This window comes from Xyrauchen texanus, chromosome 42, assembly GCF_025860055.1.
Source record: "Xyrauchen texanus isolate HMW12.3.18 chromosome 42, RBS_HiC_50CHRs, whole genome shotgun sequence".
Taxonomy (NCBI): Eukaryota; Metazoa; Chordata; class Actinopteri; order Cypriniformes; family Catostomidae; genus Xyrauchen; species Xyrauchen texanus.
In genome coordinates this window covers 6,811,453-6,936,637 of record NC_068317.1, presented here as the reverse complement: position 1 = coordinate 6,936,637, position 125,185 = coordinate 6,811,453, and the positions used below count along the sequence as shown (strand labels likewise).

At 40.9% G+C, this 125,185-nt stretch overlaps 3 protein-coding genes across 4 annotated transcripts; 1 reads left to right on the top strand and 2 right to left on the bottom strand.

Moving 5' to 3' along the window:
• Positions 1–4,981: 4,981 nt before the first annotated feature.
• LOC127635268 (procollagen C-endopeptidase enhancer 2-like) lies at positions 4,982–17,633 on the top strand. Its single transcript, XM_052115178.1, has 9 exons — positions 4,982–5,139; positions 5,384–5,492; positions 7,193–7,448; positions 11,194–11,318; positions 13,279–13,415; positions 13,506–13,669; positions 14,053–14,136; positions 16,910–17,077; positions 17,453–17,633. Exons 1-9 carry the CDS (start codon positions 5,060–5,062, stop codon positions 17,581–17,583), a joined length of 1,254 nt encoding a protein of 417 aa, XP_051971138.1. The 5' UTR covers positions 4,982–5,059; the 3' UTR covers positions 17,584–17,633.
• Positions 17,634–22,043: 4,410 nt separating this feature from the next.
• Positions 22,044–64,966, bottom strand: LOC127635260 (short transient receptor potential channel 1-like). Its single transcript, XM_052115170.1, has 13 exons — positions 64,502–64,966; positions 60,052–60,206; positions 59,848–59,949; positions 56,550–56,752; positions 56,163–56,294; positions 44,585–44,780; positions 43,915–44,251; positions 39,987–40,126; positions 39,414–39,560; positions 34,711–34,901; positions 34,229–34,430; positions 33,419–33,613; positions 22,044–22,272 (listed from the first exon to the last, which is right to left on the bottom strand). The coding sequence occupies exons 1-13, from the start codon at positions 64,665–64,667 to the stop codon at positions 22,045–22,047; spliced, it is 2,394 nt and encodes a 797-aa protein (XP_051971130.1). The 5' UTR covers positions 64,668–64,966; the 3' UTR covers position 22,044.
• A 21,334-nt stretch (positions 64,967–86,300) lies between these two features.
• Positions 86,301–107,902, bottom strand: LOC127635265 (NXPE family member 3-like). 2 transcript variants are annotated; one of them, XR_007969455.1, is made up of 10 exons: positions 107,856–107,902; positions 107,445–107,509; positions 99,885–100,265; positions 92,505–92,920; positions 92,342–92,412; positions 92,042–92,245; positions 90,932–91,272; positions 90,038–90,255; positions 87,114–87,204; positions 86,301–86,345 (listed from the first exon to the last, which is right to left on the bottom strand). XR_007969455.1 is itself a non-coding variant. In XM_052115176.1 (8 exons), the coding sequence occupies exons 1-8, from the start codon at positions 107,884–107,886 to the stop codon at positions 90,061–90,063; spliced, it is 1,704 nt and encodes a 567-aa protein (XP_051971136.1). In that variant the 5' UTR covers positions 107,887–107,902; the 3' UTR covers positions 89,858–90,060. The 2 variants fall into 2 exon arrangements, 1 of the variants encoding a protein (XP_051971136.1); XM_052115176.1 differs by lacking the exons at positions 86,301–86,345; positions 87,114–87,204 and having other exon boundaries at positions 89,858–90,255.
• Positions 107,903–125,185: the final 17,283 nt, after the last annotated feature.

Here is a 125,185-nt window from a genome sequence, read left to right as displayed (position 1 = left end):
TGTCCACAGGTAAAGTATTGATTTTGCATTAAATGTAACAGCCATTCATGCTCTAGTGAGATGTGTTAAATAAATGCTTGATGTGTAGTGTAAGTGCTAAGAAACGGTGACAAACTCATTTTAAGACAAATCATGCAAAGAGACGTAACATTACTTCAAAATTAATCAACTCGAAGAGCCTTGGATGGGTGCAGGTTAGAAATATGACTGTTTCATTTCATTCTCATTTGGCTGTGTCTGTTAGTCTTGTTAAATTGCCATTCAGATTTATTCTCATGTTCCAATAGAATGACTGGCCATATGCTAGAATGGCCACCTCAGTGCAGTTTTTAACAAGATCCACTTGTTTCAAATTCAAACATTCTCACAAAAGTAAATTTTGTGAGTGAAAACTGTAGTCTACAAAATCTATTATGTTTCATATCCTTATTTCAGTGACTTAAAAATTACTAACCATGCATAATCTTGATTTTTCTCAAAAATGCAAACATCTCATGTTTGGAGGCTCTTATGTTTCAAGACTTTTGAGAAAGTGATGCAGTGTATTTATTCATTTTCTTAATTATTCATGTTTGACATGATGACTACACTCATGTCAACATGTCACATGTTGTATTGTTATCTCAAAGCAATTTATGGCATTTGCAACCAAGGTAGCCTTTTTTTTAATCAAAAGTAAAAAAAAAAAAAAACTCTCCAAACAAGTGATCTGAGGGTTTTACTGAACCTAAGAACTTCTTACATTTGTAAATGCCATAATAAACCAGGAACATTATTACATAGAATAAGTAACACGTAATAAGATCCAGCACTGTTTCAGTTGTGCGCATGGTAAATGAAGACCCGTCAATCTAAGCGATCAATCCAATCCAAGATGTAAAAAGTGGCCGATTGGTCTTTACACATCATCCCTTCCCACCATACCCACCCACATACCTGAGATCAGAGAAGATCTTAGTATCAGTTTAAGAGGTTAATCAAGTTTGTTGTTAACTATAAATGAACGCATTATCTATTATGTTGTATTTATTTAAATTATTGTTGAACAGGTTAGCTTTTTTAATTAAATATGCTATAAGTTGATAATTGTCATTTTCTTCAATCATCTAATTATTAGAACAACTAAAATATGTTCCTTGTAAGTGTTTGCTTAAGCCAGTAGAAGGCATGGTACAAGTGTATATGTACACATGATCAGGATGGTACCACCTCTGCCACATTTTGAGCCAGGAAAAACCTTGTTTACCTATATTTTAACCATTTAACCTTCATTCCTCAAAACAATGATTGACTGATGAATTTCAAGAGAAAGCTGTTTCTTTTTTTTTTTTTTTGCCATTTTTTAATCTATTATTGACCTTAAGACATGCCAGTCTATTGCATAATGTGGCAACTCAAAAACAAACACAAAGTTAAGCTTCATTTAATGGACCAACAAGCTTTCAACTGTGTTTGATATAATGTAAAGTGATGTTCTAGTACTAAATTAACATGATTACTCAAAGATACGGTGTTGGAAATGGAGTCTGTCTAGATTTGATCAAAAATGACTTTTCAAATAGTGATGGTGCTGTTTTTTACATCAGTAATGTCCTGACTATACTTTGTGATCAGTTGAATGCCACTTTGGTGAATTACAGTACCAATTTCCTTCAAAACAGCTAAATGGATATCCACTTGTTCCTCGATTAACAAATAGATCAGCAAGTCGTATTACTGTGACACAATGCAGCCAGATGAGCTGCATTCATAGACGCATACGTCAAAGATGAATGGTGATTATTGACTGAAAATCAGACACAATCCACCAGAGAGATTTTTAACCTCAACATTTATTCGAATTGTATTAGTGAATGAGGCTGTCTTGCGTTCAGTCCACCGTGTCCATCTCCACTGTTGACAATCGCGACTCGATTGTTTTTCAATTTGAAATGTGCCACAAATTAAGTTTGGGGTCCTGGACGAGCTCACAGATACTGTTACATCATACATCAGTTTCTGTGAGGATATGTGCATCCCTACTAGGACATTTTTGTCATTCAACAATGATAAACCATGGTTAAGTTTGGGACCTGGACGAGCTCACAGATACTGTTACATCATACATCAGTTTCTGTGAGGATATGTGCATCCCTACTAGGACATTTTTGTCATTCAACAATGATAAACCATGGTTCACAGGAAAACTCAGACAGCTTCGTCATGCCAAAGAGGAGGCTTACAGGGGTGGGGATAGAGTCTTGTATAATCAGGCCAGGAACACACTGAATAGGGAAATCAGAGTGGCTAAAAGAAGCTACTCTGAGAAGCTGAAAAACAAGTTTTCAGCTAACGACCCAGCATCACCCAACGACCCAGCTGCTGAAACAGTTCTACTCAGCGGTCATTGAGTCTGTCCTCTGCACTTCAATAACTGTCTGGTTTGGTGCAGCCACGAAATTAGACATCAGAAGACTACAAAGGACAGTTCGGTCTGCTGAGAGGATTATTGGTTGCCCCCTGCCCTCCCTTCAAGAACTATACACTTCCAGAGTGAGGAAAAAGGCTGGTAAAATCACTCTGGACCCCACTCACCCTGCCCACTACCTTTTGAACTGTTGCCTTCTGGCGGGCTTCAGAGCACTGAGCACCAGAACCGTCAGACACAGGAACAGTTTTTTCCCTCAGGCCATCCATCTAATGAACAGTTAAATTACCCCCATTGAGCAATAATTATGTGCAATACACAGTTTAATTTTAATTTAAATTATATTATCCAACTTATCCACTTCTGCCATTACTTACATTGCTCTGTACATAATATACTGTTTTTTGTTCTTTATATACAGATTGTATTAGATTTGCACTACGTGTGTGTATGTGGGTATGTATGAAGGTGAGTTTATGTACGTATATGTATAATTATTTATTTTGTGTTCTTTTTTGTTTTTAATTACCTATGCCTTGCTGCTGTTTTTTTTTGGTATTGTTTGTATTGTTGTTGACTGGAAGCTCCTGTCACCTAGACAAATTCCTTGTATGTGTAAGCATACTTGGCAATAAAGCTGATTCTGATTCTGATTCTGATTCTGATTCTATGACGCAGTGGCTTAGCTAACCTAAAGTCAGAAATAAAATAAATAATTTCAATTGGAAATAAAAGCGTATTTATAATATTTATTATTGCATATATACCAATTTATCATGCAAGAATGGACACTTTCTGTGATAGTCTTGCGCTATTATATTTGTTTTCTCTTAACATACCGTCAAAAATATCAGGCAAAGCGTTGGTCTACTAGATGAAGTAGATCAGATATCCTCTGCTGGCAGAATAAACGCATGATAACTGCACGGACAAACTTACAATCTTTGTCATTGTTTTTAAAACGAAACACAGTTACAGAACATATGGTGTAGATAAAAATGGCTTATTAGGGTATACAAACTTGACCTCCTCCAGCCGAAAATGCCGAATCTTTAAGTGGCATGCATTCAAATCCCACGACGTTTTTGTCATATTGAAAAAGTATCACATTTTAAATCTTTCAATTCCAAGAATTCGTACCTGTGATATTAATTGATATCCACAACAATTATTTATATTCTCAAGCAATAAACATTAACGACTGTGATTGGTTCGTGTTGAAATTGTGCCAAGGCGTCTGTAGGCCTACAACAGTTTACACCTTAATGACAATGAACATCTTACAAGTTATATTTAAAATACACTAGTAAAGAAATATTATGATAATAATTATTTAGATAAATTAATATCTGTTTAATCTGTATGTGATTAATTTTAGAACAGTTTAATTGTCATTCTGCTTAATCTAATTCTACGACTGAACAAGTTAATTAGACAAATAATTTACGAACAGATTATTAATTATATAATTTTACAATCTTAGATAAGGAACTACAATTAAAAAATCTAGTGTTTTGGATTGATGTGTAACTAGAACGTTTGCAAAGACACCCATGATTAATATAAACTATAAATAATACAACAGGAGCTATAAAGCTACAGGCCACGAGATGGCGCTCTCACCATTCATGTTTGTAAGATGCCTGAGCTTTACCTACACTTTTGTGGATTTCTTTTTATATTTGTATGCAAACAATCTTCATATTGTACTCACAATCATCTTAGATTTACATTATGCACCTGATGAGGCAGTTGAGCTGGTGGGTAGTGTAACTTCAGTAATTCTAGGTCAAAAACATGTCTAATAAATATTTCACCCCAAGAAAATGTAAAAATGCAGGAAGTTTTACATGAGGGTTAGGTTTAGGGGTAGGGTTAGGGGATATAATCTATAGTTCATACAGTATAAAAATCATTATGTCTATGGAGAATCCTCATAATGATAGCTGCACTAAAGTGCCCAGCATATATGGGAACTCCTTCAATACTGTTTAAAAAGCATCCCAGTAAGTGACCCTAAACTTTTGGTAGTGTATATGCTGGTGTGTGGTGGGCGTTCTGGCGCACTATGGCTGCCGTCGAATCATCCAGGTGGATGCTGCACACTGGTGGTGGTTGAGGAGATTCCTCCTATACTATGTAAAAGCGCTTTGAGTTCCTAGAAAAGTGCTATATAAATATATAGCATGTGTGTATATATATATATATACACACACACACTCACTGAGCACTTTATTAGGAATACATGTACATCTACTTATTCATGCAATTACCTAATCAATCTATTTAAGCATTTCTATTTCATAAAAAAATTAAATCATCAAATTGAATAGTGTTATGATTAACAAAATACATTATAATGAATGAATTATTAATATTAACTATAATATTTTTAAAATATATACATATACAGTGTATGCAAGATTCACCCTGTTGACTTGGCCTAAATGTATTGCTTGAAAACTCTCTCTCTCTCTCTCTCTCTCTCTCTCTCTCTCTCTCTCTCTCTCCATGTGTTTGATCGAAAGGCAGCTGTCTCGCTGCTCCCTCCTACAGAGCAGAACAAACGGCACATTCATCTAGGACTCCCTCAAGCAACTTCAGCATAGCCGGATTAATGCAGCTGGACGCAGAGTCACACACCGCCTGATAATGTGGAAGATCTGTGGGCTTCTGATCTCCTGGACTCTGCTGCTGCTCACACTGCGTGTCCGAGCACAGTCTCAAAGCAGGTAACTTACTCAAGTCCAACATGTACTGATGCACGCACACTGTATACTCATGTATGATCACACCTGACTCCAACTCAACTGTTACATTCAAATACATTCTGTTAGAACATCGAAAATGTTCTGTTCATTCCAGTGGGAGTTTCTTTTTCCTTTGATATTCATTGTGATGCTCTAGTGTAGTGCATTTATTTCATGACTGAATGATGCATCGATGCAGGTGTTCATTTATCTTTCTCTTTTCTAGACAGATATTCACATGTGGTGGGAATATAACAGGAGAGTCGGGTGTCATCGGTAGTCAGGGTTATCCTGGAGTCTATCCACCCAATACCAAATGTGTGTGGAGAATTACAGTAAGTGGTATTGAACAGGAACTGATGTATTATGTATTCATTTATCAGAATGATGGCTGTCAGTGACATGCACAGTGTCTGAGAACTTATTATAATAGTAGATAAAATGACGCAATGGCAAGTATTCAGAAGAGATTCAGACTGTGTGTGCTTGTGATGTGTGCTTGCTTTGGCTGCCGGCCACATTGCATCCCTTGTGGCAACTCCAGACTCATTCTAGCAATTTATTGCATTGCCATCATTGCATTTAAGAGTCTCAATGGGTGACCTGGGTCTGAATAAGAGGCTTTATATTTTCCACTTTATTTTAGGAAACAGCATCATGCCAGAAACAGCCTGTGTTCAATTAAGTAGAGTAGAAGGGAACTTCCTTTATCCCATGTTACAGCAGTAAACGTATACCTGATTTATATAGCTATCTTACAAACTGTATAATCAGCAGTAAAAGGATGAGAAATATGAATGTCAGAATGTCTAATTATTTGGTATGTTATCCTTTTCATATAATGATAGTTTGTATTTGAGCTGGCATTGACTTCAAAAGTTGTTTGAAGTTGTACTAAACCTTCAGTGGAGGCGACGAAATCTGAGCTCTTGTACAAAGGAGTTAACATTGTCAATGTCACAAATGTGTACAGTAAAATTAGAAGTATTTCCTAAAACATATATAACAACCAGTTTACTGTACAAGTACAAGTATTATCTGGTTACTTATATATATATATTTATATTGTACAGTAAAATATATGTATTGCCTTGTTAAATATAATTTTTCACAGTATATCCACCATTTGTATTTTTTTCTAGAACTTTACATTATTTTTCAAATAATATTTGTAAAAGAAATAGCTAGAAAAACACAGCAATTTCAGTCAAATATATTGAAATGTGATTGGTGTTTAAGTTGTTTGTGTTGTGGGATCCTTTAGTGGAGAGGTGGACGCCATTTACTTTGATTCTGTTTTTCTCTTGGTTATTTATAGAGAGGGAGTTAGGGAAGAGATTTGTGTTTTCTTTTCTTTTCAATAGATAAGTCACTCTCTAATCCCCTTCAGGAAATTGTCTTTTGTTTGTTATTTTGGCCGGTTCCACTCCTGAAGTTTATCTGTTTATCCCACTAAATTCTTTAATAAATGTGTTATATTTTTGCTAAATCACGTGTTGTTGTAATTTATGGTTGATCTGGGACCTGGAGACAAGATCACTCTTGCACTCTCTCCAAAACATTGGTTACCCACCTTCCCATACCTCTAGAGTCTAGACCAAGGGAGTTGGGCTGTAACATGGGTCAGGACCTTTGGGAACACTCCATTATTTGTTTTTCAATGTACAGTAATTCTAACAATAGTTAACTATAAAAATTACATAAAATAAATGTTCCACTGTAATGTAAATAATCAATTTAACCTCTGAAAACACACACACACACACACACACACACACACACACACACACACACACACACACACACACACACACACACACACACACACACATATATATATATATATACACACACACAGTATTTACAATACACTTTTCTGTAAAATTGTATCTGCTGTCTTGTTAAATATTATATAATTTTTCACAGTATATGTTAAGGAACTACCAGTGATGTGCATGTTGGTCTGCCTTATTGTAATCACTGTAGCTGTAATCTCTTGCAACATCATCAATAATATGATATCTGCCTCTTGCAGGTTCCAGAGGGCAAAGTGGTCGTACTCTCATTCCGTTCCCTGGACCTAGAGAGTGACAACTTGTGCAGGTATGATTATGTGGATGTTTACAGTGGTCACGCCAATGGGCAGCGCCTTGGCCGCTTCTGTGGCACGTTCAGACCAGGCGCCCTAGTTTCCACCAGCAATAAGATGCTCATACAGATGGTATCTGATGCCAATACAGCTGGAAGCGGATTCCTGGCTGTGTACTCCGCTGCCAACCCACATGAACGCGGTAAGACAAAACTCCACAAAATAGACCACAAAAATGGCAGCAGTCTTTCTCTGTTAAATGATCAGAAGTTAAGGTGTAGTTCATCAGTATGTCATTATTTTACCGTAAGTACTGAAGCATGATTTTGTGAGACTTTTAATCATGGGTTAAAAGACTATAACCACGGGGCAATGCCTAATTTATGTTATTTAGAATATTGAGTTTATATTGTTTCTAAAAATTAGCTAGATAGCAATATATGTTATTGTTGACAAGTGGTCTCTCCACTAACAGCGGGACGATGTCCCGGTAAATCGTTCATGATCTCGGACCATGGAAAGTTCTTACTTTGGGCCCGGCTTTGTCCATTATGCGTTTTAACGGATTTGAAACTGTGCCCGCTATTTTTTATTTTTTTTCCCGAACCTGTACCATTGTGCAATATATACACAACCTAGCAAGTTGAGTGAAATGGCGCCTTTGACATTGACCCCACCTCAATCCCCAGTTGGCCTTGTTTGGCCTACTAGTAATCGGCGGGCCAGAGGCCATTGGCCGTTAGCCCCAAGAAAGCCCTGAGGAGGCACGATGAAGCCCTGGATGAAACAGTGGGAAAAGAACTGGCCCTGGCACACACCTGTTACCACACATCTCAGTCTAATCCATTAAAACTTCTGTATACCATTTCCTTAAGTCATTAAGCAAGTTTACATGCAAGTTATTACATGCCAATTTCGTGTTGCATGCAATCACATTAACCTACATTCTTACCAGCTCATCGAATGTGCGCACATGTTGAGCGCACGCCTCTTCACAGTTTGGCGTTAAAAGCAGAGAATAACGCAAATATTTCAAATATCATGTAAACACGTATTTCTTGCTTTGTCAGTTTTTTGAAATAGATGATCATAGAGAGTAATCAGTGTGCTGATGTGCATGTAAACAGGCTTATTGTTTTGCAAAGTAGGCAGTAATGGTTTGCATTTTTTGTAACACTCAGTTTTTGGTGTAGTAAATCACCGTTCTCAAAATGTATGTATGCGTTTTGAAACTAAAATGAGTGTGGATGGCACCCAAGTCTGCATCAGTGCAAAATCACCTTTACACAATCTATTACTTGAGAAAAACAAAAGACTCAAAACTCCATGTTCAGATTCCTAATACCATTGTTTTCCTAAGTATTTTCTAAATGCTCCATTTTTGTGGAGGAATGTGAAGTTCTGTTTAGGATGCGAGGTGTAAACATAGCAAAATCAATGCATTTTCAATTGAAAACATATGAGTGTGTACATTACCTCATTTTGCATTAATGCAGCAAGTTGTGACATTGCTTGGCAACTGTAACTCTGCTTAGCATTGGGCTAAAAGGTGAAGTTTCTAATTTCTGCACCACTACCTTCACCAAACGTCTTCCTTTTCTTGGCCAAACAGAGACTCCCACTCCAAACTCATGATTGGTTAAGACAATGTCAGTCTGGTCAGGATGTTCATAAAAACAATATCTGAGCATTGTTTTGATATCCTCACAGACCTGCAGTTTTTACCCTTTTCAGGGAAATCAACCTATAAATATCTAACTTATCATTGTCATGTGTAGTAAGCTGGGATAGGAGAAAGTATTTTAAGTGAAAAAATTTGATTGCTTTCAAAAACACCCTTTGATAACAAGTGATTCATCATCTTGACATGTTTGGGACATGTCCCACTCTGATTTTTGTATTACTTCATGTTTCTCTTGCATGTAAATAACATAAAGCAGGTCTATCCACTGCTAGCTGCGTAAATATAAATACTGCTGTATATCTTCTGGTTTATACATTTTTACTGCTGCATATACTCTCATACCGCCCGTCTTAGGCAGTGGTGGAAATGGCCAAGATTCACTACAGTTGTTGGGACGTAAGGGCATTTTTCTAATATTAAATCTTAGTTTCCTAACAAACGTGGTGCAAAAAAGTGATATGATTACAGACAAATGGTCCATTCACACCAAAAGTGATGCTAATACTTGCCGTTAGCACATTCATGCCTTTACAAAAGGTGGCACAATTTGAACAATACTGATTAATTGTTATTGCCATCTGCATTGCCATTGTACATCTGCTTGAAACATCACACACTGACCTCTTGGCTCAATACAAAGAATAAATATTTCAATGCTGTCTGTTTTTATTGTTGCTGGGAAGTTAGTAGACGATATATTCAAAAATGTTTTTTTTTTCCTCCCCTTTTCTCCCCAATTTGGAATGCCTAATTCCCAATGCACTTTAAGTCCTCGTGGTGGCGTAGTGACTCACCTCAATCCGGGTGGTGGAGGACGAATCTCAGTTGCCTCCGTGTCTGAGACTGTCAATCCATGCATCTTATCACGTGGCTTGTTGAGCGTGTTACTGCGGAGACCTAGCACATGTGGAGGCGTCACGCTATTCTCCGCGGCATCCATGCACAACTCACCATGTGCCCCACCGAGAGCAAGAACCACATTTTAGCGACCACGAAGAGGTTAACCCAACGTGACTCTACCCACCCTAGTAACAGAGCCAATTGGTTGCTTAGGAAGCCTGACTGGACTAACTCAGCACACCCTGGATTTGAACTTGCTACTCCAGGTGTGGTAGTTAGCTACTTGCTGAGCTACCCAGGCCCCCATTTTCTAACATTTGTAATATACATTTACATTTGTAATTTTTTGTTTATTTGCTATTTATTATATGCTAAAACCAGAAGCCCTCACTCGTGACATCATATCCTGGTCCATTGCATTGTCCAAAAAACCTAGTGTGACCGCCCCCCTTAAGTCAGAAATTTACAAAATCTGGTTCAGTCAACTCGCCATGATGAGCAACAACATCAAAAGTCTTCAAAAGTGACAAGCAAAAGAAAAGTGAAACTTTGATCTGATGGTGGTGTGGTGCTATATATAGTTTGACTTTCAATAGGCTGCCTTGCCAAGTTGCTTCGAGGCTTGAGCCCAAATTATTAGAATGTTAAGTTTTGAAATGTCTATTGAATTTTAATGGTTTCATGCTCATGGCACACACTATTTATCCATACAAAAATACATTGTGTTGGACAAAAACCTTGTTTATCCTTATTGCAATTTTTCATGTTCATGTTTTTTGAGGATGAGGGCCATGCATGCGACCTGTCAACATTAGTGTCTGCCTAATTTGGCTAGCCTCTACCATGTGAATTTGCTCTAAAATGCTGTAGAGTTTGATAAAATAACACACAGTGACAAATGGGATGCATTTTCTACTCCCTTTTAGAAATTCCTGCTATTTATTTTGCTATCCTAACTATGAACACTATGCTTACTTGCATTTGAATATTTGCCCACATTATTTTGTCTCCCGCTGTTCGCAACCCTTTTGGGTCACCACACACCAGCTTGTGGGCAACCAGTGTTGCCCATAATAGGCCAAGCGAGAAGTCTAGAAACATGCTCAGAAGGTATCTACAGGGCTTAAGCAGCTCTCAGCATGTGCAGTTGCACAATTAATCTTTCTACACATGGTTTTCTTTTCAAAATTACATTTATAAGGATCATGCTGGGACTAAGAAGTTTGTAAAATCACTCGTAATGACAAGACTATGGAAAGTACACTGTAGAGTCTGCAAATGATGCTGCTGTGCAATTATGCCAAGCATTCCTATTAATTAGGGGTAAATGACCTCACGCTTAATACTCGCTCTATATTTAGTGTTGTTCTGCTGAGTTTAAAGGCAAGATTTCCTAAATTCCTGTCTGATTGAATGTTTACAGGCGATCAGTACTGTGGTGGCAGATTAGTAAAGCCGTCAGGATCCTTTAAGACTCCTAACTGGCCTGAGAAAGACTATCCTGCTGGAGTCACGTGTTCTTGGCATATAGTGGCACCAAAAAACCAGGTGGACTGATTCTCTTATTTGATTTTTATACTTTAAGCTGTTATTGGTGATGTTTGCCAAAGCAAGCACATATTTGGAACACTGTTATGGACATTAATGATACTTCAAATCATGAGGCCGGTTTAGGAGAGGTATTCTATTACCTTTCTAAGTGATCAGACTTAAGATTTTTGCATCCAAACCCCCCAAACACACACACAGAACCTCATTGAAAGAGGGCCGTGAGTCATATCTAGCATAGCAACATACTAACAACCACACAGAACCTTAGAAACCACATCAATGTGCTAACAACCTCTCAGAGCACCTCAGAAACCACCTAGGAACATGCTAGCAACCACCCAGAACACCAGAGCAGTCACTAGCAACGAGCTAAAAAATAATAATCAGAACCACCCCCCACCTCCAAATCCCTTTAACAACCAACCACCTAGAAGAGACCTAAAAACACCCAGAACACTATAGCAACCACCTTAACACTTTAGCAACCAAATAGCAATGTGCTAATAACAAATTAGAACACCTTGGCAACTGCCTAACAACTCGCTAGCCACCACACAGAACACAATAGCAATTAGTAATGCGCTAAAAACCACTGAGAACACCTTAGCAACTGCATGGTTGAACAACGCCCTGGCAACCATCCTGATCACCCTATTACAACCAACCAGCTAGCAAAGCCCCAAAAACATGCAAAGCACATGCTAACAACCACTTGAACACCTTAGCAACCACCTAGCAATGTGCTAACAACCACTCAGAACACTTTAGCAACCACCTAGCAACTAGCTAGCCGCCACCTAGAACCACTCGTGGTGGCGTAGTGACTCGCCTCAATCCGGGTGGCGGAGGACGAATTTCAGTTGCCTCCACGTCTGAGACCGCCAATCCGTGCATCTTATCACGTGGCTTGTTGAGCGTGTTACTGCAGAGACCTAGCACATGTGGAGGCGTCACGCTATTCTCCGCGGCATCCACGCACAACTCCCCATGCGCCCCACCGAGAGCAAGAACCACATTTTAGCGACCACAAGGAAGTTAACCCAACGTCACTATACCCACCCTAGTAACCGAGCCAATTGGTTGCTTAGGAAGCCTGAGACACCACCCAGTACACCTTAGCAACCTACAACGTGCTAACATTCACTCAGAACACCTCAGCAACTGCCTAGCAACATGCTGAAAAACCTCTTAGAACACCTTAGCAACCAACCACCTAGCAACTAAACCATGAAGCAAAGCCCAGACAACACCCAGAACACCATAGCGACTGCCAGAACACCGTAAGCTAATTGCTTAGAAGGCCATATCAACCACCTAACAACATCTAACAACAACTCAGAACACCTTAGTAACCGCCTAGCAACTTGCTAGACACCACCCAGAACAACATATAGCAACCAACCACCTAGAAAAGCCCAAACACCCTGAACACCATAGCAACCGCCTAGCAACATACTAAAAACCACTCTAAGCACCTTAGCAACTCCATTGTTGAGCAACACCCTGGCAACCACCCACAACACCCTGGCATCATGGTTGGAACCCTTACAAAAAAATATAAACTAGTTGCAAACTTGCTGCAGATTTGCAGCTCGTTATTTTCACATGTAAATTAGCTTTTGATTCAACGCAAATGTTTGCCAGAAGTTTGCAGCTCTTCGCCGGCAAACCTTTGGCAACAATTGACAATTTTTCGCAACTTTGCCGCAAAGCTCATTTGCATGTGAAAAATAGCAGCGGCGAATTTGTTATGCTCTTTCTAGTTTCGAAAGGGAAGTTTTGCATGGGCAAACACCACTCACATTTTCTACTTGTGCAATCTTTCTGGAAGCACTGATATCCCGTGTAACGATAACCAACATTCATTGATTCAGTGTGATGTGATTAATAAAGTGAATATTCCTTGATCATGTAATTTGCAGCTAAAAGCTAAAAAAAAGTTTTTATGTTTTTTCAGATTATAGAGGTGAAATTTGAGAAGTTTGATGTGGAGAGGGACAACTACTGCCGTTATGATTACGTAGCAATTTTCAATGGTGGAGAAATGAATGATGCTAAAAGAATAGGAAAATACTGTGGAGACAGCCCTCCAGCGTATGTATCATCATATCTATTATATCATATATGTGTAGCAGACTTATTTATTTGTCCTTTTGCTAATTGTTCTGTGTATTTCTGTTCAAGGCCAGTGTTCTCAGAGGGAAATCAACTCTTCATTCAGTTCCTCTCTGATCTCAGTTTAACAGCGGATGGTTTTATTGGTCATTACAAATTTAGACCCAAGAAGTTTCCTGTCACAACTGTTCCACCCAACACAACAGCACCACCCACTACCACCAGACCTATACGTAAGTACAGCTCACAAAACCTAATGGTTACAGACATTCACACTAATCAGAGGTAGTTGGTAAGTTTAATGCCATGTTATATTGGCTGTTATATGGGTTAAAAGTAATTGGCAACTCATTAAACATCCCTACAGAAATGACCAGCTGCAAAAAGCTTACACTACTGAATTGTTGTTATACAAAATGTTCACCCATGGCCAATTTCATACATTTTAAGTGAAATTTGAAGTGTCCAAATATGTCATGGACAATTTCAGGCAATCAAATTATTCTCTGATACAGACTTTATTCAATGTCTGGGTCTCATACAGAAAAACTGAGTTAGTATGCAACAGTAGAACAAATATTGATGGCTATTTTTTGGTCTCTATTTGCCTCTCCAGCTTTAAAGTATTCTGCAGCACTGTGTCAACAGAAATGCAAACGAAAGGGAACACCTGACAGCCATTACTGTTCCAGCAACTTTGGTAAGAATTTTTTTTTTGCTAAGACACACTTAGACACACACAAACCTCCCCAAAAGAATAAAGTGAGGCCATTACTTTTGGGCAGGTGGGCATCAGAGTGGAAAAAGTAAATGTAAAAATACTCTTCACAACAAGCATGTTTCTATGCCCCTTTTCTCAGCACGCTATCTTTGGCATGTTGGTTTGTGTCAGTGTGTTTTAAAAGAGTATTTGTTGCCATGCAGTACAGTGGATTGGTGTTTGGGACACAGTCGTGCAGTGTAAATACACAGCAGTGGGTAAACTGTTGGTAAATGTGAGTGTTGATTCAGTCGAGCTGTTCGCCACAGTCACTGCCCCTGGAATTTCTCTGCAAAGTTCTCACCCATGACATGTTTACAAAATCAAGCAGTTATTTAATTATGATTTCTGCTAAAGTTTACTTGGATTTTCATATGGGGAAAACTTAGTGGAGGCCAGAGTCATGTTGAGAATCCAGGCCTGAATGTGAACGAATGTGGAAAATTACATGCACATCAAGTCAAATTTGTAGTATCAAACATGTTATTTACTGCACAGTGCTACATGCAAAAACTAGTGCCTAATGTCTAGATGAAAATCTTTTAAATGTATTATTATTATTATTTTTCAAATAAATGACATATTAGATTTTTCCCAAATGTACTACTTGGATGCTTCTTGTGTTTGGTGTACAAGCTACTCATCATTTAAAGTTATTAAACTAGAGTCAAGTTAAACAAAAAAGTAGTTAGCTGTTTAAGATGACAAGATCTTTTTAATATTACTGGCAAATAATATAATTCATTTTTTAGTTTTAATTCATCAGAGCAGTATATCTGGCACAAAAACAATGGCGATCTCAAATTAAGTGACAGCATTAAACTTTTTTTTTATTTACACAGAATACAACTGATATAAATAGAAGACACAAAGATTTATACTGAGTTGACAACACAGCGATAACAAATCAGCATTTCAGTGTGAGAACATATGCACGGGGGACTTCTTTGCAGTTACTCAAATGATTTTTTTTAGATGATTTTTCTTTAAACTTGCAACTTTACTATTTCAAACAAATTGATTCACTAAAATGAACAGGACTTCCCAATGAATCTTCACTAAATGAATCAGACTTCCCAGTGCTTCATGATTCACTAAATGAATCAGACTTCCCAGTGCTACATGATTCATGTAGAATCTGAATTTCCAAAACTACATGACTGACTAAATTAATCTTCCCAATGCTACATGATTCAATAAATTAATCTGACTCTCCAATGCTACATGATTCAATAAATTAATCTGACTCTCCAATGCTACATGATTCAATAAATTAATCTGACTCTCCAATGCTACATGATTCAATAAATGAATCTGACTTTCCAATGCTACATGATTCAATAAATGAATCTGACTTTCCAATGCTACATGATTCAATAAATTAATCTGACTCTCCAATGCTACATGATTCAATAAATGAATCTGACTCTCCAATGCTACATGATTCGATAAATAATCTAACTTTCCAATGCTACATGATTCAATAAATGAATCTGACTCTCCAATGCTACATGATTCAATAAATGAATCTGACTTTCCAATGCTACATGATTCAATAAATGAATCTGACTTTCCAATGCTACATGATTCAATACATTATCATTACTTTCCAATGCTACATGATTCAATACATTATCATTACTTTCCAATGCTACATGATTCAATAAATGAATCTGACTTTCCAATGCTACATGATTCAATACATTATTATTACTTTCCAATGCTACATGATTCAATAAATTAATCTGACTCTCCAATGCTACATGATTCAATAAATGAATCTGACTTTCCAATGCTACATGATTCAATAAATTAATCTGACTCTCCAATGCTACATGATTCAATAAATTAATCTGACTCTCCAATGCTACATGATTCAATAAATTAATCTGACTTTCTAACGCAACATAATTCATTTGGACTCCCCACTGCAACATGATTTACTACATGATCATGAATCCCCAAGTATACATATTTCACTAAAATGTATCAGACTTTCTATAAACTAATCAGACCTCCCAATGCTTCATAAATCACTAAATGTAAATGAATCCCCAAGACTACATGATTGACTAAATTAATCTTAATTCCCAACACTACATAATTAACTTAGTTATTCAAAAGTTCCATCACAACATGATTCAATAAATGAATCTGACTTCCCAACTCTACATGACTCACAAAAATGAATCAGACTTTCCAAAGCTACATGATTCCATAAAGGAATCAAACTTCTCAATGCAATATAAAATACCAACGCTACATGGTTCACTAAATGAATCAGACATCCCAACACTACATGATTTGCTTAAATGACTCGGACTTCCCAATTCTACATGACTCACTAAACGAATCAGATCTGTCAATGCCACAGAGAGAGAGAGAGAGAGAGAGAGAGAGAGGGAGAGAGTGGGGGGGACATTTTAGGAAAGTATTTTTGATTATTGCCTTCAGTTTGCTTGGCTGTACATCTGAATGCGCAATACAGTGAGACAAAAACAGCCATATGGCATTTTGCCATGGTAGTACGCCACTATTGTCAGCTAAAGCAGCACTTTGCTGTAAATTCAACTTTATTAGAAAAATAAATCAAATTTACATGATTAACATCAATACTTTTTGTTAATTACTCCCCCAACACTGATTCAGAGAAGTTTATCTAATGGGAAGTGATGGTTTCTAAAGCTGTCCTGTCTTTATTTTCACCCTATAGTGATCACAGGAACAGTCATCACCGCAGTAACGCGGGGTGGTAGCATGTACGCCACTATCTCCATAATCAATGTCTACAAGGAGGGCAACCTTGCTATTCAGCAGGCTGGCAAAACCATGAGCACTAAGATTGTCATCCTGTGCAAAAAGTGCCCAAATGTCAGGCGAGGTAAGTGCCTGCCTCAACTTGCAATGGACTGCACAATTTTGCCATAATGCTCTGAAAAATGTTATCTGCCTCAGTCACATAAGCATAGTATTACCTCTCATATGAGGAATTGTGTTTCTGTTAGTAGATTGTTGATCATTACATTAATTCTCCAGGTTACTTTCAACCTAATGACTTAAACTCTGTTCCGGCTACAAGCCTTTAGATACTCATTTGTACTGTGAGTTTACCTTTTATGAAATCTCACTCTCATATGTTTATACGCTCCATAAACATATGGAACATATAGTGAGAGAGAAGCTGATGGAAAGTCCTTCCTGAATGTCTCTGCCGTTCCGTCACTGCATTCAGGTTCTTTCTGTGTGGTGTCACTAGGTCTGAACTACATCTTCATGGGTCAGGCAGATGAGGATGGCAGTGGAATGATCGCCCCACATCATTTCATCATGGCTTTCAAGGCCAAGAACCAGAAGGCCTTTAACTTGCTAAAGAACAAACGCTGTTGAGATATCACAGACTGACTCAGTCTCTGAATCCACACACGGATGTGTGGTGTCTTCATTCCCACCCTGCATGACCCAGCTCCCTTCATCACCCTCTTCACCCGGGGATGAGGACCGTTGAAGCAAATGACAGACCCCTGGTCGGGCTCTCTTTATCCTACTTATATTCATACTCATGTGATGAGTATTAAAATGTCTGCAAGAACTAGTTTAAAACAGGTAGTTCACCCAAAAGGAAAATTACATCCATTATTTATTTCATACCTCTTGACGTTCAAAACCTGCATGACTTTCTTTCTTCTGTAGAAGACAAATGGAGAATTGAAGTATCTGGACCCAGATTTTCCATACAGAGGGTGTGTCCAGGTATCTAGCCAAAAACATACTGGAGTCAAAGTAACAAAAAAAAAAGTATTCAAATTAAATTGTTCTTAAGTATTAAAAAAGAACAAAGCTAGAATTAAATCAAGAGAGGAGATTATTATAATGTTGTTAAATTCGATTGGTTTGTGAAGTCGCCCACAGTGGCATATGCAACCTGGTCATAGAATCATGTTACAATAGCTACATTTTTGCTAAATTATTTTTATGTGGCCTGTTGTACATAACACAGCAATTTTCAGTAGAGGTGCTAAAATGACAATAACTTCATCCGCTTTCACTCAAATTGCGAGTAAAACCGCATATTGTCTGTTCATAAACACTTTTTGCTCTGTTCCTCACACAATGCTATCTTATGATAAACACTTTTACTTTAGCGCATGACAAATTTTAACATTTGCATTACATAATCAACTAATTTTACAAGCTTGTTTAAAGGAACGATATGTACCATCATCAAGCATTTAAAATGGGTACTGCAGTCCAAATTAAAAATATTAGAGAGAGTTGTCTCCCCCACCCCCTCCTCCCCAGACTCGAAGCAGGACACACAACAGGAACGAGCAAACTAACAATGGCAAGTGACGAGCCTTACACTGTAAGTTGATCAGCTAATGCATTTGCAATGATTTTATTTTTTGCAATTTATAAACCAGCTCATGTGGATTTTTTATAACTCTGTCAATGTTAGCTAGATGTATTTCTGGCTTCCATGGCTGTGTTTGCCTGCTAACTTGTTTCAAATCTGGCAACCAATGGTGTTGAAATACTATTGGGAAATGGGCAGTGGGTGGGATCACACAGGCCAAAACACAAACAGAAATTCCGACCTGGAACAGACATTTCAAAGTAGAAATTACAGGCTGTAGCATTGTTTTCAGAGAACCAGTATTTCAACATAGCATGTTTCCAAAATCTCTGACAACTTCTAATGATAATTTTATGCTTTAGTACATTAAATATATTACATATTGCACATTCGCTGTAGCTCATCTGATGAGTGATACAAAGGATTTCTGGTACGAGTCCAGAAGAGCACGCAAGTCGACACGTGAGCTGAAAGTGTCATAGAAGCACCACAAAATGACATGGTTGCTTCAGAAATTGTGTTTTGCGTGTCACATTTGCTTTTTATGACACTATCGCTTTAAGGTTTAGGGTTGGGAGGTAGGTTTTGTTGATTTAAAACTCGATAGAACATTAAACTTAAAAACCTCATCTGTTTGGGAGAACATTTCACTCGCTTTTAGCGCCACACAGTGGACATTTCACTTCAGAACTACCCTGAGGTGTAATGAACCACATCATTTTATTTTGCAAAAACGTTGCCACAGTCACACAATATCTGTTGCATGAGAGTAAGCACTTGAGAATTGCGATGTCACAGTACAAAGCCCCATAAAACATACAGAAAGATCATAACAATTCCAGATAAGATTTGAAGAAAGTTAGTCATGTTGTTGGGTTTGTGAATTGTTTTCTGAGGTTTGCTACCAAACCTTGCTGTTGAGCAGATGGATGAATTTAATATAGTTCATAATTAATATTTACTCTGATTCCATTATTTTTATTACCATTATTATCATCATAATCATTGCTGGTTTATAGGTATTATTATAATTCATAGTTGCCTAACAACAACAACAACAGCAACAACAATAATAATTCAGCAGATAGGGAGAAATTCATAGATATTTAAATGCCAAGGCAAGTGTAGAAATAAATGCCTTTTTATTACAAATAAAAGCCTTTTGTTTATATTTATATATATATATATATATATATTGCAATGTGAATGATCATTTTTGACTCCATCACTGTCCAATCTGCAGAAGAAGCAGGTGTTTTAGAATAACATTTAGGACAAAAGGCATCACTGTTTCTCTTCAATACGTCACATTCAGTCAAATACGGTCTAGTCGCACAAATATCAACGTATCCGAAGCTCAAATCACAGCCGAAATTCAGCCTCTGCAGATGGTCGAACTCCACACAGTTCTGGTCTGTTATCTGTCATTTGTTGGATGCAGTGAAAAGGTGGCTTCAGTCCAGTAAGATGATAGAAAATGATCTGCAAACATGAACTGAGTACTTTCAGGTGTAAATAACATTTTAAGGAGCAAAAAGTAAATTTCTTTGGAAATGTAATAGTATGGCCTAGTAAGACATGACATACAGTAAGCTCAAGATTTTGGCATAGTTCACAAGATACACTTGTGGTTTTCTCTCTGTCAAAATAGTGAAATTAGAGGAGTTTTGCATAAAAGGCGCCACTTTAGTACCAACTTTTTGCTGTGTTTAGAAATCATGCTGGATTTATGTTACATTTTGCCTATAAAATATTATCATAGATACTGATTCCCAATGGTGAATGTTAATTTATAAATGATTTGTTTTATGAGAAATAAATAAATGTATCAATTTTGCCATGGAAATTGTATTCATGCATTTGTTTTCATTTTATTTTTTAAATGATTATTATTCTAAATTATATTGCAGTAAAACTTGAAAGGGAGATCTTGAAATATGTTTTCAGAGTTCAAAATACTTAGTAAGTTCACATGGTCATGTTGGAACATCTGTTTCCAAAATTGCCTGGAGCTCAGATAGTGCTTGACTATGAAGGGCCCTTTTCAAACATTTAACTTGTTTGGGAAGCTCTTAATGGAATATTCTGGGTTCAATACGAGTTTAGCTCAATGGACAGCATTCCTATCATGATGCTGATTATCTCAAAGTTATTTTGACTTGTCCATCCTTTTCTTAAAAAAAAAGAAGCAAAATAGAGGTTACAGTGAGGCACTTACAATAGAAGTGAATGGGGCCAATTTTTGGAGGGTTGAACGACAGAAAGAGAAACTTATATTTTTATAAAAGCACTTATAAAATCAATACTTCTGTTTAAACTTGTGAAAAAACAATGAAGTTATTTAAATTGCTGTTTGAACTGTCATTTTAGGATTTATGGTGTTCTATTGTTATGGCAACGAAGTTGTAAAATTGGCTTTAACTTTACACAGAAAAGGTTAGGAAGCGATTTTATAACACTAAAATCATGTTAACATGTTTCTTTTAATGTCTGGGGGCTATACTTTTGAAATAGGGAGTATTTTAATGTTTTTAGATTGGTCCCATTCATTTTTATTGTAAGAGCCTCACTGTAACAGAGTTTTGCTTTTTATTTTATTTAAAGAAAAGGAGACAAAATGTATTTTTGTGGTAATCAACATTATGCCACAAATGCTGTTGATTGAGCTTAACTTGTATTCAACAATTGTCCAACAATTATTCTTTTTTTTTTCAAAAATATTTATAGTTTATTTTTCCAGGACCATTTTATGACCTCTCTACTGCCCTTAAAATTAAACAGGCTATTTAGTACTGTACAATTAAGATGTCTATGTGTAAATTACTTTGTTATTACTATCTAATGTTTTGCAGTGAAAAATGAGTAACAGCATTCCTGCCAAGTTATTCACTATACAGTAGTGAATACTGTATATGTGTTGATATGTAAAAGTGGATGGTCATTTACCCTTATACCTCTAATGACAATATCATGTCCATATCTGCATCTTAGATTCAATTAGAAACATTGTAAATGTAGTATAGGCATAGTTTCTGAGCATAATGTATAAGCAAAAGTACATGGCATTAGGCATATATACAGCATTGGATGGATGGATGGATGATGGATGGATGGATGATGGATGGATGGACGGACGGTTGGCTGGACTGACATAGACGGATAGACAGACAGACAGACACACTTACAGATAGATAGATAGATAGATAGATAGATAGATAGATAGATAGATAGATAGATAGATAGATAGATAGATAGATAGATGAAAATTCCAAATAAAAACTTTCTTCATAATAAATGTTTTTTTATTTTTAAATAATTACACTTTTAGAAAACAAGTAGGATGTAAGAATATTAAGTTATGATGGAGGCTTTGGTGTAGAATAAACATAGTGTAATACAATTCCAGTAGAGGCCCAGGACAGTTTTGTCACCGTATGTCTGTCAAAGAAACAGCAGAAAAGCATTGCTGTGCATGCTGGATCAATGGTCATATCTTAGCTTCTGGGGTAGAACATGGCATATTTGGAGGTGCGGAAGCCCAAAAGATCCCTCATTTCATTGCGGAACTTAGAGAGGTCTTGCCGCAGATCATTGAGGTTCTCCACCGTGGCCTGGTCTGTGCTCTGCATCTTCTGCCGTGTGGATGTCAGGTAGCGGTGCACTAGACAGCACATGATCTTCTGGTAGTTCTCATCTCTTTTCTGCTTCAGGTTCCTCCATTCCTGAAAACAAAAACTACAGGGTCAGTTCTTGACACTACAGCATGATGTACATTGAAACTTGATGGAACATTAAAAGTCTGTTCACTAGGGTTGGAAACCGAGAACTAGTTCTTGTCCATAACTGGTTCCAAAAAAACAAAAACACAACCATATGATTTTCATGACTTTTGGTTCTGTTAATGGTTCCCGAACTTGCATTTTTCCTTTTATGGTGAGGGAAAACACAGTAGTAAAAAATACTGACAGTGTTTCCTGCATCGCAATTCAGCACCAGCGCTGCCACACTACTGAGTCTATAGCGTGAGACACACAGCGCATCCAGTGTAGTCTGGTTACCTGACCAAACGAGTCTTATTGGATGGTTTGTTTTAGTAAATCAAAAACATACAGCGTAGCCAGTGTAGTAAGATTCCTCAACTAAATGTTTTTTTTTTTCTCCCCTTTTCTCCCCAATTTGGAATGCCCAATTCCCAATGCGCTCTAAGTCTTCGTGGTGGAGGATGAATCTCAGTTGCCTCCGCATCTGAGACCGTCAATCCACGCATCTTATCAAGTGACTTGTTAAGCATGTTACCAAGGAGACATAGCGCGTGTGGAGGCTTAACGCTATTAACTGCGGCATCCAAGCACAAATCACCACGCGCCCCACCGAGAGCTAGAACCACACATTATTGTGACCACGAGGAGGTTACCCCATGTGCCTCTACCCTTCCTAGCAACCGGGCCAATTTGGTTGCTTAGGAGACCTGGCTGGAGTCACTCAGCACGCCCTGGATTCGAACTCGCAACTCCAGGGGTGGTAGTAAGCGTCAATACTCTCTGAGCTACCCAGGCTCCCCCTCAACTAATTATTCTTAAGCCTAAAGTATACTTTGGTCAGATGCAAACACTAGGTGTCTGCAGACATGGATGCAGATTTCATCAGAGCACAAAACGTTTACAGCCTGATATTTCTAACCGCGTGTCCCCTAAACATGCAGAATAAGCGCGCACCTGGAAATATATGCACTTATTGTGCGGTCATAAGGTGGCAACCTTCATAGTTGAGCCGTTGCTCTCACAAAGAAGCACTAGAAGATGTAATTGCTGGTAAATATCAGGAGAAGAAGGTGGAACTAACAACAGTGGATGTGTACATATAGAAGTTCAATGTGAAGAGGTCAGGAGATATCTGCATTTGTATAACTCGAGTCTAAAGGAATGTAAAGACATCTTTAAGTGTCTAAACTCCTGAGGAGCAATTGTCCTGCATCTCATAGCAGTCCGTCCATGTGCACACTCTCAAATGAACTACAGTATACTTTGAAAGGCTAGCGTTCAACTGCGTGTAGATGTTAAGCATTCGCATACTTGGGCTTTATGAGCCGGTTCTTTTGAATCTTGAGCACAAACATACAGTGAGTGTAGTCCGATTCCTTGATGAGCAAGGCTAGACAAGGCACCGATATACTAATGGTGAAGTTCTTCTCCATACTTTTCTCAGAGCCAAAAAGAAGTTTTGAAAAGAAGAACAGCTGAGCAACAGTTTACTATTGGCGAACATTAAACACCGGCCATGCGGCTGGGAGAGGCATTTGGAGGAGCATTTATATATGAGGACGCACAAGAGTACACTAAAAACCTTAACTAATTTGACATTACAATGTGTTATCAATGACTTCATGCCTCATTCTATGAATAGAATTCACATGAAATCAGTAAAATAAGCTGTTCTGAGCACTTAATGATGATTTAAAGTAACCAATAAGCAGTAGTTGATGTGCTGTTTGTCATGTTTACATTCTTCATTCATGACTAGCTAATGTGCTAACATGCTATATGAAGAGATAATATGCATTGGTTTCCCTCTGTTATAGTAATTTATGAGGACACTGACACTACTGCAAAGATGGCTGTATAAAAGACTGTTAATGGTCAGAATACAGGAAAAAATATGATAAGAAGCATATATCACTTTGGGAAAATGTGTGAATGGCTTTCGGCTACAGACAGCACATGAGTGAAGCAACATATAAACAACAGCGAATAGGCACTTGATTATGTATTTGAGTAGATTTGATTCCTTTTGTGGAATTGCATGACATCGTCCATATGTAATTAGTTTGCTCCAGCACGTTAATAAATCTGCAACCATGTGTCTTAATTTGGACTGATCTTAACTGACTGAACAACCTAACTGGAAAAAGGTGTGCTTCTCATTTCTTAAATTGCCTCGAGCATGTGATCCGGTAACCGACCAAAGAATGGCATTGTGAAGAATGTATCAATTCTCCAAATGTATCGCAAGGACAAAAGATGGAGGAAGCTTACGGAGGACACTTGAGCGAGGAGGCACAGGAGCATCCTATGCTGAAATCTTTTTAGTCAAACATCTGATGCACACATTCTCCTACCCCTTCACATTTCACATTCCATTTAGGTTTCACATTTGTAGTTAAATAAACCATAATTATCATTCAACAGTGCATCTTGAATTCTAAGGATTTAATAGGAAAATATAAATCTATCAAGTTTCAACAATATAACGGCAAGTGCTCTGATGTGCTGCAGCTGCACAAGGATGGTGCTCTGTACTGACACTTCAGTGAGCAGGACATTTCATTTTCATTTCATTCATTCACAATAAATACTGCTTCAGTTCCTCCATCCTCATTTCCTTTCGTACTACAAGGGAGGAGCTAGGAAGCGAGGAAAGAATGCAAGGAAACGAGGATGCAAAATTCAAGAAATTAGAAGCGCCCTAGCTGTCGGTTTCAAAGTAGGTGGAGCTCCAGGTCACACCTACCGATGACGAGGACCAATGGCAGTAAGAAGGTGTTTATCATCTGGGATTAAGTTTTACTGAAAGTTCACATTGGCAAGCAGTTTTGAACCACCGAAACAAACTCAAAAACACCTTCATTTTGGCCAGATGTTGTTCCAAATGACGTCACAACAGTTCGTTATTCGATTTCAAATGAAGTATACTGGGGCCTTAACACCCATCAAATGCAGCTACATCACGACAGGGGCAGCTAGCATGTCCCTCTTACTAGTCGCTTTGGTGGGTGACATTTTCATGGTTTTCCCTGCATTGAAGATTCTGTGAATGTTGGGCCGATGCTGCTCAGCGCTTTATAAGCACAAATGTACCTCTCATGTCTTACATGAGCATCTGCATGAGGAGAGTGAAGCGTGGTTTCTCGTGAACTAGCGCAGCACACACACCAGCCCACTCCAAAGACAGGATAGCTAGAACTCTGGGATAGGGTGAGTCAATCAGGCTTAACTAGATATCGCGATGGAGACCTTATAGAGCGTATGTGACCCGTTTGAATTCTACAGAGGATGTTGTACTTTAAAGCACTATACATTACTACAATACATTACTGGTTTAGGAGTTATGAACAAATTATTGACAAAAATGACCTCCTGTTCTCTCCAACTCTTATTCTAACTGGTCATTTTTGCCTTCAGATATTCCAGATGACTTAAATCATTAAGCCTATGTCCTGCTACACTCACATCATTCTTATTCAAATAAAATGTCCAAAAAAATTGGTGCAGTTACAGTCTCCACCTTTATTAATTTTTGTGGGGAGGGGGGTTTTGGTTAGTGAACATGCTTGGTGGCTAATGATTTTGGAATAGCACTAGCCACAACGGCCGGTTAGCCAAAAGGTAAATATCAAGCCCTGGTTTTTTAAATACACAGTGCGACCAGTAATTAATAAGTACAGTGATGTGAGAAAGTATTTGCCCCCATCCTGATTTCTTCTGTTTTTGTGTATATCTCAAACTAAATTGTAAAATAAATTCAAACAAAATCTAATATCAAAATCAAAGGCAATCTAAGTAAACAAAATACAGTTTTTAAATTATGTTATTTATTAAAGCAAAAAGGTTATCCAATACCAACTGGGCCTGTGTGAAAACATATTTGCCCCCTTAGTTAGTAAATCCCCAAATCTATGAAACTGCATTCATAATGGGGTTCAGCTGGACTAGATACACCCAGGACTGATTACTGCCAGCCCTGTTCAGTCAAATCAACATCTAAATAAAACTTTTTCAGCAGCATGAAGTTGGCTAAAAGGTCTCACTTAGAAGCACGCTATGTCAAGGTTGAAAGAAATTCCAGAAATTATGAGGAAAAAGGTAATTGAAAGTAACTGAAAGGCTCTGGGATTCCAAAGACTCCAAAGAACCACAGTGAGAGTCATTATCTCCACATGGAGAAAATGTGGCACAGTAGTGTACCTTCCCAGAAGTGGACGACCTTCCAAAATTTCTCCAAGAGCACAGCGACGACTCATCCAGGAAGTCACAAAAAAGCCAAGGACAGCATCCACAGAACTGCAGGCCTCTCTCGTATCAATAAAGGTCACTGTTCATGACCCCACTATCAGAAAGACACTGGCCAAAAATGCCATCCATGATGAGTGGCGAGGCAAAAACCACAGCTAACCTAAAAGAACATTAATGCTCGTCTGAATTTTACCTTGATGATCCTCAAAGCTTTTGGGAGAATGTTCTGTGGACTGATGAGTCAAACGTGGAACTGTTTGGACAACAGCGGTCCCGTTACATCTAGCATAAATCAAACACAGAATTCCACTAAAAGAACATCATACATACGATCAGCATGATGGTGGTAGTTTGATGGTGTGGGGATGCTTTGCTGCTTCAGGGCGACTTGCAATAATTGAGAGAAACATGAATTCTGCTCTCAGAGATATCGAGAGAAAATCCTAAAGGAGAACGTCCGGTCATCAGTCTGTGATTTGAAGCTCAAGCGCAACTGTATTATGCAGCAAGACAATGATTCAAAGCATAGGAGTAAGTCCACGACTGAATGGCTCAAAATAAGCAGTTTTGGAGTGGCATAGTCGAAGTCCTGACTTGAACCCAATTGAGATGCTGTGGCAGGACCTTAAACAGGCAGTCCATGCTCGAAAACCCTCCAATGTGGCTGAACTAAAGCAGTTCTGTAAAGAATATTGGAACCAAAATTCCACCACAGCGTTGTGAAAGACTGATCTCCAGTTATCAGAAAGGTTTGGTTGCAGTTGTTGCTGCTAAAGGTGGCACAATCAGCTATTAAGTTTAAAGTTTTTCACATGGGTGATATAGGTGTTGGATAACTTTTTTGCTTCAATAAAAAATAAATAAATAAATAAATAAAAAAATAATAATATATATATATATATATATATATATATATATATATATATATATTTGAAAACTCCTGCATTCCAGCTCCCTTTTATACCCATATGTCTGGTGGAGTGGCATACAAATTCCACTCGACAATTTTCATTGACCTTTTCTCAAAGATCCCAGGTGATTGGGATCTCAAGATCGACCCCTAGTATCACAACAACGACACAACTTCTCGTTCCCTCCATCAGGGAACGGAGGTTACGAAAGTACCCAAGACATTTCTCACTGTTTTCTGACCCCTTTCTCACGTCACTGGTCAACGGATGCACCGGCGCGTCCTGCTGGAAAGGTATAAGGGTTTGGATGGTGGTTAGTGCTGCACCGGTGACCCATTAAGCTGCTAGGGTGTATCACATTGTAGTCGTAACGGGGCTATGATATGCTTTCTTGAGGCTGTGATGCCCTTTCTTTGTTATTGCAGCACGGGTCTGAATCTACAGCTCGAGGCATCATGACCAGTGTAGTCTGATACCCGAATGAATGACTATTTAAGCCAAAAATTGGAAATAATCTACAGATTTTGCTCTTATGGAAATAAATTGGTACTTTTATTCACCAAAGTGGCATTTAGCTGATCGCATATTTTACAATTTGATTTTTTTTTTTCAGAACATCTTAAACTACTTCAAAGAGTTCTCATCAAAAAATGCTCCATATGCAGCAATGACAGCTTTGCAGATTCTTGGCATTCTAGCTGTCAGTTTGTCCAGATACTCTGGTGACATTTCACCCCACACTTCCTGTAGCACTTGCCATAGATGTGGTTGTCTTGTTGGACACTTCTCACACACCTTACAGTCTAGCTGATCCCACAAAAGCTCAATGGTGTTAAGAGCCATAACACTCTTTTCAAATTATCTGTTGTCCAATGTCTGTTTTTCTTTGCTCACTTTAACCTTTTCTTATTGATTGTCTGTTTCAAAAGTGTCTTTTTCTTTGCAGTTCTTCCCATAAGGCCTGCACCCCTGAGTTTTCTCTTTACTGTTGTACATGAAACTGGTGTTGAGCGGGTAGAATTCAATGAAGCTGTCAGCTGAGGACATGTGAGGCATCTATTTCTCAAACTAGAGACTCTGATGTACTTATCCTCTGGCCTTCCACATCTCTTTATGTCCTTGTTTGAGCCAGTTGTCCGCAGTGTACACCTTTGTATGAAATCTTTTTTGGCAATTTCTTTGGCAATTTCAAGCATTGCTCAAAACAATGACTGACTGACGAGTTTCTAGAGAAAGCTCTTTTTTGCCATTTTTGACCTAATATTGACCTTAAGACATGCCAGTCTGTTGCATACTGTGGCAACTCAAAACAAAACACAAAGACAATGTTACAAGAACAACCAGGCTGGCCCAATCGCTGTGCGATTCTTCTATTACCCCCATCTCAAGCATTGCCTCTAATTCATCCCAAATCAGTTTTTTCTTATGTTTGGCAAGCGGTATGGCCGACTACGCACTACCACCAATGGTGGGGTCTCAATATGGTGTTGTACGAGGTTAGTATGACCGGGAAGAGGAGAGAACATGTCTGCAAACTCCTTTTGCAATTTGGCCAACCCCACGAGCTGGGACGGTGAGAGGTGGTCTCCACAAGGGACCACAGTGAATGGATTGGCTTTGAAATTCACCTCAATCCTGAGCTCCGCCCTTTCCGAAACTACCGTCGCCATGGCCTCTCTCCATAATTTAAGGAGGTATAGGTGGTCAATTTGATGTGCTATTCCTCTATCATTTGTTTAACCTCATAATCGAGATCCCGACTCGCCGTGTAACCTCAAAGGGCCCTTGCCACTTGGTAAGTAAGTAAGGGGAGTAATTTTGAGCTTGATGTGGGGAGTAATACAAGTACTTTGTCTGCTGGATCAAATTCCCGTAGCTGGGCACCCCTATTATAGAGCCGACTTTGTGTCTCTTGTGCTTGAAGCAAATTTAGAGTGTAGCTTTGCCCAAAGATAACATTTTTGCTTTGGGAATGTCTTTCCTCCCATGCAGGAGCTCGAAGGGGGAAAACCCAGTGGAAGTAATAGGGGTTTCAGCTATTTGTCCCAATTTCTAGCATCCTCGTGTATGAACTTGCAAATTATATTTTTCAGGGTTTGATTAAATTGTTCCACCGGCCCATCAGTTTGTGGGTGATAAACACTGGTAAGAATCGATTTAATCCCCAGCAATTCATAAAGTTTGCGCAGTGTACATGACAAACAAGTTGTGCCTTGGTCAGTGAGGATTTCTTTCAGAATCCCCACCCGGGAGATCATTTTGAAGAGTGCCTCCGCAGCACTGCATGCTGAGCTGTTGCGTAAAGGCACCACTTCCGGATATCGTGTTGCATAATCCACCAGGACTAATACAAACCAATATCCGTATACTGACCGCTCTTATGGCCAGACGAGATACATACCAATTCTTTCAAAGGGAGCCTTGATCAATGGTAATGGGCGCAATGGCACTCTTGGGGTGGCCGGTGGATTCACCAACTGACATTTTCTGAATGCCGCACAACATCTGCGTACATACCTGTGAATTCCCGGCCAGTAAAAGCGGGCGATTAAATGTGCAGTGTTCTCTTGTCCTAAGTGATACGCCATCGGATTATGGTGAGCAGCCTGGAAAAGTGTTTCCAGACGGCTCCTCCGGACTAATAACTGGGTTGTATTTTCATGTGTTTGAGTGTCCTGCATTACTCCATACAACAAGTCCCTAATAACTGAAAAATACAGATATGTGATTGCGACATCAGGCTGGAGCTGCTGACCATAGATTACTCTCACTTGGTCAAACACAGTGGAGGATCTGCCTGGAGCTAGCCAGCTCAGTAAGGCATGCCGATCCTCGGCCTGGGCTTGGTGAAGCTCCTGGAAATGGCGCTCCTGGGCGAGGAGGCCTTGATGATGGGCCTCCTGGATGCTAGCCAGGGCACGGATGACTTCGCCCAGCGGTGAGATGTCCATGGCGGTCAGTCGTCTTCGCAATCCAGGGTTTCGGCACCAGTGTAGAGTGGTTTGAGTAGGAAGGACACGTGAGTCAACTTTTAATGCAATTGTTTTTCATCTTTATAACAAAGTACGGGCTTTTCAGCTTGTGCACTTCGGCATGTGGAGTCCTGTGGGCCAGGAATCGAACCGCCAACCCTGCGATTAGTGGCCAACCCCCTCTACCACCTGAGCCACAGCCACCCCTTACAAAACTAAACTAAACTAAACAAAACTCTTTACAGCACACAGCGTCTCTGGTCTCTCTCCATCTGTCTGTCGCTCCGGCGGCCCTTAAGGTGCGTACACACTGCCAGCGACTTTATCACTGCAGGTCGCCAGTGGCTGGCGGTGAAGTCGCTAGTGGGTGTTCCCACTACTGGTTGCCTAGTAACGTTTATAAATGACATTCACGGATGCCACTCCATTGCTGTTGACAGCGAATCTCTTTTCTTGCCACTAAAAACAAACATTTTGGAGGGAAAAGACTAAATATAAATGGAATCGGTACATAAAATGCTTTATATCAAAGATGAATGAGAAACAATGCGTGCTGTTTGCCATAGCGGCTGTTTATCTGCGGCGAAAATGCAAATGCAAATGTCTGTCTGGGTCCATAAAATCCTCGCGATCTCAGATACACCTTTCCACGCAGTATTTTTCTTAAAAATGTCCTTGTACGTGGGAAGAGACATATAAAGCACTGGAAAATTTCTAACAGCAAGAATTAGCCTTTCATCCACCTTTCCGTTACTGCAGGAGCTGAGAGAGAGAGAGAAGGATCACGTGAGCTCTCCCGTCTTCTCTCCTATTGGCTGTCGCTTCCGTTAGTCGCTCCAAAGTTGAACTTTTCTCAACATTGTCGCGTCGCTGGACACGCCCACATCTAGCGCCAACGGTCGCGACAGCTCGTGTCGCCGGAAGTCGCTGTGCTCGCATTGAAAATGAATGGTATTGAGTCGCTGTCGCGCGCGATGTCGCTGGCAGTGTGTACGCACCTTTACGCTTCCTTTCTCCGCAGTGAAAGGCACAAGACCATGTCCTGCTCCACAGGTGTCTAATAAAATGTATTAATTAAACCTTTAATCAAATGGAAATAGAATTTTTCTAATTAATTACATTTTCAACATAACATAACATTTGATAAAAACAATGCAATGTTAAATGTTAAAAGTAATTATTTATGTATTTATTTTTTATTTTTTATAAAATCATCAAAGCAAAATCAGAAACACTGGAGATAATAATTACAGTACATTTAACAACTATACAGTAGTAATATACTGTCATATTTTCCTAATTTGTCGTGTCCATTTAAATCAAGCTTTTATTTTGCCATTTCTGTGTGTTTCTGACAGTACTGTAGTATCTCATCTCTGGATAAGCAGTTCGATACATGGCCAAGTGTGATTATTAAAGCCTCCAGCCCCCCCACACACACACATATGAGCGCACATAAGGTTTTTTCAGTGTATAAACAGCCGGCTTCACACATTCACTTTGAAGCATGCAGAACATTATATATTTATTTTATTAAATTGCAGTCTTTTGAATTTTAATAATCACACTAGGACATATTGTGTTGTTTTTAATGTAATTAATTGTGCATTTAAACATTCATATTCATAACCAAATATGCTATATTCCATGACATTCCAATGACTGGAATCAGTGATCCCGTCCATATTTTCCTGATCACGGAAATCACAGGGCCCTTTAGGTGGTAACGGTGGGGCAAGCTATGACTTTAACCAATGAATTATTAAAAATAAATTAACTTTGTTAGGCTGCACCACCTGGGAACTGTCTCCTCTCCTGCGACATCTCCAACTCCAGCTGGGATTCCGAAGATCAGGCCCAGCCAGTCTGTTTAAGCGGCGAGCACCCTGCCCGCTCTGCCCTGGAACAGCAAGAATGCCAGTGTGTGTGCACATGGAGAATAGAAGCCGAGTCCCAGAGAAGAGGCATGCTCTACGTTTATTTGGAAGTGTTGACAAGGCCAAACACACAACAAGTGTGCCTCATTCTCATATTAATTATGCGCCTCTTCTCTTCTCCTGCCCAACTCGCGTCATGTGCCTGGCTGAAGAATGGCCCTCAGAGGCAGGGCAACGATGACAAGAGGGTCATTCCGCTACACAGGACATTTAGGGATTTTTCTATTTTCTGGAAAACTGCATTGAAATTGCAAAATTCCAGGCTTTCTAGAACGTGTGGGAACCCTGTTCTCGAACAAATTTCTCTGAAGAGTCTGTTCTTTTGACTCTACAACTCGAAACATACAACACGAACAGTGAAGTATGATGGCAGAACAACTGACTCTTCTAAGCTGGTTTTATTTATGATTCAAAAACTCCTGTTGAAACGGTTACTGAATTAATCTTACTGATGCGCAAGTTAGGACTTCCGTCATGTTCAACTGGAAATGAAATAAGAACTGTTGCTGTGTTATGTAATATTGTGCTTAAAGGTGCACTCAGTAATTGTTTGAAGTATGTTGTAGTGGCTTACATTGGCTTACACTGACATCTAGTGGCCTGGATGCTACATCATTCAAACACAGTAGTTTTCAGTTACCAATGCATTGTACAATATCACTATTCACTGTAAACCAGGATTCATTTAATCCATGAGTGAAAGTGTCCAATAACAGGGCAGTTACTGAGATTAAGCAAGAAGTATTCAGCTGGTCATGTGATCATAACATGTCTGCCCGCATGAGGGTGCCCCACCCCATGTAGAACAAAATATATTTTATAAGGTTCCTGATATGACTAAACTCTTCATCTCACATGAATGGTCATAATTTCATACATATGTTTCAATATTACTTCTTAATTCTGTAAAAGTAAAACCTTTTTGATGAGGAAAAAATGCACAGAGTTCACCTTTAAATGCTTCTAAGGCTTCTATCAGGCAATACAGTTACTAGCAAAATTTTATTTGACTTTTCCCATTCCTTTCATTCTCACGTACCTTGAGGCTGTTCTGTCTCTTGACCTTGCCAGTGGAGGTGTGAGAACAGACCCATTTGCTCAAGCTGATCACCAGGTAACACACAGTTTTGGGTGAAGGGAGAATGTTGAAGGGTGGAGGCAGGGTGCACTTGTCATCGAAGTAGCTGAGCCAAAGTTTGGCACGGGCAAATTTCCACTCCTTATCTTCATGGTTCTGCAAGCAGGCAAAATCATGAAAGTCAACATGAAATCAAAATGGACCCTATTTATAATTTCTTAAAGTACATTTCTGGTCTAATTATAAATGATTCATCAGTGCGTGCAATTCCTGTATGTCTTTGACTGTAATAAACTGTATGCCTTTGTAATATTTCATAAAATGCAACGACTTGCTCTGCTAATGAACTTTTTTTTTCAGATGATGTCACAAATCACTTTTACTTTTTAACCTCTCCCCTTAAACCACCTGTCTCCATTCTGTTTTGGAACGCCCCACTCTTTCACAATCCAATCAATTCCTTAATGATAAAATACATTTTTGTCCTACGTTTTTCTCATTTAATATCCTATTTCACTCTGAAATACATTATGTTTGATTATGAAAGTAATACAGATTGCGAACAGTGTTTCCTGATGACTTTAAGAGGAAGTAAAAATGGCTTCGTATTTATTATTATTTTATTTTTTTTACTGTTATGTCCAATCATTTATATGATGGCCACTATTATAAATCTACTTCTTTGAATGTTAAATACAACCTAAAACACTAAAAACCTTGCATTTCATAATTTAAAAGTTTTTTTCGTAAAAAAAAGGTATGTCCACTCACAGCAATTTGTCTGAAACTCTTGTGCAGCATGGCCACCAGAAGCTTGGTAAGAACGATGACTACAACAATGTTGTAGGTACCGACGATTAGAGCTCCCACAAAGGAACGCAATTCTTCCGTGTAGCTGATCCTCGTGACGAACAGAGCCACGTGTGCCAGGGAGAAAATATACCAGAAGAGGGCATAACATGTCCCCATAAACCTGGAGAAAGTCAACGATATATGATTAGGGAAGATTTAAAATTGGAGTTTTGTAGCTTTTAGTCCATGTCTGCTTTGAGGTCATCTATACACTAGTGTAAAGTTGACCAAATTAATATTTTAGCAAATACCCGCATTGAAAAATTACATTTAAAAAAAATTGTCAACATCTTAAACTGGAGGGCATTTATACTTTGTCTCTTCATGACCGGATAGCTCTCAGATCAGTTAAAATGCATGACGTGACCAAGTGTGCAATTAGTGAAAATAAGATGAAATACGTGTGAAACGTGTCATTGCTCTGCTGTTGACAGAAGATGCCCTCGCAGTCTTTGCTTTCGTCTTTGCTTCTGGATGGATCCTTCTGGTCTTTTCCATACAGCTGTGTCAGGCCAATGGTGAAAGATATGAGCACCAGCATGAACAAGCCAAGAAACTTCCCAAACTCTTGAAGCATCTGGCCCATGGAGATCTGCAACCACAAATACATCATCAGCCCTTCCACATCAAACCCAAAGCAGTCCAGTCTGAGAAATCCATGGAGACACCACAAGCATCAACAGACATCTTGCTTTAAAGAAATATCCTGGGTTAAACACGACTTGCGCTCTATCAGAAACATCTGTGGCCTGAAAATAATGGAAAATAATTTTGACTCGTCCCTCAGAACAAAAATCCCATATACTTCCCTGGCTTCAATTGTACAGTAAGTGTGCTACTGTAAACTTTTTGAGCTAGTTTTGTTGTCGTAATCAACAACAGACCACAAAAACTGTCATTAGAAACTAAATTGGACAGTATGTTACCTGGAATATTCTTTTAAGAGATATATATTTGAGAAAAGCTATTTATGGGTTGATGTACATAATGTTTGTGTACATATAATCAGGGCCGTTTCAAGGAATATGCGAATTAGGCAGTCGCCTAGGGCACCACCTGCTTGGGGGATGCATGCAAAGAGAGACCCCAACCCATTTGGGCTGTAAGTATCTAAGTATGAGTATCTAAATTGGTTAAGTAAATATGGCAATGTTCTGACCCAAGTTTTTTCTGTGTGTTGAATGCCAAATTTAAATTCATATGTCAGACAACAACTTCCCACTGATAAACATAGCTCAGGTAAATATTGGTTAAGCCCATTAGGGGGGTAACAGACAGGGGAACATTTCTCTGTACATTAGGTGACCTGTTTCAGCACACATACAGTAGACTAGCTCTTGTGCCTGCTTCTACCTCTGCCTTATAAGTTCCACTGGCCATTCCAGTGTGGGTTGAGGTGACAGACAAGATAAATTCCCTGTGTCAAAGCTGACCAGTGAACCATAATGTTTGCTCTGAAACACAGCCAGGATTTTGGCAATGGTGCACATACCCCCATTACTTGAATTCTTTTTCTTGTCACTCTCAGACTCCTGCTAAATATTTTCCACATCTTTGACTTCCCATCTTTGTAGCTCCATGATTGAGTTGAAGTAGTCATTTCAAATTTTAGACTCTCTGATATGATGATTCGGTATTGTGTCAAATTCTTTTCCCATTGGACACTGAAATGCTTCCATTGCTTGGGGTATTCTATTATATGCCTCATTGTAAATCCTACAATATTGCGTGTCAATGTACAGTACGTAGTTTTAAGGTGACCATACATCTTCTCTAGTCTTTTTCAGGCCTTAAAATAGCCAGGATGTCTAAATTCCTGTCGCTTGACTGGAAAAGTATGGCACTAGCAACATCAAAGTCATTGGTTCAATCCCCAGACACACATACTGATTTAAAAGTATACTTTGAACGTACTGAATCCACTGAAGTTGCTTAGGTTAAAAGTGTAGGCTAAATGTAAAATGTTGGATTCATATTATTTCCCAAATTTAAGAGATATAACACATATACATATATATATATATATATATATATATATATATATATATATATACACAGTATATTTCATGAAGAAAATGAAGCCTATTTTTAGGCCCATTCTTTTTTTTTTTGCATTGTGTCATTATTTTCATGATATTTAAGCACATTAAGCGAAAAAGTCTAATTTTCATTAATATTATGTGAAAAAATATATTTTTTCAATATATTGTATATTAAAGGTGCTATTCAATGATCAACCAATGGCATGAGTTTAGGGCGGGGCTATTTGTTTGACTTACCAGTGGCAGATGTGGGAGTGTTTAGGAAGCCTACCATGTATCTCAATTAGCTCCCTATGTCATGAATCAGTATATTGTGAACATGAAATTGATCACTGGTGAGGGTACTGAAACAATGAACATTGGGACTCTTATGACTCAATCACCTGCGACACCAGTATGAGCCCTCGCATTCAAGTGCAGCTGTTATTAATCAACAACATTGCTGTATAAATGACACTATTATAACAGATATATTACATAAATAAAGAAATAAAAATAATAGGAGTGTATTTTAAACCATTTTACAACTCAAATATTTAAAAAATAAATTCACTTTCATGGTAATTATAAATGAAAGACATTACAAACAATGCTCTTTAGAGAAAATAAAGCTTGGACTTCATAGTTTTACACTTGTGGTCATCATCTAACCACTTGAGAGACTTCAGAAGACATGGCAATGTTTCCGGTGAGGGAATATACGTATGCTGCCTTCAAGTGGACCTGGGCAGCTCGTGCCAGAGATTATTTAGCAAAGATGGGCTACTTCCATTAAAATGTATGAGAGCAACTGGAATGCCCAACCAAGAAGCTCTAGCACCCAACAGTCAACGGATGTAGAAAGGAAGTCCCGCCTTACAGGTAAAAGAGCCAATTGCCATTTAGATACAGACATTGCTGGTCAATCATCTTGAGAACGTGCATGCACATTAGATATATAAGCCGGGATCCTTTTGTTTTTTAGCATAATCTGAGGTAAAGAAGCATAGTTTATGAATCCAGCATTGTAAGATTTTAATGCTGTTTTAAAATATGTTCTTTGATCGTAATCTTTACCGACTGTTTTGGAGATTTTGGTCTTTCCCCATTCAAGTAGATTGGAGCTGCAATGGCATGACTGGAAATAGCCTTCCTAGAGCATTCAAAAGATGGCCGACAGTGGACTGACTCGCTAGAAAGACTTTGGCTTGCACCTCCGAGTTGGGCATACATTACAATGATGTCACTCATTCAAGTGGGAAACAAAATAAAAGGCCAAACTCAAATACACAATGAGCGACGGCAAAAGCAAATTTTCTGTTGTACTAGTTAATAAACATAAATGAATACACTTGCATCACTTATTTACGACATATATGATTTATAAATGAATGGTATTAGTTGAGTGTCATATATAACAAATTCATATTATTAAAATAATGTACAGAATTTGAAATATTTTTGCTAAATCATTAGTTTCCATCATCTTTCCTGTCGACACGCCCCTTCCAACGTCCCATCTCGGCAACTTGTGTATCATCTAGAATTCCAAGTTTCCCACTTGTAAGAACATCTTCCCTTGATCGTTCATGTCCTAAGAACTCGTAATTATGATTTTTTCAGACTCCACTTGAAGGGCACAATAGTGAGCAACGATGCTCCCTGGTTTTTATGGTGCATTTGGGAATTTTTAGTGAGCGAACCAGACTCCCTGATCAGTCCCCTGACTACTGAACTAGGGAGCTGATTGAGACAACCCTATTTGAGAACAGTTTTTTTGGTAACAAATTGCATTATTTACCCGTTTTAAATATGAACATGTATTACTTAAATTTGAGATATATTACTTTACTGTAAAGTACATTTCTAAGTAGTATTGTTGTGCTGAATTAAATTTGATTTAAATGCTGATTTAAATTACTGTAATACAGCAATGGAATGAACAATGGACAATTTATTTTAGTATTTTGTGTTTTTGCATTATAGAAATAAGAATTTGTGCAATGAACTTAATTTTCATCAAAATATATTCACAAACACAAACACAAACACACACACACACACACACACACACACACACACACACACACACACACCCCCAACATGATCACACGGGAAGTCGGCATGCTGTTTCTGAACGTTCCAGTACCCTACGATCGGCAACAGTATGCCGACTCACTGACATGCTCTATCTCCCATTGGACATATTTGGAATGGTTGAACAATGTCAGATGCATGGGAGACCACAGCTCAATTCCCAATCAAAGGAGAAAGTAATCAGTTTGTATAAACAATCACAAGGAGGTTGCATTTTTATCCCTAACATTGCATTTTGACTCTACTAATGGTTGTGATTAGATCTGGGTTTTGTTTGGAGGGTAAATTAAATAAAATAAACATTTCTCTTCACTGCTTTACAACCTGTTCAGCTGAAAACAATTCTTTTTACAACTGGTTTCTGGCGACCTCTCCTGGATATAAATGTATGTCATACTTATTTATATGCTCTGAAACATTTACATTTAGCCTCTGGAGGCAGTGTTTTCAAATTCTGTCAACATATACTGATTTCGGCTAAAGAACAAATCGGTACACACTTGCCGAATTTTATGTGAGATCAGGCTACACACACACACACACACACACACAATGGCTGGGAAAAACAAGGTTAATTTCCTCAAAGCAAATTATAATTTCTTCTTCTCATAATTATTTATTTATAAAACCAAAAAAAAAAAAAGGATTTTGGAGTGAATTATGACCTGTGTATTTCTTGATATTCTTCCCTCCACTATCCATGAGGCATTTCCAGCAATAAATCCCAATAAATGAGAAATGAAAATCCATGACAGGGGTGATCAAGTAAGGGCTCAAAAAACAGATGCAGAGCAAAGACTTGGCTGATCCAAAACAGCACAGATTTCATATACAGGAGACAAGAGAATTCTCTGGAATTCAGAACATTATCGGTATGGCTGGCGAGCATTACATAATCACAACAGGAGGAAAAGCTTAAGTGTTTATACTGTTAGATGATTCCAATGGGTCTGGCAGTGAATCCAGACAGAGGTTGCAGTAATTACCTGTAAAGGCCCCAAGATGGAGCTGGTGGTGTACATGAAGAAGAGACGCAGGTAGCTCAGAACATTGGCAAAAGCAAAGAGTCCCTCAGCGATCAGTATGGGGTGAAATGCATCCCAGTCCTTCCTGTCCTTTACATTGTCCTTGAACTAAAGCAAAGGACACAGGAAAGACTGTTGTTAACATGCATTATTCAACTCTGCCATTTCTGGCATAAAAATAAGAGAGACTAACACTTCAAACAAAAACATTTCCTTGCATTATGGTGATGAGAATTCGGGAGGAAATTTGCTTTATTGTCATAAGAATAATGCAACAAAAAATGACATGAAATCTTAATCTCCTAAAAAATAGGCATAATTATCTTTTAACAATATCTTTCATTTGATTTTGGGGTGAAATATGATCTGGACATGTTTTTGACAGGTTTTGTGTGATTCACACAACTGTAGTTTGCATCTTTAGAGCAAATATAGGTGTTTTCTTAATGCAGTTTAATGCTTGATTTAGAACATTTATCACCTTTTAAAGCACTCAAAATGTTCAAGACAAGGGGTCATTACACCCCTTTATACCTTGCTGTGAGCCACAATTTTAAGGGCAAAAGTGGCCAGATAAAGTGAATTCATGACGAAGCTCATCTGGTTCCGTGACTCTTCCAGGAAGTCCTCCAATCCCTCATACCACAGACGCTTCACATCTGACCACACCATGCCTACAAAGAGAGGAATGTGCCATCAGCAACAGAAGCGTCCAAGCAGCAAGGCAGAAATTCCTTATTACTGACAGTTTTCAATTACATGTTAATCCCGTTTTCATGGTACAAGGTGTGTTCTTAAAGCACATTCCATATAAGATTCCTTGATAATGCTACTCCACAAGATTGTATCTGTGCATGGCAGCTTTAAAAGACAGAAAAACAGGTTTTGATATATTTCCATTCCATTTCCATTTATGCATTTGGCAGATGCTTTTATCCAAAGCGACTTACAGTGCACTTATTACAGGGACAATCCCCCCAGAGCAACCTGGAGTTAAGTGCCTTGCTCAAGGACACAATGGTGGTGGCTGTGGGGATCGAACCAGTGACCTTCTGATTAACAGTTATGTGCTTTTAATTTTGGATTTTCTGACATTTCTAAAATAAATATACTACAGACCTGATCTGAGTCAATACATCACATAGACTATTTATCAAAACAGTAAAAGATCATGTTAAATGGTTTTTGCATAACCTCATTAATGGTGCTGTAATTGATTTTAGCATTCTGAAGATTTCACGTGACCGAGCCACTGAATTAGCCACGCCCCCTAATCCCAAAACTCTGCCCTCCAAAAATAATTTGAGACCAAAACCGAGCAAAAGAGCAGCATAGTTTGTTCCTGTGGCTGTTAAATTCAACAGTGGCACAATAGCGCCCTGAACTGAAAAACATTACGACTCAAAATGAGCAAAATGACTGAGAGGTCAGCGTCAGTATAAGCTGACTAATTTAATGAATTGTCTCAATTAATTTTACAAAGAATTCAGGGAGGAAATAAATAAGTACAAAATATCTGGGAGGCAAAAGGTACACAATTAATGATATACACACATTTCTGTGTGGAAACGGCTTAAGGGCAGATTTATTTAGCTATAAATCAAAACTTATATGACAAAGTGTTTTTTTAGGCATGACGTCATCACACACAATTTTTATCGATAAAAGTCCATTTGAATGGAAACAGGCAGAAGACGGCAAATATGACAAATGTTTTTTACGCATTTTCACTTTGTTGATAACAAAACAGCGTGAAAAGTGGATGGAAACTAGGTTAAAGTCCGTGGTCCGAGGACACATTTTTGTTTGCAGTTTACAAAGTTTACAGCTGTCACAGAAACCGGTGAGATTTCTCAGGACACTTATTTCATTAATATCTTTAAGGGAGTAGGAACATTTTTGCATACTTTTCCATGACAAATTGTGACGTCCAAACCGCCATGATTGTGCACCCTCCGAATGTCCCTAGCACAGTTAAAAATAAAGTGACACCCATGACAATGACTTTTGAGATACTGGGAAGAGATCTGTGGATAATGCAGTGATGACGATAAACATGATAATGGACGCACCCAAAACCAACAACACAAAACTAGAAGAACTAGTTTTCTAAACACCTGCGGTTGAATATTTGATAATAAGTAAAAGGAAATGCATACAAAGGCAGGTGTCTTTTGATTTGGCAATGGTTCAATTAATTTGGAAATTCAAACAAAGAAGCCACATAGCTGGATCAAGATGACTGATGGACTGAAAATGATCCACAGTAATACATAATGCAAGATGTTCTATATGAAACCACTGACAGTATCTAATGATATTTTGTTTCAGTAAATTGACAGAATTTTTAGTTTTAATTATAAACTTAAAAGACACAAACACACACAAATGACGGACATGGCCGTAAACTATCTCTCTCTCACGCACAATCCTACGCAGTCTGCCTTTATCCCTCTCGGAGGTTTAATTAGCCTGATAAGGGACCTTGCGTGTATGATCATGACACAGCCCCGCCCTCCGGCCTGTCACAGGACAATACATGGAACTTGTGTGGTTACCACATACTGGGCTCGTTAGTAAACCACCAATTAACAGCATCATATTATGGATGATGTAATGTCCATGTGATTTGTGCACACTGACAGTATCTAATGATATTTTGTTTCAGTAAATTGACAGAATTTTAAGTGAACCATTCCTTTAAATGCAGAAAAACAAAAAAACAAACATGAAGCCAGAAATAGATGTGCATCTGTACTGTAAAAAATCTGGTTATTTTGGCAGATTCATTCTTCATAGGAGGAATTAAAAAAAATAAATAAATAGCTAAAACACGAGACATTAGCTACAAATTACACAGTGATATCCTGATAATTCACACTGGAGAGACAGTAACCACAAGTTGTGTGGAACTTCTGCATCATTGAACATTATCTAAGTAATTTATCAGTCATACTGATGGTCTGAATACATACAGTATATGAGGAACAGTTAAATAATATACATTTTCACTGAGAATGAGCCCCAGCCTGGGGCCTCCTCTGGCAATTTCACTTCATACATAAAATGTTTCCCAAAAGTTGATTTCTCCTATTGTTTCTAACTGTATGTGTATAAAAATCCAAATTAAATCAAAACTTATCCTATTTACGTTCTTAAGGCATGTTCTTGGTCTTTATGTGCATAATTCACCAGTGCACGTTATTTCCAAAGTAAACAAAAACAAGTTTGACACATTTCACAATCCCGCCCTACACATTTCACTCGAACATATGGCCCATTGTAAAATAGGTTTGCTCATGTGTAACATGTCCAACACCATTTGGTCTTCATACATGAAAGATATCAGTCTGCATGTAGCTCAATGACATGCAACAGTTGATCCTGATTTGGCTTCATGTGAAACAAAACAATCTATTTTTCTCTCGATAGGCTTCTGAGGCATCGATATGTTAACTTTAGCGACATTTAAATTATAAGCCTATAGTTGTGAGTTTTCCAATTCACAGTCAGTTGGCCTTCCGTTTAATGTAGTCTGGTGTAATAGCTTTGGGAGACCACAAGGGGGTGATATCAAATTTATTGTAAAAAATACTGAATGACGTGCTGATGGGGTGCAGGAGGCTATGAGGGTCAGTTTAGGTCGTAATTCAAACTTTACCTCTCGTTACACACAAACCAACCTCACATTCACAAGAAATGTGTGCACATGTAGACAAACGTCTATGTGGCAGGTGGCAGTCCAAAGTTTTGAATCTAGTGACCATACACACAAAAGTAATGAAGTTTTGGTACTTCATTGATGCTGATGAGTTTGCAGGTTAAAGTATGGAACTGGTGTAACTGCGCAAACTGAACGATTAGAAATTCCTTAGTTTAGAATGCAATTTCTATAGATTTCTATAGAATAGATTTAATTCAAGCTATCAAACCACAAAAATACATACTTATAACTGGAAATGCATTGAGCAGGCTATATGAAAGATAAATGTACACAATATATCATCCAGTGATGGTTAGAGTAAATAATCTATGTCCTTTGTTAATGATTTGGGTCAAATTTATGGAAAACTATGCGAGTTGCGCTCCATCACATTGCAGAATTTTGAGCAGCCACTAGAGTCATAGCTGAGCAGCTAAGACAGATGCTGAGGAGTGATGGCGGTGTTTGTATCCTCATAGAAAATGATGGTTTCTAATTTTAGAATGTGCCATGTCATCTGCAAGACATGTCTGGTGTGTAACCCCCCCATTGAAGTAAGCCTGCCGCTCACACTTTACCAAAATTGTGTTGAGAAATAATGATGAAGAGACAAAAATGTTGTGCAACAAGTAACCCTATATATATATATATATATATGGAAAAACTGCCGATATAGTTAATAAAGTTTCTGATTATCAATGCGTGAAAAAGGCATCAATGCCAAACTTAGTACAAAACACATATGCTGTCCATCCTCACCTATGATCCAGAGAATTAGAAGGTAGTCTATCAATTCCAGAGCAGGGCCCATGATATTCTTTTTATTCCCATTGTAGACTAGTGAGTAGAGGTTCAGAAGCAGCAGAAAGGTGAAGTAGGAGGCGCTATGGATGATGAACTTGACAAATGGTGTGTGTATGACCTGTCCCACACGGGAACGAGGCCCCAGCAGGTAGCAGACGGACAGCAGGGGCCACAGCAGCGCCACACTCAAAACAGACAGGATCTTTAAGCCTGTGTGCTTGCGCCGGTAGCTCGCCATCTCACCAAACCACACTGTGTTCAGAAACTGCTGGCAGTTGGACTGGGCAACAAACTGTACAGGTCAGACCAAGAGAAAAATTATCAGAAAAAGGACAAGAATTTTATATAACAGACTGGTGTTGTCAATCCATTTAACAAACATACATCCGTTAAAAAAAGAATAATTATTAAAATTGTAGTAAATACATGTGTAAAGAAATTAATACGTAGGCACAATTAATATTTGTCTTTTAAACTAATGTCAAACATTAAAGCCTAAGCCTTAGATAAGCCTTAGATCAAAAGGTTTTTAAGATTACAGAGAAAAATATATCAGGTCAAGTGTCTCCAAACTTTTGACTGTTAGTGTTAGTTACATTAAAAACTGTAAACCATCCTTTTTTACCTCCTTCTGGTTGTATCTGATGGCCAGTTTGAGGCGACTCAGATTCATGCGCTCCTCCATCAGTCCTCTCTTGTTAATATGGTCTTCATTGGATGTGTGGTTCAGGATCACCTCCAGCTCACGAGAGTTGCGGGCCTGAGCCAGCAGATCCTTGGCGAACATCTTGCACTGCTTGGCGAGTTCTTCATAATCATTCCTTTAACATTAAGAGAATGAGACACTCAGTGAGCAGTAGAAAACTTCTGCAACGAAGTTCAATGGAAAGGAGGAGGCGAGAATCGGCTTAACAATATAAATAATAGTTTAATAACCAACTTAAACAAAAAGACAAACACAAACACATGCCGGGCAGCTGCCAGTAACTCTCTCTCTCTCCCTGGAACTGCCGCCTCCGGTCACCTTAATTCCTCTCAAGGGCTTGATTAGCCTGATTAGGGGCTGGGTGTGCAGCAAACAAAACAAACAAACAAACAAATAATATATATACATAAATATGTATAAATCCCCAGACTTGAGCAATCTGGTATCAATAGTGTCACGGAAAGTCTTGTGAGAGTGTATGGACCGAATTTCCGGGCGATGGACACCAGTTGGGACTGTTATGCATGAAGTTGAAGCACATTTGTTTTCTGTTCTTTGGGTTATTAAGGATGTTATAGTTACATAAATTTTGGATGGTGGTCTATGGCCTTAGGTACACAATATATCTTTACATGTCAATATGTCACACTTAATATAGGTGTTAATATAATAATATAGGTTAATATAATATATGTTGTGTTTCTTCAAGAAATGCACCTTTCTTCAAAGGAAGTTGAAAAACTTGTCAGGGCATGGGGTGGGCATCTGTTTTGTAGTGCTGTTTTGAGAAAGAGTAGGGGAGTCATCACATTGATAAGTAAGCATTTACAATTTAAATATCTCAAACAGATTAAAGATAATTGAGAAAGAATCATTATTGTATGTTATGTTTTGATTTGATTTTGGGTAATATATATGCACCCAACAGTGATGATCAGAACATTTTTATAGATCTTGAGGGTGGAGACTTCAATCTTTTAATGGATCCGGTTCATGATCATAATGATGCAAAGGTGTCTAGACCCTTTAGAGCAACATTGACACTACAGAGGATGTGTGAAAATCTTGGGCTTACAGATATTAGGAGACTTCTGAACCCATCTGGGAGGGACTACACCTTTCTTTCATCAGTATTCCATCCGCCACCGACAGCTCAATTGTGAACATTTTAGTTATAGATCATGCTTTAGTTTGAGATGTTGCCACATAGTATAAATTAAATCATATAGATGGTCTTTAATACATCACTTCAACAGGACCCAGCATTTCAACAAATGTTAAAGATAGAAGTTAATGCTTATGTAGAAGCCAGTTGATCCAGTGTTCTCTGTAGGCATGGAATGAGAGGTGCTTAAGGCACTTCTCAGGGGGTGGATCATACAATATGCTCTTACATTTTATTCTCCGCTTTTCTCCCCAATTTGGAATGCCCAATTCCCAGTCCTTGTGGTGGCATAGTGACTCGCCTCGATCCGGGTGGCGGAGGACGAATCTCAGTTGCCTCCGCATCTGAGACGTCAATCTGAACATGACTTGTTGAGCGCGTTACTGCAGAGACATAATGCGTGTGGAGACTTCACGCTATTATCCACAGCACCCACACACAACTCACCACGCGCCCCACCAAGAGTGAGAACCACACATCACAGCGACCATGAAGAGGTCACCCCATGTGACTCTACCCTCTCTAGCAAATGGGCTAATTTGGTTGCTTAGGAGACCTGGCTGGAGTCCCTCAGCACACCCTGGATTCGAACTCGTGACTCCAGGGGTGGTAGTCAGCATCAGTACTCACTGAGCTACCCAGTCCTCCAATACGCCTCATTCATTAAAAAGATCAAAGCACATGAATTCCTAGAATTGGAAAAGTGTATTAAAAGTGCTGAAACAGACCTGAAGCGCTGAATGTCATCCAATGGACTTAGAGAGTTGACTCAGCTAAAATATCGGTACAATACTATTTTGTCACAGAAGGTAGAGTTTTGGTTATTCAGGGCAAGACAGACATATTTTGCATTGGGAACAAGGCAGGAAGACTTGCCAGATACATAAAACAGAGAGAGTTTTTTTTTCACCCTTCCTTCAGTGAAGTGTCCTGGAGGCAATATATTTCTCCCACAGATATTAATTAAAGCCTTTAAAGAATTATATTTCGATCTATATAGTTCCATGTCCACATCTTCCAATAAGGATATTAGAATTTCCTAAATTGATGAATGATTAAAAAGACTTTCTTGACTCAGATATTACTTTGGAGGAGCTTGCTGAGGTAATTAAAGTCTTGCCAACAGGTAAGGCACTGGGTGCTGATTGTTTTGCAGCAGACTTTTTTAAATCATATACCACAGAACTTGCACCACTTATGTTAGAAGTTTACACAGAGTAATTAAAGAAAGGTGAACTACCGCCAACCATGGCGCATGTCCATATCAGTCTCGTTCTTAAAAAAGATAAAGACCCAAATTAATGTAAAAGTTATCATCCCATTTCACTGATCCAGTTAGATGTAAAAATATTGTCTAGAATTCTGGCTAATCGTTTAAGTAGAGTAATTACATCAATTATACATATAGATCAAGTGGGGTTTATACGTGGTAATAGTTCTTCTGAAAATATTAGAAGTTTTTATAAATATTATATGGTCAGTAGCGAATGTCCAGACCCCAATCTCACTTGATGCTGAGAAATGGAGGAATGGGACTATCTCTGCCCTTTATTGTTCTGTCTTGCCCTGGAACCATTAGCAGCTGCAATAAGATAAGAGGATGAATTTTCTGCATTGTAGCAGGAAGTGTGGTGCATAAACTTCTATTCTATGCAGATGATATATTATTATTTGTCTCCGACCCTAAAAGATCTATGCCTAGCCTCTATAGAATTATAAATTTTTTCTCCAAATTTTCAGGATATAGGGTGAATTGGTCTAAATTGGAAGCTCTTGCTCTGACAGCATTTTGCCTTTTAAAGTCTTTTATATGGAATGATAAACAACCTCAGTTGCATTTCAGTAAGTTGCATAGACCAACTGACAAAGGAGGCTTAGGCCTCCCCAAAATTTAGTTTTATTACTATGCTTTTAATCTCAGACACCTGGCCCATTGGTCTCTTCCACCTGATAGAGCCCCTCACTGGTACAGCATTGAACAAGTGGTCCTTGCCCCAATATCACGTTGCAAAGTCTTTTTTATTAAATTTCCTAAAAAAGCAAAAACGCTGCTCGCATGTTCAATTGTGATACTAAATGTTTCCTCAAGTTTATGGCTGAACCACAAATTATGTATTAACAAGGCCCTCTTTTGCTGGAAAGAATGGATCGAGAGGGGTGTTGCTACACTTGGTGCTTTGTGATAATTTGAAAATTTGGGATTTCTAGGTTTCGATTGTTTAGGTATTTACAGTTGCTCCATCTACTTTGTACTATTTTTGTTGGTAGTACACAGCCCCCTAAAGCTGCAGACACCTCTGTATGGTGCTAACACACTTGGAAAAGGGTCATGAAGTGCCAGTGTATTATTCCTCGTTGATTCAGAGTCTTGGTGACAGGGCCTTAACTGCTCTTTAGAGGTTATGGGAAAGGAATTTGAACTTGGTATTGGAGTATGGGGAGTGGGGAGTGGGAAAGGACTTTAAAAAATCTTAAAACTATGTCTAGAGATGCAAGAGTATACCTTATTCAGTTTAAGATAGTTTCAACTGGACTCCCTCTAGATTGTTTAGAGTAGGTGACAAATACACAAATAGCTGACAGATACATCTTAGAGGTTGGAAGTCAATTGGCGCTCCCTCATTTCAAGAATGGTTCACTGAATTGGGTAGGGTAGCGGCATTTAAAAAGATGTCATATAGACAGATTAGCAAAATAGACATGTATAGCAAGAAATGGGACAGGTATTTGGCCTTTCTGGAGGGCTCTCAGTGAGGACCATGTGGAGAGAGTGGTTGAGAATTTCTTCACAAGCCTACAAGTTGTAATTCTGACTTAAAGATGCATTCCATTCCGTTGTAAAATCCGACTTTTCGTGTTGAATGGAATGCAGCACTACTTTTCAAAGCCTAATTTACACTTAGAAAACTCCTGATGTTGCTATAACAATGCAAAAAGCACTTACCAATTTACTTGAAGTGAAAATGTTAATAGCAAAAAAATTAGACATAGTATTTTGATAAATTAACATCAACCAAGATTAATAAATGCTATGAAAAATCAGCATATTGTTAGTTCATGTTTCCAAATTCATTATCTAATGTTAACCTGTTGAACATTGTTGTAAAGTCTTACCATGTTAAGCCTTCTTTTCAGATACTATAACTTGAATTATGTTTATTTTTCTGACCCAACTGAATTGTTTTTAATAACTTACGTTTATTAAACAGATTTGTTTTAAGTATTTGAAAACTACAGCCAAGCTACTCTTTTTCAAAAGTATTTAACTATACTGAAGCCTTTTAAGAGGACATTCACTTTTTTTAAATAAATGTACATTAAATATTACCAATGAAACAAATAATAATAAATAACAGAGTCCGAAACATAGTGATTAACAGCAGCATGTTACTAATTAGTCTGCTATAAAAAGAAGACATAAAAATACCACGTGGGACTCAAATAAATCACATGTTTTTTGAACATGAACTGTCTGAAAAAGGACAAGGGGAGAGGATGATTGATTAACGCCTCAGTTTGTGTGAATATGAAGCTGCGGGCACAACACCATGAGACATAAAATCAGCCATGTAATGGTTTGTAACGCTACACTGCTACTTTTTGTACAAAAGTCGCTAGTCGTGACTCAGCTGACTTATGTGGCAGAAGACAATGTGACGTCCTCTGCCTTCAGGAGGCACATAGAGGGAGCAATAACATCCACCCCAAGATTCCTGGCTCTGACCTAGTTATCGAAAGACCTCGTCGATAGTATGGAAGTGAAGTCTTTGTTAAGACAGGCATAACAGTTGAAGCCACTCACCTTTCTGACAACATTGAAGTGCTAACAGTCGAACTAAGCAACATTGAAGTTACATCTGTGTACAAACCTCCAAATAGGGCCTTTGTAGCAAGAAAGGCACTTCCAGACTTGCATGGTAAGCCACGTATAGCTATAGGAGACTTCAATAGTCACAGCACCCAATGGGGCTACCCCAGCACCAACAAGGATGGAGAGGCAGTTGATGAGTGGATGAACTACAATCAGTTGAGTCTCATTCACAACTCCAAGCTACAACCATCATTCCATAGTGCACGCTGGAAGTGTGGCTACAACCCTGAACTCATTGCTGTATCAGACAGTATTGCAGGCCAGTGTCAGAAGATTGTACCCAAACCGATACCCAACTCTCAACATTGCCCTGTTGGAATTGAAGTCCATGCTGTTGTTGTCCCCAACACAGTACCATTCAGGTGGCACTTCAACTACAATTAAGCAGATTGGGAATGTTTCAGTGCTGAAGTGGAAGAAAAGATGATTCACATCATGCCAAACCCCTCATGCAACGATGAGTTCAGTGAGACTGTGAAGAAAGCAGCTACAAGTCACATCCCTAGAGGATGAAGAGTTCAGTACATCCCAGGCTTGTCCTATGACACCACTGAGCTCTACAAGAACTATCTCACCATGTTTGAAACTGATCAGAGGAAAAAGTCGAAATAGGTGAGACTGTTATGGTAAATGGTAAATGGTCTGCACTTATATAGCTCTTTAACCTCAGAGGTTACCAAAGCGCTTTACACTGTGTCCCAATCACCCATTCACACACACACTCATACACCAAGGCGGCAGAGCTGCCATGCAAGGCGCTAGCCTGCCATTGGGAGCACCTTGGGGTTCAGTGTCTTGCCCAAGGACACTTCGGCATGTGGAGTTGTGTGGGCCAGGAATCGAACTGCCAACCCTGCGATCAGCTCTACCGCCTGAGCCACAGCCGCCCCATGGTTATGCAGAACATCTCCTAAGAGTGGCGGAAGACCTGGGCTAATCTGGTAGAGACAACTGACATGTCTAGAAAAAGCAAGAAGGGATGGAACTTAATCAGGAAGCTTCATGGTGACCCTACAGCAGTGCCTCAGCAACCCAAAGTGGAGGCCAAACAAGTTAGCAACCAACTGCTTCAGAATGATAAGTGTGGAAAGAAGCAAAAAGGACAGAAAGGACAGAACAATCTTGAAAGAAAGAAGTACCCTGATGACCCTGGATTCACAAAGCCCTTTACCATGGAGAAACTGGAGACTGGAATAGCCATTTTACCACCAGAGAAAGCCATGGGTCAAGACAAGATTGCAACAGAGGAAATTAAACATCTTGGCCCAGAAGGAAAGGAATGGCTTCTAGAACTGTTCAACCACTGCATGTTAACAAATAATTTTCCTAAAATGTTCCTAAGACCTACGGACCCATATCACTTCTATGCTACAAAAGCTGTTTGAGCACCTCCTCTTGAATCATCTTGCACCAGTTGATGAACGCCTCATCTTTGAACAGGCAGGCTTCCACCCTGGAAAGTCAACCACCAGCCAAGTTCTCAACCTCATACAGCATTTTGAAGATGGATACAGGGGAGCGGGATGGTGACAGGTGTTGTCTTTGATGACCTGTCTGCAGAGTTCACATTCAACCATAGGTGCTCACTTCAGAAGATCTTGGACATAACGAGAGACATCCGCCAAACAGAACTGATTAAGAGCATGCTGGAAAATAGGATTTTCTTTGTTGAGTTAGGTGGTAAGAAGAGCAGATGGCGAAGACTCAAGAACAGTGGTGTCCTGGCACCACTCTTATTCAACATCTACACAAATGACCAACCAAGAAGTGATGATGCAGTAAGGATCATCTATGCTGATGACCTAGGTATTGACATGATCCAAGTCAGCGCATTTCACATAAGGAACCGTGAGGCTAAACTGCAGTGGAAAGTGAGCTGGAATGGAGTTCTTTTAGAGTTCTGTGAGTTATCTGTGTACCTCGGTTTCATCCTGGATAGCAACCTGTCCTTCAAGATGGACATTGAGTCGAAAGTGTGCACTAAAAATAACATCATCAACAAACTGGCTTCTACTACACGGGGTGCTCATCCTCAAATAATGAAGACTACTACATTAGCCCTCTGCTACTCTACTGCATATTATGCCTGTCCAGTGTGGGAGGGATCAGCACATGCCTCCAAGCTTGACTCCGCCCTCAACCATACTTGCAGAATGATCACAGGGTGCCTTAGACCCACCAACATGACAGTCTTTACATTCTGGCAGGTAATGCAACTCCAGATGTGAGGAGAGCCGCAGCAAACAAAAGAGAGAGATCCCGCCAAACCAGCAACCACAGACACCCCATCTTTAGCCATCAACCAGCAGAACAAATATTTTCATCAAGGAAGGCCTTCATCCACCATGTGCTGCCAGCAAATTTCATCACAGCTAGCACTATGCGCACAACTACGTGGCAGGAGAGACTCCAGGGGCTGCCCCCAAACATCTCCATGAAGCTACCAGCCAGTGAGAATATACCACCGGTAGCTGAAGCTTCATGGAGAGAGTGGAGGTGTCTTAATCGACTGAGGTTATGCACTGGATGATGTAAGATGAGTGCGGGCACCACGGTCGAAGAAGAGGCTTTCTCTGAGCTTCGTCGAGCCAAGGATCTGTCACTTCGCTTGACCAAGCAGACGGCTCGCACCATTGGCTGGTCTTTGTCTGCTTTAGTCAGCATGGAGAGACACTTATGGCTCAACCTGTCGGGCATCGGAGACAAGGACAAAGTTTTCCTCCTTGATGTCCCGGTTTCGCCTTCTGGCTTATTTGGTGATGCTATGAATGTAGTTATCACCAGGTTCCAGGATGCAAAGAGTCACGAGGCAGCCTTCTGGCAACTCCTTCCTCGCTGCACTCAGAGGGAGGGGCCGTCAGCCACCCAGCCCCACCCCGGTCCTTCTAGAAGGGAGGCTCAAATACAAAGTGTGGCGAGTCGTGCTCCCCCTCGTAGAGACTGGGGGGGCGGCTCGTTGCCCAGCCTTGTGGGGGTAGCCCCCCTCGGGTAGGGGCGTGTGAAGCATTCACCGGGTACTTTCCCGATACCCCCACGAAACCTCTCCATTCCTGCCGCCTCTGGAGTTTCAGGAGTTAGAGGTTTCCAGCAAAATGTTGGGTGTTCTGTTGCTTCCTGCCTTAGTGTAGGATGCGGAATACTCGACATCCCCTCAACAGGAAGTGTCAAAATTGGTACCCATCTCAGAGAACCTGGCAGCGCGGAAGCTACTGCCAGGTGTTTCTATGTGGGTTCTAAGAACAGTAGAAAAAGGCTACAGAATTCAATTTGATTGCCGTCCTCAGCGTTTCAATGGCGTGGTCTCCACTAACGTGAAACCAGAACAAGCATGTCCTCTGTGGAACGAACTGCAAAATCTTTTGGTCAAAGGGGCCATAGAACATGTTACCCTTCCAGAGAAAGAGTCAGGTTACTACAACAGATACTTCCTAGTTCAAAAGAAGGGTGAGGGGTTGCGTCCGATTTTAGACTTTTGAGGCTTGAATCGTTCAATCAGGGCGTTCAATTTCAAGATGCTAACTGTCAAGACGGTCAAGTCTCAAATCCAACATCACAATTGGTTGGTCACGATCGATCTCATGGATGCATATTTTCATATAGGTATTCTGCCACAACACAGGAAGTTCCTGAGGTTCACTTTCGGGGGCGAAGATTTCCAATATCGGGTTCTTCCATTCAGCCTAGCCCTATCACCCTGGACATTGACGAAATGCATGGATGCAGCACTGGCTCCTTTGCGACTCTGGGACATCCGCATTCTGAATTACATAGATGACTGGCTGATTCTAGCACAGTCACAAGAACTGGCAGTTCAGCAGAGGGATATCGTCTTAGCTCATCTGGTTTCTCTGGGTCTGAGACTCAACATCAAAAAGAGCGTTCTCTCTCCCACTCTTCCACGTTGTATGGAATTCGATCATGATGCGGGTACAATTGTCTCCCGCTCGAATCGTGTCCATTCAGAACACCCTGAGCATAGTCAGGCAAGGCCAAGGTTGCACTGTTCATCAGTATCAACGAATACTAGGTCTCATGGCATCAGGTGATCCCCCTGCACATAAGACCATTTCAGTTGTGGCCCAAAGCCAGGGGATTTCATCCAAGGGCCAGTCCCCCAAGGCAGATAAGGGTTACGCGCCGCACGCTTCGTACCCTTTCTGTGTGGTTCAGACCCCGGTTCCTCACTTTGGGTCCCACTCTAGGTGCGTATTGCCATTGCAAATTGCTAATGATAGACTCCTCCCGGATGGCCTGGGGTTTGGTCTTAAGTGGTCATCCAGCTCAAGGGGAATGGGAGGGTCATTAGCTCGATTGGCACATCAACTGCCACGAGTTGATGGCCGTATTTCTGGCTCTGAAATACTTCCACCAGTATTTGAGAGGCTGCCATGTCCTGGTGCGGGTGGATAACACAGTAGAAGTCTCTTACATAAACCATCAAGGAGGTCTACATTCATACCAGCTCAACAGACTGGCATGGCAGATTCTCCTTTGGGCCCAGGGCAAGCTCCTGTCAATCAGAGCAGTTTATATCCCTGGATGCCTGAATGTGGGAGCAGATTTACTGTCCTGACAGAAAATACCGACGGGGGAGTGGAAACTCCACCCCGAGGTAGTGGAACAAATCTGGGTGAAATTTTACAGAGTGGAAGTGGACCTCTTCGCCTCCCAACAGATAGCGCAATGTCCCCTATACTTCTCTCTGATTCACCCAGCCCCCCTGGGTCTGGACACGATGGCACATACATGGCCCAGACTGCGCCTGTATGTGTTTCCTCCGGTTTCTCTGCTCCCGGGAGTCTTGGCCAGAGTTCGCCAGCAAGGGACTTGCCTCTTACTGATAGTGCCGCGTTGGCCGAACAAGCTATGGTTCTCGGAGATAACGTCTCTCCTCGATGGCCTGCCTTGGGCGATTTCTGACAGGAGGGACCTTCTGTCCCAGGTGCAGGGGACAATATTTCATCCCCGGCCCAAGCTGTGGAACCTTCATTTTTGGCCCCTGAAAGGTACCAACTGAGGGACACTGGGTTTTCACCTTAAGTTATCGAGATCATTCTAAGTACTATGGCTCCCTCTACTAGAAGACGTTACGCCAATAAATGGGGTGTCTTTGAAAGATGGTGCAGTGCACATAATGCAGATCCAGTTAACTGCCAGATTTCTTCAGTTCTGGACTTTCTGCAGGAAAAATTGGCAGCAGGCACATGCCCTGCCACTCTCAGGGTTTACGTGGCCTCTCTATCGGCTTGCCACGCCTGGATTGACGGGGTACCATTGGGGAGACCTCCTGCTAGGACCAGGTCCTTGAGGGTCTGGTTGAGACCCCCTTCAAACCTCTAGAGTCAGCGTCTGATAAAATTCTGACTCTCAAGATGGTTTTTCTTATGGCAATTACTTCTCTAAAAAGAATTGGGGATCTACAGGCTCTGTCTGTCTTGCCAGCCTGCTTAGATTTTGCCCCAGGAATGGCTAAAGCAATTTTGCACCCTCATCCTGACTACTTGCCAAAGGTTCCTTTCTTGACTATACATCTGGTCACTCTCGAAGCCTTCTGCTCCCCGCCGTTTACAACACCGGAGCAGGAAAGTCTTCACAGACTTTGTCCAGTCCATGCCCTTCAGACTTATGTCCGCCGCACTAGCCAGTGGCGTAAGTCAGGGCAACTATTCATTTGCCATGGGGGCCGCAACAGGGGGGCGGCCGCCACCAAGCAGACTGTGTCGTATTGGGTGAGGGACGCTATTGCCCTGGCCTTCGAGGTGCGCGGTCAAGCTTCGCCAGTAGGTATCAGGGCTTAATCTACCAGAGGGATCACCACCTCTAAAGCCTTGGCTAGAGGTGTCCCTCTGCAGCATGTTTGTGATGCGGCAGGTTGGTCCTCTCCGCACACATTCATAAGATTTTATAGTTTGGATGTTCATGCCACTCCGGGCTCTTATGTCCTTGAGTCAACATCACAAGCTCATGTCTGAGACCCTTCACGCTCTTGAGAGCACAACTACACAACCGTAAGGGTCCGGACATCCACAGTGCGGCGGCGTGGGTATTCTCAAAGCAGCATCAAAGTGTAGCTTTTTGATAGGGATACATAACTCTAACTCCTGTACCCTGATAAATTCGGAACGTGATGCTGCGCTTCATTGCTGCACTGGGATGACCCAGGACTGCTCGTCAGACAAAATACTTGACAATACACTTGTGATGGATCTATTTATAGGCCTGCTACAGGTGCATCCAATGAGGTCATTAGCAGAGGCAATAAATTCTAGTCAATTTCAATACACCTAAAGTTGTTCCCAAAGCGCTAAATCAGCACAGCATCTCGTTCCGCTTTTATCAGGGAACAGGAGTTACAGTTAAGTAACCCGAGACTATCTACTTTGTTATCAAAACCAATCAGTAATCTCCATTAATCAGATATTTTTATTTGATTTTTTTTTTACTAATCACTCTTGCCTTACCGAAACTCCACTTCCACCAGACTCAGCTCTCTCAGGTCAGCGCTGAGTTCAAATGCTCTCAGAATTGGGTCTTCCTCTGTCAGCATGATCAACGATGGGCTGGCAAGGCACCTGTAGATATCTAGACGAAACCTGCAAAAGACACAGATGGAGAGGGATGAAGGAGGACTTTCTAAACAAGGGTCTGGAACTCAATTGGGGTGGGACTATCTGTTTGTCTGAAATTTAAATGCATAATTTTAGGGAAATACAATGGGTTGTGAAAGCCTTTTAATGTTGACATTAAGTCATCAGTTTGGGTCTTTAAAATGCTTTTGAGATTACAGAAATATGCAAGTTAAATGAACCTTTCATTAATTTTATTGTTTGCACAGAAAAAGTGTTTACCTTGAGTGACGAAGACTGTCCTTCTTGTTCTTGGCATTACAGAGGGTGCACTCGCAACCTACAGCATGGGGTCGGGGCAGAGAGATGTCCTGCTTCAAGAGCATTGTCAAAATCTCATAATTGTTCCTGTGGGCAGCAAGAATAACTGGAGCAACATCCATGGTGGTGGAATACTCTGGGTTTTGGATGCGCTGCATCAATTTCTACAAAACAAGAAGGACAAGGAGATCCAATTTAGGAACAAGAATTCACTTTCATGTCACTCCCACTGAGAAGAAATCAGATGAAATAATTCAGCAGAAAGAAAATTCCACTAATAAAAACAATACATAGATGGAAGTATTACCTGAACAAGATAAATTATGCATATTTAATTACAGTGTTTGAATTCTTTTCATTTCCATTTTTATTTGTCATTTCAATTTATTTTTTTTCAGTGTTTTCTTTTCAGTTTATTTAGTTTTATTTTAATATTTATTCCAACAAAGTTAATACATTTTCTGATTTCCAGGGGTGGAAAGAGTACTGAAAAAGAAAAACATAAGTTAAAGTACTGTTACTTCTTAAAAAAAGTAAGAGTAGAAGAGTAGCTCATCTAAATGTACTCGTGAGTAGTGAGTATTGAGTACACAGTTGCGAAAGCTATGCCCCTTTATAATAAAAACTTGATGCCGAAATTACAGCACCCTCTTGCACCCCTCACTTCGCTCCTACATTCCAAGTCCCTGTCCTAGCCTAAGTCTGCAGCCGCCGCATTCCAATGGCTCAAGAATGCCTTCACCTCAGCTCCCATCTTCGTACACCCCAATCCTGAACTACCTTTCGTGGTTGAAGTAAACAAATCCCACCAAACTGCACCCTTGCGCTTTCTTCTCATGCAAGCTGTCCTCGAAAGAGCAGAACTATGACATCGGCAACCGGAAGCTTCTGTCCATCAAGCTGGTGCTCGAGGAATGGCGCCACTGGCTGGAGGGTTCCCATCACATTTTCAAGTCATCAAAGACCATCGTAACATGGAATACCTCAGGGATGAATGACGGTTGAGCCCCCGTCAGGCCTGGTGGGCATGCTTCTTCACCAGGATCCACTTCCACATAACATATCGTCCAGGGTCCAAGAACACCAAGGTGTATGCTCTCTCCCAACTACATGCTCCAGATTCCATCACCACTACACCTGAGACCATCATGCCATCCTCTCTGAGACCATCATGCCATCCAATGGAGCCTGGACAGCCAGATCTCTGAGGCCACCAACGCCGAGCCCCCTCTGCCAGGTTGCCCGGAGAGATGCACCTATGTCCCCACTCCTCTCTGCCTGTAATTAATGGAGACAGTCCACTCCTCCCTGGGAACAGGACATCCTGGAGTCCACCAGACCCTCTCGCTTCTCAAGGACAGTTATTGGTGACCCCGAATGTCTTGTGATTTTCAACGATTCATCCAGTCCTGCCCTGATTGCACCATCTCAAAGTCCCCCCATCTTCTTCCTTCTGGCAAACTGGTACCATTACCTATTCCTCATCAACTCTGGTCACACCTAGGAGTGGATTTCATCACCGACCTTCCTTCCTCAGATGGCTTCACATGTGTGCTAATCGCTGTGGACCGGTTCTCCAAGGCATGTCGTCTGGTCCCATGAAAGCTCTTCCCACTGCTCTGGAGAGTGTGGAAACTTTGTTCCCCCTCCACCACTGCTCCTAGACCATGGCTCAGTCTACGCCATGTGTGAGATCCTGGACTCTCGACGTCAAAGAGGTTGTCTCGAGTACCTCGTCGACTGGGAGGGGTAAGGCCCAGAAGAAAGATTATGAGTGGCTCGGAACGGCATCCTCTCTCTGATCCCAATCCATCACACAATTACCTCACTTCTATAAATACTCACCATGCCACTCCATCCTTTTCTAGTCTCCGCAAGGAACTCTCATACTTACCTGCTCATTGGACTTCCATCATGAAGCTACATTAGTGCCCTTGTATCCCTCATCTTCGATATTACAAAGTTTCATCTTCTTCCATCGACTTCCTGGAGTGACCATCTACCAGTATTCTCCATGGAAACACAAACTCTGTCATTCTAAATCTAAGTCACCAATTCCTCGTATAACTGTTGACTTAGCTGTAGAGTATCTTTAACAAAGCTCCCGAAACTGGGTTCAACCTGTCATCTGTGTTTGTGTGTGTCGTGACAGCATAACACATCTACAATGCTAAACAAACACACACACACACACACACACACATTCATCTTGTTACAACCAGGGATAAATTAGGTTATTACTTGTTATTCTACCCATTTCAGGTATGCAAAAACTGATAAAAATAACATCAAACAAATAAAAAATTCTAAACTTTGTCAAAAGTAGTCTTTGATAATGTTTAAATATATATCTAAATGAACATCTAGAAATCATCTTCTCTTCAACCAGGCATGAATAAGTAGCTCTATGCAGCCATTTCGTTTTTATACTTTATATTTTTTTTAAATGGATAGCAAAGTTTGATTCTTGAGACTTTAAGCTGTCAAATGGTATATAGTTTATGAAGACTGGTTCAGTATTTGAGAAAATATTATATAAAAAAAAAAAATCAAAGAGTCAATTTTCAAGGTCATATGCAGTAGATAAATAAATTAGTAAATAATAAGAAAAATAATATTACGGTCTAAATACCCCAAAACCCACCCAAAATGCACAACTTTTATGCTTTTACATGATTTTATTTAGAGTTGTTACATTTCTTTCATAAAAATAAAAGAAAATGACACGTTTATCGTTTCTAGTCACTTTTGAAAAGAGTCAAAATAATTTTTTGTCATAATCAATTTTATTCTACAAATGCTGTCGAATGAGCTTAAGTTGTATTGAACCTGGAACATTCCTTTGCCTTCTCTATCTTGCCTACAACTGACTGCAGCATCTCAAAGGATATGAATCACGAGAGCTCCATTGTCTTTACTCCCATTGTTAGTCGCTGCATTGTGTCACTGACTCACTGCTCATTTGTGTGAATTTATCTCGACTTTGCATCATGCTCACATTGTATGGCAAATGGCCACTGTTGCTCATATTGCTGGAAATCTGCAATTCTCATTGAAAATTAACAAGTTAGGCTCGCTTTGTCATTGCAAAGGTGTGAACACCCCTTAAAAAGCTGATAAAAATTCTGTAATTGAGGAGACAAAGGGGTCAAAAACACGAACAATTAATAAATGTTAACTTTTGAATCCTGAAACAAAAAAAAAAAACTGTCATAAGAGATAAGAACGTGATAAAATAATAATGGCAAAAGAGACCAACCGCAATAGAAGGCTTGGAAGAGCGTCTAGGCCGATGGTTTAGCAGTATGTCAACAGCTCCTACAACTTCTGAATCAATAGCCACTAATAATGCATCTGTGGCCTGAAACACATACACATACACATTCTTTTGAAATGAACAGATTGGTTTCATCTAATGTTATGTTCATACTGTTATGCTATGATAACATAGGTGTGTGTATACCTGGCAGCCATGGTCCAGCAGCAACTGCAATATGTCTAGATTCTCATTTTCGATTGAAATGGTGACGGCATCTCTTCCCAGCACATCCACACAATTAATGTTTAATTCACCATGTCGTTTCTCCTCAAGAAGCTTTTTCACCATGTAGTAGTCCCCTTAAAAATGTTGTCAGGTAATAATAATACATCAGTGCATATTCATGTATATATAACACACCTACACAGGTTATCACCAAGAGCACACTGTCAAGGAAAAATAATGAAGCTCTTAAAGGAGAGATATCCTTCCCAGAGTCATGTTTAGGATTTCTTTATATGGTAAGAATGGCAATTGACTCTTGTCTGCACAATGTAAGCAAATGAAAGGAAAAAAATCTGTTTTTCTGGAATGCTTGGAAATAAACTATGCGCTGCTGGTTAACACTACATAGAACTACAGTCACTGCAAAAAGTGTTTGGACACTTAAAAAGCCACACTTATTAATGTATAAATGGCACTGCATTAAATATTAAAATATCAAACCAAAAAGTGGAATTGTGTTGTATAGAAAGAGGCACACTTTTCAAGCAAAACACTTAACAAAATAAAACCGAACAAGTTTTTAAGATTTAAAATGGTAAAACAATACAAATACTTTGCAAAATTAAGACAAAAAGTATTTGGACACTTTCTAGTCGTCAAACGTTAGTAGAAAATGTTCATAGGTAATGTGCTGAACAGAAACATACTAATTGTCATCTACTGTATATGGATGGATAATTTGCTTATGGTTAGTGTGTGTGTGTGTATGTGTGTGTGTGTGTGTGTGTGTGTATGTGTGTGTGTGTGTGTGTGTGTGTGTGTGTGAGCGTGTATTTATCACTTTGTGGGGACCAAAAGTCCCCATAAGGATAGTAAAACCCGAAATTTTTTACCTTGTGGGGACATTTTGTCGGTCCCCATGAGGAAAACAGCTTATAAATCATACTAAATTATGTTTTTTGAAAATGTAAAAATGCTGAATGTTTTCTGTGAGGGTTAGGTTTAGGGGTAGGGTTAGGTTTAGGGGATAGAATATAAAGTTTGTACAGTATAAAACCATTATGTCTATGGAAAGTCCCCATAAAACATGGAAACACAACGTGTGTGTGTGTGTGTGTGTGTGTGTGTGTATGTGTGAGCGTGTATTTATCACTTTGTGGGGACCAAATGTCCCCATAAGGATAGTAAAAGCCGAAATTTTTGACCTTGTGGGGACATTTTGTCGGTCCCCATGAGGAAAACAGCTTATAAATCATACTAAATTATGTTTTTTGAAAATGTAAAAATGCAGAAAGTTTTCTGAGAGGGTTAGGTTTAGGGGTAGGGTTAGGTTTAGGGGATAGAATATAAAGTTTGTACAGTATAAAAACCATTATGTCTATGGAAAGTCCCCATAAAACATGGAAACACAACATGTGTGTGTGTGTGTATGTGTGTGTGTGTGTGTGTGTGTGTGTGTGTGTGTGTGTGTGTGTGTGAGCGTGTATTTATCACTTTGTGGGGACCAAATGTCCCCATAAGGATAGTAAAACCTGAAATTTTTTACCTTGTGGGGACATTTTGTCGGTCCCCATGAGGAAAACAGCTTATAAATCATACTAAATTATGTTTTTTGAAAAGGTAAAAATGCAGAAAGTTTTCTGTGAGGGTCAGGTTTAGGGGTAGAGTTAGGTTTAGGGGATAGAATATAAAGTTTGTACAGTATAAAAACCATTATGTCTATGGAAAGTCCCCATAAAACATGGAAACACAACATGTGTGTGTGTGTGTGTGTGTGTGTGTGTGTGTGTGTGTGTGTATGTGTGAGCGTGTATTTATCACTTTGTGGGGACCAAATGTCCCCATAAAGATAGTAAAACCCGAAATTTTTGACCTTGTGGGGACATTTTGTCGGTCCCCATGAGGAAAACAGCTTATAAATCATACTAAATTGTGTTTTTTGAAAATGTAAAAATGCAGAAAGTTTTCTGTGAGGGTTAGGTTTAGGGGTAGGGTTAGGTTTAGGGGATTGAATATAAAGTTTGTACAGTATAAAAACCATTATGTCTATGGAAAGTCCCCATAAAACATGGAAACACAACATGTGTGTGTGTGTGTGTGTGTGTGTGTGTGTGTGTGTGTGTGTGTGTGTGTGTGTGTGTGTGTGTGTGTGGAATTCTACCCTGCGCAGTAAATTTTCACTTTAATAATATTGTTTTTACAGCTCTTGGGTAAACAAGCAAACATAATCAAACCACACTGGCATATATTCAGGCAAGCTTAAACTATTATATATAATTTTTACTGAAAGGTTAAATGAGTTCTAGGGACAAATCTGTTTTTCATGAGGGCATCACAGGTTATCACAATTTTAGCAAGGCCGAATTTCACGTGTTTTAAATGTCATAAATACGGGTATATACAATTTATCAATTAAAACTGTAGTGTCCAAATTTAAGAAAAACAATGTTATAATACTTTACATTACCTTTTCCTTTTTTTTCTTTCTTTAATCATTTTGTGTCTCATTATTGTTTTACAATTCAAATTTGTCTGAAAAGACAATAATAGCCTGTTTAATGCAGGTGTAGATTTATATATAAATATAGAGAGGTATAGATTTAGTTTTGATGGAGTGAAGATGGAATTCATCCCACCTAAAAATCACAAGTAACCTATGGCACTGGTTCCATTGTGACAACGTACACCATATAGTGTGAGAAAATTCCCTGAAAGTGGGGCAAGTTGTCAGAAAAAAGATAAATGCATATTCAGTGAACTGTATCTTTTTCCCTAGGCAAAAACTGTGAAAAATTTGGCATTTTTGTAACAAAGACTTTGAAATTGAAATAAATAAATACAATTTGTTGACTCAACAACCATAATAAATAATGAATAATTAAAGCTTATCCAAATGTACATATTTATTACATTTTTAGCTTTACTTAATTTACATGAATGTGTTCAACATAAGTTGAACTTAGAGTGATACATAAAGCAAAAGATCAATTGTGATTTCCTTTAACTTTTTTGGCTTAAAAATTCTAAAGTAAAAAGTAACTAAAAGTACTTCTAACTCAAACTACTAACTTAAGTACAGAACTGAGGTTGTGGGGAATACCCATAAGCCCTTGCGTTTGAATAATTTAAGCATGTTTATTTGGTTAAAGGAACTTATTGTCTTACAATCAAACTGGTTTGACTACACTAGGCTGAGCTCAGACACGCACGGCCGTATGACGTTTGCATAATTGTCATAATGAATCAGCAGCTCAAACAGTCTTTTCAACATAACAATATCTAAAAAAAATTGTTACAAGCATTCAAATAATCAACTAATAAAAGTATAAAGCTGTTACCATCGGAGATGACTGTTTTGATGCAGAAGCACTGTTTTCTGACATCAAACAAAGAAAATATAAACTAGTCAGTCCACTTGAGCCTTCATAGAGCTTTTATCTCTTTTTAATATTATTGACTATATTTAATTTTTTACTGTAATTAGATGTTTAGTGTTATGTCACCATTAGGGTGAATAGTGTTCCCTTCGGTGAAGTTGGATCCTGTTCTATCCATGTCATTTTTACTTGCGCCTGGGAATGAAGAGCAGCTTTATCTGCACTTATTCGGGGAATCAAATTTAATGACTGACCTCAGCCATTATTTTATTTGAGCGAATTAAATACATTAGAAACAGTAATATTAAAGTTCATTTGAAACAATGTGCTATTAAATGTTATGTATGTGAAATTAATTTTTTAACTAAATACATTTGAATAAATTGATACATTTGTATATAACTAACAAAGGTTTTCTATATGCTGTCATAAAATGACCATAAGTTGAATTTACTTAAATGTGTGATGCAAATATGCTACATATACTGTATATTTTAAGTAACCCCCCCCAAAAAAAAAAAATCGGTGTATCCTGAGACACATTCACGGTCGTGACAACTAGCCCTTGTCTGTATGAAATGTAAGCAAATTTGTGGCACAAAATCATGCTCTTTGAAACATTCTCAGACCATGCAGGGATAACAGGGACCATCAGGCTTTGCACAAACTTGTGGAGTTTATGTCAACTCGAACATGCTGTTATTAAAACAAAAAGGCAACATATCAAATACTAAGACATTTTGAAATTCACAAATTTTCATTTCAGCTTGCCAATCTGTCAATTTGTCAAAAATGTTGCAAATAGTTCTACTATCTTTAGTATATAGGCCTACTGAATCTTAAGAAATCATAATAAATAAGAACAGTAAATAATACCATGTCAAACATTTTACAATAATAATACAACCTAATAGAACATTATAAACATGATAAAACATTACACCTAAAATAAGAACCCTTCAAAAAATATTCTTATTTAGTATTGCAATTAAGGTGTGAATTTTATTTTTGTGCATACAGTTTATGTTCTCTGAAGTGATGAATGAACTCACCCTTCTCGCAGGCCAGCAGAAAGAGCTTCTCATCCAGAGTTGTCTCCTCTTTCACCTCTCTGACGTCTTTTAACGCCAGATATTTATCCGGTGAGGACGCGTCCGTGCCCTGATATAGAGCCGCCATTATAACGGAGAGAGAATACGGCAAAGCACTGATGTGCATCCCACTGAACAGATCTTTACACCTTTATACGCATGAAACCCCCGAAACCGCAATACAAAATACACAATCCCCGATCAGTCCTGATGTAAAGGATGCTATGCGCTCTGTTAAGGCCTGGACTATAAATAACAGATGTTTATTCCTGTTAGACCTATATAACATCCGCGACTCAGATTATGTGTATGGCACGGAAGAGAAAGCATCAACCAGAACGTATGACGATAATCTAAAGATCTTTGTAAACAAATCTTCACGAAGCAATCACAAACACAAGAGCAGGCTGGGGCATCGCTGTGTTGCGCTGGTACTGATGGTGCTGTGAGTGCGCATGCGCGCTTCCTGCTGTTGGAGCATAAGAAGAACTTTTTGACAGGGGCACCTGCAGGATTTAATCTGAGGGTACCCACAGAAATCTGCCAAATAATCCTTATATCTAGAGTGGTCCGGGGCAGGGGCGTAGCACCAAATTTTGGGCCCTGGGTACAAACCATCTTGCTGGGCCCCCGTACCAAATATGTATGTATAGAAAACTGACTTCTAAGGGGCCCCCCCTGCCTCGGGCCCTGGGTACTCGGTACCCTTTACCCCCCCAGTCCGACGCCCCTGGTCGGGACATGCTCCCCCAAAAGATTTCTGTATTTATTTGCAAAAAACAACACTCATTTATGATTTAAAATAAACATAATTATCTACAGTTGCCAAAACTTGTCCAACTTTAGAGCTGTGCTGTATAAAGCTTTTCAGGTTAGTCTACTCAGTTCTTCCATCGATGGATAAAGACTCAACAAAATAACTAAAATGCTTCTATTTGCAATATTTGGCCATCATCCAGAAACCCATAATCAGCATTTTGGGACACAGGAATATTGTTGATTGATCTTTTTCGCACCAAAAGCAATCGTATTGCTTTAGAAGACATTAATGTAACCGCTAATGTCATATGGAGGATGATTGTGCTGACTGTCTGTGATATTTGGAGCTTCAAAAGTCAGATTTATTTGTGAAAAGGGTGGCATGTGATAGATTAATATGCACGAAAGCAAACATGACTCGAATGTTTTACTTTTTTGTCATTGTTAATCAGCCTATGCCTTATTTTAAAGATCTGTCCTGGTTTAAATTAAAACATCTAGCAAGCTAACAGATTTTTTAGTCTGGTAGTCCTTGAATGGGTGTGTGGTAGGCCTATATTTGAGTTTGGACCTTCCATAACTTTGTTTCTTGAAACTTTTCTTTTCATGCTTTATCTATCTGATGCATCACATGTATTTGGTAACCTGATTTAAAATCACAGATAATTTGGAAGTTGGTGTTGTTTATAATGCTGTAAAGTGGAGATATTTCTTTAATTACGACACATTTTTATTATGTTGGATTTGTGTCTAGCACAGGTGAGGACATGTTCAGGCTGCATGCTGTTTAGTTGGACCTGGAGAAGCAGGTCCATCCCTGCGAGACTGAAGAGCCACATTGTTGAGACCTCCAAGACTCGTGGTAAGTCTGAGGCAGTGGTGTAGTAATGCCTGAAGAGGTGGGCATTAGGGCTGCAACTAATGATTATTTTGGCAATCGATTAATCTAATGAATATTAGAACAATTATTCGACCGTTTGCCGATTATTGTAACGATTAATCATTAGCTCATTACTGATTATTCTTCTTGTGGCCCGACTTAAAAGGTTGTATTAAATGTGCTTACTAACAATAAAGAGGATAAAATAATCTTTTAAAAATATCTCTAAAAGATATTCACTGAATTAACGGGAACAATTTTTTAATTAAGTTTAATTCAGTAATTAAGAAATTAAGATATTCAGTGCAAAAAATCATATTGTTATCGAGTTTTTGTCTTGTTTTCCATTTAAAATTGTCTAAAAAACAAGACACATTTACTTGAGAAGCAACATATAAGATATTTAGACTTGCTTTAAGATGATGTATCTTAAATATATGTGTATTTTGTATATAAGTGTATTTTTTACTTGGTTATAATTCTGCGAGTGCAGTAAATACAAAATACACTTACATTACATTCAAGATCTGTTCTCTAAAAGCAAGTCTAAATATCTTATATGCTGCTTCTCAGGTGAATGCATCTTTTTTAAAAGGATTCTTATATTATATATTAACATATAATAATATATTATTATATTCAACATTCTCAGATAACAATTTTATCTTCTGCAGTATAGCTGCTTAAGACAATTTCTGTTGTTTTAAACAAGTTTTAGATACTTTTATTGTAAAACAAGCCAAAATCAAATCAAAAACGTATTTTATTGCCGTGTATAATGGGGTGAAGACTACACCTCTCTCACCTTTCTGTTCACTTCAATCCATCTTTAACTCACAAAAAACAAACTCTCTCATATTAATAAAGCTGATTATTGCCAATTGTCTTCATGATAAGTGAAATTTCACAGTGATATATATATTATGATTCAATAAGCTGCAAGCCATTACGTTATAATCTTGCTGCAGCAAGCGTGCACGCTCGAGGGACAAGTGTCCTGCGACAGAGTGTGCATCAGCAGGGTCCAGTTTCAACCTCTCCCCCTTAGATCAGGACATTTGTGCAACTCATAGAAGAGGCCCTGACCACACAGAAAAGTGTGAACTCCCAGTTTCGGAGTTTGTAGTTATATACATGATCTGCATCCATATTATTAGAACTTTATTGTAATTATAACTGCATTAAATATAACTGCATTAAAGATGTAATGCCGGGTGTTTCCTTTAAAGACCTCCGGCTCTGCTTATTCCACGACGAGAGTGCTTCTGTATTTACTTATTTTTATAAATTGTTTTATAATTCCTACATACTTTGTGATCTACATCACCTGAAGATGTTTGGAAAGTTTAGAGAGCATCTGGACTGTGATCTGTGTTTCTTCTTCTCATCAGTCTTGTGCAAACTGCATTGCTGCTCTCATCATTAGAGTTTAATGTGATCTCATGTTACGTTAAATTAGTTCAAACAACGAAAATTTTTGTCAACAATTTTTTATTGTCGATAATGTCGACTAATCATTTCAGCTCTAGTGGGCATACTGTGAATTTATGAAGGAATTGGTACTGTGTACAGTACATTTCTAAGAACCATGGTATAGTAACTTGATGTTAAATTTGTGTTTAAATTAATTGGTGTAATTAATGTTCCTTTCGTTAGGATACTATGAAAATTGTTAATACTTTATAAGTACTCTAATTAATAAACTAACAAATACTTAATAGACAATAAAATGTTAAGCAATGTATAGCTAATATAAGTGTAGTAATGTTCATGTTAACACATTATTTAGAATTAGCATATATAGCCTGCATAAGAATGAATGTTCCCCTTCTGTCGCTCTCTCCACATTGTGTCAGAGAAGCGACACTAGGGGTCTCTCTTGAGCGCCGATATACACCTCTGATCTATGAAAAAAGGCCAATGAGAAGTTGGCAGCCGGTATTTGCATATCCCGCCCCCGGACATACGGGTGTTTAAGCGGCGCAAATACGGGAGTTCATTCAGAAAATTTCTTCGGAGCCGATGGTCGTGCATGCAGTCTGCTGCGAGTTACACACCAAGTTCCTGTTTAAATCCTCTGACGCTCTGCATGCTGTTGGAATTTATGGCGCACAACAGCGGCTTTCTCCTTCGTGCACGGCTGTGCATTCTTGCCCCTGGGCGCTTCAACAGTGCAGACAACTCGAAAGAGTTATTCTAAAAGAGTAATTTCGCTCTAAAAGAGCAAAACACAGCGGCGTTGAACGTCCTTTTCAGGACGCGTCTTTTTAAAGACGATTTTTCCGCCCCTGTGTAGTTTCTGGATGCGGTGATTCTCCCCATCTCTGACGGTCATAAAAACTGCCTTGCATTCCTGGATTGCGATCACACGCAGGCAGCGTTTTTATGAATGGTCTATGTTTTCAGTACAAGAACATAGCCATGACAGCATTGCGGTCGTAGGCTTTTTCTTGTAGTGAGAGAAAGCCACTTCAGCCGCCCGCTGCGCCTCACCTCCTTCCTACGGGATTGAGGCATGCGCCGCGGGCGATGAAGATGATCTGGGGACAATGACGGGCGCCGTTTCGCCAGGTGAACCCCCTCGAAACCCCCCGCCTCCCCGGCACGCTTGCTGGTTTCCGTCCGAGCTCGGGATGAGCATTCTCTCCAATGGGTTATGTTTTCAGTGTGAGAACATAACCGCGGCAGCGTTGCGATCTCTGCTTTCTCTTGTAGTGAGAGAGAGCCATTTCAGCCGCCCCCCTTGCCTCGCCTCCTTCCTACGGGATTGAGGCAGGCGCCGTGGGCGATGAAAGACGATCTGGGAAGAATAACGGGACGCTTTCGCCAGGTAAATCCCCTCGAAACCTCCCGCCTCCCCAGCACGCTTGCCTGATTCCCCCGAGCTCGGGATTAGTGCGGTCTGCTTAACGGCCTACCGTCCAGTCTCTCGAGCTCCCCGGCATTGGATGATGACATCACCGCTGCATCGGAGAGCGTAACAGCGGCGTCGGATGCGGATAACTCGCCTGGGCCGCCACCTTCGGGTCTCCGCCCAGTCTGAGCCTGACGCACGGAGGTCCGCTATGCTTCCCCGGGCTTAATTGGTTCTGCAGGCATGTGCGCCGCTCACAGCCCTTTGAGCCGCTAGAATCAGTCGGACTCAGGGCCATATCCTTGAAGACGGCCCTCCTGATCGCGCTCGCTTCCATCAAAAGGGTCGGGGACCTGCAAGCATTCTCTGTCATGTGCTTTGCGTATCTACTTGGACCACACGCAGAGCTTTAGATGTTCTGAGCAGCTCTTAGTCTGCTTTGGTGGACAGCTGAAAGGGAACGCTGTCTCCAAACAGAGGCTTTCCCACTTGGTAGTGGACGCCATTACGTTGGCCTATCGCACCCAAGCTGTGCCCCCCCCCCACACCACCTTGCAGGTCCGAGCACACTCAACAAGAATTGTTGCATCCTCATGGGCACTGGCCAGGGGCACCTCCCTAGCAGACATATGCAGAGCAGCGGGTTGGGCAGCACCCAATACCTTTGTGAGATTTTACAATCTTAGGGTTGAGTCGATTTCGTGTTTTCTCAGGTCCGAGCCGGTAGAACTCGGTACACACTGACAAACTGACCGGGTGGACCACTTGCACATAGCACCTTTTCCCTCCACTGAGGTAATACAGTGTGCCTTTACCCAAGGAGATCCCACGAACTTGGCTCCCTGAATGACTCCTCCCTAGCCCTCTGGTCCGCGAATTCAGCGGAGGAATTCCCCGACCAAGACCAATTCGTGTACTCAATTTACCCTGTACTGGAATAGGTGCTCCACAGGACTGGCTCCCACGTGGACTTTTCCCCCTGTGCGTATTTTCCACGGTACTGTCCCCTTGCGAGCGGACCCGCATGGGAAAACAATGGGATGGGAAAACAAATGGAAACATGGCTTTCAATGACATGTTACTCAAATTTAAACACCTGCACAAAAGGAAAGTCACATAATTACTTATGTAGCGTGCGTCAGGCTGTATGATGATGCGAGAAATTGACTTTTTCATGCTGTTTTTGGCTGTAGTTGCTAAGATATGCAGCTTTACAAACCATCAGGGGTGGGAGCTCATCCTAATCTGTCCATCACATTCCAGCTACCAAGGAGCTTGGATGGAGGTGACCCCTGATTAATTTTAGAAATTTCTTGGGTTGCTCATTTACATGGGGTTTTCAATTCTCCCTTGATTCCCATCGTCATTGGGGAACCAAGTCACTTCAGGGTTCATGGACGAGAGGGTTTATGCCACGTGAATGCTACAAGGCTCTTTTAGCAGCTCTACATGTTGTAGACCCTACCACAGAGGATAATCAGGATCGCCTTAGGAAGTTGTGTTATATTATGGACCACCTCAAACAAAAATGCCAGTAGCTCTTTCACCCTAACCAAAATCTTGCAATTTACTGCAGCCAAAGTCACATTCAAAGACCAGTGCCAAAATGCTTGGTTTGATAACTTTTAAACATCACCAGTACTTTGGTTAAGTTGTTAGAAATGGGAACTAATGTCTGTGGGACATGAAGGGTGAATCGTAAACTGTTTCCTGCAGAATTTAAAGACATCAAAAGATGAGAACATATGAGGTGGTGTAGGATTGAGGGGAATATACTTGTAATTCAGTGGAAGGACACGCGTAGAGTTACATGCCTCTCCAATTTCCACAATGGGAATGGCTTAATATGAATGGCTCAATAGAGGTATCAATATTCACGCAAGTTTCCCTTTGCATACACTAAAGCCTGTAGTCCCTCATTCGTCATCACTCCACACAGCCCATGTCCCTAAATTTGAAGAGTCCTCTAAGAGATATCTGCTATGCTATTGGAAAAGTAGGACTGAAAATAAAGCTAAAGTTGATTGTTGCACGCCGGATAGTAATGGTAAAAGACTTTGCTTGGTGGCTGAGTGTGACCAGTTTCACAAAGAGGCCTAGGTTAGGCTGTGTTTACTGGTATTGTCGTCCTCCCCCTCCCCTCTATTCTCCCTGTCTTCTCTCAAGTCAAGTCAAGTGGTTTTTATTGTTGTTCAACTATATACACTTAGTACAGTACACAGTGAAACGAGACAATGTTCCTCCAGGACGATGGTGCTACATAAAACAACATAAGACAAACACAGAACCACATGAGACTACACAGACTAAATAACATACCTATATGAAGTGAACGTGCAAAATACGGGACAGTACAATAAATTACTAAATATTAACAGGACAATAGGCACAGTGAGAGACAGTGCAGCACCGACCAGTACACAGTAGTGCAAAAATATGACAGTTTCTAAAAATGCCAAATGTAAACATAACATACTATGAGATAGTGTTCTATGCACCTAGCAGTTACTGAGGTAGCAGCCAGATATAAAGTGACAATAATTAAAGTGCAACTCAGAAACTGGACTGACACACACACGTGTCCTGAGTATTGAGGAGTCTGATGGCTTGGGGGAAGAAGTTGTTACACAGTCTGGCCTTGAGGGCCCGAATGCTTCGGTACCTCTTGCCAGATGGCAGGAGGGTGAAGAGTTTGTATGAGGGGTGTGTGGGGTCATCCACATTGCTGGTTGCATTGCGGATGCAGTGTTTTTGTAAATGTCTTTGATGGAGGGAAGAGAGACACCGATAATCTTCTCAGCTGTCCTCACTATCCTCTGCAGGGCTTTGCGGTCCGAAATGGTGCAAATCCCAAACCAGGCAGTGATGCAGCCGCTCAGGATGCTCTCAATAGTCCTTCTATAGAATGTAGTGAGGATGGGGGGTGCTTTCCTCGGCCTTCGAAGAAAGTGGAGACGCTGATGTGCTTTCTTGGTAATAGAGCTGGTGTTGAGGGACCAGGTAAGGTTCTCTGCCAGGTGAACACCAAGGAATTTAGTGCTCTTGACAACCTCCACAGAGGAGCCGTCGATGTTCAGTGGAGAGCGGTCACTATGGGCTCTCCTAATGTTAACAATCATCTCTTTTGTTTTGCCCATATTCAGAGACAAGTCCTTGGCTCTACACCAGTCCGTTAGCCGCTGCACCTCCTCTCTGTATGTTGACTTGTCGTTCTTGCTGATGAGACCCACCACGATGATGTCATCTGCAAACTTAATGATGTGGTTCGAGCTGTGCATTGCTGCACAGTCGTGAGTCAGCAGAGTGAACAGCAGTGGACTGAGCACACAGCCCTGGGCGGCCCGAGTGCTCAGTGTGGTGGTGGTGGTGGTGGAGATGCTGTTCCTGATCCGGACTGACTGAGGTCTCCCAGTCAGGAAGTCCAGGATCCAGTTGCAGAGGGAGTTGTCCAGGCCCAGAAGGTTTAGCTTTCCAATCAGGTGATGAGGAATGATTGTGTTGAATGCTGAGCTTAAGTCTATGAACAGCATTCGAAAGTATGAGTCCTTTTTATCTAGGTGGGTGAGGGCCAGATGGAGGGTGGTGGCGATGGTGTTGTCTGTTAAACAGTTTGGATGATATGCAAACTGCAGTGTGTCTAGTGAGGGGGGCAGCTGGGTCTGAATGTGCCTCATGATGAGCCTCTCAAAGCACTTCATGATAATGGGTTTGAGTGTGACGGGACAGTAGTCGTTGAGGCAGGACACTGAAGACTTCTTTGGCATGGGGACGATGGTGGTGGCCTTGTAGCATATTGGAACAATGGCGCTGCTCAGAGAGATGTTGAAGATGTCAGTAAGAAAATCTGCCAGCTCTGAGCACTCTGCCAGGAATGTTGTCTGGTCCAGCAGCCTTCCGTGGGTTGACTCTACATAGAGTTTTCCTCACATCAGCCGTGGTAAGACAGAGCACCTGGTCATTGGGAGGAGGGGTGGCCACCACGTCGTTCTGTCCTCCAAACCTAGCATAGAAGTCATATAGCGCATCTGGAAGGGAGGCATCTTTGTCACAGGCAACTGATATTGTCCTGTAGTTGGTGATGGCCTGGGTGCCCTGCCACATGCGCCGCGTGTTGCCGCTGTCCTGGAAGTGACTGTGGTTCTCTGGGCATGTGCGTGCTTTGCCTCTCTAATGGCCCAAGACAGTTTGGCCCTTGCTGTTCTTAGGGCAGCCTTGTCACCTGCACTGAAGGCAGAGTCTCGGGTCCTCAGCAGCACCTCCGCAGTCCTCTATGTCTTCTGGTTGGAGCGTGTGGTCTTGGAGAAGGTGACATCATCAATGCACTTGTTGATGTAGCTGGTCTCTGATGCTGTGTATTCCTCCAAGTTGGTAGAGTCACCATAAATTGCAGCCTCCCTGAACATGTGCCCAAATTTGGGTAATCTGATAGCAAATATACACTCACCTAAAGGATTATTAGGAACACCTGTTCAATTTCTCATTAATGCAATTATATAATCAACCAATCACATGGCAGTTGCTTCAATGCATTTAGGGGTGTGGTCCTGGTCAAGACAATCTCCTGAACTCCAAACTGAATGTCAGAATGGGAAAGAAAGGTGATTTAAGCAATTTTGAGCGTGGCATGGTTGTTGGTGCCAGACGGGCCGGTCTGAGTATTTCACAATCTGCTCAGTTACTGGGATTTTCACGCACAACCATTTCTAGGGTTTACAAAGAATGGTGTGAAAAGGAAAAACATCCAGTATGCGGCAGTCCTGTGGGCTGAAAATGCCTTGTTGATGCTAGAGGTCAGAGGAGAATGGGCTGACTGATTCAAGCTGATAGAAGAGCAACTTTGCCTGAAATAACCACTCGTTACAACCAAGGTATGCAGCAAAGCATTTGTGAAGCCACAACACGCACAACCTTGAGGCGGATGGGCTACAACAGCAGAAGACCCCACCGGGTACCACTCATCTCCACTACAAATAGGAAAAAGAGGCTACAATTTTCAAGAGCTCACCAAAATTGGACAGTTGAAGACTGGAAAAATGTTGCCTGGTCTGATGAGTCTCGATTTCTGTTGAGACATTCAGATGGTTGAGTCAGAATTTGGCGTAAACAGAATGAGAACATGGATCCATCATGCCTTACCACTGTGCAGGATGGTGGTGGTGGTGTAATGGTGTGGGGGATGTTTTCTTGGCACACTTTAGGCCCCTTAGTGCCAATTGTGCATCGTTTAAATGCCACGGCCTACCTGAGCATTGTTTCTGACCATGTCCATCCCTTTATGGCCACCATGTATCCATCTTCTGATGGCTACTTCCAGCAGGATAATGCACCATGTCACAAAGCTCGAATCATTTCAAATTGGTTTCTTGAACATGACAATGAGTTCACTGTACTAAAATGGCCCTCACAGTCACCAGATCTCAACCCAATAGAGCATCTTTGGGATGTGGTGGAACGGGAGCTTTGTGCCCTGGATGTGCATCCCACAAATCTCCATCAATTGCAAGATGCTATCCTATCAATATGGGCCAACATTTCTAAAGAATGCTTTCAGCAACTTGTTGAATCAATGCCACGTGGAATTAAGGCAGTTCTGAAGGTGAAAGGGGGTCAAACACAGTATTAGTATGGTGTTCCTAATAATCCTTTAGGTGAGTGTATGTAGACTCAAAAAAGGATAAATGGTTCTTAAGGGATTGTCAAAAGACTCTATAAAGTTCATTTTCACTGTATTGATCATTTATTTCACATTCTGTCACTCTTTTCACCAACTTGTCTCATGTATATATGTGTTAGATTAGATTTATGTTTAGAATAGCAATAAAGTTTGTCTGTATTCAAAGATGAATGACTGTGGTATATTTTGATAAATAATCTAATCACTGTTTCTAAAAGATTTAACTTAAAAGCTTGACCTAAATATGTGTGATATAATTTTCAATAAGCCATGAGAATAATATCACTCCAATAAGTGAATTAATCATAATTAACTTATTAAGGCAAATTCCTTACAGTAGAAATTGTGAGCGGATACAATGAAATGTTGTATTACAATTTTAATGGTGGAGAATCTATTTAGACAAATAATCTAGTTATTTGTCATTTATCTAATTTATAATGGTTGTCAAACGTGACTAATTCCATTATATATTTTATTACCTAATAATGTACAATAAGGACAGTTTAATTTAGTTCATAGCTCACATATTTCGAGACCCTAAATTCCCTTCAAAATTTTGCATACCAAATACCCTTACATATTTTGGTGTTAGAAGACGGACACGTTAACGAATGTCACATACCAAATATCCTACATATAATGGTGTGAGAATGAGGGCACTTTAAATTTCCCTTATAAATATTGCATACCAAATGTCAGATTTGTAAAATAATAAGGCCACTCAACAACTTCTTAATCAGTACAACTGTGTTATTCCTGTTCTGCAGGACAGTTGATGTATTGCAAGCTGTTTCCTGTTTCGTATCAGGTTGAGTCGCCATTCTTAGAAATGTGTTTCTTGTATCTGTACTCTCTGTCCTAAGCCCTCATGTATCTCATATCAAATATGTATGTCATGTCCAGATAAGGTAAATAATGACTTTATTGGTTAGTCTAGTGGAAGTGTTACTTTGCTTAACAATATATAATGATGTGTTGAACAATAAACGTTGGGGAATTATATGATATACTCTGGTTTATGTGTGTCATGTCATCTCTCCTCTCATGAGGATCCGGATCAAGAACAGCGACTGCAGACCTGAACTGATATTCAATGTGCACTCCTAAAATTCCTTACAAGAATCTAATGTCAAATCTGTACACACCTTAATCGCAATTAAGAAAAATTTGTATGTGTTATACATTTTAAATTAATCACATGAATTAATGTGTTAACTGCAACAGCACTACTTTGAATGTTTTTATTTTTTAGTGTATTACATTTTACATTTACATTTATTCATTTGGCAGACGCATTTATACAAAGCAATTTACAAAAGAGGAAAACATAAGTGAATCATCTTAAGGAGACAGTGGTACAAAAGTGCCATATTACAACGTTTTTTTAGTGACTTGTCAAGTGCTCTTTGAAAAGATGCATTTTAAGTCTTTTTTGAAGACACAGAGTGAGTCTGCTTCACGAATGGTGTTGGGAAGGTCATTCCACCAATGTGGTATGATGAAGCTGAAAGTCCGAGAAAGTGTTTTGGTACCTCTTTGTGTTGGTACAACAAGGCGACGTTCCATAGCCGAACGCAGTTGTGGAGCTGGGGGTGAGGTGAATATGTACTTTTAAAGTGAACAAACAAGAGATAATATTGCAGTCTAAAAGTTATTTGAACATGCCCTAGTGTTTGGTTATAAATATTAAATATAGTCTTTAAACATATTTTTTATATGTTACGCCTAAGGTAAATATTTGTAGAAAAGGAATGTCCACAAGTCATTTGTTTAATTATAAAAAAGAAGGTTTTCAGCTAGGACAGATATATGATAGGAACACGTCAATCTCATTGCTGACGTCAACAACACCAGCTGGATGAATGTCTTCAACAGTGTGGTGACAGGAAGTCATTTGCCAGACATCAAAGTAAACCACTGCAATTTATCTGAAAATCTCACTCATCACAGTGTTCAAATGCATCCTGTAGCCTACCATTCATTTCCATTTACATCCTGCAACAGAACACAGTACTGTCAAACATTTACAAAAATAGCAATCAGAACAGGACACAGCATCTTCAAGACCCCATTTAATCAAAATTAGAGTATTGTGCTTGTTTCTTTTATTTAGTGTCTATTAGCTTTGAAGCAATTCGTATGACAGAGTAGCTGTTACGATTCCCTGTTGTCTGCCCTGCGTTTCACATGTCAAATCAAATCAAAATCAAATCAAATCACTTTATTGTCACACTACCATGTACACAAGTGCAACAGTAGGTGAAATTCTTGTGTGCAGTTCCGAGCAACATAGCAGTCATGACAGTGAGGAGACATATACCAATTACAGTAAACAACATACTTACACAAAACAATTTACAAATCAAATGTACACATACCTGGCGACCTGTCCAGGGTGTCCCCCGCCTTTCGCCCAATGTTAGCTGGGATAGGCTCCAGCCCCCCGCGACCCTGTACACAGGATAAGCGGTTGACGATGGATGGATGGATGGATGTACACATACTTACACAACACAATAATTATATACAATGTACAGTAAACAATACACACAATATACAATACAATAAGGAGTATATGAATTATTTATATATATATATATATGAAGTAGTATACTGAGGAGAATATGTTGACAGTCCAGTGTGAGATAATAGATGAATAAAGTGCAGTGCTAATTATTGATCGTGATAGATCAAGTGTTCAACAGCCTGATTGCTTGGGGAAAGAAGCTGTCATGTAGTCGGCTGGTGCGGGTCCTGATGCTGCGATACCGCCTGCCTGATGGTAGCAGTGAGAACAGGCGATGACTCGGGTGGCTGGAGTCTCTGATGATCCTCCGAGCTTTTTTTCACACACCGCCTAGTGTATATGTCCTGGAGGGAGGGAAGCTCACCTCCGATGATGTTTCTGGCAGTTCGCACCACGCTTTGCAGTTGTGGGTGGTGCTATTGCCGTACCAGGCAGTGATGCAGCCAGTCAGGATGCTCTCTACAGTGCTGGTGTAGAACCGTGTGAGGATGTGTTGGTTCATTCCAAACTTCCTCAGCCATCTCAGGAAGAAGAGGCGCTGGTGAGCCTTCTTCACAACGGCCTCAGTGTGGACGGACCATGTGAGTTCTTCAGTGATGTGGACACCGAGGAACTTGAAACTGCTGACTCTCTCTACCGGTGCTCCATTGATGGTGATGGGGCTGTGTTCTCCGTCTTTCCTCCTGAAATCCACCACAAGCTCCTTGGTTTTACTGACGTTGAGGGAGAGGTTGTGCTCCTGACACCAGCATGTCAGAGTGTGCACCTCCTCTCTGTAGGCTCTTTCATCATTGTCAGTGATCAGACCTACCACCGTCGTATCGTCAGCAAACTTAATGATGGCATTGGAGCTATGTGTTGCCACACAGTCATGTGTGTACAGTGAATACAGTAGGGGGCTGAGAACACAGCCCTGCGGGGCTCCAGTGTTGAGGGTCAGTGATGAGGAGATGTTGCTGCCCATTCTAACCACCTGACATCTGCCTGACAGGAAATCCAGGATCCAGCTGCACAGCGAGCTGTTTAAGCCCAGAGCCCGGAGATTCATATCAAGCTTGGAGGGCACTATGGTGTTGAATGCTGAGCTGTAGTCAACAAACAGCATTCTCACATATGTGTTCCTTTTTTCCAGATGGGAGAGAGCAGTGTGTAGTGTAGATGCAATGGCATCATCAGTGGAGCGGTTGTTGCGGTAGGCAAACTGTAATGGGTCCAAAGAGGGGGGCAGAACAGAGCAGATGTAATCTCTGATTAACCTCTCAAAGCATTTGCTGATGATGGGGGTCAGAGCAACAGGACGCCAGTCATTTAAGCAAGTGATTGTGGCTTGCTTCGGTACAGGCACAATGGTTGATGTTTTGAAGCATGTGGGGACTACAGACAGGGAAAGGGACAGATTGAAAATGTCTGTAAAAACACCAGCCAGTTGATTCGCGCATGCTCTGATGACGAGGCCCGGAATGCCATCTGGAAGGTTCGGGTTACATCCACAACAGAGACGGAGAGTGAATCAACCTCTGTAGCGTCAGCCGCGAGTGCTCTCTCCGCGAGGGCGGTGGTGTTGTCCTCGAAATGAGCATAAAATGTATTAAGTTCGTCCAGGAGAGATGCAGCGGTGTTCACAGCGGAGTCTTTATTCCGTTTGTAGTCTGTGATGGTATTAATTCCCTGCCACATATTTCTAGAGTCAGTGTTGAACTGACCTTCAAGTTTGTGCCTGTACTGGCGTTTGGCTTCACTGATAGTGTTACGGAGGGCATAACTGGCTTGTTTACGCTCCTCCATGTTAGAAGAATTAAAAGCGGAGGTCCGCGCATTGAGTGCCGCGCGAACCTCGCCGTTAACCCATGGTTTCTGGTTGGGGTATATCCGTATTGTTTTGGTCGGAACAACATCCTCTACGCACTTCCTGATGAAACACGTTACGCTGTCAGCGTAAACCTCGATGTCGTCATCAGAGGCGGACCAGAACATCTCCCAGTCCGCGTGATCAAAACAGTCTTGTAGCGCAGAGTCTGATTGGTCCGACCAGCACTGGATTGTTCTGAGGGTGGGTGCTTCCCGTTTCAGCTTCTGCCTATAAGCGGGCAAAAGCAGAACGGAAGAGTGGTCCGATTTGTCAAATGGGGGGCGGGGGAGGGATTTGTAGCCATCCCGGAAAGGAGAGTAACAATGATCTAAAACCTGGTCCCCTCGTGTGTTGAACTTTATGTGTTGGTGGTATTTTGGAGCGATTGTTTTGAAGTTGGCTTTGTTTTATGTCCCCGGTAACAATGAACGCAGCCTCAGGGTGCGCGGTTTCCTGCTCACTTATACACCCATACAGTTCCCTGAGTGCCCGGTCTGTGTCGGTTTGTGGGGGGATGTACACAGCAGTGATGATGACCGCTGTGAATTCCCTCGGTAGCCAGAATGGTCAACACAGAAGCATGAGATATTCCAGATCAGGAGAGCAGAAAGACTTGATGAAATGTACGTTCCTCTGATCACACCATGATTTGTTGATCATAAAACATACACCACCACCTCTGCTTTTACCGGAGAGGTCTTTCGCTCTGTCCGCTCGGTGCACGGAGAAGCCCATGATTTTGATGGCCGAGTCTGGAATCTCCGCAGCCAGCCAGGTTTCTGTAAGGCAGATAACACAGCAATCTCTCGTCTCTCGTTGGAAAGAGATCCGCACTCTCAGTTCGCAGAGCTTGTTGTCCAGTGACTGAACATTTGGGTAGCGGGGGTCGATTTGCACGACGTCTTAATCTGATGAGAACGCCGGCTCGTTTTCCTCTTTTCCTTCTGTGTTTCCGCAGCCGAGCAGCCCAGACAAAGGGCTCCGCCGGCGTGTTTGTAAACAGTGGGTCGGCATTAAGGAATTTGAAGTCCGGTTTTGATGTGAAATTGTAGAACCAATGTCCAAAAGCGTTTGGCTGTCGTAAACAATAAGGAAGACAACATCCAAGACAAAAAAACAAAGAACTGTAAACAAAACAAACAGTGTTGTAACGGAGCTCGCAACGCAGCAGCCATACTCGGCGCCATCTTGAGTCTGATGATGCACTACATTTCCCATAGTTCCCTGCCCTCATCACTGCCATCATTGTATCATTGTTCGCACCTGTTTCTCGTTTGTATCCTCATGTGTCTGTGTATTTAAACCCTGCCTGTTCCTCCATTACCTTGTCGTTCGTTGTCTCAACTGTTGTGATGTCGTTGATGTTCCCGTGTTCTGATGTTCGCTCCCCTGCCTGTCTTCCCGTGTTCATTCCAGCCGTGTATTCCCGTGTTCATTCCAGCCGTGTATTCCCAGTTCCAGTGTTTCGTGTTTTAGTTTTGTTTTACCCATCGTGGTTATTTCCTTTGTTCCAGTCTTGCTTGTTTTCACTTTGTCTTCAATAAAACCCGCACGTAGATCCAAACTCCTTGTCTGCCTTCATCTGCACGCATAACAGAACGAACGACCCACCATGGATCTAGCGGTTTTTCGAGCCAACTGTCAGCTGCTCAGTTTAATGCAGGAAAACCATCCGGTGGAGGACCACATTCGCGATTTCCTGGAACTAGCGAGTGCCACAGACTTTCTGGACTCCTGCTTGGTGGGTTTCTTCCGGGCCAGTCTGAACTGTGCGCTCAAGGAGCGGTTGCCACCGGCGACGCTCTGGGACGGCCCCGACCGTCCCAGAGCCAGCGCCTGTAGCCTCGACCGTCCCAGAGCCAGCACCTGTAGCCTCCCAGAGCCAGCACCTGTAGCCTCGACCGTCCCAGAGCCAGCGCCTGTAGCCTCGACCGCCCCAGAGCCAGCGCCTGTAGCCTCGACCATCCCAGAGCTAGCGCCTGTAGCCTCGACCTTCCCAGAGCCAGCGCCTGTAGCCTCGACTGCCCCAGAGCCAGCACCTGTAGCCTCGACCGCCCCAGAGCCAGCGCCTGTAGCCTCGACCGCCCCAGAGCCAGCACCTGTAGCCTCGACCGTCCCAGAGCCTCCCAGGGCTCCGCCTCTTGAGCCTTGGACTGTCTGTTTGCCCCTGGTGCCCTCTTTTGGTCTGCTAGCCCCTGTGGCAGCGGGGGCGTGGTCAAGCGCCCGTCCGGGAGAGAGAAGCGGTAAGGGCGCTCACACCTGGGCCAAATTATGTCTAACACCTGTCTCTAATTGCAGTAGAGTGAGGAGAGCGGTTAAAATGCCAGCAGCCACAGAGGAGGGGAGAGTGACCGACAAGCAGACCCAGTGTTTCTAATAATCAAAGATCCTAGGTTTCGGCACCAGTGTAAAACTCTCTCTCTGCAAGGACAACAGGAAACAGGTCTCCAGGATACGGTAAACTTTTAATTATTTTCTTTTCACACTACTTTACAGACACTACGTATGAATGGCAAAACACTGGGTCTGCTTGTCGGTCACTCTCCCCTCCTCTGTGGCTGCTGGCATTTTAACCGCTCACCTCACTCTACTGCAATTAGAGACAGGTGTTAGACATAATTTGGCCCAGGTGTGAGCGCCCTTACCGCTTCTCTCTCCCGGACGGGCGCTTGACTACGCCCCCGCTGCCACAGCCCCCCTCCATCCCCTGGATGATTGTCTTTGTGTTTTTTTTTTTGTTTTGTTTTAGGATCGTCTGGAATCCGATCCTTTGAGGGGGGATTCTGTTACGATTCCCTGTTGTCTGCCCCGCGTTTCACATGTCACTGTCATGCACTACATTTCCCATAGTTCCCTGCCCTCATCACTGCCATCATTGTGTCACTGTTCGCACATGTTTCTCGTTTGTATCCTCATGTGTCTGTGTATTTAAACCCTGCCTGTTCCTTGTCTTCAAATAAACCCGCACGTAGATCCAAACTCCTTGTCTGCCTTCATCTGAATGCATAACAGTAGCCTACTCCTCAAAGTTGACACAATTAACATTTAACACATTTTGGAGAGGAGACAGGAGAAGTGGGACCCTTTTAGTACATGCAAAAAGTGTCCCACTTTATTTGAATTTACCCCTTACACATTTAAAATGTTTAGTTCCCTTTCGTGCAACCTGAGCCACATATGATCACTATGGGACACCGTCCGAGTGTCACCAAGGCCTGAAGCCCTTATACAATCAAGGCAATTTATTGGCTGATGGTGCTTAAGCGACAACCCCTAGATAAAGGCACTCGTTTTCGTTCCATCTAATCAGATTTTCTGTTCTTCAGTGCTCAGATTGTCTAAGCCTGTGTTTGTTTCTAGCGACTCATATCGAAGTGAGGATTATTTTTTTCCCTTTTGTAAACACATAAGGACGTCATTTGCACAGTGAAAATTTCAGAGCACTTTAAATGTGTTTTCCAAACATTACAAGGGATTGACGACGACAATGATACTTCTTTAAGGCTCGCAATGTCGTACTACGAGCATTATCCCCACTTGTTCCATTACTACGGCTTCCAGATTTGGAGCTCCATGTGCTGGAGCCATTTGGGATTTCAGATTTGTGTCTGAGAAGATAGGAGTGTGAAAGGACACCGGAATCCTCCTCATGTTTGTCATCCTCCCCCTGAGTCTCGTCAGACATGTTCTGAGGCCTAGCTCGCCGGCCGTTTTCTGACAACATTGCGCACGAGAGACCATGAGCGCCCTGAGCCATCGCCATTAAAAAATGCTGTATGAGAGAATTCGTCATTGGATGGTAAGGAATCAAAATGGGCCCCTATTGTCTTTTTCTGTATCTTTCTGGCAGAATGCACATGAAAAATGCAATGGAAGAGCGAGGTCAGCCTCTCTCTATCTCTCATCCCTGTTCGAAGTGGTGCTCAATCATGCATGGACCGGTGAGCCCGTCCACAGAACGAGACTGATGACATGTCTAGATATAATCAAGGCAATTCTCCCTACATTCTTCCCTGTTCAACATGCAAGGGAAGTTGTTTTTTTCCATGAGAATCCCTGCTGTATAAACACTTCAGGGCCCTTTGGATATAATACAGGCAAAAGATTATTTATTTTCATTCAATCGGCTGCATTAGCGAAGGCACGGAGGTCTTCTCCCGCTATGCTACTGATTGAACAGTCAGCAAATGTAAACCAAGAGCGCAATGTAGTGGTTACACTTTGTGCTACAGGAAAGAGTTATGCAGTCGTGGCTCTCTTCTTTCTTTATGAAGCAGAGAGCCACCACAGCTGCTCCCCGACCCGGTCCGTCATGTGTTGAAGCACAGGCGGCTGGGGTGGCGAGCGCCGTGGGCGATTTGGATGTGGTTATGGGTGTCTATCCACCAGGTAGAGTTCACGAGCGAGGCAGGCGGTCCACCTCAGGCCTTACACATGCTTCCGTTCAAGATGCTGATGCAGAGGCGCATCCTGGTGTCAGTGCAACATAGGGCTAGGTTTGCGGAATCGACATGAAGGACATGTACTTCCATGTATCGATCCTCCCTCATCACAGACCGTTTCTTCGGTTTGCCTTCGAGGGGTGATCATACCAGTACAAGGTCCTCCCCTTCAATCTGTCCCTGTCCTCTCGCATCTTTACCAAAGTTGTGGAGGCTGGCCTGGCCCCGCTAAGGGAGAAGAGCATTCGCATCCTCAATTCCTCTAGACAGCACGCCTCAAGAACGAGCATGCACAGTCAGTGCTGGCCTTCAGGCAGAGGACAGTGGTGCCACTGAAACAATGTCAGAGGCTCCTGGGGCATATGGCATCCTCGGTAGTGGTACTTCCCCTCGGGTTGATGCATATGAAACTGCTCCTGCACTGGCTACAGACTCGAGTTCCGAGGTTGGCATTGCCAAGGCACCAAGCATGTGACTATCATGCCTTGGTGCCGCCACACCTTCAGCCCTTGGTCAGACCTGGCATTTCTACGGGCAGGGGTTCCCTTAGAGCAGGTCTCGTTGCATGTCGTTGTCACAACAGATGCCTCGAATTCAGGCTTGTGTGAAAGGTGCAATGGGCAGGCAGTATAGGGGCTCTGGACTGGGCCCCGACTGCAATGGCATATCAACTGCCTAGAGTTGCTGGTAGTATCTCTGGCCCTGCGGAGGCTTCCGCCATTGATTCAGGGCAAACATGTGTTGGTCTGGATGACAACACAGTGACCATGGCATACGTAAACCACCAGTACATCCATACATATGAGCTCATGTCGGATGCCGCAACTCGCCCGTCGCCTCCTCCTTTGGAGTCAGCAGATGTTGAAGTCTCTGCGAGCCACTCGCATCCCAGGTGAACTCAATCGTACAGCAGACGCAATCTCACGATGGGTAAAGCTCTGCGGAGACTGAAGACTCCACCCCCACGTAGCTGACTTGGGAGAGATTCAGGGAGGTGCAGGTGGACCTGTTCGCAGCCCGAGAGTCCTCTCATTGCCCCTTTGATACTCCCTGTCCGAGGCTCCCCTCGGCATGGAGTGGTTATGCTTCAGATGTTTATTTAGGGTTGGAGCTAAACACTGCTGGACTGTGGCCCTCCAGGAACCAAGTTTGACACCCCTGACGTATAATGTATAAGTCACTCAGTCCGTCAAATTGGTGAATAAAAAATATTTTTTAAACCAAAATATTCTGTTAAAGCAACACATTTTAGGATCACATTTTGGTAGATGTAGACAGAACAGAAAAGGTGGGAAAAGACGCAATTTGTGTGTGTGTGTGTGTGTGTGTGTGTGTGTGTGTGTGTGTGTGTGTGTGTGTGTGTGTGTGTGTATTAATACTGATACTGTGTGTTAGTCATGTTCGTTACTGTCAAGCTCCAAAAATGACAAAGGAACCATTCAAATACCATTAAAGAGGTTCATATGACTCATGCATTTTCAAAGCCACTAAAAGACATGTGATAGCTCTGTGAATAACAGAAGGCTGTGTTTTATAAGTAAATATATAAAATGCATGCCCAGCTCCAGAGCATCAGTGAATGGAACTGCTCTGTTTACACACACACTCATGTGTATTTTCAGCCTTCACAGCAGTGCGCAATATTTGAGCACTACTCACGAACAACATCTCAGATGTAGATGCTCAAAAGTTCAGTTCACTTATAAAATGCATTTAGAATTGCACTTCCTGGAGAGTTCAGAATGTCAAAATAAAAACGTGAGGGTTTAAAAAGTGCACAATTTAAATATATTACTGCTTTTTTAACATTTAAACGTCAATAATAATAAGATTAATACCAATTTATTATTATTATTATTATTATTATTATTATTGTAATCATTAGTATTTGTTTTACAAATTATAATAATATATAAGTTGAATGGGTTCAAAAAATAACTGTGTGAAAGAAAAGTGGACTGGTGTCTTACAACTAAATTGAACAAAAAAGAGATCTGAAGTCCAGATGAAAGTTGAAAAAAAAAAAAAAAAGATTTAATTAAGAAAAAGGCAAAAATAAATCTGCTGATGACTTATACTGGAATTACTGTTAATTTTGCTGCTACTTTATCCAGTATACTAGTTAAAGTGTTTCTTAATAAGCTATACATTTATATTGAACTAATGTGTAGTTAGAGATTTGTGTTTCTTTACATATTAAACAGTACACCCAATTAGTTCCACACAATAATGTAAAGATATTATAAACTGATTATGCAAAAAAAAAAAAAAACAACAACACTGGTATCGGATTTTGAAGAGAAAAAGTGGTATCGGTGCCTTCCTAGTAATGATGCCCTAGATGAACGTGTTTGGCCATTGCACCGCATCTCACTTTTACTTATTTATTTATTTTTGTATTGCTTTGTTTTCGCAGCACACCGCAGAAATGATAAATGTCAGTTTTAATTGAAAATCTGTAACCCCCCCTCCTCCCTCCCCTTTTGGGAGAAGCACTGGTTAGTAACCATGGTAAATAATTCGTATGTTTGTAAAAAATATTTTCAACAAAACATAAAATTTCAGTGATTGTTTATAATCACTGTCTACACTGGACGTGATCCATTTACAATGAATAAAGCTGATGTGGTGCGTCGGATAAACCAGATGCCCCATTCTATTGCTGATGCACTGCAGAGCTATGTAAAGGGATTAATGGACCACCCTCCACCATGCCACATTCAACCCTCGTTCTATCAGGTTGGAGAGCCCCTGGCATGACGGACACCCCCCCTCCCCGGTGCCATCTGCCGGCAGGTCATCCCCATCTTCCTGAATCTGGGAGGGAACAGGGGGAGGCAAACAATAATAATAATTAAAAATAATGTGTACTCACTGTAACAGTGAAGTACCGCACAAAAATCACAGTCAAATTTAAAAGATAGGGAAAAGGCCAACGCGGAGCGGCAGTGGGAGAGAGAGAGGAGATAGATAGAAAAAAACACTTACTCGCCGGTTCTCCGATACGCCGCAGCTTTGTCCTTGGCCACTCCTCCACCCTCTAATGGACGACAGCCGCACCTCCCCGGGCAGATCAGAGGCAGTCCTCCAGCCCCTGGTGGACGGAATGCCCGCCGCGTTTTTGAAGGACGGTAGGGGTGTCCCCCGCCCCTGGCAGTGGTAACCGCTCCAGGCGGCTGGTTGGGAGCCCCTTCTCCCCTTGTGGGCGGATGGCCACGGCTGCTACTTTGGGGTGGATGGTAGCGGCGAGAACTCCACTACGGCGAATCCCTCCTCCTTCACGGGTTTCAGCACCAGTGTAAAGGCATTAATGGAAAGGAGGAGGTGAGAACTGGCTTGATAACATAAATAATATTTAATTAGGAACTGAACAAAAGACAAACACACACAGGTGTCGGGCAGCTGCCCGTAAATCTCTCTCTCTCTGTCGCACTGCCATCTCCGGTCGGGCTTTATCTCTCTCGAGGGCTAACTAGCTTGAATAGGGGCCAGGTGTGTAGCGACCCGGCCCGCCCTCCGCCTTGCCACAAGCTACCATGGCCTATTTATCATTCCGTCTGTCAAAATTAAAATATTTTTACTTACCTAAGGTGTGGTGCTCAAAAAAATGGGCTTTTGTAACTGTATACGCTGCTGACTTCAGACTTGCACATGTGTGACTTGCTGCCACATTAATCTAACAAAGACACATAAAACAAGAGAGCTATATGTAAACTGACTTACAAGGTTATCAAGACTTATTAACAAGACACACATGGGAAACAAGAAACAAGGACAGGACTTCAAAGTATAAGACACATAAAATTTAGCGCCCCCTACTAGCCTACTAATTGTGATACTGAAGGAAATAAACAAGGTGTCTTGAGAATAGTACAATCAGTTTTAAGCAATTTTAAGTGCTGAGGTAAAGGTCTGCACAGGACTGTTTTTTCCATTACGCACCCGCCCTCTCCCGCAAATTTCTATCCCACACTCAAATGCTCCTGCTGAATTTTAATCCATGTTCACCCATGCTCTGCCCACAGCGATTGTCTTCCTGACTATTCACGCAACCCTGCAATTGTTTTCCATATATGGCAAAAGCCATACAAATAGACAACAAGTCTACACAAAAGAAATGTATGTTTCTGTTATTGCTATTATCAGATGATGCATGACATGATGCCCATCTGGCTTGCTTGAGGTTGGTTTCTTAACACAAAATTAACCATTTTCTAGTCAGAGTAACACATCCTTTGAAGACATGGTGTCCTAAAATGTTTTTCTAAAGCCACGTTGACTACCTACCTGCTCTAAATATTGGATAATTTTGATGCACTTACAGTGAGCACATTTATTATATGGTGTTTTTTTGTCTTTTTTGCATTCATTCATTAATAATAATAATAATAATAATAATAATAATAATAATAAATATTTCCACAACATATTTTTCAAGCTATTCTCTGGCCGCACTCTCCTGTCCAAATCTCATGGAAGTACCATCTGCTCCTGCATTCAACTTGGAAATGTAATGCCACATCACAAGATATCTAATCGGGTCCTGCAGGAATGCAGAACTCTATGATAAGGGAAGCAGAACTACTGTTGATCAGGTAGGAAATATGAGTTATAATAGCAAGCAGACCATTTTTAAGAATAGAAGTAGATTCAGGATTAAGCTGGCAAGTTCATACCTTGCCAGAGAGGATCTACCTCTCTGTTTGTACCTGTTGCCATTGTTGGGAGCAGACCTCAAAATCTTCAAAGTCCACAAAGATTTGAAAAAAGGTGCTCAACCAACTGAAGAGGAGGTGTAACCAAAATTCAAATGTTCATGCTTTTTAGGAAGAAGGTGCAACATTCACTACAGAAATAGGCCTTAGCTTAATTGGTTTAAAAACAGTGATGTTTCAGCCATCCTCAGGGCCTTCCTCAGACATGCTCAGGACCTTCATCAGACAATATTTAGTTTTCACAAATTCCTCTCAGTATAAAAGCTTCCAGGATTATTGAAGATTGTGGAAGCCCTGTGTATGATCCTGCTAATTACAAACTTTCATTTAATTTTATTCTGTATTATCGTGGATTGCAAAATAAGGAGACGTTTGGAAGACGTGATTTAGGGACATTCACCAATACTGCGGAGGTCTGCTTTTTACTCACAAAAGTGATAATGGTGACTGTGATGCTGCATGTGCAGTGCTACAAAGCTTGTAGTGCTGGTGAGAGAGACTTTGGGTATCAGAGAGGAAGAGGAGACAAGGATAAAAACATCTGCCAAATTAATAAATGTAAATGTATGATGAGAAAATATATATGGATGATTTTCATGCACGGCAGCAAGTAAATTACTTTTTTCTTCTCTCTCTAATTTTAATTTATACAGTTGTCTGCATCAATCATTCCACAACTTGTCCAACAATTCCACAGAAATAACTTTATTGACATACTACTAAATCTATTCATCCATTTAGACAATCTATTGTATGTATTTAATAATAATAATAATAATAATAATAATAATAATAATAATCAATAAAACACATATATCCTGATATTAAAGTCTCAGCATACAAGTGTAGATATTGGTATTTAAATCGTAGAGTTTAATTTTGTCCTGCAGGTGTCTGCATAAGTCTGTGTCCTCACAATGCTCTTGGCTGTGTACGATTACTCCAGAACACTTTCAAACTACTTAATTTAAGATGCTTTAGGGAAATGGCCACAAAACTAAGAAGAATCACAAGTTGGATTCTATATTCTACTTAGGCTTGCAATGCTTTTGGGAAACAAGGTTCAGGCTGGTTAGTGATGGTTTGTCTTTCTAGTGGAGCTGGTTGACCAAGGAGGTCTTTTTGGTGAAGCTAGTTTAATAGCTGTGGCAGCGGGGGCGTGGTCGAGTGTCTGTCTAGAGGGAGAAAGAGCAGTAAGGGGCTTACACCTGAGCTAAATTATGATTTCTGTTTCTGATTACAGTGAACACAGGGAGAGTGGCATAAGAGAGTGAGAGCAAGCTAGAATGGAGCTGACTGTTGTACCGACTGCCTTCCATCACTTTGGATAGTTTTCCCGGGTTTCGGCACCAGTGTAATACTCTCCTTTCCAGCAAAGGAAGGGTCAGGAGACAATTGAAGCAGGCTGAAGTTTAGTCTTTTAATTTCTCACAAACACAGGCTCCATGGCCACACAGTAAATTAGTATCACAATTAATCTTTTCACAATTCAGCTTCACAAAACTAAGGCTTTTAGGCAGTCGGTACAACAGTCAGCTCCATTCTGGCTTGCTCTCACTCTTTCATGCCGCTCTCCCCGTGTTCACTGTAATCAGATACAGGTGTTGGGCATAATTTAACTCAGGTGTAAGCGCCCTAACTGCTCTTTTGCCCCCGCTGCCACAATAGCCTATGCTGGTGACCAGACCTCCAGAACAACATATGCTGGTGACCAGACCTCCAGAACAACTAGTCTGCTAGAATGCTAGTCTTTTCAATAGGGAGATCTACTTATAACAAGAGCAAGGCACTAACAATGCAAATATTTACATATGGTGTCAGTTAGGGCAGATATATGATAGTAACATATCAATCTCATTGCTGACAATGACACCAGCTGGATGAATGTCTTCAACTGTGTAGTGACAGGAAGTCATTTGCCAGACATCCAAGTAGACCACTGCAATGTCTCTGAACATTTCCCTCATCACAGTGTTCAGCTGCATCCTGTACCAGTCATTTCCATATTCATCCTGCAACAAAACACAATACTGTCAAGAAACATACAAAAAGTACTCCTCTCAGTTATAGGCCACATCCACACTAATTACAAACTTTAAACCACGCCCCCGTGACTTACACTCGAATTTTGTTGAACGCATGAGCTAGAGTGAGCTCTATTTTTCGGGTGAAAGGTCCAAAGAGGGATGTAATGAAAGTGAGCTGTATTTGGTTATCAATGATTTCATATAGTGAAAAGGAAAGCACATTTTATTTACTTTACCACCAAACCCAAACCCCAGCCCTAAACCTAACTATCACTGGAGTAAAAATGTAATCTTACAGTAGAGGGAAAATGAAACACCCTCATTGCGCTTATGATTGAGTCATTGTGAACCCAATTACTTCCTAGTTTCCATGGGTCCAGAACCAACATGTCTGTTGCACAGCATGCTCAAAAGCTCACTCAACATGCTATCATTTGCACAACAGGAAAAGGGCAACACATGAGAGATGGTGCTTCTCAGTAACTCAGTAGAATGGTGTGGATGTCAAATTCCTGTGCGATCATTTTGACAGAAAACGGTTTTCAACCAAAGACGTATTAGTGTGGATGGGTACATAGAAGGTATGTGCTCATGCTCAGAATTTATGGTCCCATGGCACTTCTAATTATAAGAACAACAATTGTTTAAAAGTGCAGTGTACCTTTGTGAAGCCAGTGTTACCCGACTTGATGATGACAGTAGACATTGGTGCACGTTTCAGTAGTGCAAGGACAGCCTGACGAATTTTGGCAACTTTATGCACATAGAATGTTATTGGATGAAAAGCCAGGTGGGCAAAGATTGTGAAGACAAAAACTGTATGATGGCCACCTGTTATATAGTCAATTTCATTGCTGATATAATGCAGATCAGCAGCTGGCATTTTACGAAATCGCAGAGGATAACCGTGTGGCCTCCAGTGAACAATAATATTATTTTTCAACTCCACAGCCATCAGGGGTCCATTCTTAGGATTTGTATGGAGATCCATTCTTTTCAGGCCTACAAAAAAGGTAAGGTACAGTCACATTATACAGTATAATAGTAATATGTGTTTTCACTCTTGCCATAAAGCCTGGCATAACTTAACAATTTAATGTTATGTTATTTTTATTGTTTGTAATTTTATTGATTAATCTAGTGGTGAAATAATGGTGCATGCTGCATATGCAATGCAAAAAGGAGCCACACAAAGGGGCATGCCAAATCAACATCTTAGCCAGGGTGAAACATTCAAGAGGGGTGGGGGGGCTATGTTGAAAATGTATGCACCCCTGTAAATGGGTGGCTGCACCCTTGAATCTGTTCAAAGAAACTTGCAGTACAATTAAAGTAGTTCACTCTTACTTGGATTTGAACCAGGGATTCATTTGTTCCAGAACAAGCTAGATCCAGACTTGGCACCTATACCCACCCATAACGTCTAAACCCTTACCCAAACCCTACATGTAAATAAGGTGCTAAACCTAAATTAGGTTGGCTAAAATATGATCCCTGTATTGTATCGATTGGAAATTCTATTTGTTGATTGTTTGGTCTCTATGGAAATAAAAGCCGTACCTTTTCTTACGAGCCAAGTCATATGATATGTTATGATCTTGCCATCTTGTGCAAATTAGTACAGACACACATGTGTCATGAGATTATGTTGAAACTGCCGAATCTGTTCTTGGTCTTGGATCTCATAATTTACAAATAAGAACTGGTTTGAACCATGTGGTTCAATACAAATCAACAAAAGTTAATCTGTGTTTGCTGTTAAATGACTTGCCTGGCACAGTTCGTAGGAAATACTCAAACCACTGCCTTGTGGTGGAGTCTCCCATCAAGTAGACAATCTTGTTTTTAAGACAATTTCCCATTTCTGTACGATCGAATTGTTTAGTTTTACACACAAAAGACTTCCAGATATCTTGAAAATAGAACCCTGCGGGAACTGGTGTTGTCAGGCCAGATCTACATCTGTCCTTCGAGCCTAAATCAAAGAAATTGTTATTGTACATGCAATGAAAAAGTGTGTTAGCTATTTATTACTAGTTTCAGGCACCAGCTTTATAAGACATGAACATACCGAGGTCTGCATTGTTGGGGAGGACATTTATTACACGTGTGTCTCCAGTAATATGTTTGTTTGTAACCGTCCTGTATAATAACATCATGCTATGAATACATATATTTTTTTTAGGAATGTGTATGATTGTTTTCAAGTGAGTGACTCAATTATTTCCAATTACCTTGCAAATAGTTTCTTCTCAAAAGGGTTTAATGGGCTTTGAAAATTTCCTGCTTCATGAAACACCCAGTAGTCACAGGAAAGTGTCTTTGGTCTCTCACACTGCCACACTGTCCCTGTTTTGACGTCCTTATACTCACAGCAGCAGTTGCGTTTAATCCAACTTCCATCTGGGCCCCATTTAAGATTACATTCTACTACTTCTCTGATCCATGCTCCATTGGGTCCTGTCCCCTCAAAGTGACCTTTATAGTGGCTTCGTGGGAATGATGACTCACCGTATTTTTTAAGTATCTGTACAACCTCACTGGAGTGCATCAAACGTACAGACACTTGTGCCTGGCCTTCCCATGGCAGAAGAAAAGCAACAGAATAAGATCCATTACGATTATCCACAACCTCCCCAAACACACCTGCCTTTAAGAACAAGAACAAGTGTTTGTTATGAACTATGAAAACAAGCCTACAAATGCATATGAGAGTGCTTGGTCAACATGCAGTGTTTAACTCGCTGACCATGTTTGTTGTGTTAATGTGACGGTAACAAAAGAAAGTAGTCAAGGGGGTGATGTGAGTGACCTTCAAATGTCTGTGCCATTAAACTGAATGTGTTATTATTTAGCCCCTTTACAGTCTTCATTTCAGGCCGACAATCAGCATTCCGTTTAATTTTCACTAGATACAGTAATCATTGTGGCAGGGCGGAGGGCGGGGCCGGGTCGTGATTCTACACACCCGATCCCTTATCAGGCTAATCAAGCCTCCGAGAGGGATAAAGGCCAACTGCGGAGGATTGTGCGGGAGAGAGAGATCGTTTACGGACATGTCCGTCATGTGTGTGTGTTTGTTTTTGTTTAAGTTAATCATTAAAATATTATTTATATCGTCAAGCTGGTTCTCGCCTCCTCCTTTCCATTGACTGCTTTACAATCATGTGTTTAGTTTTTAACGTCACTAAAGTAATAACACTAAACCTAAGCATTTCTTTTGGAATTTAAATGGTATTTATACCTAATTTACCTCTGTAACACTGTTAAAGTTGGGAAAGGAGAAAGCAAGAACCGGCTGAAAAGTCAAAATAATATTTAATTAGAACTTAAACAAAAAGACACACAAACACACATGGCAGCTGCATGTGGCTCTCTCTCTCTCCCGACCTGTCTCTTCCCACTGCATTTATCCCTGTCCTCGGCTTATTATCTCAATTGGGGGCCAGGCGTGCATATTTTTTCCTTCTGGCTGCGCCTGCCTGCAGGCTTTCCCCCACCTCTCTAGGTGTGGGGAGGGAGACGAGGGGAGGGAATAGCAAAACAAAAAGAGGAGAGGGAAAGGGCAAGGCATAGTGACAGTGAAAGAGAGAGAGAGGAGAGGAGAGAGAGAAAAAAGTTGCTCGCCGGTTTCCCAGACACGCCGTCGCCTGGTCCTCGATCACTCCTCCTCCCTCTGACAGACGACAGCCGCTCCTCCCCAGGTGGACAGGAGCCAGTCCTCCGACCCCTGGTGGATGGAACACCACTCCACATTTTGGAGCCCCTCCTCCCCTCGCAGATGCTTCTTTGGGTGGATGGCAGTGGCGAGGTCTCCACAACAGCACATTATTCCTCCTTCCCGGAATTCGGCACCAGTATAACATGGTTAGGAACTACCAAACCCTACCACCTGGCGGGGTCGCCCTGTGCTCCCCTCCAAGGCCTGTAGGACAACATCCTTGCTGACCGCGAAGGCCTACAGCGCAGCCGGACATGCCGCTTCCGCCCTGCACGCCATGGCCCTCCTGCAAGTCCACCAGGCCAATGCTCTCAAAGATCTGCAGGGGGGTAGCCCTGATCCTGATGTGCTGCAGGAACTGCGCTCAGCGACCGACCTCGCCCTCAGAGCCACGAAGGTCACAGCGCAGGCACACGGGCAGGCGATGGCCATGCTCGTGGTCCAGGAACGTCATCTATGGCTGTCTCCCAGTTCGGCCTCTTCGGCGACACCATCGAGGATTCGCCCAGCAGTTCTCCACGGTGAAGAAGCAGACGGAGGCCATATCTCACATCCTGCCCCGCCGCAAGTCTACCGGCAAGGGCCACGCCCCGTCTGCTCACAGAGGGCGTCCTCCTGCGGTTAAGGAACACCCTGCTCCGCCTCAATCCGGGCCCAGCTCTCAGCCCCAGCATCAAGCACGAAGCAGACGCCCCCCCATCTCATGGACCCCCTCGAGGACCCGGAAGGCTCCCAGGTGCTCCTGAGATGCTCGACCCAGAGCCTGAGATGTTAGCTCTGGAGCTGGTAAGACCACTCCGTCCCCCGGTGGAGGGCCGGGCGGAGAATCGTTTGTTGAATTAATTTAATTTGCCACCCCCCCATACGGGGCTGCGGTACACAAATTCTCAATAATAGAGCTATTTCCTTTGTCTCTGGGTTACCTGGCCCTCACGGCACTCTACCGCCACAGTTCAACAGTCCTGGCACGCTGGACGCGGACCCCCCGCCCTCAGCTCCACGACTGTTCCCCGGCCGGCTGGTTCTGATGGGTCCAGAGGATGCCGCTACAGGACCTCCTCCTCAGTACCAACCCGCCCCCTGCCGGGTGTGTGGAGCAAGGTAAGTGCTTTGAGTCTTTTCTCAGCACCAGAGCCTTGGGACGCACCCTTGCCTCCCGACGCCGTTTTACCTGCTCCGCCCCGCTGCGAAACCCCGCCGGGTACGTCAAAAATACTCTTCTCTTTGGTGCCCCTAGCACGGAGTCTGGATGCGTGGCATTCCCTTCCCAACCCGTCTCGCTGGCTGGCCCGGACCATCCGACTCGGTTATGCAATTCAGTTTGCCAGGCCCCCGCCCCCCTTCTTGGGCGTCCGCTCTACCGCAGTACACGGCGAACATGCCAAATCCCTGCGCGCGGAAATCGCTACTCTTAAAGACATGATATAGCCTGTCCCTCCAACCGAAATGAAGAAGGGTTTCTACAGCCCTTACTTCATTGTACCCAAGAAAGGCGGAGGCTTACGACCGATCTTGGACTTGCAAGTTTTCAACCGGGCTCTGCTCAAACTCCCATTCAAAATGCTCATGCAGAAAAACATCTTGACCTGCATCCGGCATCTAGATTGATTTGCAGCGTCCTTCGGTAGACCTGAAGGACACGTACTTTCATGTCTCAATTCTGCCTTGACACCAACCCTTTCTACGGTTCGCGTTCAACGGCTAGGCGTACCAGTACAAAGTTGTCCCCTTCGGTATGTCTCTGTCCCCTCACGTCTTCACGAAAGTCGCAGAGGCAGCTCTTGCCCCACTCCGAGAAGCTGGCATCCGCATAATCAATTACTTCGATATACTGGCCCACTCCTGAGAGTTACTATGCGCTCACAGAGACCAGGTGCTCAGGCACCTCAGCCGCCTAGGGCTTCACGGCAATTGAGAAAAGAGCAAGCTCGCCCCGGTTCAGAGCATCTCTTTCCTCGGTATAGAGTTAGACTCAGTCTCAAAGTCAGCACGCCTCACCAACGAGTGTGCGCAGTCGGTGCTGAAATGCCTCACCAAGTTCATGCCAAGCACAAAGGTCCCTTTAAAACTCCTCCAGAGGCTCCTGGGGCATATAGCACCCTCCGTGGCGGTCACGCTGCTGGGGTTGATGCATATGAGACCTCTGCAGCACTGGCTTCATACTCGAGTCCCGAGATGAGCATGGTTCTGCGGCACACACCGCGTGATGATCACCCCCGCCTGCCGCCAGACATTCAAACCCTGGACAGACCTCTGCTTTCTACGGGCAGGAGTACCCTTGCAGCAGGTGTCCCGACGCGTCCTGGTCACGACCGACGCCTCGACTGGGTTGGGGCGCCGTGTGCAATGGGCACGCAGCTGCGGAGAGACAAGGTAGCTTTCTTTGCCCTGCGGAAGTTCCTCCAGTTAGTTCGGGACAAACATGTCCTAGTCAGGTCAGACAGCACCACTGTGGTAGCATACATAAATTGCCAAGGCGGTGTACGCTCCCACTACATGTCGCGACTCGCCCGTCGTCTCCTCCTTTGGAGCCAGCAGCGACTCAGGTCTTTGGATCCTCCACATCTGGCCCCTGGACGGGACGCAGAAGATCTAGCTGGTCTACAACCTACCGTCGTAGACAAGATCAACCAAGCCAGAGCCCCTTCTACCAGGCATCTCTACGCCCTGAAGTGGCGCCTGTTTGAAAACTGGTGTTCTTCCCGGGCCGAAGACCCGCAGAGGTGTGCAGTTAGGTCAGTGCTCATATTCCTGCAAGAGAGGCTGGAGGGGAGGCTGTCCCCTTCCACCCTAAAGGTGTATGTCGCTGCTATCGTGGCCCACCACGATGCAGTAGACGGCAAGTCCTTGGGTAAGCATGACTTAATCATCAGGTTCCTAAGAGGCGCCCGGAGGTTAAATCCCTCCCGGTCCAACTACCTCTCGGTAGTCCTCAAGGGCCTCCAGAGACCTCTCTTCGAGCCGCTAGAATCAGTTGGACTCAGGGCCCTCTCTCTTAAGACTGCCCTGCTGATCATGCTTGCCTCCATCAAGAGGGTCGGGGACCTGCAAGCGTTCTCTGTCAGCGACACTTGCCTGGAGTTTGGTCCGGCAGACACATATGTGATCCTAAGACCGGGCTACGTGCCCAAGGTTCCTACCACGCCCTTTAGAGACCAGGTAGTGAACCTGCAAGCGCTGCTCTGGGAGGAGGCAGACCCAGACCCAGTCTGCTGTGTCCGGTACGTGCTTTGCGTACCTACCTGGACCGCACGCAGAGCTTTAGATGTTCTGAGCAGCTCTTTGTCTCCTTTGGGGGAGAGCGGAAAGGAATGCTGTCTCCAAACAGAGGCTTCCCACTGGGTAGTGGACGCCATTTCATTCATTGGCCTATCACACCCAGGCTGTGCCCCTCCCTTGCGGGTCCGAGCTCACTCAACAAGGAGTGTTGCGTCCTCGTGGGCACTGGCCAGGGGGGCCTCCCTGGCAGACATATGTAGAGCAGCGTGTTGGGCAACACCCAATACCTTTGCGAGATTTTACAGTCTCAGGGTTGAGTCAGTATCATCCCGTGTTTTCTCAGGTCCGAGCCAGTAGAACTCTGTAACTGTAACTGGCTGGCCGGGTGAACCACTTGCATATAGCGCCCTTTCCCTCGGTTGAGGTAAAATTGTGTGCTTTTTCTCCCAGGAGATCCCACTCCTCAGATCCCTGGATGATTCCTCCATAGTCCTTGTGGGTCTGCAGTTCAGCTGAGGAACTAGCCGACCCAATCCACTGCTGGTACTCAATCTACCCTGTATTCGTATAGGTGCTCCACAGGGTAGGACTCCTACATGGACCCCCCCGTGTGTATTTTCCGCAGTACGGTCCCCTTGCGAGTGGACCCGCGTCTCTCTTAGGCAGTTACAGCTGCCCTCTGGTCACCATGCTGTAGCTACTCCCCCCCTCCTAGTGAGGCTGAATCTACCATTGCGCCACTTCCACATGCCGCCTAAAAAAACCCATGTGATGTATTCACCACCTTGCCTCTCCTTCAGGGCAGGTGTGGTCTCCGCAGTGTCTTTTCCCCCTGAAAGAATAGGAAACTGGTTAAGACCCCCTTCCCTTGATGCATGTAAGGGCCCGGCCATTATTGCTCTATGAGGGAAACATAGAGAGAAAAGAGGCCCAGCCAGGCTCGGCCCGTTCCGACGACTACTTTGGGGCATTGGGGAAGGGTACTTGCGGTCTGACACAGCTGGTCCCCGATGCATGTCAAAAAGACCTGCCGCTCCTGTGTCAGCAGTACATATACACGGCTCAGCACATGGCGTGTTTTAAATTGGACCCCTAGCGTTGCTTCTCCGACACAATGTCGAGAGAGCGACAGACACGGAACATCTAGGTTACGGATGTAACCTCCGTTCCTTGTTGGAGGGAACAAGACGTTGTGTCCTCCCGGCCACGTCGCTGAGCCGAGCCACTGTAGTGGCCGGACCATTTCTGGCTCCTCAGAAAAATCCTGAATTAACTAGACGTATTTCCTCGCCTTTATACCCATATGTCCGGGGGCGGGGTATGCAAATACTGTCTGCCAATTTCTCATTGGCCTTTTTTCATAGATCAGAGGCATATTCGGCGCTCAAGAGAGACCCCTAGTGTCGCTTCTCCGACACAACGTCTCGTTCCCTCCATCAGGGAATGGAGGTTACATCCGTAACCTAGACGTTATCAAACCACTTTATTAAAAAACCACAGCTTGATCTTGGAAATTTGGCTAAAAATAGTCTGATTTCAAATCTCCCATTTATGTCGAAAATACTAGAAAAGGTATTGTCCTCCCAGCTATGTTAGACTGGAATTATCAGAGTTACAAATGACTTGCTCTGATCAACTGATATTGGCTGCATTTCTCTTCTATTGCTCTTAGATCTTAGTGCTTCCTTCAACACCATAGATCATGACATTCTCTTGGATAGGCTTGAGAAATATGTTGGCATTTGTGGACAGGCATTAGCTTGGTTTAGGTCCTATTTCTGTGACTTCTACCCTTTGTCTGTGTAAATGAGGAACTCTCAGATCAAATTAAATTTAAATATGGAATAGCACATATGCTTCCCCTGGGAGACATTATCTGGAGCCATGGAATTAGTTTTCACTTTTATGCCAACAATATCCAACTTTATATTTCTTCAAAACCAGATGAAATTTGTGTATAAATGATTTCAAAGAGTGGATGGCTAGAAATGTCCTTCTACTAAATTCCAATTAAACAGAGGTACTAATGATTGGAACAAAAATAGGAGGGAGATCATTTTCATATTTGGCTCCTAAACTATGGAATAGTCTTCCTAGAAGTGTTCGGAACTCAAAACACACTCTCTCAGTTTAAGTCTAAACTATCTCTTCAGCCAGGCATACACCTAATTTATCCATCAATTCATAGTTATGCTGCTTTAGTTAGGTTAGTCAGAACCAGAAAAACCTCTCTTATTCTTTAACCCTGCTTTAAAGTGATTGGCCTCTATGCTCATTTTATTCTATTTCTTTCTCTGTCTAAACATCGGATATATATCCCAAAGTTACCAGAGCCTGCCAAATCCATCTCTGGCCATGCCTGATGTCCGACTCCCACTATTACGTTTTCGCTGAGTGATGATAACCAACTGCAGGTTATTTAAAGACTGATCTACTAATCCAGTCCAATCCACATTAATTGCATTTATTAATTTAATTTAAAAAAAACCCTATCACACTATATCACAAGGATGCTATGGCACACAGTTACAGTTTGTGATCCATGGGTATGAGGCTGATATAGGTAGATGTTTTATACATTTTTAAATGTATAAAAATAGCAGATTTTAAACCATGTCTACATTCTTTTTCAATAATTTTCTAAATATATGTTCACCAAAATGCTTAAACATACCTTTAACTTCAAATTAAAAAGTTTTGCTTGGAAAAAGTCTCCTCCATAAGCTTTCAGGTTGTTGTTGTGGTCTCTGGCTGTGATAGTAACATGAATCTTTTCTCCCACTTTGTAAGTCTCATTGAGTCCCACAATAGAGAATGTTGAGTGAACTGGACTTGTGCTCAGATTCAGCTGAGTGATTTCTTGATCTGGACCTGGCCAGTCCAGAGCCTTCTGTAGACCTTCCCACTCATCATAACTGATTCCCATATCCTCATGACTGATTTCCATGTCAGGCTTTGAGATTATACTTGAATTATTATTTTGAAGAGCATGTTTAGGGCTGATGGGATAAAATCTTCTCACTTGGATTCTAGATTTCATCAGTCCCAATAGAGCCTGAAAGAGAACCAAATGTCAATCACATCCAATTTTAATAATGGTTCTTGTTTTGTAAATTGAAATTTACAAAGTTTTTATGAACACAATCACCATAATTTCACCTTTAAGACAACACGTCAACTTTATTAGTGAAAGCGTTTTTCAATATTAGAGCATGATTTTCTGTAGAGTTGTTCACTGGGGACTTTAAGACACAAGCAGGGATGTAGTGCAGGTATACGGCATATACCCACTTCTAAATCCCCTGTGATGCGCATCATTCAGTAGTGTCCTGCATTATCCAAAAACATGAGTAGCTAATCTAATCTCAGTGTTTCCCATTAATTGACTAGTCTACATTGCCTCACCATGGTCTCATAATGAACAAATTTTTTTTGTACACTTCTCATCTAAAATATTTTTGCACTTCTCAGTCTCACAATAACATCAAATAAAAGGCTGTGATTTGCACTGTCTCTTGCGCGCCAGTCAGTTCCTCAACCATTGCTGTAAACTCACACACTCGCAGATATATGCACTGGAGTATTCCGTCCGTTATTTGGTTGAGGACGACGACAAATCTTTGAGGTAAGTAACGTTAACTCAGCCCTCTACATTGCGATATTTATCACACATATGCGAGTAAATTACTCACTGTGTGACCAAAAAACTTCTGTTATTAGACACTGGCAACAACTGAGGTATAATAAAATGATGCCGCACTTTCAGTAATGAAATTTACATTTCACTCGCCAGTGATAGAGTTGTGTATTTTCGAACACCGAGTCCCTTTTACTGAATACAAACAGCTGAAGCTGGATTCAGCCTCGTCTTTCCCAGCATGCTGACTGATGAGTGCAGGGTAAAAGCACTTGTGTCATTCAGTTGTGAAGATGAATGACTTCTCAAGCGTTCTGATGTGATTCGCTCTCAAAGTGCACCAGATGGAAGTACTTAACTTTAAAATGTACAAAATGTTCTTATGGGGAGCATGCCTCCGAACCCCCTTGAGGGTCGGAAGTCCACCCCCCATAGCCTCACAAAATCCAGTGGGAAAAACTGCAATCGCATGTGAATAAATGCAATTATACCCTGAAAACACCCAGTAAAGACTGCCGTAGATTACCTGCAAGGTTAGAGAATAGTTATCCAATTTTCATGTGTGGATGGACTAAGGAATATAGAATAGTTCACACAAAATTCATAATTACGTAGTTGTCTCTTCCTATAGTCTTTGGGCCAGTATTGATCGCAAAATCTGCACCTCTTCTGTGGTTAATATTAATTTCATAATGATCCTTACTCCGTGAAGTCAAGCAGCAGGAGTTAAGTGACAGTGTGCAAATACTATTGGCCCATTTTGGGGTGAACTAAATATGCAAGACTAGTCTTACATGTCACTGTTTATAGCACAGGGCATTCATCTTTTGCTAGGCTGCTTTAAAAAAAAATGGGGGGAATAAATTAGGAGTATACCCACTTCTCCAGGCTCCACTACACCACTTTACACAAGGCATGATTTTCTGTACAGCTAGTTTGAAACGATTTGTAAAGTTAAAAGTACTATAGATATAAAAATGACTTGACTTGACTTGACTCAACAGCAACTAACCAACATTCTGTGACCCACTTATTTTATACTTTGGCATTACTTCTGTGGCTGGAAAAGTACCTTGATGTCATTCTCATCAAATTAATTTAAAAATGACGCAGCTCTCTGAATAAACACCGGCTTCATTTGCCTAGGGTGCTTTAGTTCATCCAGGAGAAAAAAGTGTGGCTTCTTCCATAGTATAAATTAGGCTTTGGTGTTCCATCAATTGCCAAGTTAAGGTTTTGCATTTTTCTGTGATGGGCAGATAAGTTCTGGATGTGGGCATAAATACACTACATCAGGGGGTCAACAAATTGGTTGCATCCAGACTGTGAGGCATCATGACAGTGGTTTCCCCATCTTACCATATCTACACTTAAAGTGAAAAGCATGACAAAACTACACAGCTGTATCCACAGCAAGCGCCCAAGGGTGTAGAAAGAGCTGATCTTTTAGCACTATAATTATAATAGCTCTTTAATTAATTTAATATTGACTGAAAACAATAACAAAATAACAGCAACATGACAAACACAGCAACTTGGCTAAAGAGATCCAATGCATTTCTAAAAATGCAACTTCAATTTTTTATCTCAAATATGCTGTATTAGTGTCTTTAGGTGTGTGTGTGTGTGTGTGTGTGTGTCCACTATTTACAACCTTCTTAGCTTTTTGTGGCATGTATGTGTTGATTAACCTGTTTGTGTTGTTGTTAAAAGACCAGTTAAAGAATATGTGGCAGGGCGGTGGGGCCAGGTCGTGATCCTACACACTCAGTCCCGCCCTCCGCCCTGCCACAGAATACCAATGAACTGAAAATATTTCTGAAAACACATTTGCAAACAGCTTTGACAGTAAAACCATTGTGTATTTGAATGCTTGTTGTTTAATTTCAGTGTGAATATAAAGGTGTGCTTATGTGTTGCATCATGCATGTGTATGTGTGCATGTACAGTGTGGAGGCAAAGGCGTAGTCATGAGTTCTTATGGGGAGAGAGGAAGAGTTGAGGGTTTTCACCTGGGGGGGTTTCGGGGGGTTGGGGGGTATTGATTCATAATCAAAATAATCAAAAAGGGAAGAAACTAGTAAAATTATTGCCGTATGAATCCAACAGTAATCTGGTTACAGTTGGCTTCTAACAACAACAAAATAACAATACACTGAAGTAATAGGGAAGTTCTTGACGTGGCAGAGGCTGGCTTCAACACAATATTCAAACAAAGAACTAGGAGTACTTATTATAATATAACAAGATTTTTTATAATCAAACGGCAATGAACACCGCCAATACTATACGAATATAACACAAAAACATAACATAGAAATCCTAACTAAATAGTGGAGCTATGCTAGTGTATGAATATGTGTGTGGGTGTGTGTCTAGATTTGGTAACAAAGAAAACTTAATGGCAGATTAAACTCAACATGGGGAACTAGTTTCAAAATGGAGGATCGGTTTCAACATTGAGAACTAGGTTCAAAATGGCGAACTGAATTCAAAATGGAGGATTAGATCATAACGGGCAGAGCCAACGATTATTTGAATGCCCCCGACGTCCCCCCTGGGCTATCTTCCAGGTGGGTGCCTACTCTACCCTGCTGCTTTACCCTGCCTGGGTATGATAAGTCCAGTCGTCCCCTTGGTGCCACTGTCGCAGCGGTTGTTCACCTGGTTAATGCTCGCCAGCCTCTCGCGGTGGCTCATCAGGACGATTCGCGGTGGCCTCCTCTCCTCTCTGGGCGGAGGTTGCCAACCTTCTGGCGAAGGGAGCAATAGAGCCTGTCCCCATAGCCAAGCCCCTGTGCAAGGGCTTTTACAGCCCTTATATTATCATGCCCAAGAGAGGGAGAGGGACACGCCAAATCTTGGATCTGCATACCTTGAACAAAGCCTTACACAGGCTTTCTTTCAGTATGTTAACACAGAAGCACATCCTGGTGTCAGTATGACATCAGGATTCGTTTGTGGCCATCGACCTGAAGTATGCGTACTTTCACGTATCAATCCTTCCTTGGCACAGACCCTTTCTTCGGTTTGCCTTCGAGGGACGATCATACCAGTACAAGGTCCTCCACTTTGGTCTGTCTGAAGACCTTCAGGCATAAGGTAGCGGCGCCAGTTAAACAATTTCAAAGGCTCATGGGGCATATGGTATTTTCGGCAGTGGTTCACCACCTCGGGTTGATGCATATGAGACCACTTCAGCACTGGCTACAGACTTGAGTCCCTAGGTGGGCATGGCGCCACAGCACCCGGCGTGTGACCATCACGCCAAAGTGCCGTCAGACTTTCAGCCCTTGGTCGGGCCTGCCATTTCATATGGGCAGGTGTTCATCTAGAGTAGGTCTCAGGGCATGTTTTGGTCATGAGAGATGCCTCAAACTCTAGCTGGAGTGCCGTGTGCATGAGGCAAGCAATGTCGGGGCTCTGGACGGGGCCCCAACTCCAATGACACATCAACTGCTTAGAGTTGCTGGCGGTATTGCTGGCCCTGAGGAGGCTTCGACTGTTGATTCAGGGCAAACATGTGTTGGTCTGGACCGACAACACCGCAACATACATAAACCGCCAAGGTGGCAAACATTCCAGCTGATGTGGGAGAGATTCAGGGAAGCGCAGGTAGACCTGTTCACCTCCCAAGAGTCCTCTCAGTGCTGTCTTTCCTTCAGGAAGGGCTGGCTCTACCCTGAAAGTGTACGTGGCTGCTATAGCAGCTTACCACGAGACACTGATCAACAGGTTCCTCAATGGTGCAAGGAGGTTGAATCATCCTTGACCATGCCCGATTCCCTCTTGGGATCTTGCTGTGGTCCTAGCTGCCCTTCAGAGAACCCCCTTTGAGCCCCTGGAGCAGGCCGAGCTCAGCACTTTCTCTCAGAAGACGGCCCTCCTGATGGCACTCGCTTCCATGAAGTGGGTGGGGGACCTGCAGACGGTTCTGTTATCAGCGAATGCCTGGAGTTCGGGCTGCCACACTCTCACTTGATCTTGAGACCCCGGCCTGGTTACGTGACCTAAGTTCCCACCACTCCTTTTTGGGACCAGATGGTGAGCCTTCAAGCGCTCCCTTCAGAGGAGGAAGACCTGTCCTTGTCATTGCTGTGTCTCGTCCATGCGCTGCAAATCTTTCTGGACCGCACACAGAGCTTTAGACGCTCGCAGCAGCTGTTTGTCTGGAGGACAGCAGAAGGGGAAAGCTGTCTCCAAGCAGAGGCTAGTCCATTAGATTGTGGATTCCATTTCTCTTTCATACCTATCTCAGGACTTGCCGTGCCCCTTTGGAGTCCAGGCGCACTTCACTAGAGATGTTGCATCCTACTGGGTACTGGCAAGGGGGCCTCTCTAGCAGACATATATAGAGCTGCGGGTTGGGCTACACCCAATAACTTTGCAAGATTTTATTACCTACGCATAGACCTGGTTTCGACCGGAGTAATACAAGGCAACAGCAGGTAGACCGGGCGGCTGGTTGGGTGTACCGCTTGCATTGCACCCTTCCCCTTTTTCAAAGGTGATAATGTGCACCTTCTTGTCCACTCTGATTCTTAACCATTGTTCGGTGACAAACTCAGTGAAGAAGTAACAGCACCAGGTCCAGTACTCGTGGTATGCCCCTTTTCAGGTGAGCCCGTCTGGCTCAGTGCTCCATGCATGGTGATTCCCCCCTGGTAATCCTGTATGATGAGTTTCCACTGTTCGGTTTCCTCTCGCCAGAGTTTTCTCTGCCTCGGCCACTGTGGCTGCGTGCCCTCTCTGTGGATAGGGTCCTCCTGGGGTATCATTCCATATGTGAACTTCCCCATTGGTGAGTCCATGTGAGTTATTCTTCACATGTTAACCTCACTTTGGCAGGATGTGGTCTCCATAGTGCCCTCCCTCCTGGAGAGGGAAGATCACTTCCCAGCGCTATTCTAGTAAATGCTCGTCGGGAAATTGCTTAACAGCAAATCAGGAAAGGCTCCACTGGTAGCCTCCTTCGATAAGTGCCTCCTCCCCCCTTAACGGGACTAGGGACACGCCTTACCAAACTCGTTGGAAAGTCCCGACGTGGATGAGCGCTCGCTGTGAGGCACACAGCAACTTGCCCATGTCCTCGTGACACGGTTCAGCGCCCGCAGCGTTTCCTATAGTAACCTCTAGTGTCACTACATTGACACAATGTCGAGTGAGTGACAGACAGGTGACACAGTAGATGTTTGCCGACATCACAGATTAAGAAAAAATCACTTAAAAAAATTATTTCAAACTGTAATAATAATTAAAAGTTAATGATTTTGCCAGTATTTTTGATAATTTTAATGCATCCTTGGTGAAAGGAAGCATCAAATTCTTTCAAGAACAAAAATGTCTTTGTGTTCAATTTTTTTACATATATTCTGTATATAATATAATTTACATAAAGTAACTTGTAACGTAATTACTTGTGCAGTTTTTCATCAAACTACTTATTTACTCTTATTTGAGTCATATTTTTTCTCAGTACTTCTACTTGTACTCTTCAGTATAGCAGTACTTTGAACAGTATGATATGACTATTGAACATGAACAGTATGATATGACTATTGAACATGAACAGTATGATATGACTATTGTCATTTGGGTGTACTACTGAAATAATATAAGTTGTGAATCTATTTAGACTCAATAGGCATAATCCCCTAAACCCCCATACAGTATTTAATTTTTTTAAATGCAGTAATTCAGGAAATGTAGGAACTTACTAACCATTGTACAAAATCAAGACTATAACCACGCAATTTCCTTTGACAAACATTTTCAGTTAGCCTATCTTTTCTTTTTCAATAGAGGTTCATAAAAACATTCCTCGAGTCAGGTGAGGGAGAACTTGGCCGGTTGGCTACTTTTGGCCACGTATTATGATTACTTTGTGCCACATGCCATTTGATATTGCACAATGCACATTTTTAGGTTACCTGACGAAACATGTATTACATATTAGCATATACTGTAATTAACTGAAAACACTTCACAATAAGTTTATATTCTAAAAGTACAAAAAGATGTTCACAACTAACATGAACAAACAAACAATCAATCATTTAATTTGTCTTAATAAAAGTTAACCAACCTTAATAAATGTTTTAAATAATTATTGTTCATTGTTAGTTCATGATATCTCAAGGTTCAAGGATCTAATGTTTCCAAATAGAATGTTGTATTAATCAACATTAATTAACACCATACTGAAGTTAACATGAACTAACAATGAACAATACTTGCATTTCTTCATACTTGCAATACTACAGCATTTCTTAATCTTGGTAGACATATATACTAATACATATACACTTTATTTATATATTTAAAATTGTATACAGTAACATTAGTATATGCAATGTGAACTAACAAGAACAAACAATGAGCAGTAAATTAGTTGTTAAGTTGTTAAATTAACGTTAACCAAGATTAATAATCAACCAAGCATTAAATGAATTGAAATTAGTAACTATTGTTAGTCTATAGTACCTAAAGCATTAAATGAGTTTAACAAACATAATCTTAGTGTAAACTGTTACTGCCAAACTAATGTTATATAATGCAAATAATTAATACTTTAATATTTATTTCTTATGAACTTACCATACAGGTTAAAGCCCATAGACATAGTATTAATACACAAATGTGACGTTGCCTTGACCTGTGAACTGAAACAAAACACAAACTTATACCAAAACTGTAAAAGTGGTTGCATGCATTTTTTACTGTTAGGAGTTATTTTTACTGGATTTAACCCATAAACTTTTTTAGTAACCTAATTTAGATATAGTATTGTAATATACAGTCATATTAATACATTATATATATATATATATATATATTTCACCAGTTCAATTAGATGTTTCCACATGAGGCACATTGAAAAACAAATTCTAATAATAAATAAAAATAAGTTTTGTACTTGTATTAGCTTAAAACATTCAAACTTGCACTTCTGCAAACTATTTAAACCTATAATTGAAATATGTTCATAATTTATTTTATACTAGTTACCTGAAGAATCATTTGATGGTGCAGTGAACATGGTTGTGTCTGTTCCTTTCCTAATTCATCACTGTCACTAACTTCAAATTCAAAGCACTGAAAGCCGTGCTGCTATGTGAATGGGGCGTTTACAAATGGCCAGACCTTTTGTATGGATACAAAGTTCACAATTTTTTATTTCCCATTAGTCATCCAAATCTATTGTTGTCCATTGAAATAATACTTGCACTGCCACTGTAAAAAAAAAAAACTTTTTTGTCTGTGCCTTTCTGAACAAATTTCCTGAAACTTTTTTCTCTCCCCCAATTTATTTATTTATTTGTTGATGTTTTTTTTGCTCCTTAAGAGACAACACATGAAATTGTATTTTATTTTTTTCTTGTGTGTTCACTGTAAATTAATGTTTCACTAATAATCCTTCCTTTCAGTTTTATTTGTTTACTTATATTATTTTGTCTCGTAAAGCATTATAATTTTGTTTTGAAATATATCTGTGTCACTTTGGAAAAACTGATTTTATGATTAATTGCACTGGCGTCGTGACGTCATTTCTGTTCATTCCGCGCTGCGTCCTCAGTCTGCTTTGAGAGCGCCGAGGAAGCAGTTAGGGGTTCTCTTTCAATATAAAGTGTAAAAGTTTGCAGAAGTTGGATTGAGTACATACTATTCAATTATAATTCCGTATAGAGTGTTAGAAATGTGTTTTATGCATGGATGGACTGGATGTAATAGTTTTATTTCCGTGTACAGCGGTTTGGGTGTATGTACGTTAGTTATTTAACTGTCATTTAAATGCGGTAATTTTGGCCAATTAATTAATTTGTCTTTGATCTGTGCAAGTGATAAAATCGCAGAAGCAACATTTTCATGCTGTACTCTGTTTATTCCATGCAGGTATGATTTATGTTTGTTCTATCTTCCAATGTGTTCATTTTGTATCTGTTCTGTCTCTCATGATGGATTCAAACTACTGGAGGATAAACTGTTTAGATGAATGTTAGTTACAATTTATTTTGCCTAAATATTGTTTGTAACTTGTTTTCATCCATCTTATTTTTTATTTGAATATTACTATCATTGTGATGTTTGCTGAGTCAGCTTTGAGCGCTCTGAGGAGAGGTGATCAAATCACCTGTACTGTGTTTATTCCATGCAGCGCCATCTATATGTTCCCCAAACAACAGCAGCAAAATGAAAAAGAAAAATAAACTCTCCAAATCAGCAGCAATTCCAGTTGTCCTGTGTCTTCTCTTAATTACATCACACAAGGCAGTAACAGTGGTCAAAAGTGGGCCAGTTACACTTGATAGCTAACAATTAGCATATAGTACCAGCCTCGGCCACCAGGTTCCACTATCAGTAAGCATGAAATCTTGTGCTTAAGGGAGTGGTTCTAAAAAAAAATTGGGTCACGCCCCTCTTTGAAACATTCTTTTTTTATGTTTAAAAGAACAAAGTTGCTTTATTACTAAAAAATCCTGTATTACTAAAATCCTCTTGGTTTAGAGCCTGCAGACAAAACACTCTTAAGCGGTGTTTCTCAAATGGTGGGTCGCAGGTTTATTCTGACTGGGTTTGCGGACAGCTGGGAAGGAACGTAATATGTTCCCCCATTGAAACATTTTCAGCGGCCACCCACATGGAATTTAGGACTGCAGAGGCCAATTTAATGATAATCTAATATACTCAAAAGGCTTCTCTGCAACAAAATATTTTTGTGGTGCAATTAAAGCTTGGTTTTCATGCGAATGTACGAATAACTCGCGCCAATGTATGAGGTGCCCCTAGGGACATTATTCAGAATTACCATGCACATACATGTACTTTTCCTCTCACATACACATATGAAACCAAATTCATTCACATACTATAGTGAAATGCTCACACACATACAAGTGAAATGCTTTTACAAACACAACTGAAACGCTCTCATACATACAACTGAAAATATTACGCTCACACACACAACTGAAATGCTCACACACACACAACTGAAATGCTCTTACACACACAACTGAAATGCTCACACACACACACACACAACTGAAATGCTCTCACACACACAACTGAAATGCTCACACACACACAACTGAAATGCTCTCACACACACAACTGAAATGCTCACACACACACAACTGAAATGCTCTTACACACACAACTGAAATGCTCACACACACACACACACAACTGAAATGCTCTCACACACACAACTGAAATGCTCACACACACACAACTGAAATGCTCTCACACACGCAACTGAAATGCTCTCACACACGCAACTGAAACGCACTCACACACACAACTGAAACGCGCTCTCACACACACAAGTGAAATGCTCTCATACATACAACTAAAATGATTACACTCTCACACACACAATGATTATACACCCCTATATCTTAATGCTTTTCATATAAGTTGTATTTAAGACTGCAAGCTATACTTCGTTGTGAATATATGCGTTGTCGTTGATGAGAACAGTAGCCATGAAAGAATGTTGGTAGTGGAGCAGTAAAGCTAGGTCTAACGGTATGTTGCTTAGGCTAATCCAAATGATTCGGTACATACACAATGAACTAAGCAAAGCGTATTCAAATACGGGATAATTACGGGTAAATATTTAAACGGGAAGACAGTAGGAAATAATTTGACAGGTATGTCCAGGTTGGACTGGTTTATAGCAAGCTACCTAGGCTACAAGTAAGCTAGACTAATTATCAGCTAAAAAGAGTGCAAAGCAAAACAACATACAACTTTATAGTGGTAGTCATGGAGTTATATAAGCCATTTATGGTTGATCGTCACAGCTTATACAATGACACAATTCTGTGCATGGTAGCTTATGTGATTTCAAATTATCTAGTAATGTGTGCTTTTTGTGTTTATTTATCTGAATATAATTCAGTTGTTTATCTAACACACAGACACGGACAGGACAACATCATATCTCTCCACACCCAAATGACTACAGAGGTGATCGTTGACAATCATCACATCATCACATGAATGGAGCAGGTCAAGATCACGGAGTTGCTTAGTATCCACATCACAGATGACCCATCTTGATCTATCGACACCACCAACAGAACCTGGCCAAGAAAGTCCAAAAACCTCTGCACTTCTTCCCACAGTTGAGGAAGGCTCATCTCCCACAAATCCATCCTCTTAACTTTCTATAGGGGAATCATAGAGAGCCTCTTCCTTCCACCCCCACCCTCCAATAACCTAAGGGCAGCTGATTGACTCTTGCACAAATACACTGGTAGTTTACACTATGATGCTGCTACATTGGTTTATTTTTTTATTTTTAAATTTGCTATGAACATTTGACCCCACTTACACACATATTGCACTGCCTTTTGCTACTTGTCATGTCATCCACTTGCAATGAAATACTATATTAATTAGGGATGAGTCACGATTTTCGAATATTCGATGAGTTGATTTTATTATAGAATATTGAATAGGATGTGCGGGATGATTGTCTTTAAAAAAATCCCCATGTTTTAGTTGTGGTTATAAGTTGCAATCCTAAATTCACATAATATTTTTATACATTTTATAAATATATTCTTAATATTTGTTGTTTTTGTTTCTATGTTTGAGCTTATATATCTTAATATTAATAACAGTCTGGTTAATTTTGAGTCTTGAAATGTAAACTCTCAAGGGTTGGCTTTCTAAATATATGTTGGTTATGTGTATATTCAGAATGACTTCTGAGCAGCAACCTTTTTATTTTGGGGATTCATGAATGCATCACTTGCCAAAATTGGGGCTGACTAGTAAGGGGTTAAACGTATATAAATGAAACGTTTTATATAAAAATGATACATTTGATACAAACCTTCACTGTTGTTAGCTGCATTTTCTATCTTCTTACGTGCTCTTCTTATGTGTTCTTTGTTGGTGAAGAGCATGTAGCATTCTCTGTGAAATCCAACATTAGCCGGCACATCTTGGACGTCTTCGAATTTAAGTTAAATGCCAATACGGCTTTTTCAGCTACTGTACTCTCTGTGGTTTGCAGGTTCACCCATAAATTTGTACATTGAACAATCTTTGCCCAACTTGTCTGGGAAAGGGGGTTACAGGGCTTTTTACATTTGAGGCTAAATGGATAAAACACCTCATTTTTACCTCAGTATTACTGAACTACAGAACTAAATTTACATTTTTAATGATTTACAGCAAAATTGTAATTTCAAGAACGCAGCTTCCTGGTCATCTGTGTTCATTATTTACATTGGTTGTCAAGGAAACGGGAGGTTTTCTAACGTTATGATTAGTACTCCTGCTTATTTGCAGGTTTAAAAAAGTAAGAGTTTGTAAGGACATTTTACGTCAAATGTGCAAACAACAAAGTTGGAAACAATGTCTGTAGTACTTATACGATTTTATTACATGACCTCAGCAAAAAGACTTACACAGCTGTGAGGTAAGTATTAAATTCATAATTTCGAGGTCCGGCCCATCACCTAATAGTAGAAAACCGCGCCTTCCACAACATAGCTGACTGTTGACCGTTAGTTCAGCCCGCCAATTGCGCTACACCAATGTCTTCCCAACAACAGCAAAGAACATTAGTCGATGCAGCGGGCTTGCTGAACACCATATTGGCTTCAGCGGAGACCATCAGAACACTGTCAAATGCCACAACAATCGGGCAGCAGCCGACCGTTGTAACTCCAAGTGTGGACACGTCGATGGACGATCACCTAGCGTCGCTCTTCCCTTCCCGCCAGCGTAGCAGCGTTGCATTGTCAACTGCAGGTCCAGTCAGGAGAGAACGTGCTCCACCACGTTATCAAGCACAGCAATGTTTCAGCCCATGGACGTCAGGCAAAAGGAGAACAAGGTAAGTTAGCTAGAAACCAGCTTGCTTCAGCTTGTCATTTTTAAAACTAGGAAGACCACTAATCACAGCACCTAACTTAAGTTAGCTGTAGATAACGTGATGTATCCTCCAAACACCCATTTTCGTCATTAGGAAATAAAAATAACAAGCTGAAGCAAGTGGAGTTTCCCCATTTGCTGCCAGAAAAGCGGAGGGGCGTTCTGCCCGCTGGAGGTCGAAGGTTTGACTCCGGTTCGCCCGGGGTTGGAGCGGCTGTCGTCCACCTGAGTATGGAGGAGTGTTCGAGGACCACGCGACGGTACATCAGAGAACCGGTGAGTGAGCTTTTTCTCTCTTTCCTCTCTGTCGCACCGTGTTGGCCTTTTCCCTCGCCTGTTTAGTTTTTTTTGTTGTTGTTGTCTTCCCCTCCTGTCTCCTCCCAGGGCGAGGAAGGCAGGGATGACCACACAGGACGCAAGATACACCCCGCCCCAGGGATGGGGGAGGGGGGGGGGGATGTACATCATGCCGGTGGCACCCCGGCCTGAGATAATGCCGGGAGGAGTGTGGAGCGGAGGGGGGCGGGGCCGGGTCCGGGTCGGAATATCGGAACTTAAATGGAAAAAAGACAAACTACAGGTGTTCTATGAATTTTGGAGGGACACACTGACTAGATTTCGAAAAGCCGTAAAGGCTGCTAAATCTAAATATTTATCCAACATTATCACAAAAAAATGCCTTAAACTTGCTATGGTGATGCCTTAGCTAAAAAAAACCCCTCATCTTGCCCCTCTGACTTAGCTAATTTTAGACCTATCTCTAAGTTGCCTTTTATTTAAAATATTTTAGAAAAAGTAGTATTAGCTCAATTACAGAGTTATTTGAGCACGAAATAAATTTATGAAATGATCCAGTCAGGATTCAAAACACTCCACAGTTCTGAATCTGCTCTTTTAAGACTCTCAAATGATATCTTATAACGACAGATTCTTTATGGCTCTGGTTCTTCTAGATCTCAGCGCAGCATTCGAAATTGCTGACCACAACATTCTTATTTCTAGAGCTCGGAACTGGTATTTGCGGCACAGTTCTAAGATGGTTTCATTCATATTTAACCAACAGAAGATTCTCTGTCGTTCTTGGTTAGCATCTTCTACAGCGCTTCTCACTTGTGGTGTGTCACAGGGCTCGATTCTTGCTCCCGTTTTATTCTCACTATATATGCTTCCTACTCCTATATTCAATTAATACAGAGAGTCTTTTCATGGTTGTGCTGATGACATTCAAATGTACTTCCATCTGAAACGCAATGACAAATACACCGTCGAGCCGCTTTTATATTTAAATTTAACTGAATTTAATTGAAAATGGAACTAAAATTGTGGCTTTCATAGAATTCTTTTTTAATTGAATGAAAACTAAAATTATTTTGTTTGGGCCTAACGGCTGTAATAATACTCTCAATTTTGAATTACGCAATCTTGCGCCCTATATTACATCTTGTGCAAAGAATCTTGGCATCCTGTTTGACAGCAGGTCAAGCTTCTTTCACCTACGACGCTTGGCGAAAGCTGTGATTTGAATGATGCCTTCATTTCATCATGCCAAGACTATTGTAATTTTCTCTGTACTGGCGTAAACCAATCTTTTCTATCTCGTCTTCAAATAGTCCAAATGCTGCAGCTAGACTCCAGATAAGCTGACTTAAATATTCAAATATTACCTCAGTTTTGATTTCACTGCATTGGTTGCCTGTTAGATACAGAATTGATTTTAAGAGTTTATTAATTGTCTACAAATCACTGGGTAACCAGGTGCCTCCATATCTCTCTGATTTGCTGCACCCACACAATCCTTCAAGATCTCTTAGATCTGGGTATCTTGGACTGCTCTTTGTTCCTAGATCCAAATGAAAGCACAGAGGCGACCAAGCCTTTGCTATAGCCAGCCCTAAGCTCTGGAACAGCCTGCTGCTTCTTATTAGAACTGTCATCTCTATCAGTTTTTAAATCAACGCTTAAAACATCTATTTTCATTGGCCTTTGAATTACCTTGAACCCTTACTCTGATGTTTTTGACACTTATCTTTCTGCCTGTGATTGACCTGTATTGTGTCTTTTGGGGGGTGTGTGTGGGACATTGCAATATAATTTATTGCAATAAATCTAGCAATAAATGCGTGTTAATATGCATTATTAGTAAAAATTGTATATACTTTCTTATATGCTAAAATTAGAACTTTCAAATGTTGACTCAAAACATCAATTGAAGGTAAAAATATATTTAATGTTATTTTTTTATTGTTTGTCTTTTGGATGGTTTATACATATTTTCTTTTTCTTTTTACAATTTTTATTTATTTTATGTTTATTTTTTTTCCTTCACCTGTAATTGTACAAGAAATATGTTAGCAAAAGAAGCAGTATACAGGTGAAATTCGAAAAATTAGAATATCGTGCAAAAGTTCATTAATTTCAGTAATTCAACTTAAAAGGTGAAACTAATATATTATATAGACTCATTACAAGCAAAGTAAGATATTTCAAGCCTTTATTTGATAGAATTTTGATGATTATGGCTTACAGCTTATGAAAACCCCAAATTCAGAATCTCAGAAAATTTGAATATTACATGAAATCAATAAAAAAAGGATTTTAAATACAGAAATGTCGGCCCTCTGAAAAGTATAATCATGCATATGCACTCAGTACTTGGTTTGGGCCCCTTTTGCATTAATTACTGCCTCAATGCGGCGTGGCATGGATGCTATCAGCCTGTGGCACTGCTGAGGTGTTATGGAAGACCAAGATGCTTCAATAGCGGCCTTCAGCTCTTCTGCATTGTTTGGTCTCATGTCTCTCATCTTTCTCTTGGCAATGCCCCATAGATTCTCTATGGGGTTCAGGTCAGGCGAGTTTGCTGGCCAATCAAGCACAGTAATACCATGGTCATTGAACCAGGTTTTGGTACTTTTGGCAGTGTGGGCAGGTGCCAAGTCCTGCTGGAAAATGAAGTCAGCATCTCCATAAAGCTTGTCTGCTGAAGGAAGCATGAAGTGCTCTAAAATGTCCCGGTAGACGGCTCCGTTGACTCTGGACTTAATAAAGCACAGTGGACCAACACCAGCCGATGACATGGCTCCCCAAACCGACACAGACTGTGGAAACTTCACACTGGACTTCAAGCATCTTGGATTGTGTGCCTCTCCATTCTTCCTCCAGACTCTGGGACCTTGGTTTCCAAATGAGATGCAAAATTTGCTCTCATCAGAAAAGAGGACTTTGGACCACTGAGCAACAGACCAGTTCTTTTTTTCTTTAGCCCAGGTAAGACGTTTGACATTTGAAGCCCATGTCCAGGACCCGTCTGTGTGTGGTGGCTCTTGATGCAGTAACTCCAGCCTCAGTCCACTTCTTGTGAAGCTCCCCACACATTTGAATGGCCTTTTCCTGACAATCCTCTCCAGGCTACGGTCATCCCTGCTGCTTGTGCACCTTTTTCTTCCACACTTTTCCCTTCCACTTAACTTTCTATTAATGTGCTTTGATACAGCACTTTGAGAACATCCAACTTCTTTTGCAATTACCTTTTGAGGCTTTCCCTCCTTGTGGAGGGTGTCAATGATGGTTTTCTGCACAACTGTCAGGTCAGCAGTCTTCCCCATGATTGTGAATTCAACTGAACCAGACTGAGAGACCATTTAAAGGCTCAGGAACCCTTTGCAGGTGTTTAGCTGATTAGAGTGTGACACTTTGAGCCTACAATACTGAACCTTTTCACAATATTCTAATTTTCTGAGATTCTGAATTTGGGGTTTTCATAAGCTGTAAGCCATAATCATCAAAATTCTATCAAATAAAGGCTTGAAATATCTTACTTTGCTTGTAATGAGTCTATATAATATATTAGTTTCACCTTTTAAGTTGAATTACTGAAATTAATGAACTTTGCACGATATTCTAATTTTTCGAGTTTCACCTGTATGTACTGTACACTCTTAAAAATAAAGGTTGCAGTTAGAACCAATAAGGGTTCTTCAGAGTGATGCCATAGGAGAACCCTTTTACGATCTACAAAGAACCCTTTATTGTAAAGTTCTTTAGAGAACCATCCCATTTCAGTTCCACAAAGAACCCGTTTCAGTTCCACAAGGAACTATGATTTTGCAAGTTCTCTAAAGAACCCTTAGTACTATGGTGCTTTAAGGAACCATAGTAAGGTTCTTAAGAGTGATGCCATAGGAGAACCTTTTCCAGTTCCACAAAGAACCTAATGTACATTAGATCTCTGAAGGACCAAGGGATTTATACAGCACTTTTAAGATACTTAGCAAAAGGATGTGGTCAGTTAAAATAAAAAAATCCAAAGCCTTTGAAAATTATAACATATTTTATTCAAATTAACCATCCATAGCTTTTATAATTTAATTGTGCTTTTAAGGTTATACAAATGACTTTGGCTTTATAGTCCCTGTAGTTAGCATTTCATTCTTTAAATTAACATCATGACTGAATTTGAAAAAGATATGGAATTTCTTTTTTATGTTTTCAATATACATTCATCTTACACAGGATTGTAAACTCTCTGGACAGCAATTGGTACTCTAATTTTCATTTTGAAGACAAATGTCTCAAGGAACAACATAGTTTTACGTATAATTTGGAACAGGTGAAACAATGAAAATGCCAGACCCATTGCAAGTGAATGGGTCAACTCATCCATCGTCATGGACAATGACATTTCCATCTGTTTTGATTGTCACATTTGTGTTATCAAGTGGACTCCCATCACAGCTACCTAACACCAGCGTGGTTGTTGGATTCACCAGAAACTAGGGTTGCCACCTTCAATACAGAAAAATAAGGGACGCCTGGGGGGGGGGGCACCCCTCGACCACAGGTCCGATGATGTGCCAGTGGTGGTAAATCGCAACTTAAAACATGTTTTCATAAAAATATTAAGATTGATAAATGGGCATTATAAAAAGATATCTGCTATTGAAATCAGTGTGAACAGATGCACTCAGTCTCTCTATATCACAACTCAAGTCATATTGTCATAGCTGAATACACAGCTATGACGATAACAAACATAGGCCAACAAAGTTTGCAAGTGAAACCACAAAAAATAGGCATTTGGCAGATGTGGAGAAGTGGCCATAGACCTTCAGCACAACATTTTCCACATCTACAGTGAGCAGCTGATCGAGAGCATGCTTCACTGTGTTGTGCACAATATGGGCATGGCAGTTCCCTTGCCGCAGATCTTTTTGCTTTTTCTTTAGGTTGGTGAAGACAGAGTTGTGGATTCCATAATTGACATTAGTATTGTCTGCACTATATGCTGTAACTTGATCTAACGATAAGCCAAATTTATCAAGGGAATGTTCTATGTAATCCATAATACCAGCAGCTGACTCATCTCCATTCTCTCCAAAATCAAGCATTTTGTTGCAGATCCCAGTTTCTGGCCTGAAATACTGTACAGCAAGGGGAAACATCTTCCTGTTCCCTTTATTTGATGCATCCGTCTGTATGGAGAACGGGAGTGGTTTACCTGACGTTAAGACGTCAACAACATCAGCCACTGCCTTTGGAGCAAGGACGTCTTTGGCCATTGCTTCTGCCTTAGTTCTCCCGATGGACATTTTCTTTATGATTTTGGAGTCATGCAGAATCTTTTGGTTAAGCTTGTGTCCACAGACAGCACTGTTATAGCTGAGGTTGTGTTTAACCGTGTGGTACACCTGCGTTAACTCCGCTGCTGTAACCTAGAGAGGAGTAGGATGAGAAATTGCTATTGAACTTTAGTAATTGTATAAGGTGGCGTGAACACAGATTTTGGATAAAATATTTGTCATTGTTTGCAGACAGTAACACCATCCAAACAGTGAAACCACATAATAAATAACTGATCTACAAACATTTCTTAATTCATGTAAAACACAATTTTTTTATTATTATTGGTAAGTTAATCTATTTTATATAGTCTATTGTTAATTCTACAGTAGCCTATTGAAGAATGCAATCATTTAAATTAGTTAAGTTGTTTATTTGCTTCACATAGGCACTATATTTTTATTATTAAATATATCTCTCTTATCTGTTATTAAAATAATGATTATGTGTCTGACTGTACGCCTTAACCGTAATAAACATATCGGTAACACTTTACAATAAGGTTCATTAGTTACATTACATTAATTAACATTAACTAATAATGAACTGCACTTATACAGCAATTGTTCATCTTTGTTCATGTTAATTTCCACATTTAATAATACTTTATTAAAATCTTGTTAATATTAGTTAATGCACTGTGAACTAACATGAACAAACAATGAACAGCTTTATTTCTATTAACTAACATTAACAAAGATTAATAAATACTGTAACAAATGTATTACTTACTCATTGTTAGTTCATGTTAGTTATTAATACATTAACTAATGTTTAATAAATGAACCTTATTGTAAAGTGTTACCAACAAATCATATCATAACATGATTCATTAACATTTTTAACATTATTTCTTAACAAATAGGCAGCCTATGAAATCTAATGTAATCGATCAGAAAATTATTGAGGTGATTAAAAAACTGTCATTACACTATCTGCCTCAGGAGATGATTGAGGTATGAAGAACTGTGAGACGGTGCTTTGATTTCTGTGACCTCTAGCATTGCGGGAATGTTGTTCTCCCGAGGCATGCTGTCGCACATCTGACAAGCCACTGTGCCGACAAACTAGGAAACTAGGGCCGACAAATTGTGCAATTGGCTTGATACTCATTTCCGCTGACACTTTCCAGCCAAGTATTTGATTCCTCCCACTCTCGTCAGTACTTTTGCATCCGCTTTCGTTTCAGCCAGAGCCATATAGAGAGAGAGTTGCGACAACTCCATTGACTCCAATGGAACGTTTTTTTTTACAGCAATGGCGGCTCGTGGAGCCTCTCAATAGTTCCCGGAAGTAGCAGCAAACACATGCCGCGCCGTAGAGATGCAGCAGAACAAACCGTTTGTGACGCACTTTTAAAAGGTGAGACGTTTAAAGAATAATATTATCTTATTCTGTATATTATCAGTACATCTAAATAAAAATAACTTGTAAATTAAAACCTTATAGTTGAGTATTACTCATTAAATTAGGAGATAAGGGATGTTATCAGATAACTAACAGATTAGGCAAGGATTGGAGCTGGATAAAGTATTGCATTTTAAAATGTAATTTACTCCTGTGATGCCAAGCTGAATTTTCAGCCTCATTAATTTTGAACGGCATTTTATATACGAGTATGCTTAAGTTGTTTTAAAGCTGAATATATTGTGTATATGAATAAGTATTGTAAGAATTATACATTAGATATATAATATTTATAATACATAAATAATTATATTACTATATATAGAATTCTAAGAATTGTAAACAATAAGCTTCATTTCACAAAATGTTACATTTATGTAACTGCTGCTAATAGCTAATAGTTCATTGACCCATTGTGCGGTGCGAGCTGGAAATCACCTGTCACCAGCCTGTCTCTGTACTATCTGAAAAGTCATAAATATGACATTAGTTACCATGAGATTAGTGAAAACAATGAACATGAGGTAACATAAAAAGGCAACAGAAACCCTAGCCTGAAATAAGTTGAGGCAAATAACGGTAAGCGAACACTAATCCTCAAATATTAGCTGATTTGATCTTTAAAAAAACAACAACATCGCTGTAACAACATACTCATGTTACATACATATGTTGGTGTGTTACATAAATATATAAAATAAATGCATTTATTGACTACTAATTACCAGAAATCGCAGTTCTGTCACTCTACTCTAACAGTTTGAAATGCCCGCCAAAGCACTTCCTGGAACTATCTTAAGTCTACGTGAATCACGTGACGATCAAGCATTTAGAACTTCCGTTGTCGCAACTCTCTCTCTATATGGCTATGGTTTCAGCGCTGGACGCGGGGTGGGGGGGGTATCTGGAGCAGCCTCCGCCATTCTTTCAAATCGACTCTCAGCCAAGAGACCCGCCCTCCTCTGACTCTGATTGGCCGTGAACCTGAAACAAACCAATCAATCCAATGATGGCAGCGAGTATTACCCAATCAGGGGCAGAATAGGACGAGTCTTCACAGAATGCCGGTGTGATGATTTGCATGAGATGCTGCATTGAAGACAACTCCGAAAATACGGGACAAACCCCGACCACTACCATCTAAAATGGCTGCTTGATTGATCACCAGGTGACAACACTTTTGTCAGCTATAAAAGTAACAAGGAAGATGGTTGAAAGGGTGGTTGTCACAACAGAAAGAGAGATTAGAGACTGGTTAGAGCTGAAGTTTTGGTGTGCCAAGCTGGGAGTTGAGGAAAGAAAAAAAAATGTTTGTTCTTGTGTACAGCGACGTGGATAAGGACCGCGATTGGAGAAGAGCCGAAACAACGAGGGGACAAATTGTGCAATTGGCTTGATACTCATTTCCGCTGACACTTTCCAGCCAAGTATTTGATTCCTCCCACTCTCGTCGGTACTTTTGCATCCGCTTTCGTTTCAGCCAGAGCCATATAGAGAGAGAGTTGCGACAACTCCATTGACTCCAATGGAACGTTTTTTTTTACAGCAATGGTGGCTCGTGGAGCCTCTCAATAGTTCCCGGAAGTAGCAGCAAACACATGCCTACCATCTAGAATGGCTGCTTGATTGATCACCAGGTGACAACACTTTTGTCAGCTATAAAAGTAACCAGGAAGATGGTTGAAAGGGTGGTTGTCACAACAGAAAGAGAGATTAGAGACTGGATAGAGCTGAAGTTTTGGTGTGCCAAGCTGGGAGTTGAGGAAAGAAAAAAAAAAAGTTTGTTCTTGTGTACAGCGGATTGGAGAAGAGCCGAAACAATGAGGGGACGAATTCCAGTGCTCATCACCAGAAAGTGAGGCTTGGGGTTTTTTTTTTTTTTTTTTATCACCGTTGAGTGCACCGTTTTCGTGAAAGTGGAGGGGCAGGAGTTCATCTTCTAGCGCCGAAAGCTCCATTTTTCAAGGTGTGACGGGGGAAAAAGTAAGGTCTAAAGAGGAAGCTCCTGGAAATACCTTGGTTCCTTCTGACCTACCCGTTGGTTGGACTCTCGCTCTGCGTCCAGCAGTATTGCCCACAGTCAGTCAGGTACATTACAAACTCTCCATAACCCAGCGTGCACCTTTCATCGATACTCCTACTGCCTTAACTCTCTCAACTTCACACTCACTTAACTTATTATGTTATATTTGTAATGTGATATTTCTGTTGGTATTTATTTCTGGTATTTTGTTTGAGTCTTTGACTCCTTGCCTTTTGTTTACTGTTTCATTGTTAATACCCTTATGCTTTGTTACACTATTTTGTTATTGTTTTAGTTCGTGTAATTGGTGGCTTTTAGAGCTATCCTGGCGATGAAATCTTTTTGACAGGCCTAAAACTGTCTGGCACCCGAATTTTGGACAGTAAAAATTTATTTAAATTTAGTTCAGGGGCCGCCACCGTTACAAGTTAATAAACTTTTGTGTTCTACAGAACATTTAAAGTCATAAGTACAGGTTTGAAACAACATGAATCTGTATTATTTTATTCTGTTGACAGCTATAGAGTTGAACAATTACAGGCAAATCGACATATTTTTGTGGAAAACATATCTTATGGTCCCTTGCAAGAGCATCCTTATATTTGGTAGGTCTTTGGCATCAAAATATTTGAGAACCACTGGTTCAGACTACAGATGAATTAAAAAGCAAATAAAAATGAAATATAATAAACAAATCTTATAATATCACAATAAACCATTCCAGCTATGTTAAACTCCATTTTCGGCACCAAAAGAGCACCATTTGAATTTATACTATAAACAGTTCTACTAACATTACAAAAAGCAAATGGGAAAGATAACTAATAAACCTAACTCGCCATACTGACCTTTCTCTTAAAATAGTAGGTAAGTTTCAAGAATGAATTAAATGTTCGTCCCTTCATGTCCATCAATTTTGTTGAACTAGGTACAAGTAACGGTGCACAATAATTGTTCCAACATTATAATATCACCTCATCAATAAGTACAAATGTAACAAAATACTATAAATTTGAATTACTATTGTGTATGAAATGTGCTATATAAATAAACTTGCCTTGCCTAAATAATACATTTATAAATTATAACTTACCACCGTCAAATGAAGCTGAATGATAAACTGTTGGAGTTGAAATCCGTGGACGTGATAGAGGAGAGCGAGAGCGTGATTGGTTGTTTCGAATGAAGCGAGAAAAAGATCAATCAGGGCGCGTCTGTCTCTGTGCAGTTTTATTTCTTTCTCTCATATTTGTACGTGCGTGTGTGCGCATGCACTGTTAGAGAGAGAGTGAGTTTATTCACACAGATGTATATGAGAGTTTTATTTATTTACGAGTGAGTGTGTGTGTTTGGGTATATACACATGTGTGTAAATAAATCTCTCTCTCTCTCTCACACACACACGAGTGACTATATAAAACACACACACACACACACACACAGTTAGGAGTGCTTCACTACATGAAACCTTAGATGATACCTCAGAGAACCATACACTGAACTGAAGGACCTACTGAACCATAAATAACTTTTTTTAATCTCCAGAGAACCATGTAACTCAAATCAAGAACCCTACATCATAAAAAATGGTTCTTGACAAGAAGAAGGTTCTTTGTGGAACCTAAGGTGCTGCAAAGAACCATTTAAGAACCCTTTATTTTAAGAGTGTATTATAATGTATAAAACTTACATTAAATCCCACTTGTGTAAATTGTACTTAACGTGTAAGGTTATAACAAGTGTCAAAAAAGTTCAACATAATGCACCATAGCTTCTTTTTAACAGAAGTGGCATTGTCTATGCTAAATGCTGGCTTATCTGGTGCAGAATTGGATATCATCATCAGAGCAGACCAACCGCTGCAATCAAAAATCTTGCTGAAGACGTAGCTCCTGTCGCTGATTCCTCAGGTCCTCCACTTCTTTGGAGAATTCATTTATTTTATAACTACTTAAGTCTGATGATGATGGCTCAGAAACTGTAGAGTAATCATGAACACTTGCTACATCCATGGGTAGGGGTTCAATGGCAATTACCTTGACAGGTCTCTCTCTCCTCTCCCATACACTGGGCCACGGTGTAGGAAGGATGTAGTTGTTCCAATAAAAGAGCACTGGCACGGTACCCTTGTCTAGTCTCCTTCGACCCTTTGCAGTTTACAGTTCAGTAAGCTGATAGATTCCAGAGGGGATGGGGAGGAGGGGTGGGTAACAAGTACAACCCTCCGAATATTTATACCATGATCAATAGGAACATGTAAATTCTTCACACTGTAACCCCGCCAATGTTCAAACCAAATCTACACCCTTGGTGGGGAGCAGCAATGAAATGCTCTCGCCTTAAGTTTACCAACCACTGCTTTCTGAAATCGGCCTTGATTGTAAATCTGTGAAAACTTAACGTCCCATTAAACTTTGAAGACGATGCACACAGCAGAACACAACAGTGATCCTTGTATTGCTTTTGCTGTCTTTGAAATGTACAAATCATTTTGCGGATGCTCATTTTTGTAAGGCTGCTAGCACTGAGATGACTATGCAACTCCGCAAGAACCATAAAACGCAATCTCACCTACAGCTGCCCTCCTCTCTTACATACATCACTTAAGGTCATTCTAGAGTCACCTAAAACTAAGTAATGACTTATCCTGTTTTGTAATGTAAAATGTACATTGTTTTGTAATGTAAAATGCACCATGTTTGGTATCATTCAAGAGGTCTCAGTGCAACTGGTAACACCGTCTCATTCCCTTTCGGCAAAGTCAAATACTGTAAACCCCTCTCAGGTCTCTCACAGAGACCTCACCTTCAAACCCCTAAACTGTAAACCAAAACCTGAATAACATCAAACATACACAGCTGAATTAACAATAGAATTGCTTGGTTTTTAAGGAGAGATGACAGGAATCGGGGTTCTCCCTATTCAGACGATCCCACACTTTAATGTGTGTAATTTTAGGAATCTGCATTCAGATCTCCCATGCTTTGCATGTAGTTTTTCCATTGTCAGGTATGTTTTCTTTGATTTGTATTTTATTTTAAGGAATGTCAAGTCAAATTTTATTTGTATAGTGCCTTTCACAACACACATCGTTTCAAAGCAGCTTTACAGAAGATCAGGCATTAACAGACGATAAAACTAATGTCTATAATGTCGATAAATCATCATTTTGTAATTAGGTAAAATACGATTGTTTATCGTGTTTAAAAATAAGTAATTAAATAGTAATTGTATTAATAACCCCAGTGAGCAAGCTAAAAGCGACTGTGGCAAGGAACACAAAACTCCATAATCTGGAGAATGTTTGTTTATTCTGATTATATGTAAAATTGGCTTTGATTGATTTTGTAACTTATGTTTTAAATCCTACCTAGCAAATACATTTTCTGTATTC

Coding starts and splice junctions, on each gene's coding strand:
- LOC127635265 (XM_052115176.1), bottom strand. CDS start 107,886: ATGTTCACTGCACCATCAAATGATTCTTCAG. Junction 100,266..107,444: donor TATGGGCTTTAACCTGTATG/GTAAGTTCATAA, acceptor GTTCTCTTTCAG/GCTCTATTGGGACTGATGAA. Junction 91,273..92,041: donor TTTCCTACGAACTGTGCCAG/GCAAGTCATTTA, acceptor CCTTTTTTGTAG/GCCTGAAAAGAATGGATCTC.
- LOC127635260 (XM_052115170.1), bottom strand. CDS start 64,667: ATGCACATCAGTGCTTTGCCGTATTCTCTCTCCGTTATAATGGCGGCT. Junction 56,753..59,847: donor CTTCCAAGCCTTCTATTGCG/GTTGGTCTCTTT, acceptor CTTGTTTTGTAG/AAATTGATGCAGCGCATCCA. Junction 44,781..56,162: donor CTGGTGGAAGTGGAGTTTCG/GTAAGGCAAGAG, acceptor TTAATGTTAAAG/GAATGATTATGAAGAACTCG.
- LOC127635268 (XM_052115178.1), top strand. CDS start 5,060: ATGTGGAAGATCTGTGGGCTTCTGATCTCCTGGACTCTGCTGCTGCTC. Junction 7,449..11,193: donor TGCCAACCCACATGAACGCG/GTAAGACAAAAC, acceptor GAATGTTTACAG/GCGATCAGTACTGTGGTGGC. Junction 13,670..14,052: donor CACTACCACCAGACCTATAC/GTAAGTACAGCT, acceptor TTGCCTCTCCAG/CTTTAAAGTATTCTGCAGCA.